At 43.5% G+C, this 144179-nt stretch overlaps 2 protein-coding genes across 5 annotated transcripts in view; both read left to right on the top strand.

Annotated features, from left to right (window-relative positions):
• The window catches only part of lcat (lecithin-cholesterol acyltransferase), a 26480-nt gene extending 25296 nt beyond the window's left edge, over nt 1-1184 (top strand). For both annotated transcript variants that reach the window (XM_034205936.1, XM_034205938.1), the window contains exon 7: nt 219-1184. In XM_034205936.1, the coding sequence (XP_034061827.1) occupies nt 219-582 (364 nt within the window). In that variant the 3' untranslated portion in view covers nt 583-1184. The remainder of the gene's footprint in view (nt 1-218) is intronic.
• A 66683-nt stretch (nt 1185-67867) lies between these two features.
• LOC117539674 (phosphatidylcholine-sterol acyltransferase-like) lies at nt 67868-137165 on the top strand. 3 transcript variants are annotated; one of them, XM_034205933.1, is made up of 7 exons: nt 67868-68166; nt 113913-114069; nt 116170-116285; nt 116472-116567; nt 122552-122776; nt 130504-130696; nt 136114-137165. In XM_034205933.1, exons 1-7 carry the CDS (start codon nt 68016-68018, stop codon nt 136475-136477), a joined length of 1302 nt encoding a protein of 433 aa, XP_034061824.1. In that variant the 5' UTR covers nt 67868-68015; the 3' UTR covers nt 136478-137165. The 3 variants fall into 3 exon arrangements, with proteins under 3 accessions (XP_034061824.1, XP_034061825.1, XP_034061826.1); XM_034205935.1 differs by lacking the exon at nt 67868-68166 and adding an exon at nt 105572-105856; XM_034205934.1 differs by lacking the exon at nt 116472-116567.
• The last annotated feature ends 7014 nt before the right edge of the window (nt 137166-144179 follow it).

Below are 144179 nucleotides of genomic sequence, written 5' to 3'. Positions count from 1 at the left end.
ACTGGCAAAAGGAAGAGAAAGTTTTGGTGTGGATATCCGTTATCAATAAAGTGGATATCCCCCTTGCTATACTTTACACACATAATTTTGGCCATTTCCCCCAATGATTAAATCATTGAAAGCCGATTAAACAATACTAAAAACCCTTTTCACAAGTAGTCATATGATCCATTGTATCTATTTGATTTTACAACAAATAATCTTCTTGTTGGTTGCAGGCACATGTGGGAGGACACCAAGAACCTCACTGGAGACCTCTACCCTCCTGGTGTCGAGGTGTGGTGTATGTACGGCGTGGGCCTTCCAACTCCTGTGACATACATATACGACGAGGAGTTTCCAAACAAGGACCCGGTGGACTTTGTCTACGCCGATGGGGACGACACGGTGGACAGCTTTAGCATGAGCCTTTGCAAACAGTGGGCGGAGCAGCAGGAGCAGCCCGTGCATGTGACCGAGTACCGAGGGCTGCCCCACCTGGACATTGTGTTCCACGAAAAGGTGATCACCCAAGTCCAACAAATCATGGAGGGCCAATCAGACGTTCCCAAGGAGATTGATGTCCGATATGGAGCGGAATAGAAGAGCAGTTAGGAGATTAAACAATAAAACTTGTGACATGAGGTGCTTTATTTTCTATAGTAGACTTCTAAAAAAAATGACCCCCTTATCTAAACTAAAGGCTGATGACTTATTTGACCGTGATCTGTTTATTCTCCTATATACACTGTTTAGTTAGTTTATGTTCCGTATATTTGTTGGTCACCATGATGAGGCTTATGGCAATGATCATGGTACGCATTATTATCCCAATAATTACAAACATAGTAATAGGTATATTTGTTCTAATGATGGATTATTTAATGTTGTAGTATGTGCAGTTTTCTTACAGTCCAGTATGACAACTTCAGATCCTGATACATCTTTACAAACTCTTAGGAAAGTTGAGAGTATGACTGTTATGAATTTGATAAACCACTTGAAGTGGTTACCTGTTACAAATACCTTGGTATCTGGCTTGATGATTGTCTCACTTTTAAGCGTCATGTCAATAACCTGCTTAAAAAGCTGAGGGTTAGGCTAGGTTTCTTCTACAGGAACAAGTCCTGTTTCTCGCTTGAAGCCAGGAAAAGGCTAGTCACTGTGACCTTTTTACCTGTGCTGGACTATGGTGATTTGATGTATATGAATGCACCTGCCAATTGCCTGGTCAAGTTAGATGCTGCGTATCACAGCGCACTGAGATTTGTGACAAACTGTAAAGCATTAACCCATCACTGTACCCTGTATGCAAGGGCAGCTTTGCTTTCACTAACTGTACGGAGGCTCAGGCACTGGTACATTTTTATATACAAAGCCATGTTAGGGAAACTTCCATCCTACATCTGCTCCCTGATCTCACGGCAAATTGTAAGTGGCTACTGCCTGAGATCGAATGCTGTGGTTTTATTAAATGTGCCAACTGCTAGGACTGTCTTAGGGAAGACAGCTTTTAGATGCGCAGCTCCTCTGTCTTGGAATAGTCTGCAATTGAAATGGAAACTGAACAATCTGGTGCCACTAAATGTTTTTAAAGCTTGGTTGGATGCTACTCAATCGGAAGCTGTTGGTACCTGTTTATGTGGATAATTATGTAAATTGTAATCCCTGTAATGATGCTGTAAGATGACCTTTTGTTCTGTTTATGTTCTTTATGTTTCATGTGGAACCTACTTGAGCAGGTCTCCCTTGAAAAAGAGATCAATGAACTCAATGGGATACACCTGGGTAAATAAAGGTTTGAAATTAAATGAAGTGACCTAACTTGTAGCTTATTTTGTATTGTTTATGCTGTCATTGTAATATTTATATTCTTAGATGCATTAAGCTAGTGATGTGAATGTATACTGTTTTGTAAACGTGCCAAATGTTTTTGAATGTTTCCACTTACAATAAAGACTATTGTAGCGGCCAAAATCATATAGAACTAAGACAGATAGTTAACTTAACAGCCGCTGAGGCACTAGTTAGCGGATCTTACGCAGGGCAATGATCCAGGTCCAGACAAGATTCTCCGTTGTGCATTTTATTCCTATATGATTTTGGCCGCTACAAAGTAAAAAACCGTGCCGTGAAAGCGGACTTGTTTTTTGGATTGCCCGCGTTTGAAGTGGAGTATTGGATTTCACTTTAAAAGACACATCGGGCTCTGGACGGACTTCAACAACGGCACAGGAACATGGGCGGTATGTGAAACATTTTCTCCAGTGGCTGTATAGGAAAACGGCCTCACTATTGGAGTGCTGGAGTCATTGTTTCGCCGCATATTAATGAACACTGCGGTCAAGCCAGCCGTCTTTCACTTTTGCGTGGTCAAACCAGCCGCCCCTGTATTTCGAGTGCGCGATTAGTTACAGGTTTACGGTAATGCAATAAAACAACCCTGGGAAGCTGGACGTTTCGTATGTGCAGGAACACTTCCGGTGAGGATTTCAAAGTAAAGGATGGCATGTGGTTCAATTATATTATTTGCGATTGAGGAACAGGGTAATTTATGAGAATAATGTTAGGACTTATTGCTTCATAAACTTGTTGCACAAATACTATGAACTACTTTTACTGTGTACTTTTTGAGAATGGCAAAATTCCCTCCAGAGAACAAGAATGAGCATTTTTGTAAACTTTAATGTGGGATAAAAAACGTTTCTTCCATAATAGTTTCTGAAACTGCCATGTTTGTACTTAGTACTTCTAGTACTACTTGTAAAAATAATATGAACTACTTTTACTGTGTACTTTTGAGTAATTTGAGTTTCAAAGTCCTCTCCAGAGAACAAGAATGAACATTTTTGTCAACTTTATTGTGGGATAAAAAACATTTCTTATATAAGTAGTTTCTGAAACTGCCATGTTTGTACTTAGTACTTCTAGTACTACTTGCAAAAATAATATGAACTACTTTTACTGTGTACTTTTGAGTAATTTGAGTTTCAAAGTTCTCTCCAGAGAACAAGAATGAGCATTTTTGTCAACTTTATTGTGGGATAAAAAACATTTATTCCATAAGTAGTTTCTGAAACTGCCATGTTTGTACTTAGTACTTCTAGTACTACTTGCAAAAATAATATGAACTACTTTTACTGTGTACTTTTGAGTAATTTGAGTTTCAAAGTCCTCTCCGGAGAACAAGAATGAGCATTTTTGTCAACTTTATTGTGGGATAAAAAACATTTCTTCCATAAGTAGTTTCTGAAACTGCCATGTTTGTACTTAGTACTTCTAGTACTACTTGCAAAAATAATATGAACTACTTTTACTGTGTACTTTTGAGTAATTTGAGAAAGGCACTGCGCGCTCCTCTTCTCAGAGGCTGAGTTAACCCTCCCGCTGCCTCCTGGTGCTGCAGAGATTTCATGAAGTGAACGAGGTTTTCCTTCTATAAAACAGCTGCGGGCAGCAGATACTGTGAGAGTCACAGACATGAATACATAGATCAAGGCAGACTGGTGCACACACTCTCCTGTTTTGCCAATCCGGTGCTTAAACAAATATAGCTCTACACCCCTGGCCGAAATGTCCTTAAAATGAAGTCCGAGTTCGACATTTTAATTAATGTCCTGCCAACACTGGCAGAACAGAAGGCGACACGCCCTTTCTAAGCCATGTCCTCACATCCCAAGCTGCATCCCCAAAAAGTTTATTATGTTGTTACAACAGGGTTCAGGGGGAGTGGCTGTACGGCTGTAACCCGTAGGATAGAAAAGGGGGAAGTGACGTCTGACTCAGAGGTCGCGCGGCTGTGGAGAAGAACGTGTTGCCCACATTCTGCTACTGAGTTTAGGCTAGTTAGCTAGCAGGTTTATTGTTTTGGGTGCAGTCACTTTTGCCTCCACTTGCTGTTCAAATAAATGTTGAAAGAAAAAGTTAATCTGTTTACAGTTCTGTTTTATATGGGTGTACTAGGAGCAGTGGGCAGCTATTGTACAGCGCGCGCGGAGCAATGGGAGTGAGGGGGGAAGGGGGATGTCCGGTGCCTTGCTCAAGGGCACCACGGCAGGGCAGGAGGTGAACTGGGACCTCTCCAAGTAGAAGTCCACACTCCAAATGTAGGTCTGGTTGGGGACTTGAACCGGCGACCCTACGGCTCACAGTCCAAGCACCTACTGACTGCCATAGATTTAGTCCCTAATTTTGCACCAGATTGATGCATTTAACTTCAACATTTAAAAAAAAATCTTCCCGGGGGGGGCTTGCCCCCGGACCCCCCTAGAGGAGGTGAGGTCCACCACCTGCCCACACCCCCTGTTAAATTGTCTCACCCACATTGAGGATGCTTCCTACGCCCATGTTTTATTCCATGTGTCAAGTCAGGCAAATTGGGTCAAAATGTTATTGCATCAATGATCTGTTAACATTAAAATCACTAAATATATGTCGTAACTATTTTGCTCTAGGCAACTCAAGGGCTCAGGTAATGTGATTACTATATGAATAATTGTCCAAAATAACATAAAATGCATAGGGTTTTTTGTTAAGTAACATACTTTCGTCGCCGGCCGGCCGATACATGCCGCGCATTAAGTGAGCCTGTCTGTCAATTAATTCCCGGGCCACTTTTTCCCCCCAGTCCGCCCCTGTTCGAGGCCATAAGTGGCGGACGTAGGTAACTCAGTGTGCCCAACTGTCTAAAGCTATCTTATCAAAATATGTTGATTACTCTCTGTGAAACCAGTTAAATGGGCTAGCAAGAGAGAGGCGCTCCAGAATTGACGTGGCAACCCACCCGTGCAGTCTCACCGGGACTGCTGTGACTTGTGATGTCTCCGGCCGTAACTCCAAATAAATCATCAGTGGTTTGACATCAAAGCTCCTGCTCTACCGTGTCTCCTTCCTGAGTCGGTGACTCCCACTGCATTGCTACACAGAAGTTTCCCTTACAGATACAAGCGATTTCCCCCCATTTAGTAATTACATGTTTTAAATGTGTACACACCAATGTGTTTCCTATCGCCTAAACCTCCAGGGCTGTACACAGTTTAATACTGTCAACTTCTAATTTTGAGGAAAACGAAAACATCTTTTAAAACTACAATTCCCAGTAGAGACGTGCCATAGAGAACATGTTGTGAAACACAATAGCCAGCATGTGTAGTTCTCGGGGGGGTGTTCAAGTCCAGTTTTGAATAGTCTGCCGTGGTTACGTTCCATTTCAAAGAGCTTGATGCTCTGCGTAACCTTGGCGCACTGCCACTCCAACATCCAATCCCAGAGCTTGAAGATTAATCACGGGGTTTGTCAACGGGACTGTAGTCCCAAACGATAGCTGGGGATTATGGGTAGTGTAGTGTCTTCGACCATCCTAAACTGCATTTTTTTTCGGATATCATATCGCATTAACAACACCACATCTGGCGTCACAGAGATCTTCTGTTACTGTCCTTTCTTCTTAGAGGTGGTACAGAAACCTGTAACTCTGGATTTGTTTTAATGTTGAGGTGCAATAAACGACACGGCAGCTTTTTGGCATGTTTGAAACTATTATTTTCTGCCTCGCTCATGAGAGTAACAGCTGGCGAAATTACAGCCTTGCCTACTGATTTTCAAATGTGTGCTCTAAAATGATATTTATAAATGACTATTATCATTATTATAAGCAAGACAATAAATGGCAAAGATATGTAGAAAATAAACGTATTTGAGATACGTTCATAAGAAACGTAACGTGGGAGAAAATATGTTGCTAGAAGATATGTAGAAATCAATGTATTTGAGATACGTTCATAGGCAAGGCAAGTCAAGTTTATGATATTGCACTTTTCAACACAAGGCAATTCAAAGTGCCTTTACAAAAATGAAAGACATTAAGAAAATGGCATTTAAAATCAGTCATTTAAAGAAAAGCTAATACAATAAACATTAAAAGAAAATTACATGGATAAAAGGTTACAGTGCAGTCTAAGATATGAATAGTTCAATTAAAAGCAGGCGACCAAAAAGAGAAGTCTTCAGCCTGGATTTAAAAGTAGTCAGAGTTGCCTAGCGGACCTGCAGGTTTCTGGGAGTTTGTTCCAGATATTGGTGCATAATAACTGAACGCTGCTTTTACCATATTTAGTTCTGACTCTGGGGACAGAAAAGCTGAAGATATTCATAAGAACGTAACGTGGTAGAAATACGTTTCTAGCTAAACGTAATTGAGAATGCAGTTTTAGTTCTGTGGGAACGTACTTTTTAGGAGACAGGGTTTGAGCAGTCAAACATGGTTGGTGGAAATAATACATTCTCTAGGAGTGAATTTGCCATTGGATTACTGAAAAAGTAGACATAAAAGTAGTTCATATTATTTTTGCAAGTAGTCCTAGAAGTACTAAGTACAAACATGGCAGTTTCAGAAAACTACTTATGGAAGAAATGTTTTTTATCCCACAATAAATTTGACAAAAATGTTCCATTTCTTGTTCTCTGGAGAGGACTTTGAACTCAAATTACTCAAAAGTACACGGTAAAAGTAGTTCATATTATTTTTGCAAGTAGTACTAGAAGTACTAAGTACAAACATGGCAGTTTCAGAAACTACTATGGAAGAAATGTGTTTTATTCCCCCATTAAGTTGACAAAAATGCTCATTCTTGTTCTCCGGAGAGGGACTTTGAAACTCAAATACTCAAAAGTACACAGTAAAGTAGTTTCATATTATTTTTGCAAGTAGTACTAAGAAGTACATAAGTACAAACCATGGCAGTTTCAGAAACTACTTATGGAAGAAATGTTTTTTTATCCCACATTAAAGTGACCAAAATGCTCATTCTTGTTCTCCGGAGAGGACTTTGAAACTGAAATTACTCAAAAGTACACAGGTAAAAGTAGTTCATATTATTTTTGCAAGTAGTACTAGAAGTACTAAGTACAAACATGGCAGTTGTCAGAAACTACTTATGGAAGAAATGTTTTTTATCCCACATAAAGTTGACAAAAATGTTCATTCTTGTTCTCTGGAGAGGAATTTGAAACTCAAATTACTCAAAAGATACACAGTAAAAGTAGTTCATATTATTTTGCAAGTAGTACTAGAAGTACTAAGTACAAACATGGCAGTTTCATTAAACTACTTATGGAAGAATGTTTTTTATCCCACATTTAAAGTGACAAAAATGCTTCATTCTTGTTCTCTGGAGGGAATTTTGCCATTCTCAAAAAGTACACAGTAAAAGTAGTTCATAGTATTTTGTGCAACAAGTTTATGAAGCAATAAGTCCCTAACATTATTCTCATAAATTACCCTGTTCCTCAATCGCAAATAATATAAATGAACCACATGCCATCCTTTACTTTGAAATCCTCACCGGAAGTGTTCCTCGGTGGGATTTTCTGTAGCTTTAAAGTGGTCGAATATATAATACTGCACATACGAAACGGGAGAAGTGTATGGTCGGCCGGGCACTAGAAAGCTTCCCAGCCAGGGTTGTTTTTATTGCATTACCGTAAACCTGTAACTAATCGCGCACTCGAAATACAGGGGCGGCTGGTTTGACCACGCAGAAGTGAAAGACGGCTGGCTTGACCGCAGTTAATGAACAGTATGTTGAACTTTCCTGTCGGCTCCCAGACCGTGATCGAGGAAACAGGGGGGGATGACTCTCTGTCGTCTCCCAGGGCAGAAGCAACACACTTCGGATTCAATAACCCACTTTATGAAATCACTGGAGAGAGGCGAGCCCGTCTTGGGAGGTCGTTGTATTTATTTAGTTCTTCCGTTTCACAAGATACATCACAGACCTATGCTTTTTCCTGCTGCCTCGTTTCATTTCCAGAAAAACATATCTACCACTCGCTCATCTCGCTCTACCATACCCACTCACACATGCACGCGCCACACCCCTCTCTTAAAGGGGTAGCGATCTCACTCTTCATGACCATTAAAGTCCATAAACAACTACCCCCACTCTGGATGACAATTGCACACAATTCTAATCCAGCACAGTAAATTACATGGTACGTTAAAGGGTACAACATTTCAGTGCAGATATATAGCAGTCTTTGTGTGCAACATATCACTGTGGAGCATAAGGAAACCCTGAAAAAGGCATTAATATAGCTGAGCTCTAAAATAGCAGTCAGAAGGCATTCAAAATTTAAATTCTCCATATGGTTATCAACCTGCTCTCCTCAAGTCTTTTTTTTCCCTTTTTATGTATGAACATATGAAACAATAACATTTAGCTTGGACATTAGTAAAACAACATAATGGTGTCCATGAACAGTCCTTTAACTGTGGGGCTTTATGTCCTCACCCACTCACCATAGGTGGTCCTCTGTTGCGGCCCGGTCCGTGGCCCTGGACCATGATGGCTCCGACGGTGCTGCTCTGCCACACTACCCCCACTAACCTGAATGTCCTCAGGGGCAGAAGAGTCCGGAGGAGTGGAGGGGACTGAAAGGGCAGCAGCGACAGTTTCCAATTCTGGATCTGACAGGGTGCAGCTGGAGCCTTCCTCAGCTGCGGCGTCAGTGTCGGTGAACAGTTGAGATAGACCCAGGGTAGGATCTGCAGGATCCATGTCCAAGGCAGTGGCCGACACCTCCGTAGGTGTCCATCTCCGGGCGTGCTCCACAGCCCCGGCGTTGTCCAGTGGATCACGGCAGCGGTAGGGTTTCAGCTGATCATGGTGAACCACTTTCACTTTAGTCATCGGGCCTTTCTGGATGCGATACACCAGATCATCCAAGTGTCCCAGAATGAAGTATGGTCCTTCGTACGACGGGAGAAACCTCCTGACTTTGTTTTGGACTCTCCGTGTTCCTTTAATCAGGTACCACACAGCATCACCAATATGGTTACTGTGTGCGACAGCAGTTTTTGTCGTATTGTCTCTGTAGCACTTTTTTACAGACTCACCAAGGGCCTCTCTGGTGATTTGATGAGCCAGCTCCAGGCGTTGTCGGGGTCTGCTGGACATATTCAGGGGCTGAAGGAGTGTGTCAGAGTCTGGGGGGTAGACCCAGCTACCAGGTCCACCGGCTCGCTCACTTCCCGGCCAAACATCATGAAGTTGGGGATGAAACCAGTTTGCACTGTGCTTGGTTTGCTCTGTAAGCCATAACAGCATAGGGGATCATGAGGTCCCCAGTGGCAGCGCTCAGCTGTTGTGGCCAGTATCTTTTGTAGTAGTGTGGCATTAAATCTTTCGACTTGGCCATCAGATTGACGGTCTGAAAGGTGTTGTGCGTGTTTTCTCAATGCCAAACAGCTTACACATTTCTGAATAACACTTCGGATTCAAAGTTTCGGCCTTGATCACTGTGCCAGCATCTGTGGTGCTCCATAACGACACACCCACTCTGAAGCCAGCACTTCAGCCACAGTTACAGCCCTGCTGGTTGGGAAGGGGGTAAGCTTCCACCACTTTGTTAAAATAGTCTGTATCACAAGCACATAACAGTTTTTTGCGATCTGTCTCGTTCAGGGCCCCATGATGTCCAAGGCGATGCGCTCCATGGGGCTCCTACCCTGACAGTGCCCATTGGAGCTTGTGATGTCTTACGGGGCCTGGCTTTGGATGCGCAGCTGGTACAGGTGGCTACACCAGAGGGCAAAGTCTTTCTCTCATTAATGTACCAGAAAGTATCGGGTCTGCAGCCGGGCCACTGTGCGCATTACACCAAATGTCCACCTATTTGACCGTCAATGCATTTGTTTCATGACATCAGGATGGAAGACTCGAGTGCAAGCACCACTTGTGGATAAAACTGGGTGTCATCTAGGCAGTAGAACCGCCTAACCAGCATTCCGTCTTTGAAGTAGAGCCGCTTCCACTGGCTCCAATATGTTTTTGTAGCTGGGCTGCACTAGGGAGACTGTGTGTGGCCGTTCATCGTGGCCTCCATCCATGCTTGATAGGGCCTATGTCTGGATCAGCCTCCTGAGCCTTCCGCAGCTCCTCTTGGGCTCCAGCCGCAGAACAGCCATAGTATTGTTGGTCGTAGTAGTCCGGTAGATTATTCCAGAATTTACATTGTCAATCTCAGCAGGTGAAGCTTCTCCTACCCCACTGGACTCACTTCTGTGGAAGCTGAGGGGTCTCTCTACCCCCACTTGGACTCACTGCTGTGGAAGCTGAGGGTTTCTCTACCCCACTGGACTCACCATGCGCTGGTTGATGTCAGAAGTCCAACTGGCACTGCACCGCCTGATCACTAAAGCTCACCGGCTGAGGGGAGGGGCATGGCAGCTTACATGGACAAGACTCCCGGCAGGGTCTCCTTGAGAGGCTGTCTGCGTTGCTGTGCAGCCGGCCAGGCCGATGAACAATCTCAAAGTTGTATTCACCCAGTCTCTCAACCACCTGGCAAGCTGTCCCTCAGGCTCTTTCATCCGTGTTAGCCAGCGAAGGCTGCTGTGGTCAGTGCGCACTGTGAAGGGCCGACCAGGAGGTACTGCCTGAAGTGTGATGTAAACTCCACCACAGCCAGCAGTTCACGTCGTGTAGTGCAGTAATTCTGTTCAGTTTTGGATAGTTTGCGACTCCCATAGGCCAGCACGCGCTCTCTGCCCTGCTGAACCTGAGAGAGGACAGCGCCAATGCCCACATCGCTGGCATCTGTGTCCAGTATCATGCTGCCTTGGTCGAGTGGATAACCCAAAACTGGTGCTGTGGTTAGCAGACGCTTGAGCTCGTTGAATGATTCCTGGCATTCTTCACTCCAGTGAAAACGGGGCATACTTCTTTGTCAGGGGCGTGGAGAGGCTCAGCCACGGAGGCAAAGTCTTTAACGAACCGCCTGTAGTATGATGCAAGGCCGATGACCTGCGGAGACTTCTTGGACTGATGTAAGGCGCCGGCCACTGCTGCACCTTCTGAACTTTGCTGGGGGTCAGTAGCCACAATCCATCCTCAGAGACAATGTGGCCCAGGTAGGCCACCTGGCGGCGAAGAGACAGCATTTTGCAGGCTTGAGTTTCAGGTTAGCCTGTTGGAGGCGGTCGAAAAACCTGGCTCAGGGTCGTTGCAAGCATCTCTGTGGCACAATCTCTGCCCAGCACGATGATGTCGTCCAGGTAGAGAGGCAGGTCTCCCACTGCATGCCGGTCAGCACATGGTTCCATCAGGCGCTGAAAGGTCGCGGGGGCATTGCACAATCCGAAGGGCATGACATTCCACTCAAACAGTCAATTTCTTGTGCAGAAGGCAGATGCTTTGCGTGCTCTGGGGGTCAGCTCGACCATAGCCAATAGCCAGAGGCGAGGTCCAGTGTGCTGACCATTTGGCATTGGAGAGGGGGTCTAGTGTGTCTTGGAATGCTGGGTAGTGGATACGCATCTTTAATAGTGCTGTCAGTTAGTGGCTCTATAGTCTATGCAAAGGCGGTAGGTGCCGTCCTTTTTGCGCACCATAACTATAGGTGAACGCCCAGCTGCTGTACTATTACCTGGCGGCGGGCCAGTCCTACCTCCAGGCTCTGTTGTATCTGCTGTTGGCACTTTCTTGCTTCTCTGAGGCCATACGACGTGGCGTTTGCTTGACTGGGGCACCTGGCCCTGGTTAGGATGGTCATGCTGCAACAGGCTAGTGCGGCCGAGTCATCAGGGTCAAGTAGAGAACAACATTGCCATATGTGTGCAGTAACTTTGCAATTTGGGGCTGCTCTTCAGCTTTAAGCTCAGTAGAGCTCTGGGTGTAGAGCTGTTGCAGGTGCTTTGGGACTGTGTGACCAATGACGTCGCCCCGGCTGATCTGTAGTGGCTGCAGGCTGTACAGCTTCGACAGGTTGAAGAACAGCTGTGATGGCCCCCTTCTTGATGGTTACGGGAGCGTTTCCTGGATTGAAGATGCGGAGGGGCAACAGTTTCCAGAGTGCTGAGTTTCTACAAGGGCTCGGGCTACCAGCAGTCTGTGTTTTCAACGAAACCCTTGGTGGGGCTAAGCATTACTTCCCCTTTAGCTTGTCCTTTATAACGTGTGTAGCCTGGCACCATGTACTCTCCCGCCCAGGCTCCACTACAACAGTCCGGGATACTCTCACTGCACGTGATGGTGGCTTTCTTCGTGGCTTGAAGAATGGGACCTCTTCACCAAACAGAACATACGATTGGTACCATAGTCAAGACGTGCTTTGGATTGGACCAGGAATGGATGGCCTAGCAGGGCTTCATCTGAAGCTATGTCAGCAACCAGGAAGTGTATGCTAACTTGGCGTCGGTTTATCTGGACAGGGAAGTTAGCCTCACCGAGCACAGGTATGTCACCCGGACAGATACCAACAACGGACGTAACAACTGATTGCTGGAGAGGAGGCCGGACCTCTGGGTGAATAGCTTCGTACTGATGCAGAGCCAACACACTTTTCCGTGCACCACTGTCCAAAACAGCACACACTTCCAGTTCATTTATAAGCATGAGAATACTCATTTCTTGATTTTGTGTTTTAAGGTGAAGCACAGTGGCGTCAGTGATTTCAGGAAATGCTGAATAAACTTGGGCTCTTGTTGTTTTCTTTGGTGAGGGGCAATTTATCTTCATGTGACCTAATCCTGAACAGTTATGACAACGAATCTCCTCCCAGTCTTTATGGCCTTTTTGTTTGCTGGGTGTGCATTTTGGGTTGGAGAAGGTGTGTTGGGGATATGGGCTGGAGTTAGCAGGCTCAGGCTTCCATCTGGGTCCTGGGGGTGTGGCTGCAGTCTCAATCGGCTCCTCCTCTGCTCTTTCCCTGATGACAGCAGCACGGGGCCTCCGTTCAGTGATGTTGTGTGCCCCTGGGTGCATGCGGCTAGTGACATAAAGTGCAGTCTGCTTGGTGGTTTCATGGCAGCGGGCAATGTCATAGGTTTGGGCTAGTGTCTGAGGCCGCTGCTCCAACAGTTTTTGAACAATTTCTGCATCTCCCAGAGCATTAGTGAAAACTTCAACGCCTATCATGTCTTGCTCAGTCTCATTCCTGTTACTGTAGGCTACAGACACTTCCCATAAATGTCATCCCTCAAAACATGAAGAGCCTCACCCGTTTTGCGGACACACTGTCTTAATTCAATAGCCACTGCTGCTGCATTCTCTGAAGAGGGGCCGTATGCAGTCTCTAGTTCCTCCACCAGGTGGCGGTAGTCCCACTGTGAAGACCTGGGATTTCTGTGGACAATTGCCGCTGCTGCACCCACAAGGCAAAACTTCAATTGGATAGCCATAGTCTTTTCTGACCAACAATTAGCTTTAGCGCAGCTCTCAAACCTGTGCAGGAACTCTTTCCAAGGTGTTGTGCCATCATACTGACCAGGGCGCAGTATTGGGACTCTTTCTCTCTGTTCGCAGTCCTCCTCACCCTCTGAAGAATCCTGGCAGTGTGATTTTGGCCGTTCATATTTGGGGGAATAGCACTTTAATTGCATAGTCTGACTATGCTCTTCTTCTGGTGACAGCCTATAGCAGGGGTACTCAAACTTTTTGTTAAAGGTCCCCCCCCCCCCCGGAGCGGAGCAACGAAACTGAAATTAAGAAGCAGTTTCGGCGCGCTATGCATGTACTTTGGTCTGGAGGTTTTAAAGTGCTATATAAATAAAGTTGGATTGGATTGGATTAATCTACCTTATTTGGGGGCCCCCTTCTGGTCCAAGCACTTGCCTGTCGGTAAACGGCGCCCCTGTATACACACAGACATTCAATACATACATACATACATACATACAGTATCATGGCTTGAACTAGTGGGAGAAATGGCACTGTTTGTCTGTAGTTTGTCTTGAACCTCGGCAAAAATGGCATTAGAAGCATTAGAAAGTCAAGGTAAACTTGTGGTTAACTTAAATGCGTGTGACACTTGCGCACACAAGTAAATATATGCACGTTCATTCTCAGAACGCGTCAGACACAAGACAATATACATTAAAGGGGACCTATCATGCAAAATGCACTTTGTGATGTATTTTATACATAAATATGTGTCCCCGGTGTGTCAGGGAACTCACGCAGCGTCAGAAAATAAAACCCGCTCTCTTTTCCTCCGTAGGCTACCCAAATCTTTTAAAAACAGGGGTACAACGAGCGTATACAGATTTGCTGCCAATCTGACGTCAAATCGGCAGCGGACCCACAGAAAATTGCTATCAGAAACAATGCCTGACGCGTTTTGAACGTGTTTTGGACGTAATCTCGTCTTTGTTTACATTAGCAAGCCTCGCTAACACTCAGAGCTAACCTGTACTGGAGAGCACATGTGTTTAAAAAGCAGGGAATCAAAAAAGGAACTCACCTTGTGATAAACCCACAAGAGAAAAAGCATTTGAGATCCATACTGTTTCAGAAATACTCCTTGATGTGGATAAGAACAGGATGGCGTTTCATTACAACAGAATTTAACTTTATCTCCGGTAGAATTCTGATCAGGCATTAGCTCCGCCTCCTCTTTTTTTTTCAAGCTAAGGACCCAAAATCCGCGTTTCTCTAACAGGGCTGCACAAGAGGGGTATGAGCAGTATGAGGCATGGCTAAAATGGGTGAACTGTTCACAGACCTATATTTGTATAGGTATGGCCCTACAATATATTTTTTCCAATATAGCATAATAGGTCCACTTTAATTTACATCAGAATCTTTTCTTTTTTTTTAATAATCTTTTTTTTTTTTTTATTATTATTTAAAAAAAAAAAAAGTTTTATAATGGGACACAAGGTTCGGTCCGGATTGATTTGCAGTTCGGTCCGGATCCGGACCTTGGTCCGGAGTTTGAGAAGCCCTGGCCTATAGCATGGAGGATAAGGGACTGGCGTGCTATGTATGAATTATCCCCTATATTCAGGGGTAAAGGGGTTTGAAACAGTAGCAGCCATACACGTGTCCTGCACCCTTGATGGCGTGGCATGAGCTTGGGGGCTATACACGTGATCGCATGGGCCTCGGCCTTGTATTTCACAGTCTTGAACAAAAGGGTTTGTGCTTGAAAACCTCGGCCGACTGGGCTCATTGTCACATATGAAAGGGTTAAAACGTCCAAACACTTTATTTCTTTCATTAACATTGTCCATTTTAAATTCCACCTGTGTCTCTGTAGCAGTTAGACTCATGAACGGGTTGGAATAGCTTGTTAGCTCGTAGCAATCCTCCGGCTTGTTTACGTTAGCGGCCGCCATTTAGCTCAGCTTGCAGCCGCATAAACTTGCTAATTAGCACGGCAAATCTCACGGTTTATCTCCACCGTTTATTTACTCTGTTTATGTTCTCACCAATGTCTTTATGTTGAACATGAACAGTCCCTTCGTGGTCGCCAATGTTGAACTTTCCTGTCGGCTCCCAGACCGTGGTCGAGGAAACAGGGGGGGATGACTCTCTGTCGTCTCCCAGGGCAGAAGCAACACACTTCGGATTCAATAACCCACTTTATGAAATCACTGGAGAGAGGCGAGCCCGTCTTGGGAGGTCGTTGTATTTATTTAGTTCTTCCGTTTCACAAGATACATCACAGACCTATGCTTTTTCCTGCTGTCTCATTTCATTTCCAGAAAACTGGGGTTACGTACTGTAACCCAGCTTCTATGAGTATAGGCGCAGCCCTCTAAGGCTATCGCTATTGGGTGATCCCACTGCACGTATGCAGCACTGACAGACTTAATCCACGCCCACCTATGACGTGGGCCCCACCTCCGGCCTCACTTCCGTATAAATAGGAAGTAGGCCTGTCCAACTGCTCCCACACAAACAGCTTTTCTTCAGCTATTCGCGGAGCCAGTGGGGCCCAAACCTTAGAGGGCTGCGCCTATACTCATAGAAGCTGCGTTACAGTACGTAACCCCAGTTCTATTTCGTATAAGGCTTCGCCCTCTAAGGCTATCGCTATTGGGTTAAGGGCGAAGCAGGATGTAGTTCACGCCCCACTGGTCCGTCCGTAACCAGAAGTACCAAAACACATCTACTCAATTAATAACCCATGCGAAAAAGAAAGGAGCATCACAGTCCCTGGAAATATAGCATTTTCCCAAATGAATATACTCTTTAAGGGAATGAAGGTGAATACCTGTCGTTTAAAAAAAGTAGAGATAAACAAATCCCACTTATTAAAACGATAAAAGAGGGGGAAAAGGGGCAGCTCTTTGAATGCCGATAGGCAGGAGAGAGGGCACGCCGTTTAGTCCCTGACATTACTCAATCTGACAGAACACTCAATACTGAATGTGTAAGAGAGGAATGGGAGACATCCCTCAAATAAAAACGAATAAAAGAACAGGGGGAAGACCAAGATGCAGCATTGCAAATGTCTTCTACTGTCATTCCTCCGCCATAAGGCGCTTTCACACTGCGGTACTTTTCCCACAAAGGTTCATGTGAACTTAGTTCATGTGAACTCTTTTATCGCGTTCACACCAAAAAGAGCCGGTACTAAAATTAGTTCATGTGAACCTTTTTACCCCCTCGAAAGTCCCTGCTAGAGAGCAGGGACTTTCGAGCGGCTCTTTTGTGAGAAAAGAGCTATATTTCTGATTGGCTGGAAGGATTGCAAACCACGCCCCGCAAAACTCCCAAAAAGTTTTGTGAAGCCGCCATTTTATTATCCTCGCATTAGCATTATTAGCATTAGCATTAGCCCAGCGCAGAAACGCAGAGAGACTAACTTATGGCAACACAAAATAAAACATGGGAGTGGTGGAGATGAGGAGGTGTCGGCGTTCTGGCGATTTACTCGGAAGGCTTCAGTAGAAGCTGCTGGGAGTCCCAGCAGCTTCTACTGAAGCCAGTCCCTAACTCCGGGGACTTCCGGCCGGGGACTTTGGGCGGCAGTATACGCCGTGAAGTGGTTTGCGGCCTGCCAGTAAACCCAAAGCAGAAGAAGAAGAAGTGACGTCAACGGCTTCATTTGCCTAATCCACCCCCAGGGATTTTTTCCAGTGTGAACGCGATCTGTACATAGTTCATGCGAACTAAAGAGTTCACATGAACTAAGTTCACATGAACCTTTGTGGGAAAAGTACCGCAGTGTGAAAGCGCCATAGAGGTTGAAATTCCTCTGGTGCTGTGCGCCTTGATGTTTTCTAGGGGATCCACCCCAGGGTAGACATACGCCTGTGACACAGCCTCACACAACCAGTGTGACAGGCGCTGTGCAGACAGAGGCTGCCCTATTGAGTGCTCTCTGTAATGCACAAACAGGCGCTGAGACCTGCGCAACGTGGCTGTGCGTGCAATATTGCATGACAGCGCACGTACGGGACAGAGGAGATGAGATGTGGCTTCTTCCTCCGATGTGTGAGGAGGAGGGAAGAAACCATCCAAAGTGATCACTCTCGATCTAAAAGAGCTTGTGATCACCTTTGGCATAAAAGTCGGGTTAGGGCGCAAAACAGCTGAGCTGCCATCTCCTTGGATCTGTAGACATGACGGAGCCACAGAGAGAGCAGACTCACCCTTTTAGCTGATGTCAGAGCCAATAGCAGAGCTACTTTGGCTGACAGAAACTTTAGGGGAACCTGATCCAAAAGTTCGAATGGAGCTTTACTCAGTGCGCATAACACCAACGCCAAATCCCATTGAGGCGCCAAAGCGCGTGACACCGGTCTGAGTCTCTGTACTCCCCGTAGAAACCGTGTTGTCAGAGGGTGACTAAACACCGTGCTGACACCAAACCCTACGTGGCAAGATGAGATGGCAGCAGCGTACGTTTTTACCGTGCTATAAGCCAAATTCCTGTCCAGTAATGTCTGGAGGAACGACAGTACGTGAGGCAGGGGGCACCTAACGGGGTCCAGGCTTTTCCCTACACACCAGCGCTGGAACGCTGTCCATTTGGCTGTGTAGGATGCCCTGGTGGACGCCGCCCTTGAACCCTCAATGGTACTGATAACATTTTTAGAGAGGCCCAGCCCTTCTAAATGTTCCCGTTGAGGGGCCATGCCCACAAACGTTGGCCCAATACTGGGTGACTGCTGATCGCTCCCTCCACCTGGGAGAGAGCGTCCCTGCGCCACGGCATTTCCTACGGTCTCCCTGACAGCATCCGCTGTAGGCATGGAAACCAGGACGCTCCCGTGCGTTCCGGTGCTATTAAGATTGCTGTCAGTCTCTCCTCCTGCACTCGGTCCAGGAACCGAGGGATCAGAGGGACTGGTGGGAAAGCGTATAACACCCCCTTGGGCCACGGCCTGTGTGCGAACGCGTCCACGCCCAGGGGGGGGTGGTCCTGCGTTCTCAGGGAGAACCAGAGGGCACACTGCGCGTTCTCGCGTGCAGCGAACAGATCCACCTCCGCTCTCCCGAACCTGCTCCATACCTGGGAGACCAGTTCGGGTGGAGGCTCCAGTCCCCTTGATAAGGACCTCCTCTGGACATTAGGTCCGCTCCTCTGTTCAACACGCCGGGAATATACACCGCTCTGATAGAGAGTACGTGTGTTTGCAGCCAACACAGCAGCCGTCTGGCTGTGTTCAGCAGCTGCGCTGATCGTACGCCTCCCTGGCGATTTATGTATGCCGCCGCTGCTTTGTTGTCTGTCCGAATCAACACATGCTGATTGAACAGCAACGGGGTGAAGTGTTGGATTACTCTCCATATGGAGATTAACTCCAGCACGTTTATGTGGAGAGACATGTGAGCCGGCCACTGTCCTCCCACTGCCTGGGACATGCACGTTCCTCCCCAGCCTGCGAGAGATGCGTCTGTAAACACCGCGGTGTGTGACGTCACTCTGCCCAGGGGAACCCCCACTAACAGGACGTGGAGATTTTTCCAATAGGCTAAATCCGGACTCACGGAAGGGGGAATGTACACCATGCGTCTCTTCTGACGCACGGGGTCGATACGCAGGCGAATAAACCACCTCTGTATTCTCCTCATGTGAAGGAGACCCAGAGGGATCACCGCGTGACCAGCTGCCATCATGCCTAACAGCTGCATCACGGAGCAACACATCCTCACTCCCAGGTCGGCCTATGTTGACGTTATGTCAAGTCCCCTGTCGGCTTTTTCCAACGCGAGGGGGGGGGGCCTTAGCGTCCATTTTCAACGCAAGGGGGGGGGCCCTGAGCGTCCATGTTCAGCTTTCCGGGATGTCCATATGCTTCTATGGACGCTCATGGAAGCACGGCATTCGTTTGTGTCGGCTGCCCTTAAAGGCAATGTGAGCGTCCATTCTCATTGGATAACGGAGAATTGTACACCCGGAAGTAAGTATTCCCCTTACTGTCGATTGATTTTACAGTGTTATCTGCACTACTCATCGATTAAAAAACACCAGATTATCCTTGTTAATTACACAACATTGATTGGTTTAAATTGTGTGCAATGCTTTTGTATTTTCCCCCTTCGATTCGGAAGACAAATATGTTTTCGGAGTAAAGGATGGCAGAAGACACTACACTACCCAGAATCCCCAGCTATCGTTTGGACTACACCATGTGCTCTGTTTGACGTCACGTGATCTTCAAATTTCTCCCTGCAGAAAAAAAAAACATGGCCGAACTTCGTTTTATTCTCGATGGAAAATGCCTATTTTAAAGTTAGTTTGGCCATTAAAATGCGGTTTGATGTCATTTGATGCGAGAAATATGAGTTGTTATTTCATATTATGTGTGCAGTGGATGTACATGATCTTTAGTTTGCTAGTTATTACGAAGATTACTTCAGAAAATTGCGTCCATAACGTTTTCATTGTTACCAAGGTGGTTGCTAGGGACGCTGCTATCGATATTATTTCTGTTATGTTGTGTAACTGTTTAATGGTGTTATCTTTATTGATACCCCCTTCCCCGTCAATGTATAGTGTTGGTCCACAGCGCAAACGTATTAGTTTAACAAAATCCGCATCTAAAGATACGTTATTTTCCCCTGTGCAATTACAGTCTCACATCTCACAGCACATCGTCATTAACAAATACCGGAAACAGACCGAAAACATTTACAAAAAATATACAATAATACTTTATTCCGAGTGTGCTTGCTTTTCTCTTTCGAAGTCATCACATAACGGCATTGTAATACACGGTTCGGCTGCTTTAAATATGACATATCTGCCGTAGTTCTGTATTTATAGAGCCCTGATGAGAAGACTTCTAGACAAACATGAGGAACTGAAAACGTGACGTGGATCATAAATATATCAGCCATTAAACAACATCTTACATTTCTTTTCACACAATACGTCTCCTTGCAGTATCAACACTAATTCGGCTGACTTTTATATTTGATCCAATTGGTATATAGGCTGTATTTACACCATAAAGGTGCACAGCTGATATAAAGGGACACCTAGTGGTTAAAGCATGTTATTGAATTTCATTATTTTTATTATTAGATATTAATAGGATCCCTATAAGTATATTCATTACTCGTTATTCTCTACTAATAGTTAATTAAAGACTGTATATAATGACTATTTTGCACATCCCTTTCAAGATTTCAAGATTTTCTAAGGTTTATTGACATATCATATAGGCCCACACAACTATGGTGTAGTTATGCATTGAATGAAAAACTTGGGTCGCAGGTTCCTCAATAGTGCATTACAAGACATCTATCAAGATTTGTGCATACCTCCAGCAATGTTAACTATGTTGAAGCACTTATTTTAACTGATATTATACATAATGTATTATACTCTTATAAGATGTATGTAGATATTTCATCTCCGACCTTGTCAGGTATTGAACAATCAATAAATAAAGAACACAGAATTGTTGAATATAAAACACAGAATTTGTGTGATTATACTAAATGATTTACAAATAAACACCACTGCATATTTAACTGTTACACATGCTGATGTAACGCAAATGTTCCAACTTGGGATCAATAAAGTATATCTTATCTTAAGCTGATCGATGGCTACTGCCATATTTGCAAAATGTGCCTCTGAATCTTAACAAGTGCATGTTTCAGGCTTATCAATTAATGTAATGTAATGTAATGTTATCAATTAACAACAGGGGTCACAAACATAAGACCAGCTGTTAAATAAAGCTCTTCTGACCTTAGCTGGCATGTGTATTAATGCTGCCCATTATGGGCACAAGCCATTTTCACCCATTTATTAATTATATGTTTTAAATGTGAGTGTTTCCTATCCCCTAAACCTCCAGGGATGTACACAGTTTAATACTGGCAACTTCTTATTATGGGAAATACGAAAACGTCTTTTAAAACTACAACTCCCAGTAGAGACGTGCCATAGATACAGAACATGTTGCGAAACAGAATAGCCAGCATTTGTAGTTCTGGGGACGGGGTGGGGGAGGGGGGACGCGGTGGACCCGTTCAAATACAGTTTTGGACAGTCTGCCGTGATTCCATCCCATTTCAAGTGCTGTTCGAGGCTCGGCGTAACCCTCGGAGCACACTCTCCAATCACAGAGCTTGAGGACTATCACGGGGTTTGTCAAACAGAGCACATGGTGTAGTCCAAACGATAGCTGGGGATTCTGGGTAGTGTAGTGTCTTCTGCCATCCTTTACTCCGAAAAAACATTTGTTTCTCCGAATCGAAGGGGAAAAATACAAAAGCATTGCACACAATTTAAACCAATCAATGTTGTGTAATTAACAAGGATAATCTGGTGTTTTTTAGTCGATGAGTAGTGCAGATATCACTGTAAAATCAATCGACAGTAAGGGGAATACTTACTTCCGGGTGTACAATTCTCCGTTATCCAATGAGAATGGACGCTCACCTTGCCTTTAAGGGCAGTCGACACAAATGAACGCCGTGCTTCCATGAGCGTCCATAGAAGCATATGGACATCCCGGAAAGCTGAAAATGGACGCTAAGGCCCCACCCCCTTGCGTTGGAAAAAGCCGACAGGGGACTTGACATAACGTCAACATAGGCCGACCTGGGAGTGAGGATGTGTTGCACGGAGAGGGCTGTCACCACCCTGCGAGGTGTGACGCGCCGGAAGAGAGCTGTCACTTTCTCCACTCTCTGCTGTGAGAGTCCCGCTCTCATGCGGGCTGAGTTCAATTCCACTCCCAGATAAACGATAACCTGGGATGGAAGAGGACAGCTCTTCTTCCAATTGACAATGAAACCCAGACTTGACAGATGAGATACAAGCTATATCATCTGTAAAGCAGCCTCCTCCTTGGAGGGGGCAGGCAAATTGCAGAGAGTACCCTCTGCTGATCAGCCTGCTCATCCATCTGTCCATCAAACATATCCGCCGCCACTCTGAGCAATGCTCCGAGAGCGGGCAAACCTGCTTTTGTTATACTGTGGTAGTCATGGTGACGAGCCATGCCAGAGCCCTTGCCGCTGTTGCTTGTAAAGCAACCCAAGGGGGGCCCCGCCCGAAAGGGCTGCGACTGGGTCTCCACACACTGCATCTCACCCCGGCCTGAGATATGAGCGGGGGTGTGTGCAGTGCTATTCACACAGCGCGTACAACAGCGGCTCATTACGACCGTGTGACGTAAGTTTATTTTTATTTTTTATTTAGCCTTTATTTATACAGGTGTAGATCTCATTGAGACACAAGGTCTCATTTTCAAGAGAGACCTGTCAGTGGTAACACTACCACACAAAGTTACAGACAGACAGGACACTAAACACAGAGGCAACACTAAAATACAACATCGTAAAAAAGTAGTCATTAAAATCCATATACAGCAGTCAGATATAGCAGGTGCAAACACCCACAGATGATTTCTCCAGCTTTTTTAAAATGAGTTTAAAATCCGTGATGGGTATCAAAGTGGTCAGCTTAAGTTCCTGCTGAAGTGTGTTCCAGGTCGAGGGGGCAGACTATGATATGGCTTTTTTCCCAAGCACCGTGCGTACTGAGGGGACGGACAGAGTGATGTAATGTTGAGATCTTAGTCTATAGCTGTACTGTTTGTGTGATATGTAAGTGGATATGTAGAGGGGCAGCAGTCCAAGCATAGCGGTATAGATGAGTTTGTACCAGTGCAGTGATCTGCGCATTGATAATGATGTCCAGTTGACTAAAGCGTACAGCGTGCAGTGGTGTGTGAGGGGTTTACAGTTGGTTATGAACCTCAGAGCCCCATGGTAAACAGCGTCCAGCAGATGAAGGGAGTGAGCTGAGGCGTTCATGTACACAACATCCCCGTAGTCCAAGAGCGGCAAAAATGTGGCAGCTACAAGCCGTTTCCTCGCACTTGTGGAGAAGCAGGCCTTATTTCTAAAAAAGAATCCCAGCTTTAATTTCAATTTCCTTAAAAGATTATCAATGTGTGGTTTGAAGCAGAGATTTTCATCTATGGTGATGCCTAAGTATCTGTGTTAACAGCTTCAATGGGGTTATGCTGTGCAGACATGATGCAGGGAAGAACAGTTGGTAACTTTTTCTTATTGGAAAACAACATGACTTTTGTCTTATCTGAATTTAACACCAACCTAAGGTGGAACAGATGTGACTGAAAAGTGTCAAAAGCAGACTGCAGACGTTCAAATGCAAGCGCAACAGTGCTAGCACAACAGTACACAACAGTATCATCTGCATATAGATGTACAGACGCATCGATACTTTGACCCACATCATTTATATAAATAGTAAAAAGGGTCGGTCCCAAGACCGAACCTTGAGGAACGCCTCTGGGCACATTAAGAAAGCTTGAGGAGAGACCGCTGAATTTTACACATTGCTTGCGATTTGAAAGATAGTTTGCAAACCAACCAACAGCTTGGTCAGACAGGCCTATATGGGATAACTTCTGGCACAGAATGCCATGGTCCACAGTATCAAATGCCTTGGATAAGTCTATAAAAAGGGCAGCACAGTAGCTCTTTGCGTCCAAGCCTTCAACAATGTCATTCACTACTTTCAAAGCAGCCGTTACTGTACTGTGCTGCTTCCTAAAGCCCGACTGGTGAGGAGATAGAATGTTGTTCAAGCTTAAATATTCTTTGATTTGATCATTCACCAGCCTTTCAAGTACTTTAGCTAAAATAGAGAGCTTGGAAATTGGTCTGTAATTATTCATCACCATGGGATCACCACCTGGTACACCTGGGACAGAGGAAAAAACCGTGTTGCCTGCTAACCGACAGGCCAGAGGCAACAGGTTTACACGTCAAGCCCCGCTGTCTAATAACCGCCTGGTTATATACAGCTGGCTTGTGCAGCGAGCCCTACCGCCTGCTAACCGACAGGTCAGAGGCAGCCTGCTCAAACGGCGAGCCCAGCTGTCTGTTAACGGACAGGTTACAAACAGCTGGCTTATGCAGTGAACCTTGCTGTCTGTTAACCGACTGATAAACAACAGCCGGCCTGACTAGTGTGGGGGAAATGTGAGAAACAGCTGCTACAGACACACTGTTGTAATTTTCAAATTTTTTATTGAAAATGTACTCCCGCACATCCCCCCCAAAAAGTCACTTTCGGCTCTGCTTCCTCTCTCGGAGGAGCAGACCAGGAGCGGGGGTTCCTCGTTCCTCTCCGACTCGCCGCCTGGAGATTCTGTCTCTGTGGCGAAGGAGCGGAGATATGGGACGGTGCCGCCGAAGGCCGATTCTGGCACCGCTGCTGATCTCGCCGTTGCCCGCGCTGCCCCTGCTGAGACTGTTGCAGGAGCTGCGGGTGCTGCTGTCGCTGCTGTTGCTGGGGACGTTTGACCGGCTGAAGCCAGCCGACGTGACGTCGTATGTCGTCTGCTTGCTCCGATGCAGATTTCATTGACTCCACCATTGTGTGGAACTGAGGTCCAAACAATCCGTCCGGACTGATTGGAGCCTCTATCAGCTCCTTCCCTGCACCCTCCGGTATAGCTCCCTGCTGCAGCCAGAGGAACCGGTGGACCTGAGTCGCCCATGTCGCAATCCGCGCCTGCGAAACTGCGACTGCCGCGCTCAGGGTGAGTGCAGTGCTGGCCGCCTTACCGATCTCCTCAGCCTCCACTGAGGACATGGTGTCGGACTGCTCAGTTATACGCACCATGGAATTTACCAGCAATGCAATATTGTTTGCCGCCGCTGACGCCTGGTAAGCACACTGGTGCATCCTGTCGGTCTGTCGGGCGACAAACTGATCCCTAGAGGCAGTCAACATGGGTCGCCGTCCGGCAACCGTGCTGGCCTGCTTAGCTCCAAAAAACGTTGTGAGGCTCGGCTCCAGAGGAGGCACGGTCGGAAAACCTTATCCGTAAATCCCTCTACCCTTGTAAGGGGAGTGTATGTGGATATAGGAGCCCTCAATGTCCTGGGGTTCGCTGCCGCTCCCTCCTGGTACTTCCTGATGGGCGGGAAGCATGGCCAGATCGGATCACTCTTGACCCTCTGATCCTGGGAGAACACCCCGGACATGTCATCTGAATACGCGCTCTCCTGAGCTGGGGGAACGGGGAGATCTCGCCAGGCGGCTGCCTTAGCGATAATCTCCGGAAGCTCCTGGAGAATTCCGCCAATCGACGGCAGAGCCGTGACGGCGGAGAGAGAGACCACTGGTCCGTGTGCCGGACCTAGACCGGGACCCCGCTCTGCCTCCTTCGTCCGGAGGAGGGAGATGATGGGGGAACCACCTGGTGATCCATGAATGGAGGGGGCGTAGTCATCCGACTCGTTCCCTCCACTCGGACCCAGGAAATCCAGGGACTCGTCCACGGAGTAAGCCTCCTGGACTGCCCAATCATCCCCGACCTCAGCGGCAGCGAGAGCGTCCGCTCTCTGCTGTCTGAGGGCCAGAGGGAGCCGGGCACATAGTGAGCATGACACCTGTGGGGCGAGAGCAGCTCTCGCATGCTTTAACCCCAAGCAGGACTCACACTGTGAGTGTTTGTCAAAACTCATTATGTAGCCCGTCTCACATGAAAGGCAATTCCGGACGCAGCCCTGATTTACCTGCCCCATCTCCATCTTTCCACTAGAAACAAAGCTTTTTACGGGAGGAATCTTTGTTTTCTAATGTGCCTGCTACAGTGCTTCTGCTACTACGAAGTGCTGAAGAAAAGTGGGAGCAGTTGGACGGGCCTACTTCCTATTTATACGGAAATGAGGCCGGAGGTGGGGCCCACGTCATAGGTGGGCGTGGATTCAATCTGTCAGTGCTGCACACGTGCAGTGGGATTACCCAATAGCGATAGCCTGAGAGGGCGAAGCCTTATACGATATAGAACATATCTACTGCTCGCTCACTCTCGCTCACTCTCGCTCACTCTCGCTCACTCTCGCTCACTCTCGCTCACTCTCGCTCTACCATACCCACTCACACATGCACGCGCCACACCCCTCTCTTAAAGGGGTAGCGATCTCACTCTTCATGACCCTAATGTCATAACAAGTGGAAAAAGTTTAAAGAATAGTTGGACCGTGGAACAGGTGCGCATGCATCTGCGTTTTCTCCTGTGGATTAAAATAACAAATTTGGATATTTAAATAACGCCAATCAAAGAAAAATGATGCAAGACGCCACATCACAGGACAGAGGTGGATCTTCTGACGAGGTAAATCCTAAGGACATTGCACCACACATGTTATGTTTAAAGGACAATAATTCCAGACCACAAAAAGTAGTCAGATTATCATACAGATCATCTGCAATAATCAAAGCTGAAGCTGATTTAGCAGTCCTTAAAGAACGCATGGCTGCATTGAAGAGGAAGCATGCATTGGAAGCCCAAGAGGAGGAGCTTAGAAAAGAAAAGACAAAACTTGCTTTTGACCTAAAACTGACTGCACTCAATGCCAAACTTGACATACTGAAAATCCACTCGAGGCGTGGATCGAAAGGATCTGTGGAAAATGGTAACAAACAGTAATCTGAAAAGATAAAGTTTCCTTCTGCCCCAAACTACAACTGTTTTTCTCTCCAACACAACCATCACTCACATGTTCAAGCTTCAATATGAAAATAGAAAATGAGGAAACAAATTCCATAAAGGTGGATGGATCTAGTTTTGTTTGCCCTGCTGGTCACATAATCAAAGACTATTGGAGATATTTGAAGTGCAGTGTGTGTGTGTCACCAGAAGCAACGGTCAGCCCTTCACATTGAAGATGAGGATACAGGCACATCCTTCAACAAAGCACATGTTTCACCTGGACAGTCAGAGACAAGTGTTCATACTGGGGCCGGTGGACAGGACAATGGCTTCAGCTCTGGCTGCCCTGTTGTATTAACCTCCCAGCTTGCAGTGGAACAACAAGAGAAGATGCTCATCAAACTTCACATTCATCATGATTAAAAAGAAAACACATCAGCAGTGCAATGGGAAAAGCACTGCTTTCCTGCTCAACAGAGTGAGGAGCAGGGAAGAAACCACAAAGAGGAGACCAGCTCCAAGACATCAGAGAGTAAACAAAGTCGTAAACATCAGACCGAAACACAGGTTGAAGAAATGCTTTCCAACCTCAAGAAAGATTGTGTGAACAGTGATGGAGACACAGAGGAGCCTCCTTATGAAGAGGATTTGGATGACAGAGTGAGTGGAAAAGGCTCAGAAAATAATGTCCAACGGGAGATATGTTCTTCATTGCAAATACAAGTGGACCCTGGATGAAGGGAAGGACGGAAAATGATTGGTCAGCTCTGTGAGCCCCAAATGAAGACCAGTGTCATGGAGAGACCTGTTTGAAGATCCGCCTGCTCCTGGATGCAACAGCGTAGCATCATGAACATGTATTCTTTCTGTTTCTCTATACTATTTTTCTTTCTCTCCATTTCTTATCGAGGAAGCTGTTGCCTGAAGACTATAGACGATTATTTGTATGGTTAGGATAAAGATAGAGTATAGCTCCATTTATATATAATTTAAGTAATTGTGTGTTTACACAGTTCACAATTAGGGGCCGGAATGTTGGAGCTATATATATATCTCTTTATATTATTTAATAGTTTAACATTTATTTTCTTGCTGTTTATAGTGTTTATTATTATCATTTATTTATATGTATTCTTAGTTAGCGTCATAAGTTAAAGTAGTTTCTCTGCTTTTATTTTGAAGGCATGTTTTGGGCACTGGGTGATTAGAGCACCTGATGTAATTGTATATATTGGAGACAGGTGGGTTGTGGGAGCCAGAGCACTAGTAGGCATACGGTTTTTTACCAGGGTCAAGCCAGCAAAAGGAAAGCCATAGGAAAGCCATAATCTTGTCTGGACCTGGATCATTGCCCTGCGTAAGATCTGCTAACTATTGCCTCAGCGGCTGTATTATTTTAAGTTAATTATCTGTTTTATTTCTATATGATTTTGGCCGCTACAACTATAATTTCACAAAAATCACGCAGGTGGAGAGGGAGTCGGCAAGTTCTTTTCGGAGGGGACCCACCAGTTGGACCATGTTGACCGGCTAGAGACAGAATACGAACTTGCAGCACAGAGGGGCTAGTGGCTAGCTTCTTCTTCTACAGAACGATAGAGGAGAGGGAGGCTGCTTTAGCCGTGTGCAGTTCCTCAGAGACAGCAAGTAGGGCAGTTTCTGTTGAGTGACCTGCCTTGAAACCAGACTGGTGCGGATCCAGAAGGTTGTTCTGATGGAGATAACAGGAGAGTTGTTTAAAAGAGAGACAGGCCTGTAGTTTATAACATCAGACAGGTTGAGAGTGGGTTTCTTTAGGAGAGGGTTTACTCTTGCCTCCTTGAGACTGTTTGGAAAGTGACCAGAAGTTAGAGAAGTGTTGATGAAATGGGTGAGAAACGGTAGAATATCAGGAGCGATAGTCTGAAGGAGGTTTGAAGGGATAGGGTCCAGAGGACAGGTGGTAGGGCGGGCAGAGGTAATGAGGGTAAGAACCTCACTTGGAGAGAGAGGGGAAAAGGAGGTTAGTGTGTGGGTGAAAGGAGGGTCTGGTGACCCAGTGGTGAGTAAAGGTGAGTCAGAAAAAGAAGAGCGAATATCATCAACCTTTTTTTTCAAAGTGGTTAACAAAGTCGCTTGACAGAAGGGAGGAGGGGCTTTGGGAGGGTCCAAGAGGGTGGAGAAGATGGAAAATAGTTTTTTGGGATTGGAATACGAAGATTGGATCTTATCTTGAAAGAAAGTGCTTTTTGCCTGAGAGATCGAAGCAGAGAAAGAGGAGAGGAGAGCCTGATAGGTTAGGAGGTCGTCATGGTGTTTGGATTTCCACCGTTTCCGCTCTGCTGCCCGAAGGACGGTTCTATTAGCACGCAGTGCATCATTTAGCCAGGGAGCAGGAGGGGACTGACGAGCCTGCCGAGATGTGAGAGGACAGAGAGAGTCCAGAGAGGATGAAAGAGTCGAGAGGAGAGTTTCTGCAGCAGAGTTCAACCTTCAGGAATCTGTTGATTCCTCTGAGGTCCAGAACTGGACGGAATCCGCCAACTTTCTTGCTCACAAGAAAGTATGCAGAGTAGAACCCCCCGCACTGAAGCAGAGGGTCCACTGGCTCGATTGCGCCCTTGGCCAAGAGGACGGACAAGGCCTTCGCCGGATCGCTGACAACTGTCATTCTAACCCAGCCGAAGGCTAGGGGCCGGCGTCAGAACTGCAATTTGTATCCCTGGGTTAGGGTGGAAACCACCCAAGGGTCGGAAGTACAGGCAGCCCAGTAGCTGAGCTGCTGCTTGGAAAAGCAGCCGACGACCGGCTCCGGGACTTCAGGGCCTAGCCCCCCGGCCCCTGGAGCCCCTTGGGGGGCGCCGGTAAGTCTCTGAGGCACGAGGCTGCCTGGAAGGCAGGCGACCTGGGGCACGAAAGTAATTGGAAGACGGTTGAGTGGGCCGCTGGGACCTCTGCAGACCACCCCTGTAAGCAGGTGGCTGAGTGCGGCTGCTAGAGCGGCCCCTGGGCCTGCTGGGAGTGGGCACAGGCAAAGGCCTGCAGTGATGCATCACTGAGGCCCAGTAAAGAAGGCTCGGCCGGAGCCTGCTGCAGAGAGGTGGAGACAGCCAGCATTAGATGCGAGAGGGAGTTCCCGATACGACCCATGCGTGCTGCTGCGTCGTAGGTCATACAGAGCAGCCCGTCTGTGACCCTGCACTGAGGCCGAGGGCACCTGACCTTAGGCCTTAGAGCCTCGTCAGGAGCCAGAATCAGGGAGGCGATGGTAGGCTCAATGGGTGCCCCACCCTCGCCAGATCCTGCATGGCAGTCAAGGTCCGGGCATCAGAGCCAGCGTGGCAGAGGGCCCTCCAGCCCTGCATGGAGCTCCCTCAGGTACTCCTCTGAAGGAGGAACGGTGAGGGGGACAGGGGCAGGGCTACGCCTGAAGAAGGCGCTATCCTGAGCCAAGTCGGCATGCAGAACCGGAATCCGCAAGTGCGCCAGGGCCGTACGAATAATGGCCGCCATGGAGTCGTCCTCCACGGCCTGCAGAGAACCCTGAGCTGAGGAGAGGGAAGCCTCCTCGAGAGGGACCTCGTCCTCCATAACTTAATTGAAGAGGTTAGCCGAAGCCGCTAGCGACAAGGCATCTTCATACAGAGGTGCGGCAACCGAAGGAGGGGCAGGTGGCACGCTAGCTGCCCCTATACCGGGCCCTGGCTGAAGGGCCAAGAGGAGCGACTTCATCATGTCCATGTCGGCAGCTAGCTGATCCACTTTAGAGGACAGCCTGTTTCTAGTCCTCCTATTGGGGGGTGCACCCATAGCCATCTCTCCTTCAAGTCGCCGGGAACGGCCAAACTGATCTGGTGGAGGATGTGACAAGGAGAGGTGTCCGTTGGCTGCTGCCAACCAGATCGTTGTTTAAACCCCAGTGGTGAAACTTTCAGCAATCTCAGCCTTCTTAGCATTATTAGCTATTTCCTCTACACCTGAATGTTCTTCTTACCTGTTCTTCTTGTGCTCCAGGATCACTCTCCAGCCGGATTATTCTCCACGCTCCTCCACCTCAACAGCATCCACCAGCCGGATTATTCTCCACGCTCCTCCACCTCAAAATAAACCTTTTTTCAACACTCTGCCGTGTCCTGCATTTGGGTCCTCTCGGATAACCTTAACAGAACGATCTGGCCAGTATGGACCAAGCGGACACAGGCCACCAGTCCAAGACTGCGGATGAACTCAGCCAAGCCCTGGCCAATCAAGGCGCTCTCGTGGGGCATCACAACGTGGTTCTCCATGAGGTTGTGGAGACTCTCCGGAACCTCTCCGCTAACATGCAAAGGATCGGCACGCAAGTAGAACTGCACACCTCACAGTCTTCTCCCCCGCAGCCCGCTGCACAGCCGACAGCCCCTCCCCCCGCTCCTGCCACACCTCTCCATCAGCTACGAGAGGCCGTCATTCCTACACCGGAGCGATACGCTGGAGATTTGGGTATTTGTAGAGTCTTTTTCTTCCAGTGTTCGTTTTTGATCACCCGGTACGGGGGAGGGACGCTTCCAGGCGCCTTCTTTCTCTCCGGCAGGGCTCCCATAGTGTAGCCGAATTTTCAGTCGAGTTTAGAACAGTTGCTGCTGACACAGGCTGGAATAACGAGTCATTGCAGGATGTTTTTCTTCAGGGGCTGAACGAAGCAATTAAAGATGAGCTTGCTGCTAGGGATGATCCAGTTAGCTTGGATAATTTAATTGCCACAGCTATCAAAATTGATAATCGCCTCAGAGAGAGACGTAGGGATAGGAATAGCCGTCGCCCCAATCCCAGCTACTCCTCACCTGATCCCCAAATTGGCACGGCCACTGCCCCAATCTCCAGATCCTTCCCGACTCCTTTCTCGGTTTCACCCCCCGAAGATGAGGCCATGCAAGTGGGAAGGGCCCGCCTCTCGCCATCTGAGCGGGCTAGAAGGATCCGGGCTGGGGAATGTGTTTATTGCAGCCAAACCAGTCATCTTGTTTCCTCCTGTCCTAATCTGCCAAAAGGTCAGGCTCGTCAGTAGCTGTGGGGATTCTGGCGAGCCCTTCCTCCTCTCTCAACCCCCGACCCAGAACGCAGCTAGAAGCCATGCTTTGCTGCAACCAACAGTCCCTACCCCTGCTCGCCTTAGTGGACTCGGGGGCTGATGAGAACTTTTTGGACATTGACATTGCAGCTCAGGCAGGAATTCCCTGTGAAGCGTTGGAGTCACCTCTTAATGCCAATGCTCTAAATGGAAAATTCCTGGCCCAAGTCACTCATCGCACCAAGCCAGTAAACCTCATTCTGTCTGGAAACCATCGTGAGTTTATTCAGTTTCACCTAATTTCCTCACCTCATGCCCCCATAGTGTTGGGTCATCCCTGGTTAAGAACACACAACCCCCAGATTGATTGGGTAACTGGCAAAATCATTAGTTGGAGTTTTTTTTGTTTATCCTCATGCCTGCAGTCTACTCTACAGCCAGCAGAGGCCGCCGCTCCACCACCCAAGATCGAGCCGCCTGACCTGTCATCTGTTCCCACTGAATATCATAACCTAGGAGAGGTGTTCAGTAAACAGCGAGCTCTTTCTCTTCCTCCTCATCGACCCTACGACTGTCCCATTGACCTCCTTCCCGGGGCCCCTCTGCCTTCCTCACGTCTGTTCAACCTGTCTCGCCCTGAGAGAAAATCCATGGAGAGTTACATCCATGACTCCCTGGCTGCCGGTGTCATCCGCCCATCCTCCTCCCCGGTCGGTGCTGGGTTTTTCTTCGTGTCCAAGACGGACTGCTCACCTGCATTGATTACAGGGGTCTTAATTCCCATCACTGTAAAAAACAAATATCCATTACCCCTCATTAACTCCGCCTTTGAACCCCTCCAGGAAGCCACCATTTTTTCCAAACTGGACCTCCGCAATGCCTACCACCTCGTCAGAATCCGTGAAAGGGACGAGTGGAAGACTGCCTTTTACACACCACTCGGTCACTTTGAATATCTGGTGATGCCTTTTGGACTGACGAATACCCCAGCAGTCTTTCAGTCGATGGTGAACGATGTGCTCCGTGACTTCCTCAACCGGTCAGTCTTTGTCTACCTGGATGACATCCTCATATTCTCCCGTAACAAGGAGGAGCACATTATCCATGTCAGGCAGGTGCTGCAGAGACTCCTGGAAAACAGACTCTTTGTGAAGGCGGAAAAATGCGAATTCCATGTCAACACAGTCTCATTCCTGGGCTACATCGTTGAGGAAGGAAAGCTTAGGACCGACCCTGAGAAGATCCAAGCGGTGGCGGGGTGGCCCAAACCAACCTCAGTTAAACAGCTTCAACGGTTTCTTGGTTTCGCCAATTTCTATCGGCGCTTCATCAGAGACTACAGCAGAGTGGCGGGCCCTTTAACCAGACTCACTTCCCCTACAACTGGTTTTTTTCTGGACCCCAGAGTGCGATGCAGCCTTCTCAGAGCTAAAGAGACTCTTCACCACTGCCCCTGTGCTCCTCCACCTCAAAATAAACCTTTTTTCAACACTCTGCCGTGTCCTGCGTTTGGGTCCTCTCGGATAACCTTAACACTTTTTAAGACAATCCAGTTTTCTGGAAATAACTTAAATGATTTTTGTTTTTTCTCCTACAAAGATACTTATAGTTACACTTTATTGGATGCAAAACTTTATAACTTGGTAACATATTCATTGATTTGTAATGAATTGAGTTTCTTAAAGAATCAAACACTAAATGGAGAGTTGAGGTTGAGATTGAGGGCTGTTCCAAACCAACGAGTGTGGAGTGGTGTGGAGGGGGAGTGGGCTATCAAGCCCTCAAACAGCGAGTCTGCGTCAGTGATGACTTGAGACCGGTCTCTACCTGACCGGTCTCAACGCTGTGTGTGTCCGTCAGGAAACAAGCTGTTAACAAGTAGTTCCAGCAAACATCCACTGATAAACTGCGATGTTAACAACCTCATGATAACCTCACTTTGTTTTAACTTAGGATCGTACCTGTGTTTAGTCTAGAAAAAGGTAAATGTGTGCATTTTATTATAAAGTTGTGTATATTTACAGACTGTTGCAAAAACTAAGAAGCTTATAAACATCAGGTTTAAAACTAAAAGAGCTTTACAAAAAAGAAACACAATGAAAGATGTTTGGAGTTTTATTTGAGTTATTAATTTAAACTGTTTGTCTAAGAGATGCTGATTTGAAACCGTTGTTACATACAGTTACGGCATTTCCTGTTTCTGCCGGAGAGAGGGGAGGCCGTCCCAAAGCTTGCTGCTGTATTTACATTACATTACATTACATTTAGCTGATGCTTTTATCCAAAGCGACTTACAATAAGTGCGTTCAACCAACAAAATACAAACTTGAAGAAAACAGAATCATATAAGTACATCAGGCTTCATAGAGCAAAAACATTTCAAGTGCTACTCAACTGGCTTTAGATAAGCCAGCCCTTTATTAGTATATAAGTGCTTTGTTAATAGTTATATCGCTCGAAGTGGAGTCGAAAGAGATGAGTTTTCAGTCTGTGCCGGAAGGTGTGTAAGCTATCTGCTGTCCTGATGTCAATAGGGAGCTCATTCCACCATCTTGGAGCCAGGATAGCAAACCCACGTGTTTTTGCTGATGGGAACTTGGGTCCCCTTCGCAGCGAGGGTGCAGCGAGCCGTTTTGTTGATGCAGAGTGGAGTGCACGTGCTGGGGTGTACGGTTTAACCATGTCCTGGATGTACGAAGGGCCAGATCCATTCGCAGCATGGTAAGCAAGTACCAGTGTCTTGAAGTGGATTCTAGCAGTTACCGGAAGCCAGTGAAGGGAGCGGAGGAGTGGCGTGGTGTGGGAGAATTTAGGAAGGTTGAAGACCAGACGAGCCGCTGCATTCTGGATGAGCTGCAGAGGTCGGATGGCACATGCAGGTCGACCAGCCAGGAGGGAGTAGTCTAGGCGTGAGATGACGAGAGCCTGGACCAGAACCTGCGTCGCTTTCTGTGTCAGCTGGGGACGTATCTTCCTGATGTTGTAAAGCGTGTATCTGCAGCAGCGGGTTGTAGCAGCGATGTTTGCAGTGAAGGACAGGTTGTTATCTAGGGTCACACCCAGATTCCTTGCAGTCTGAGTCGGGGAAACAACTGAGGTGCCGATGTTGATTGTCAGGTCAAGAGTGGGACAATCTTTTCCCAGGAGGAAGAGCAGCTCAGTCTTGTCAAGGTTGAGCTTTAGGTGATGATCAGACATCCACTGAGAGATGTCAGCTAGACAAGCAGAGATGCGTGCGACGACCTGGGTCTCTGAGCGGGGAAAGGACAGAATTAATTGGGTGTCGTCAGCTGACAGGAGGGAGCCTCGTTGAGCTGCGAGTGTGGCTACAGACGGAGTTCACTCCGTCACGGAGGGGTAGGGTCGAGGGAGTGGTTTCAGATTGGGCCAAAGTAGGCTACTTTGCAAATATAACTCCTGTTTATTATTATTATCAACACAGTTACTTTTGTATACAGTGAGGTCAATGGTAAATGTGCATGTATGTCGTTCAGTATGCGTTTACAGGTGAATACGTCTGCATTTCCTGCCAAATACTAGCCTCAAAAAGATTAAAATATAATTAATGCAAATAAACTACTTCTACTAATAATAATAATCATAATCAATTCAATAATATAAATACTATATTATTTTATTATAATATAGTTGTATAGTCAAGACAAAACATGCTCATGACATGCTTAAAAACTGATATTTCTTAAATCTGTATTCAAATGTAGTTCCCTCTGTCAGCAATGTATCAACAACTACACACACATTTCTATCAGTATTTCTCTGTGTTGTGGTTGACATGATGATGACTGTTAGGAGTTAAGGGGAGAGGCTGAGCATCACCATGAAATGTGCAAATTGACATAAAAATGAATAAAAGGGGAAAAATGCTCCATGTTTTTAAGGCTGTAAACTTTAACTGTTATGTAAGCCAACTAGACAGACAGTGTATCACTCTTCCTCCTGTACATTAGCAGATAAAAGGCATCACATACTTGAATTAATGGTAAATAAAGAATGCTGGAAATAACTGCATCTCCATTAGCCTATATGCTGCAGAGACTGCCTTCTTCCTAACATTCGGTCTATATGCTGTAAAATGTATTATCTCTTCGATTTACACACGGCATCTATTGCACGTCTGTCCGTCCTGGGAGAGGGATCCCTCCTCTGTTGCTCTCCCTGAGGTTTCTCCCATTTTCCCCTTAAACTGTGGGTTTTCTCTGGAAGTTTTTCCTTGTACGATGTGAGGGTCTAAGGACAGAGGGTGTCGTTTTTTCTCATACTGATATTCTGAACAATCTGTGCTGTTGTATTTGCTGTAAAGTGTCTCTACTGTAGGCTATTTTTATTATATGTACAGCACTTTGGCTCGACCAAAAATCGTTTATAAATGTAAATTTGATTTGATTCTTCATGTCGTGAATTGCAGCTGATGTTTTAATATGGCAATTGGCTATTTTACTTATACAACATTCGCAAGTTGTACATTTGACTCATACAATAACCCACCTTCGAGTGATGCTCTAGTTTCTTCATGTTTTTCTTCATGTTTTTGGGCGGCCCTCCCTACAGGCCTGCAAATGTGTAGAAATGTACAATAAGGGTGAGAGTCTCACCCTTATTGTACATTTCTACACATTTGCAGTTTCTGCAAGGATGCTCATCCGAAGTCTGTTTGTAATTTAATTACCAAATCAGAATCACAACAACATGCTGAAAGTCGGTTTACAAAAAATAATAAACAGGAGTAACAAAACCACAAAACGAACTAACCTTTAACACAAAAATCTTACCTAACAAATGAGAAAAATAAACATCCAGGCTTCTTACCTACTCTAACATTAAACAAGAGAAAATTAATTAACCAAAGAAAAGGGTTTTGCACTCCTGAGTAAAAATAACTCGGGTCTACAAAGACAGGTAACGTAAGGTAGCTCACAGCAAGAAGAGAAGGACAAGATACTACACTCAAAGTGCAAACACAGCACAACAGGACAAAAGGACAAAAGGACAAAATATCTCAACACGCGCAGAGTTGGGAGTAGGAGAAGTTGAGTCGGAGAGAGCGGCCGAGGAACTGCACGGCTGCAGCTTAAAATGCTCCCGTCTCCTCAGGTGGACCAATCAGCCTGACGAGAGTAGCTAATCAGCTAACGGGCACCACCTGCTTGCTCACTCACACACACAGAGTATGCTGGCAATCCAAGATCTCTCCAGCCTACCTACAGTATGGTAAATATGCATATAACTGGTGGTGGTGTCTTAATAGCATATCAGAGCTTTCGTTCAGATAGGTGCAGCCACCTCTGCTGCCAATCAAGGCATTTCTTCCTCATCCCTGCAACTCGGACGGTGGTCCTCCTCTGCCTTCATATCCTACATTCGCCCGGACATCAGTGTGTGCTGGCTATCCAAAGGTCTCTCAAACACTAAACCTGGTATTTATGCATATAACTGGTGGTGGTCTTATAGCACGTCAGCATGTATACGTGTCACTGTGTCACGTTTAACCCTGCATGTCAGGTTGTGACCTCCGGGTCTGTGTTCATGTTTAACCCTGCACGTCAGGTTGTGACCTCCGGGTCTGTGACCTCCGGGTCTGTGTCATGTTTAACCCTGCGACGTCAGGTTGCGGCCTGGTCTGCGTTATGTTTAACCCTGCGACGTCAGGTTGCGGCCTGTGGGTCTGCGTTATGTTTAACCCTGCGATGTCAGGTTGCGGCCTGTGGGTCTGCGTTATGTTTAACCCTGCGATGTCAGGTTGCGGCCTGTGGGTCTGCGTTATGTTTAACCCTGCGATGTCAGGTTGCGGCCTGTGGGGCTGCGTCATGTTTAACCCTGCGACGTCATGTTTAACCCTGCGACGTCAGGTTGCGGCCTTCGGGTCCGCTTGTTGGTCAACCCTGCGACGCCAGGCGTTGACCCATGTATGTAAGCCCGGCACTGATTTCGGCAGTCGACCGCAGGGTCTGAATCTCACGATGTAATAGTACTTAAGCCCGGCAGTGATTCCGGCATTCTCATCATCTCCATGTGTTAATCTCTCATTTCATCCATAGATCTCCGGAGTCAGCCCGTAAGGTAAGAAATGCATCACATCTCAGTATTTCATACTTCACTTCGTTTGGGGGTTTCATCGGAGCGGTTTTTCCCCTCCTGAATGATTATCCTGCAAACCGGGGCCTAATCGCCAAACACCATTTCATTCACTCGTTATAATCTGTCAATCACTTTTCATTCATATTATGTGTCCCGGTAATAAACATGTATTTTATATATTACGTCTCTCCTGATTGAAATGAAGCTTGGCGCAAATTCAATCAGGAAGACCAATATCCTCTGTCTGTTACACGTCATTTCAATACTCTCTCCTCTCTCAATAAGTGATCAGGGGCGTCACTCTCCAGCTAACCAATCACTTCCCCCCATTTTCACAAGCCTATCATTGCACCCGCTAACCCCTTTAAATCTGCTATTCCCTCTCCGTCAGCTGTCATTTCAGGTGACAATGCGCAACCCTCCTCCACCCCTTCGCCTCCTGTCTCCTCATACAGGGCCAAGCTAAAACCCTCTCCCTTCAGACCGGACCGAACTACTCATCACCACCACCAGTGTATAGACCCCGGGGGGTTTCATCAGAGCGGTTTTTCCCCTCCTGAATGATTATCCTGCAAACCGGGCCCTAATCGCCAAACACCATTTCATTCACTCGTTATAATCTGTCAATCACTATTTTCATATTATGTGTCCCGGTAATAAACATGTATTTTATACATCACGTCTCTCCTGATTGAATAATGGATTAGAGTGAGTGGAATGCATTAGAAGAACACGGTGAAGTGGAACAGGAAGACATTTCTGAAGATGAGGATAATGTGGATAAACCCAGAATGGAACCAAAAGAAGCTCCAAAGAAGACGCATTTTTCTGGAGGAGCTTGGCAAGGCACTGGTGACACCTCACATGCAGTGAAGACAACACATGCCCAGGAACCCAGCCTCTGTTGCTACACTGAACAAAAATATAAATGCAACACTTTTGTTTTTGCTCCCATTTTTCATGAGATGAACTCAAAGATCTAAAACATTTTCTATATACACAAAATAACCATTTCTCTCAAATATTGTTCACAAATCTGAAAAAATCTGTGATAGTGAGCACTTATCCTTTGCCGAGATAATCCATCCCACCTCACAGGTGTGGCATATCAAGATGCTGATTAGACAGCATGATTATTGCACAGGTGTGCCTTAGGCTGGCCACAATAAAAGGCCACTCTAAAATGTTCAGTTTTATCACACAGAACAATGCCACAGATGTCGCAAGTTTTGAGGGAGCGTGCAATTGGCATGCTGACAGCAGGAATGTCCACCAGAGCTGTTGCCCGTGAATTGAATGTTCATTTCTCTACCAAAAGCCGTCTCCAGAGGCGTTTCAGAGAATTTGGCAGTACATCCAACCGGCCTCACAACCGCAGACCACGTGTAACCACACCAGCCCAGGACCTCCACATCCAGCATGTTCACCTCCAAGATCGTCTGAGACCAGCCACTCGGACAGCTGCTGCAACAATTGGTTTGCATAACCAAAGAATTTCTGCACAAACTGTCAGAAACCGTCTCAGGGAAGCTCATCTGCATGCTCGTCGTCCTCATCGGGGTCTCGACCTGACTCCGGTTCGTCGTCGTAACCGACTTGAGTGGGCAAATGCTCACATTCGATGGCGTCTGGCACGTTGGAGAGGTGTTCTCTTCACGGATGAATCCAGGTTTTCACTGTTCAGGGCAGATGGCAGACAGCGTGTGTGGCGTCGTGTGGGTGAGCGGTTTTCTGATGTCAATGTTGTGAATCGAGTGGCCCATGGTGGTGGTGGGGTTATGGTATGGGCAGGCGTATGTTATGGACGACGAACACAGGTGAATTTTATTGATGGCATTGTGAATGCACAGAGATACCGTGACGAGATCCTGAGGCCCATTGTTGTGCCATTCATCCACGGCCATCACCTCATGTTGCAGCATGATAATGCACGTCCCCATGTTGCAAGGATCTGTACACAATTCCTGGAGGCTGAAAACATCCCAGTTCTTGCATGGCCAGCATACTCACCGGACATGTCACCCATTGAGCATGTTTGGGATGCTCTGGATCGGCGTATACGACAGCGTGTTCCAGTTACTGCCAATATCCAGGAACTTCGCACAGCCATTGAAGAGGAGTGGACCAACATTCCACAGGCCACAATCAACAACCTGATCAACTCTATGCGAAGGAGATGTGTTGCACTGCGTGAGGCAAATGGTGGTCACACCAGATACTGACTGGTTTTCAGACCCCCCCAGACCCCCCCCAATAAAGCAAAACTGCACGTTTCAGAGTGTCCTTTTATTGTGGCCAGCCTAAGGCACACCTGTGCAATAATCATGCTGTCTAATCAGCATCTTGATATGCCACACCTGTGAGGTGGGATGGATTATCTCGGCAAAGGAGAAGTGCTCACTGTGAGGGAATAATTTTGGCTTTACTTAAGATATTTGACCTTTCGGCCTGTTGACGTTTTACGACCGAACCCTAAGTCTGTTATCTGTCTTAAGGAATGGGAAGCCTCAAGCTGTGCTGACCTTACCAGTTTTATGACCGGTCAACTCTCGGTCACAAGAGCCATAGAGTCAGATAAAGTGATTCAGTGCCTCCAGGTGTTCACAGATGCCTTCCCCAATATGTGGGTTGACTCCCTGTAAACTGGTTAAAAGGTCTGCCAAGATGAGAGGCTGATTCAGAATTGACATGGCAACCCACCTGTGCAGTCAAAACCTTTGACTGTGTGACTTGTGATATGAATTCTCCGGCCGATGTTTGTAATAAACTGCCAGTGTTTGACATCAGAACTCCTGCTCGTCCCGTGTCTCTCTGAGTCCTGACTCTCCATTGCTACAGAAGTTTCCCTTACACTCACTATCACAGATTTTTTCAGAATTGTGAACAATATTTGAGAGAAATGGTTATTTTGTGTATATAGAAAATGTTTTAGATCTTTGAGTTCATCTCATGAAAAATGGGAGCAAAAACAAAAGTGTTGCATTTATATTTGTGTTCAGTGTATATTGAGGAAGATGGTGGCAACTCCTGCTGCTACACCTGCACGGCCAACACAACCACAACCTGCAGTGCCTGAATTAAGTGGTGTGTGTGTGTTTTTTTTCCAGTGTTAGGAGATGTGGTGAAAACAATTTCTGAACTAATACATATTTTACTGTTCTAGATTGCACCCTGTGCCGGCAAAAGGAAGCGCTGTGAGGTCTGTGGACCCTCAAAGGACTCCAAGACACAGACTACATGCAGCAACTGCAACATCTGTGCTATACACACGAAGAAGTTCTGTACATCATGTGATTACTAAACGGACTTGCCCATTGACTCACATGATGTTCTGCAGCGTCACTTCATCAATATATTTTTCGGATATACTGTATTTTATGAATAGTGACTGTTGATTGTTTTTTATTTGCTTTGTGTTTATATCTGTTCTATGTAATTGATATGGATGTTTCATCATCTCTATATTTCACAGCCAAATACTTTTGGATGTTCTTGTGTTTCAATTGCTGTTAAATTGCTTTATTTCCTTCAGGGCTTTGATTATTATATGACGGATTAAAAATATTAAACATTAATGAAAAAATGTTTCATTTACATTTGTCCTAGAAAAGCATGAGCAAAATGTAAACCTAGTTTTTATTACAGTGTATTTTTTTAACTTAAAGTTTTATCACAAAAAACGATGGACACTTCCATTGTTACATTTGATCTAGCAAAGAGTATTTTCAAAAACGAATCATATATTTCATGTATATTGTTGGGGAATGAGTTAAAGACAATATATATAAGGAATTGTGCATGTTGAATGTTCTGTATTTTTTTTAAACCCTGAAATATGTCCTGGGTCAATTTGACCCGAACATTACCAAAGGGTGCAAAATGTGAACACCACACAAGGGTTAACCCTTGTGTGGGGTTCGGGTCAGATTGACCCGATTTCCATTTTCAATGAATACAAAAATATATAAGGATATTTTCGTTCAACCTGAAACTCAATGGCCGGGACTTATTTATTGTGAAGGACATGTGGAATTGTTTTTGTTTTTTTTCACTTGTGAAAAAATGCCCACCCACATTCATGTCCTTCATAAGAGGTTTGGGTCAATCTGACCCGGGGACACACACACACACACACACACACACACACACACACACACACACACACACACACACACACACACACACACACACACACACACACACACACACACACACACACACACACACACACACACACACACACACACACACACACACACACCACACACACACACACACACACACACACACACACACACACACACACACACACACACACACACACACACACACACACACACACACACACACACACACACAATTGTAAGCATATAAGCTGTTTGATTCTGTTTTCCCTTGATCTTGTTCCCTTTGTAGTGTGTACACAAAACTATTATAGAACATTATAAACATTTTAGATCTTCCAGAAATGTATACACATTTTCTCGCACTGTCCTCCTCGCAGCTGCACGCCGGAGGAGGGACTAGACAAGGGCTGCATCTCAGGTCGATTAAATGGAATCCTTGCGTTCCTCACTTACGTCGTTTCCCTGCGTTCAGTCCCTCCCACCAGGGAAGCATGGAGAGACGCAAGGAAACCACGAGAAGCAGGGAAATTAGTTTTAAGAGCAATGGGACGTCCTTTCCTCCGGAGCGTCACGTTAAGCGACATCCGTTTGTGATGACGCCGCACAGCTGTTCGTCTGACAGCAGGGGCCTGTACTACGAAGCTGGTTCAACCTAACCTGGATATGTTTGAGTTAGCCGGTTGGCCTAATCCAAAACATACGCGCTCTCGCTAAACGGTACTACGACGCGGGTTATCAAGTGGATCGCTCAAGCCAGCCGTGTCCTATCTAGTTAGGTGCGCGTTCACATGAAAGGGGTGGTATTTGGAGCATTCGACCAATCACAAACATGGAGAAGCGTACTGACAGCGCAGCGTCATACTTCCTGAATGAAAAGTCAACTATAATATTAGATATATGAAGAAGTTAAACTTTAAACATCCATGACTTAAACACTTTATCCATGATAAAAGCCACATAGCTGCACCTGCAAGGTGAATACAGCTGGTAAAAGAAAAAGTGTTTGAATGCGTACATTAACAGGTTTCTGATATCACTGCCCCGTCTAAGACAGGAGTGGATCTGGCTTTAATTACATTTGTCTCGAGTGTTTCGTCAACTTAATGTGTTGCTTAAAATAATACTTCTGCATACAGTATGTGACACTGTGAGTGTTGCACGGCCAGATACGGCTCAGCTGACTCAGATCAGGAGATATATGATACATTATGAAGTGATATGCTGCGCACTGTAGGCCTACTTAATGTTACTCTGATCCGGTTACTTATGTTGGGGCAGATATTTAAGTAAGCTTTCTTAACGCTAATGTTATAATAGTCAGATTGCTCTGAAGATGGGAGGTGATATTCTATTAATGTTCACGTTCACACAGTCGGTGATTTTTTCCGGTGTTGTGTCACATTATGCCTCCCCGTCATGAAATGCCCCCCTTGTCACGGGAACGCGCATTTCTAAATGACACGTTTACACCACAGGTTTACACCTTAAAACGATGTTTAAAACGAAAAGTAAACGTTCAGGGTTTTTATTAATGGTAATTTTCAGACTGTGAGTTGTTTAGTGGTAGCTCATAGTCTTGATTCTTCTGGGGGGGCATTTTATGACAGGCCTGTCCATCACAATATGCCCCCCCTTGCTATCTTACAAAATAAAAGTGTGACATTCATGAAACTTGCTCCATTTATTGGTACCAGTCCTAGAACCATACCCTGAAAAATGCTTGACGGTGGGATTCATAGAAACATCTTTTGGGGTGGGGTGCATTTTATGACAGGCCAAACAATAGTTGCATTGGTTGAAATGACAGTAGACAGTTAATGATGGTTCCTTCGGGGCATTATGTGCATCCAGGGCACAAGTATGGTTGATCCACTGGAGGCCTTTGTACACATTGGTGGTGGTACCACCGCTGACAAATGTCACAGCAAATCTGAGAAAACAATAAACACTTGTTATGTAAGGTATGCATTATTTTTATGATAATAGAATATCTCTAATGTATTTCCCACTAACATTCTAACCATTCCTTCAATAATCGAAATCTTTCAAAAACATAAATGTTGTGTTATGAGAAAGAAATACATTTTCAACAAAAATGTATGGAAAAACAAGCAAATCATTCATCCTTTATCAGTTAATGCTGAAGATGCCAAATATAGTAGCAATTACCAACGCAAATGTTATGTTGATAAAGTCTGGAAACATATTTCTGCTAATTTTCTTTATTTGTAATGTGCAATAGGAAATTACCCAATGTTCTTCATCCTGCTCCTCCATCCCGCAGTAAAAGCAAAGCCTGCTTCGATCATCTGTTGAGACAACAAGTAATCAATATCTTCAGATAAACATTGCAGATTTGGGGTCAAGGTGACCCATTCCAATTTTTGACTAAAAGGTCAATTATATAAGGACACATTTGTTGTGGTCTTTTATTATTTTGTGTGAAGAAAAGGCAAAACACACACAAACACATAGATTTTCTAAATTATTAAATCTGAGCACAGAGGAGCCATCTGCTCCTTCTTTCACTCTCTCCTTACCCTCTGTAGAATGGGAACCTGCACAATGTCATTACAAAACATCCAAAAACTTCTTTCGCACTGTACGTATCAATTTAAGTTTGGTTCTCATGGTTCTTTTGTTGTTCATCACATGTATTAGCTTTACAGCTTTGATTATAATAAGTTCAAGGTAAAAATTAACTGAGGATATCAGTTAAAAGTAATACACACCAATGAGCACATTGAAAGGAGGAAGATGGAGAAATCTCACATCTTAAATAAACCGCAGAATTGAAAGGGTGTGTTAGAGTGTGACGTGTGTAGCCTATATGAAATTGCAGTTGATGATGCTTGCCTGCGATGCTTCATATGCTATCTGCTTGGAGTTGAGATACACAATATACTGTATGTAGTGACTATTTACCCTAATCTATACTTAAGCCACTGTGTTGCTTTTAAAACCCTGATAATGTCCCTGGTCAACAGTAACCCAACAGTACCAATGGTCCAAGCAGTGATACAATACAACAATTTGCATGGCACATTATTCATATACTAGGTTATTGATGCATACTTATGAGATACAATTAATAAAAGTAACTACATGAAGTCATTGACAATGTTGAGAAAAGGTAACAAACCAGATTCTCTGAGGAGAGAAGTAGCAATGTCCAGCCTCAGCTCGTGCACTGCCTTCTGTGAGGTTTCAAACTAAATTGCCTCCCCCAGTAAAATATTATCTGCAAACTGAAGAGAACCTTGATTAGTATATGGACTGCATGGTCTATGATTTTACCCTCAAATGGAATACAGACAAATGACCCAACAGATTTAAAGAATGACATGTTGTATATGTGTAGTTTGACACAATTCAATACATCTTTGATCAAGATCTATAAAAGCAAGTCAAGATATTCAGTCTAATTGCTACTGAATTTGAGTTTGAGAGTAATGTTTGGCTAAATGCATTTCACACTCACTTTTATGTCTTGTTGGCGATTATGGGGGAGGGTGCTGCATGTCCACCTTGACACCTTGCAGCCTTTCATCCTCATAAAGGCTCTACAGTATGTAGATAGTACATGTGTCAAGATGCAGCACATCATTGTCAAAAAACTCATACAACACCGGAACTAGTACACTGTATCAAATGTACCTTGTAGACTGTAGGCACACCCTCATTTTGCTTTTCCCTTCTCCAAGTGGATCCAAGAAGAGGGTTTTCTTCTCATGGGGGTACATTACCTTTTATTATTCACATGGAAACACAACATGCATTAGTCAGGAACCATACATTACGCAGGTACGATGTAGGGTATTGTTTAGATCAATAATAAGTGACAGCATGTATGTGTGGCCCGGTTATCTTGCAAATCACTAATTATATATGGTGTATACAGCACTATAGATACAGATTGGAGCTTAAAATATGCTCCTATTCTCACCACCAACATCCAGTGATGGTTCTCGTTCACAATTCCCACGATGACTGTGTGTGCCATTGGATCAACCTGAGAGTAGTTGCAAAAGTATTACATTCCTGTTGAAAAATGCACATTTGCAACATTTACAAATGCAAAGTCATTCCAATCATACATACCCGGATTCTTCCAAATTTGTGTTTCCAGATGGCGGTCATAGCGTAGCTGTCAATAACAGCTGCTTGACCGTCATTGCGCTGGTTGATTTTTCTGGGTATGGTTCTAGGACTGGTACCAATAAATGGAGCAAGTTTCATGAATGTGACCCTTTTATTTTGTAAGATAGCAAGGGGGGGGTATATTGTGATGGCCAGGCCAGTCATAAAATGCCCCCCCCCCCAAAAAAAAGAGGTTTCTATGAATCCCACTCTCAAGCATTTTTCAGGGTATGGTTCTAGGACTGGTACCAATAAATGGAGCAAGTTTCATGAATGTCATACTTTTATTTTGTAAGATAGTAAGGGGGGGGGGCATATTGTGATGGACAGGCCTGTCATAAAATCCCCCCCCCCCCCCCCCCCCCCCCCCCCCCCCCCAAAAAAGAGGTTTCTATTAATCCCACCTTCAAGCATTTTTCAGGGTATGGTTCTAGGACTGGTACCAATAAATGGAGCAAGTTTCCTGAATGTCACCCTTTTATTTTGTACGCATAGCGTATATAATAATATGCTGACTAAGACTATGTAACATTTGTAAACATATATTTTGATTATTAGATGACAACTATGTAAAATTAAACAATACATTTTAAAGCACGTTTATACAGACAGGACGTAACAATAATGATAAAAAAAAAGATTTAAAAAAACAAAAACTGAAAAGGAAGTGACGAATGAATTTCGACACCTCAAATACGGAGCGAAAAGTTAAACCAGAAGAATCAAGACTATGAGCTACCACTAAACAACTCACAGTCTGAAAATTACCATTAATAAAAACCTTGAACGTTTACTTTTCGTTTTAAACATCGTTTTAAGGTGTAAACCTATGGTGTAAACGTGTCATTTAGAGGTGTAAACGTGTCATTTAGGAATGCGCGTTCCCGTGACAAGGGGGGCATAGAGAGGCGAAGTCACGCCCATCTACTTCCGGTCCATGGGACCCCGGAAGCGAAAAATTATACATTGAATTCAATGGAGAGAGAAAACGTATCTTTTGATCCCGTTTTAATTGTGCCACGAACTACACATATGATGTTTGTCAATCTTAAACAATAATTTCCATGTCAAAAAAGTCACATTTTGTCGTAAAACTGTTGAAATATAAGACTATGAAAAATACGCGACTACAAAGACTACAAATCCCAAATCCCATTCTGGGTCGCGTAAGTGATGTCACCGGCGATAATGCTCCAAGTGGTTGGTTTGATTGAAAAGTTTATTAACAGCTTGTATATTGGGTACAGTACAGTACAGCTCAAAACATACAATGGTTCACTTTTACAAGATGCCTGTGTGCTTTGTACCAGGTTGTAGTCATAAAAGTGATCATACCACTTGCTCATTCTATCGCTTCCCGTCTGATGAAAGGACCAGGAGTCGCTGGATCAGACATATCAGGTAATATCATAGGTAATATACATGTTGTGCATGGAACATAGTCAAGTTAGCTACCTAGCTAGTAGCGACGAGTAGCGAGCACGTTAGTTAGCATTACATTACTTAGCCATGTCATTTTTAGTAGCCTTACCATGAAGTTATTATTTTATTACATGAAGTAAACCAAAATGTTAAACAGTAAGAGTAGTCATGATGGTAAGTATTTCGTGAAACATTTGAAGAGTAGCCTACTGCGCCCTCCACCGGGTGCTAAGGAAGCAGTTCAGGGAGAGTCGAAGGCAGGCATGGAGCTTTGCATGACATTCTTCTGGACGTGTTTCATTGTGATGACAGTGAGAGTGAGTCAATCTGTTTGTTGGAAAGACAGTCGTTGTGTGCTTACTGAGAGAAAATGGTTAGAAGAGATAATTATTCAAAGTGTTTCAAAGTGTTATTACTTTAAACTAAGTGTTGTTACTTTAAACTAAGTGTTGTTACTTTAAACTAAGTGTTGTTACTGACCTTTTTCTCTTTTATTTTCTTTACCTCACCTGTAACTGCTGAGACGTTGAGGAACATGCACACTGACCTGCTCTGGCAACCTGATTTCCACTGTACGTAATAGTATTTGGTTATGGTATATTATTTATATACATCAAAGGCACAATGCACCCCCCAGAGACACACATGTATTGAGTGTGATATTTTGCATAGGTCATGTGAAATCATCTTTACATACTAGAAAACTGTAGGAGCGGCAACTTGTTTTGAAATTGAATTTTTAATATCCGATAATAAAGTTGATCTGTTTTCTTTATTCTTCTCTCTTCCCAGCTCCATCCATCACCATTCTCTGTTCCTGCAGGTCCTGCTTGCTAATCAATGCTCATATTTTTTTTACACAATTACAAATAAAGTCATTGTATTGTATGACATGAAGTTGTGCTTCATTCTGAGTCAATAATAAATTCATTCTGCCTTCAACTGCACAATAATTGTGGACTGCACCGACATCCATGTAGCTGCCCCCCAGTAAGATGAACCAAGCAAAGAGGGTCCCCATCATGCCCAAGGACATCCAGCTGGCCCGCCGCATCCGCGGAGAGAGGGCTTAGACTGACCTGAGACCAGCACACCCAAACACAACAGCTCTTTTAAGAGCCACATACAGTTTCAAAGAGTTGCAATCCTACGTTATTATGATTAAACTGGTTCATGTATCACTTAGTTTACTGAACCGTGATGAATGAAAGAAATTAGTGAGGTAGTGGTTTACTGAAGTTACAAAGACATTAATATATGAGTAACAGGTCAGTGTAAACACAAGCTTCTGTCAATTATGGATCATTCAAACTATATAAAAATATGTAATAAAGTTTTAAAACAAGTATTCGGTATATTCCTTGATAGCTTTTGGAGAAGGTTGTTTTTAAGTTTACTAAAATCTATCGTTTCAACTGTTTCACTTTATAAAAGGGGAACAGGTGAGTAGAGCATCATTGAGTTTCTTATTCTGTCAGTAAATTATCCAAATGAAATGTTTTTCATTATTTTAGTCAACCCTAAACAAATTGATTGTACCTTTTAATAATGACCTTACATGGTCGGCAAAGTTAAATTAACTTCAGAAAATCAAATCTGTTCTGAGAAAAAACTAATAAATGTTTAAAGATAGGAACTTGCCATCCCACTGAAAAACAGTCCGTAGAGATTTTAAGGCGTAGTTGTAGTTCAGTCCAATGTTTCATTTGACAACAGTCAACTATTTTCATAAAGAATATATATTTTTTTCAAAGTCAACTTTATTGTCAATCTTACTCAGTTTGTGTTTATAGACAGAGAGATCAAAAAGACGTTTAAATAAAATTATACAATTTACAGATATGTATACAAATATATATATCCTATATACACCATCATGTATAATGATGGTGTATGATGTAGAAGGAAGTGTGGTAGATAACAAGTAAATATAGAGTTACATACAGATCCATGTTACAGCAAAAGATGGAATAACTAAGAAGCATGCAGTATAATAATAATTACATGCAACAATTAAATAACTGCTCAGCATCTCCACCACAATCCCAATCTGCTGTGTCCTGTTTTCCTCCCCCCTGCATAACACCCCATCACACATACCAAACACAACGCAGAGTCCGAGGGTGTTAAGAGTATGTTTATTTAAATATCCTCCTCTCTACTGGCCAACACAGGGAGCATATGCTGGGTGTATAATTTTTCCAGGAGGAGGAGATTTCCATGCCATGCAGGGTCTTTGGGGATGGGGATGATGATCGCCTCCTTCGTGGTCCACACAACAAAGTAGCAGAGACTCCGGTCTGTGATATGCAGCTGCCCTTGGACCTGGTGCCAGTATGGGTGATTCTCCTTGAGAATATATGACCCACCCTCCTCACGGAGACAGAAGGATGGTAACTGGACTGCCTCCGCGATGGTCATGTTCCTCTGGCTGTGTGGACACTTCACCTCCAGCAGGGCAGATGGCTGCACAAGTCCATCGGGTGATGCTCCCAAAACACCCGACTCACTCACAAAGAGACCAGACTCGAACACTGTCACCCGATAGGCCTGCACAAAAGCCTTCACCCCTTCGGCCTAGTTTACAACCCCCCAGTTGACAGTTGGCGATGTATCGATGTATCTCTGCATCGCGCCATCGTCTCCCATGCAGATCTGTAAAAATAAAGTAAGTACCATTTGTTAGCATGCTATAATAGATTGAATGAGCAATAATACAAGGATGGTCCGGATCTGGGGGTGGGAGGGTTTATTTTTCCATAGTTTTGTCCTCTTGTCTGATTGTTGTTATTGTTTGTTTTTTGTAATTTGTGTTGTATTGGTTGTGATTGTACATTGTATTTTTCTAAATGTGTATGAATAAAAAAAATGTAAACATTTGATCAACAATAAAAAAGGATTTGGTCAGGATCTAGACTCAGTGTGTAGTTTATTAATTAATCAATGCTCTCTACATTAGGAAAACACATACCAGTGTACCAGAGGGAGTCACACACAGCTGTGCCTAGATAACCAAAATCCTTGAATCTACACACAGCAAATAAAGTCAAATGACACAACGAGAAAAAGGAGATCACACATACAGTATAGTCGATATAAAACTGTCCGCTTCAATCTGAAGAGCAACTAAAACAAAACACGGGAGTGTACCTTGTTCTTGTGAACACTAATGTTATCCACAGCATACACAGAGACCACGAAGTTCTTAAGGAGAAAACTAGTTACTAAAACAAAACACGTTAGTGTACCTTGTTAGCTAATGTTAGCTAGCTGACATTAACGTTACACATTGCACTCATATTACTCACCGGTCCCGCATGCTGGCTCTTACAGAACCGACTAACTCCCCTTTCGTGTATGTACAGCTCTCAACATGCCCAGACTTGTAGTGATTTTCACCTCGTTTTATACTTTTCGCCTCATTCTGAAAGAAACAGGTGACATTTGCTAACATGACGGCCATCTTTGTGATGGTGACGCGTATTGTGCGAGACCAGAGACCTGTAGTTCACTGAGCGGTTTCACACAAACAAATGTGTAACATCACAGTTTTACGACACATTTTAATTTTTTTGACTTGCAAAATGTTCTTTTAATTTGACAAACATCATATGTGTCATTCGTGGCACAATTCAAACGGGATCAAAAGATAACCTTTCTCTCTCCATTGACGTCAATGTATAATTTTCCGCTTCCGGGGTCCCATGAAGTCTCCCGGAAGGGGAGGGACTTCGCCTCTCTATTTCATGACGGGGAGGCATAATGTGACACAACACCGGTCCTACGAAGCTGGTTCTCTTTTTAGCAGGCTCGATCTCCATGGTAACTTATGCTGTGCGGCTAACCTGGGGGGTATACTACGAATCTAGTTCAACCTATCCTGGATATGTTTTGAGTTATCCGGTTGACTTAATCCAAAACAAAGCCGCTCTCGCTAAACTGTCCTACAACGCTGGCTATCAACTCGTTCACTCAAGCCAGCCGTGTCCTATCTAGTTAGGTGCGCGTTCACATAAAAGGGGTGTTATCTGGAGCATTCGACCAATCACAAACATGGAGAAGCGTAGACAGCGCAGCGTCATACTTCCTGAATGGAAAGTCAACTATAATATTAGTCAAATATGAAGAAGTTAAACTTTAAACATCCATGACTTAAACAATTTATCCAGGATAAAAGCCACATAGTTGCACCTGCAAGGTGAATACAGCTGGTAAAAGAAAAAGTGTTTGAATGCGTACATTAACAGGTTTATGATATCACTGCCCCGTCTAAAACACGAGTGGATCTGACATTAATTTGACTCGAGTGTTTCGTCAACTTAATGTGTTGCTTAAAATAATACTTCTGCATACAGTATGTGATACTGTGAGTGTTGCACAGCCAGATACGGCTCAGCTGACTCAGATAAGGAAATATATGATACATTATGATGTGATATGAATGATAATGGGACACATCGACGTCTGCACTCACAGTGCCGCTGACTGTAGGCTACGTAATGTTACTTTGATCCGGTTACTTATGTTGTGGCAGATATTTAATTAAGCTTTCTTAACATAGACTAATAGTTATAATAGTCAGATTGCTCTGAAGATGGGAGGTGATGTTATTCATTTTCACGTTCACACAGTCGGTGATTTTGGCCGGCCGTCTTTCCTGCAACGGCAGTTTAAACTGTATTTCCTCCGCACACTGAGCTCTGATTGGTCAGCAGGCGTGGTGCTTTCGCTGAGTTGATCTCTTATCCTGGAACCTATCCTGCTTCGGAGCACAGACTAGGTTCCAGGATAAGTCACCATGGAGATCTAGCCCGCTAAAAAGTGAACCAGCTTCGTAGTACTGGAAATCCCAGAAGTTATCTTGCTAAACGAAAATCCTGCTTCGTAGTATACCCCCCTGGTCCCGACACGGCTGGCTTGAGCGAACGAGTTGATAGCCAGCGTTGTAGGACAGTTTAGCGAGAGCGGCTTTGTTTTGGATTAAGTCAACCGGATAACTCAAAACATATCCAGGATAGGTTGAACTAGACTCGTAGTATACCCCCCAGGTTAGGTTGCAGGCTAAGAGCTCAACTCAGTGAAAGCACTGCATACTGACCAATCAGAGCTCAGTGTGCGGAGTTTAAAGCGATCAAGTCATATTACAGGAGAAAGGAAATACAGAAAATCTGCCGTTGCAGGAAAGACGGCCGGTGTTGCAGTATAACTTGAGTCATGACAACTGGCGACATTCTATTATTTTCGTCATAGGAATCCGGGGCGTGTACATTGAGGACCCATTGTTGACTTACCATGTTGATCGCCTCGTTTGTCGTTTACGTTCATCTTTTGCTATATCTGCCTTCCTAAGATCACTTTGATGCACATTCAGTACTCGTATGTGAGGTTGTGGGTGAGAGGTGGATATCGTGACGCTTACAGGGAGGTATCGAACATTGACTGTGTGGATGCCTGTTCAAAATATTGCAAACTTGAATAAATCATTTAAATTATATATTTGTGTCCGACTTTCATTTGTACATCGTTCTTAATGTGATGTATAGTAGCTCTGATAGCTGTCCATATCTTCAGACAGCCTAAAAGTAAAACACAAGTTGTTTATTCACAGCCCGAACGCTCATCGACATGACTGGATCACTCATGACAAGTTGTGATCAGCTCCGATTAAATTGTGATATAAATGCTGTAGCTATTCTCCAGGGAGCACGTTTTTTTAATGAAATACATGTATCCCTCTCATCACAACAATACTCTACACTGTGCAGGAAAAACAATTACATACTTGAAAATAACCTTGATGCATGGGAATGAAACACACAAACTATCTTCCGTGGCTATACTGATATGTCACAGTAACGGTAAACTACAGAAAAGTAAGTCCAGCGGGGCACACGTTGAATACATATAATACAGTAGTTCTATTATGCCTTTAATCCTATACGTTTAACCCATAAGAACCCGGACCCATTTCTACTTTTGGGGAAATTAAGGGGAACGTCATTTAGACTAAATAGACCACCTACACATTTCTGACAAGTAACCCCCCCTAGTGTCAAATATCTGAAATGTGACATATGTGTCACATTGGGCTTCAATGGTAAAGTAACTCTTATTTATAACTTCATTAATGAGGATGATTTTTTGGTTTATATTTGTTTGAACATACTTTGAATTGAATAATAAAGAATATGTTAACTAAATATAATTGAATCAGCTAAATTAACTGAGCAGATCATAAACATATTTGTAATTGTGCATATGTCACGCCGGGTTTACTGTGAATGTTTAGGGTTAATGTCCCGATGTGACATCAGTGTCACAGCAATATTTATGGCATTTGTTTCATATCAATTTCATCAATAAATGTTTCTACAACAGGTTATATGTAATCAGAATCAGAAAAGAGCCGAAGACAGCTTAATGTTTAACAAATGACATGTCATGTAAGCATTTTTATTCTTAAATGGCTTGAATGTTAACTTTAGCAACAAAAAACCTTTCCAAATGTAGCTAGTTCTGTCACATGTGTTAGCCTGGCACATGGACATCTTGGACATGTTGTTATGGGAACACAAAAGCAAATGACAAGGACCATACCCCACCAGACTGTTCAGTGTGTGTCAGGCTAAAGCTGTATAAGGAACTTTCCAGAACATTTAAAGTTCATGTGACACCTGTGTCTAAGCAATTCTGTCTGCCTTCCGTGTTGCACCATGAGGACCCACTGATATAAAATGCTTAACTGTCTAAGTTGCAACCATGCACTTTTTGGAGGGCTAAGCGCCAGCTTGACATATTTTTGGCTTCATTTATATGGAAAGACAACAGTGATAGTTATGATTCAGAATAACATTTATTGGAAATTGTTAGAACAATCTCACTGGTCACCGGCTTGAGCTTCAATCTCAGGATCCATGTATTTGTGATCAAAAGTAGGCTAATATAAAAGTGTAAGTCATTACATTTCAGAGACAGTAATATTGTAATGTAACGTAGCCTATTACTTAAAAAAGACAGTAATAAGTAATGTACTGTATTACATTTTGGAAGTAACTTGCCCAACACTGCAGATGATCCAGTCATCTCGATGCTGCTTTCGGGCTGTGAATAAACAACTTGTGTTTTACTTTTAGGCTGTCTGAAGGTATGGACAGCTATCAAAGCTACTATACATCACATTAAGAACGATGTACAAATGTTTTATATGTATTCAACTTGTGCCCCGCTGGACTTACGTTTCTGTGGTTGACCGTTACTGTGACATATCAGTATAGCCACGGAAGATAGTTTGTGTGATTCATTCCCATGTCTCAAGGTTATTTTCATGTAGCCTATGCAATTGTTTTTCCTGCACAGTGTAGAGTCTTGTTGTGATGAGAGGGATACAGGTATTTCATAAAAAAAACGTGCTCCCTGGAGAATAGCTACAGCATTTATATCACAATTTAATCGGAGCTGATCACAACTTGTCATGAGTGATCCAGTCATCTCGATGAGCGTTCGGGCTGTGAATAAACGACTTGTGTTTTACTTTTAGGCTATCTGAAGGTATTGACAGCTATCAAAGCTACTATAGATCACATTAAGAACGATGTACAAATGAAAGTCGGACACAAATATATAATTTAAATGATTTATTCAAGTTTGCAATATTTTGAACAGGCATCCACACAGTCAATGTTCGATACCTCCCTGTAAGCTCACGATATCCACCTCTCACCCACAACCTCACATACGAGTACTGAATGTGCATCAAAGTGATCTTAGGAAGGCAGATATAGCAAAAGATGAACGTAAACGACAAACGAGGCGATCGACATGGTAAGTCAACAATGGGTCCTCAATGTACACGCCCCGGATTCCTATGACGAAAATAATAGAATATCGGCAGTTGTCATGACTCAAATTATACTGCAACACCGGCAAAAATCACCGACTGTGTGAACGTGAACATTAATAGAATATCACCTCCCATCTTCAGAGCAATCTGACTATTATAACATTAGCGTTAAGAAAGCTTTCTTAAATATCTGCCACAACATAAGTAACCGGATCAAAGTAACATTAAGTAGCCTACAGTCCGCGGCATATCACTTCATAATGTATCATATATTTCCTTATCTGAGTCAGCTGAGCCGTATCTGGCCGTGCAACACTCACAGTGTCACATACTGTATGCAGAAGTATTATTTTAAGCAACACATTAAGTTGACGAAACACTCGAGACAAATGTAATTAAAGTCAGATCGTGTTTTAGACGGGGCAGTGATATCATAAACCTGTTAATGTACGAATACAAGCACTTACCAGCTGTATTCACCTTGCAGGTGCAGCTATGTGGCTTTTATCCTGGATAAAGTGTTTAAGTCATGGATGTTTAAAGTTTAACTTCTTCATATGTCTAATATTAAAGTTGACTTTTCATTCAGGAAGTATGACGCTGCGCTGTCAGTACACTTCTCCATGTTTGTGATTGGTCGAATGCTCCAAATACCACCCCTTTCATGTGAAGGCGCACCTAACAAGATAGGACACGGCTGGTTTGAGCGATCCACTTGATAACCCGCGTCGTAGTATAGTTTAGCGAGAGCGCGTATGTTTTGGATTAGGCCAACCGGCTAACGGTACGTCCACACAGCAGCTTTTCAAAAATCTTGAAAATCTTGGAGCTGGGCGTGTCTGAAAGCTTGGGGATTTTTTGCGAGCAACGCAACCAACAACCAATCACATGAATCTCCCGCCCCCGACATACAAAGCAAAAAACCCGGGGATTTTATGCGAGCAATATATATATATATATAAACTCCCCAAACAGGCGAAAACCTACCAGTTTCACCCACTGTCTCTGCCACCTCCCTCCATGCCTGGTTCCTCCGGTTTGTATCCCGTAAATAGTTCTGTTCGCAAAGAACCGGGTGATTTGCTACCGTAATTTATCGTTTGGAATATGAGGAAATTAACTGCGGTCTGGTTCTCCCTGCTTACACGCGGTTTGATTGGCTAGCGCTTCTACTGTCAGATTTGCATAAACGTGATTTGATTGGCTGACGCTTCCAGCTCAGCTTCAAAAGTTGAACATTGCTCAACTTTTGAATCCTGGAAATCTTCGCTTCGCTCCCCCACAATGCAGTTTGGCGAAAAGCGAGGCAAAGTGACGTCATCCCCATTCAAAGTCAATGGGAAGAGAAGCGTTGGAAGCGGTGGAAGATTCGTCTAAAGCAGCTGTGTGGACGTACCGTAACGGCCCCTACACACGGCGGCGTGCGTTACCGCTTGGCGGTGGGCGTGTCTGAAGCTTGGGGATTTTTTACGAACAACGCGACCAACAACCAATCACATGAATGTCCCGCCCCGGACATACAAAGCAAAGCATTCATGCTACATCCATGCTGGCTAAATATACTGTCTATGCTTGCTAGCTGTCCATTCAAACGAAGTACACTGGATATAAACTCCCCAAACAGGTGAAAACCTACCAGTTTCACCCACTGTCTCTGCCACCTCCCCCCATGCCTGGCTCCTCCGGTTTGTATCCCTGTATGTAAAGAGGGACTGGTGGTCATATAGTACCGCCACGATAATTTTCTCCTCCATTTTTTGACATATGGGAAATAACTGCGGTCTGGCTCTCCCAACATACATGCGGTTTGATTGGCTAGCGCTTGTAATGTCAGATTTGCATACGCGGGATTTGATTGGCTGACGCCTCCGTCGAGGCGGCAAAAGTAGAACATTGCTCTACTTTTGCAGCGAGCACCGCGAGAGAAGCTACGCTTTGCTCCCACAATGCAGTTCGGCGAATCGTGACGTCACCCCATTCAAAGTGAATGGGCAGAAGCGTTGAAGCGGCAACACACGCCGCCGTGTGTAGGGGCCGTAACTCAAACATATCCAGGTTAGGTTGAACCAGCTTCGTAGTACAGGCCTCTGCAAATAATGAAGTGAAAAACAAACAAACCCTGAAAACAAATACAACAGAAAAACGCTGCATTTACAGAAATGATGCTGTAGTAACTCACGGGAGGCTTCTTGTGAGCATAGAGGAGTTTATTGGTTTCTGGTAGAACCAAACCGACTCAGGTTCATCTCAGGCCCTTTCTCATTTCATCAAATCCCCCTCCTCGACTCCTCGGTGCTCCGGTAGTGACCCGGAAATGAATTTCAGCGCGCCATGTTGAAGGACATCTAATTTCTCTAAATGCACTTCGAGGATCGAGCGTCGAGGAGGCTCTCTGGAGGAGCTATAACCGAGGATACACTGATGGGTCCTCCACGGTCCTCCACGGCTCCATTTCCGGGAACAGAGATGTTTCAAAGAGTCGTGACGCACGGCCGGACTTATCTCAGCCAATGACAGCTCTGCATGCATCCCCTGGATATTATTTTAGTAACTGCTTTCATCGCGACGCGATGTTTACAGTGAGAACAGCTGTGAGGTCCATGCAGAAAGCAGAGCAGTGTGTATAATATATCACTCAGTATAACAGGCCTACTCTCTTTATTTGCTTTAGTTTAGTAGATATCTACAAACAAAGAGTCGATATTTTTCTAAAACCATTTAGTGCTTCACATAATAAAATACACAATGGCTGTAGCCTGTTTTAGGACCTGTAAGGCAAGGCAAGGCAAGTTTATTTATATAGCACTTTTCAACACAAGGCAATTCAAAGTGCTTTACAAAAAATGAAAGAGATTAAGAAAATGGCATTTAAAATCAGTCATTAAAAAGAAAAGCTAATAAATTAAACATTAAAAGAAAAAAGTACATGGATCAAAGTTACAGTGCAGTCTAAGATATGAATAGTTCAATTAAAAGCAGCGACAAAAAGAAAAGTCGTAGGTGCGTGTGTGTGCTGTAGGTGTGTGTGGTACAGTGTGTGCGTAGATGCAGCGGACAGACAGGTCTCAGTTGGTTTGGTGTCCTCTGCTTACTTTTAATACTTGTAAATAAAACTTTTGGCCCGTAATTTATTTCCCTCATTGTAGCGACCAGAGGGGAGAGGGGGGGGCGGGGGGGATATATCCAGTCTCTGGTAGTGTTACGTTATTATGAGAGTGCTCTGTTTGATTCTGAAATTGTATATATTTATATAAATATATACATATATATGTGTGTGTGTGTGTGTGTCCGCATCTGTAGCCTGTTATTGTCTCATTATACCGCACTGTGAATGAATTAAAAGTAAATATATAAGTCGTCATGAACACATCTGTCCATCAGACAGAGGGCTGCTGTGCCTCCTGTCATCATTAATGGGCGTCTCTTTAAAATGACCGCTGAGAGGAGAGGAGTTCTCATTTCTCCGCCTGCTTCTTCCCCTCCTCTCTCTTCGGTTCCCCTCCTCGACTCCTCCGCTCGCATCTCCTGTGGGCGGGACTAAGTCTCGAGGATAGGAGTCGAGGAGGGGAGTTGCTCGGGCTGCTAGCCTAGACCTGCGACTCCTTCTTTTAGGAGCTGTTTGGAGGCTACGTGGACCTCCAAAAGCCAAACGAGTTCCAGAGAACGGCTCCTGGACAGGAGCAGGAACTAGGGCAGAAGCAAGGGTTGACTCCAAACGGAACACACCGATGCGTGTGGTGTCATAATGGGAATTGGGAGGCAGGGAGCCAGCATGCCCGGGGCCAGCAAGCAGGGGAAAACAAACCGAGAGGAAATCCAAAATCCAGCCAGGTAGGAATTTCACCAAGCCTGGTTTCTCCATAGTCATCTGGCGCACCTCTGCCAGAGCAGCCTCTCGCAGCTGAACCCCGGACGCTCCCCTCCATCGATCAGAGCAGTTAGCCAAAAAAAAGGAAAAATCCAATAATGCCTGCTCAAAAGGATCTGCTGGGCCCATATCTGGTTGGTTCGTACTGTTACGGTGAGTGAAGCAAGCAGGACCCAAATGCAGATAACGCTGAAAAATGCCTTTATTTCAAGGATAAATAAAATCACAAACAAAAGACGAACCAACACTGAACACAGGACGATACCAGACTAAATACAGGGAGGGGTAATCACAAGACGAGAAACAGCCGGGCAGGGGAGGAGAAACACAAGGGCGACAGGTGAACACAATCAGACAACTAGACACACCAGGGAAACTAACGACAGGAGGAAAAACACAGGAAGAAGGACCAGACAATATACAAGGAGGAACATACCCATAACCAGACATACAAAACTACAAACGTGACATAACATAAGAATCCTGACACATTAAGTGCATAAGATCTGACAACGGTACTGAATTCACTGAGCATGAGTTTCAAACTTTACTTAGGACGAAAGGGATAAGGCACGAGACAAGTGCCCCATACTCACCTCACCAGAACGGTACTGCTGAGAGAGGTTGGAGGACCTTATTTGTGATGTCACGATGCATGCTATTAGAGAGTAACCTCCCAAAGCAGTTATGGACATATGCTGTACAGACAGCAGCACAGATACTTAACAGGTGTTACTGTAAGCATCTAGAGCAGACACCATAGCGTGTTCTTACTGGCAAAACACCCAACTTGTCGAACATGAAAATATTTGGCTCTTAACGCTACGGGTATAAACAGGATAAGAAGAAGCTAGATTCTAGATGTGCAAAGGGTATTTTTGTAGGATACGACAAATATAGCCCAGCATTCCAAGTATTTTATCCTGAGACAGGGAAAGTCCTGAAACATAGGCTGGTAAAATGTATCACAAAGAGTAGTGCAGATAGTCAGACTCAGACAAATCATAATATGGATTTTGACACTTATAGAGAAACTATTCCCACAACACCAGCAGGGACAAAAATGGTGAACCAGAATCAGAGAGAGCCTAATGTGGGTGTAGAGTTCTATAGTGAGGAGAATATTGAGGCTAGTCAGATCCAGACAGATGGTACTCAAAGAGAACAGGGAGAGAGTGCACGACGCTATCCAACTAGACAAAGAAACGCTCCAGAATATTTAATGGGGTATCAGTGTAAGGCTGATTGTAATGATGAAGGTGAAAATGTAGATTATTTCTACAGGGTTGCTTGTGACATACCCAAAACATACATGCAGGCTCTAAGAAATCAAAAATGTGGGCTGATGCAATGAAAGAGGAGATAAACTCTTTAACAGAGAATGAGACCTTCAGTCTGACCACACTGCCAAAGGGCAAGCAAGCAGTGGGAGGTCGTTGGGTATATGCAGTAAAGGAAAGCCCAGATGGATCTGAGATTTTTTGACTTCTGTACGTACATTGATGCAGGTGGCTATACAGGAGGATCTTATCCTACACCAAATGGATGTGAAGACAGCTTATCTCCATGCACCAATAGACTGTGAGTTATATATGGAACAGCCCGAAGGTTTTGAGGCAATATCTAAAACAGGGGAACACTTAGTGTGCAAACTCAACAAGTCATTGTATGGTTTAAAGCAGTGGTCACCAACCAGTCGATCGCGATCGACCGGTCGATCGTGAGTGTGATGCTGGTAGATCGCGGACCGTTAAAAAAAAAAGTAACAAAAGAAATAAAAATAAAATAAAAATAATAATGTTTGAAAAATACGTTTTTAGATGTAAACCTATCATCCACCAGAGATGAGAGAGAGAGAGAGAGAGAGAGAGAGAGAGAGAGAGAGAGAGAGAGAGAGAGAGAGAGAGAGAGAAGAGAGGAGAGAGAGAGAGGAGGGGGAGAGAGAGAGAGGGGGGAGAGAGAGAGAGGGGGAGAGAGAGAGAGGGGGAGAGAGAGGTGCTCGCGGTGATGTTAGCATCTGGTTAGCTAGCTGCACTAACGGACATAAGGAGCTGTTTGTTCCACAACAAGCTGGAGGAGAGTCCTCTCCTGTCAGACTGAGGGGCTCAGGTGAGCAAAGGACTCTCTGAGTGTTTAGAACGGTTTTGTCTCCTCCCCTAGAGGAGGTGAGGTCCGCCCCCCACTCATAAAAAATAGCACTTTACCCCTGCCTATATGCCGTGAGCTGATTATGGAGCCTTCATTGTAACAGTAATTCAGATGCAATTAGCCTATATAAAAGGCCTCAAATTGGAAGCACTGTCTGGGCCGTCTTTATCACTCAATTCTGCAATAGGTAGATCTCGCCTTTCACCTAGGCCGAGGTCGGTGATCTTGGCCTTAAAAAGTTTGGTGACCACTGGTTTAAAGCAATCCGGGCGAAACTGGAACAAGTTACTGCATGATCATCTTACAGAGAATGGGTTTGTGCAAAATGATGCTGATCATTGTGTCTACAGACAAGAGTCTGAGAAAGAAAGAGTTATTCTGTTGATATGGGTAGATGACCTACTTATAGCGGCCAATAACAACGGCTCACTCAGTGATGTCAAAGAGATGTTGAAGAGGAAGTTTAAAATGAAAGATTTGGGTGAACTTAAACACTTCCTAGGTATCGACTTTACACAGAGTGAGGGGGAGATCAAAATGAGCCAAAAGAGACACATAGCAAAGATGCTAAAGAGGTTTGGCATGTCAGAGTGCAAACCAAGGTCAACTCCATGCGAGCAAAAGTTACATTTTGACACTGAGGGTGAAGTTATCGATTCAACAGGATACAGAGAGATAGTAGGTAGCTTGATATACATTATGACATGTACTAGACCTGGGGCCTGTACTACGAAGCTGGTTCAACCTAACCTGGATATGTTTGAGTTAGCCGGTTGGCCTAATCCAAAACATACGCGCTCTCGCTAAACGGTACTACGACGCGGGTTATCAAGTGGATCGCTCAAGCCAGCCGTGTCCTATCTAGTTAGGTGCGCGTTCACATGAAAGGGGTGGTATCTGGAGCATTCGACCAATCACAAACATGCAGAAGCGTACTGACAGCGCAGCGTCATACTTCCTGAATGAAAAGTCAACTATAATATTAGACATATGAAGAAGTTAAACTTTAAACATCCATGACATAAACACTTTAACCAGGATAAAAGCCACATAGCTGCACCTGCAAGGTGAATACAGCTGGTAAAAGAAAAAGTGTTTGAATACATACATTAACAGGTTTATGATATCACTGCCCCGTCTAAGACAGGAGTGGATCTGACTTTAATTACATTTGTCTCGAGTGTTTCGTCAACTTAATGTGTTGCTTAAAATAATACTTCTGCATACAGTATGTGACACTGTGAGTGTTGCACGGCCAGATACGGCTCAGCTGACTCAGATAAGGAAATATATGATACATTATGATGTGATATGCCGCAGACTGTACTTAATGTTACTCTGATCCGGTTACTTATGTTGTGGCAGATATTTAATTAAGCTTTCTTAACGCTAATGTTATAATAGTCAGATTGCTCTGAAGATGGGAGGTGATATTCTATTAATGTTCACGTTCACACAGTCGGTGATTTTTGCCGGCCGTCTTTCCTGCAACGGCAGCTTTTCTGTATTTCCTTTCTCCTGTAATATGACTTGATCGCTTTAAACTCCGCACACTGAGCTCTGATTGGTCAGCAGGCAGTGCTTTCACTGAGTTGAGCTCTTAGCCTGCAACCTAACCTGGTCCAGACCAGGTTAGCCGCTAAGCACAAGTTACCATGGAGATCTAGCCTGCTAAAAAGAGAACCAGCTTCGTAGGACCGGAAAGCCGGAGTTTTCCCTGAATTTAGCCGGCTAAGCGAAAATCCTGCTTCGTAGTATACCCCCCTGATCTGAGCTGGATTGTGAGTAAACTATCACAACACTTAGCAGAACCAAAACAACAACATTGGGCTGCAGCAAAACAACTGTTGAGGTATCTAAAGGGTACTACTATACCTCTCTTAAAGAGCACCTTCGGGGGAGAGCATTGCAAAACTGGCCCCGGTAATGGTACAAATCTCAACCTGTCGTTCAATGGACAGCTTCCCCCCCCCCCCCCCCCCCCCCATCTATGTATATACTCGCATTTTATTCTCTGTTACTAACTGTATATCTGTAGACTTGGTATGTCTTAAATGTCCGGTTAGGATGTATTAGAACGAAATCTAAAATGAAAATTGTAAATAAGCAATCTGTATGTAAAAAACCACCTGTATGTAAATTGTAAATAAGCCATCTGTATGTCAAATATGTCTTATATGTCTTAAATGATATGATGAATTGGAAATGGGGGACCCTGATGTAAACAAGACGAAAGTCTTTCTCTGGTCTGCATCCCCTTAACAATTGTATGTTTTGAGCTGTACTGTACTGTACCCAATATACAAGCTGTTAATAAACTTTTCAATCAATCAATCAATCAATCAATCAATCAATCAATCAATCACTACTAAAGCCTAAAGCTTGAGGGATACAGTGATGCTGATTGGGCAGCCGATCAAAATGATAGGAGAAGCACAACTGGATATTGTTTCAGCTTAACTGAAAATGGTCCAGTTATATCCTGGAAAAGCAGGAAGCAGCCAACAGTGGCCCTATCGACCTGTGAGGCAGAGTACATGGCATTAGCGGCTACTACTCAAGAGAGCATGTACCTTGTACATTTATTAAAAGGGGTAGACCGTAATAGCCCACATGTACCAGTGAAGATATGAGGACAACCAGAGAGCAATGGCTCTATCCAAAAACCCTGTATCCAGACATAGAAGCAAGCATGTAGACATCAAATACCATTTTGTACGATCTGCACATGCTGAGAGGAAGATATCTATTACATATTGTCCTACTGCAGACATGGTAGCTGATGTCTTAACCAAGCCGTTGACATGGCAACATTTGACAAGTTCAAAGGGTATTTGTTTGGAGAGTAATGTAAATTGCAGGTATACAAATTGAACACTGCTAGAGAAGCTTTTGTTTTGTTTATTTGGATTCTGTGTACCACTGTAGAGAGTTATCAACATGTCTTTGAGTGGGAGTGTTGAGCATATTTGTATAATAACAAAGTCATGTTTCAATTCATGCGGATGACATCATCAGAATGTGCCTGAGACGCAGCCAGAGACATAACCTCACATTGTATAGTGCAAAACTACAATTATTTACCAGCAAAATGGCCAAAAGATATTCTGCTTAGAGAGCCTTGGAGCTAATAATGGATGAGAGTGAGTGGAATTCCATTAGTTGCAAGAAGACCCCCACAGCAGCATATTTATGTATATTTCACAGCCAAATACTTTTGGATATGTGTTCTTGTGTTTCAATTGCTGTTAAATTGCTTTATTTCCTTCACGGCTTTGTTTATTATATGACAGATTAAAATAATAAACATTAATGAAAAAATGTTTCATTTACATTTGTCCTAGAAAAGCATGAGCAAAATGTAAACTAGTTTTTATTACAGTGTATTTGTTTTTAACATAAATTACATTTTTATCACAAAAAACGATGGACACTTCCATTGTTACATTTGATCTAGCAAAGAGTATTTTCAAAAACGTATTCACATATTTCACTTATATTGTTGGGGAATGATTAAAGACAATATATATATAAGGAATTGTGCATGTTGAATTTAGTTCTGTATTTTTTTTAAACCCTGAAATATGTTCCGGGTCAATTTGAACCAAACATTACCAAAGGGTGTGAAATGTGAACATAACACAAAAATACTACAGTGTTATGTACTCTGTTGAAAGTAAAAATGTCCTACATTCAAAATGGTATACTCAAGTAAAAGTACAAAAGTAATGGCATCAAAATATACTTTGGTACAAAAAGTAAAAAATAATACAAAATATTGTATTTTTTTGTACTATAATTTTGTATGCATTTGTTGCACTTGGTAAAGGGGGGATTATAACAATTACGTGATATACTGCTGGGTAACTTGACCCATAATAATACATAATAATGTATTAGTTAATCTATATTCTCTATTATAAATACATCGTGACAACGTAGTAACAACATTTGGAAAATAAATGTAGTGGTTTAAAAAGTCAGAATTGCCTCCAAAATGTATTAACCTGTTGAACCCCATCCCTGCAGGTCTCAGGCTCGAAAATGATATTCCCAAAACAAATGATCACATCTTCACTTCTAAAAGGGGACAATTAATAATCTTTTTTCTTAAAGTAATGATAAACCTGTGAGTTGGATGTAGAAAAGTCAGAATCAATATAGATGTTTTTTATTTTAAAGAAAATTCAGACTGAACATAGTAAACAACTATAAATTATAGTGTCTGTCCAAAAATTCTTTTTTACTTATAGTGAAAACCACCCTTGAATGATGGGATGGTAGACTAAAAGCTTTAGCAATCCAAAGTACAACATATAATAAGTACCCTGTATCAAGATTGATGCAAAACAAGTGACATTTTACCTTTTTAGAGAGGTTTAGCTAAATAAACTCCACCTCTGGGGTGATTTGGGTGGAAATGGGCGTTTTTGCCGTTTCTCTGGAACCCATTGGTCGATTTTGGTGATTGACATATCTTTTTAACCGTTAGAGCCAATAGAATCGAAGGGGAATCTCCACATACACACCAACGTTACCAAAACAAAGTGGGGGCTTTGCGCATGCAGTTTCCTCAAATCGAAACCTGTCCGCGCTCTGAAATCTGAAAAGTATAGGTTTATTGCTTATGGATTATCAGAAATAATTTTCAAGTGACACAGACACATTGGATTAACCTATGGATTAACCTTCAGCAGCGTTTTTATCATTTTAAAGACATTGAAGATAACTTTTGATCAGACAACAACAAAGTTAAGACATAGTGCCGTTTTTGCTACCTAGCGCCACGTGTTATGTCTGTTTTTGTTTATTATGTCACGAGTTGTCATGTATGATGATATATATACCCATCGATTCTGTGTCTTCTCACGATGCTAATCGATATGTTGGATGTGCAGTTACAATAAGTAATAAGGGTGTTATGAGCAGTGGCGTTTTCTCCTGGAGGCCAAAGGAAGCCAGGCTTCCCCTGTTTTTTCGGATTGTAGTTATAATTTTAATAAATAAATAAAAACACTTAGTTTAGTTTCGGAAATTCTTTGCTGTGTGTTGCTGCCGGCCCGTCTCTCCCCCATTCTCATTGAGTATTTTACAAAGAGTGAAACAGCGCCCCTCTAGATGTTAGGTGAAACAGTAGATTGCACTCACTGTTGCGAGAGGAGGCCAGCCGAAATTGGCTTCCCTTGGTGAAAAAAAATGGAGGGATTGACCAATCAGACAAGGCTCACGTCATGCCCCTGCCAACCTGTGATTAGTCAGGGCCATGCCAAGTGCAGAGCCCTAGTATCTCTAGGGCTCTGGCCAAGGGAAGCCAGAGGCGGCTGGCTTCCCTTGCCTCACAATCCAATCAAATCGCATCAATTTAGTGTTGCAGTGACGCGTACCTAAAACCCGGAAGTAAGCTGCGCCCGGTTTCCCTCGACAAAAAAGCAATGGGATTTCTCCATAGGATTTTGGAAAATAGCTCCAAATAAGGTCTGTGGAAAACGAACCTGTTTGATAAATGCACGTTTTGTTCAGTCGGATAATATCCACATGTCTACCCTACTTTTCTAATTTTCGAATCATAAATCTAATCGATAGAAGATAGATAGCGTCACTGCACCACTCTCACCGCCGTTAGAAAGCAAGCAACTGAAGCAAGTGCAATTATGGAGGGTGGAGATTTTGAGTATTTAATCAAAAATAATTGTACTAAACTTCCGCTACAGCAGCAATAACAAATACAATCTGATGACAGGCCAATGCCCAAACTGGAGCTGTGTACAGCGAGGAAAAAAGGAGCGAATCGGACGTAAAACGTTAAAGGTCTCCTGATTTAGTTTGTGAATGAATGCTTATTAGAGTTTTGTCTGGAGAGTGCGTGCGGACCTGTCGGTTAGATAACAGGCGTGTGTAAGTCCTGCATCTGTATGATACAAATGTGTGTAAAATAATACCGGGTGCTGTAATCACTCATCTGGTTACGTTATTGCATTGACCACCACACCCCCGACCCAAAAGAAAGGACGTATTTTTTCCCCACGCCACGCTACTGGTTATGAGTGAGTTTCTGTGCAACCGCCGTTAGCTAATTCAGAGGCTCAGCATTAGCTTTGTGGGTTTTTTTGCAAAAAAAAAAAAAAAAGATCAGTTAGCTGAGTTTCTTCCCATTACATGGATAAATTCATAGTTTATTAAATACTAAGAAGCCCTCAGCTGTTTCCTGCAGATGATGCGTTTTTCCGCCCGGGGGCGGGGGGATTGGGTTCAACATGTTAAAGTAAAAAGTATTGGGCAAGAGACTTCACCCCAAATTGCTCCTGTGGCGATTGCCCACAGTATTGAGTATGTACGTCGCTTTGGAAGTCTTTTTAAAGGAACACTTAACACAATTGAATTATTTTTCGTAGAAACAAATTGATTTCTTGTCTTCTCTTGGTCAGTCATTGACATTCTATTGTGTAAATACATTGGTGGGATTGGAGAATCAATAGGGCAATGTGACACGTTGTATTTGCCCCTGTGCCTGCTGCCTATGTGTGTTCTGACAGCTTGATTCATCATCGCGTTTGAGAGCCAAGCATAACAGGAATGTTCTCGTCCAGGGAATGTAACCTTTACACTGGTCCGACAGCTCCCCGCCTCCAGCACACACTCACACCGACACCCAGCACCGCGCAGTCCCACACGCAGTCTGAGGAACTATGGGGCCGGCTGCTCGGCTCTGCTCAGGGCTGCTGTTCGTCTTCCTGCTGGGGCTCCATCACTCCTCCGGTTTCTGGATAATCAACGTCGTGTTCCCGCCAAACGCCAAATCCATAATACCGAGCAACAGCACTCCACCTCTTATTATCGGTAAGCCAAGCGAAGGGACTGTGCAGTCAATGTTTAAATGTCTGATTTATATTAGCATATCCAGAATGTAATGTCTGCCTGCCTGACCAAGGTTTAATATCAACAGGGCTCCTGAAAGCCCAGTTAAAAGTTTGTCATATAGTTGTTGCTTATTTCATTGAAAATATATGGGAACAGTGTGAATATAGTATTTGTCATATTTACCGTACAGTAGCTGTACTCTCACTTTCTCACATATTATTATTTTTTGTAAATATTATATTTATTTTTAATTTGAAACAATAGTCTTAAAATTGTTTTTTAAATGCTTTAATATTAGTACTATTTTTTTACATATTCTTGTCTTTGTGTCTTTATATGCACCATTTTATACCAAATCAAATTACTGGTATGTGTAAACCTAATTGGTAATACAACCGATTCTGATTATGATAAAGTAACTTTCAGAGGTAAATCGTGTACTTTTATTCTATTACATTTATTTGATACCTTTAGTTACTTTGCAGATTTGGATTAATAATGTGAAATATAATCAACACTTAAATTCACAAGCTACCCTGCAGTATACAAAGTCATTAAAACTATCTGTGATAAACACATTAATGCATCAATAATTATAATCAAAACATATCATATATATTATTCTGAAATGGACCAATCTGCAAAATGAGAACTTTTACTAATGATAATTTAAGTATATTTTGATGCTAACACTTTGGTACTTTTACTTGAGTAACTTTTGCAATGCAGGACTTTTACTTATAACAGAGTATTCCTACACTCTGGTACACTCTGGTATTTCTACGTTTACTTAAATAAATTAGTACTTCTTCCACCTCTGTGGGAACATGCACCAGCAGACATGCTAAGGTGGTTCCTGCCTTATTTTATTTAGAACCTGTGTCAAGTTTAAATACTGTGTTCCCTTAGTTATGTGTTTGCTAGCATATTTCTGAATAACTGGGCAAATTATGAAACTTTTGACCAAGTATTCAATTATAGAAACGTGTAAACATTGCACAAACTGAAAGTATGTCGCCTTCTTTTTCTTCTTCAGATAGTGGAAGAAACAAGGGGTTAATACCAGCTTTATCTCTCTCTAACTCACTGTCTGTGTATTGATGTCTAGGCTATCAGTGATGCTGTATACTGTACTCTGTACATTTGACCCTGTGTTTACTGTATGTGACCTGCTTTTTTATTTTATTCTCAAAAAGGAAATAATACAAATTTAGGGGGTGGAGTAGAAATGCATGATATTGAAAGAGTCAGGGAAATATCACATGGACGAAGAATATTAAGTAAACAGATAATAACTATGTTGATGGCCTTTCTGTCAGACTAATTGGAAAGTAATTTCACTCTACGGTTGTAGTTGAAGAGTTTGTAAATTAACATGAACCGAAGCTGTTGCTTGGCAACTCAATCGAACAACGTCACGTCTGTTAATTCCACATCCACACGCACGGATTAACATCGATTTAATACATTAATGTAGCCTTTGTTTCTGCTAAAAGAGGTGTCGACCAGCTGGGCAACAAGAAAATCTGCGTAATCGAGTGTGACTATTAAAAAATAAATCATTACGTCGGGGTAGCATTTGCTTGGTATTTCCGGTTATTTCTCCACTGGTTAACATGGGTTAACAATACCGTGTAACTGTCACGTTTGAAGGGACGAAATCGTGACATCTTCACGTCTCCCAGCATGGTAAATCGTCACATGTTCACGTCTTGCCGTGATATCGGGTTGGAATAGAGACAAGGGTTGCGGTCGGATAATCCAAATATCAGCTCCTAACGTCTAACCCTATCGTCTATTCCTTAACATTTGAGTGAAACGTCACGGGGTTAAGGGATAGTGGATAGGAGAATTCAAAAGGACTTAGGAGAAGAGACTGCGGTACTTTAGAGAATCCGACTGCACTTTCACTATCCGACGTGTTTATGATGCGCCAGCGGACGTAATAAATGTGCGTCTGCTGCTGTGGGGAAACTATTGAAACTACAGTTTTCTATACAGCGGACTACAACATGGATGTATTCATAAGAACGAGGGACTACTGTAAACTCATCTAGAGACTCTGCACAGTGCTCTGATGCTGTTGTTTTATGCTTTATGAACGTGGACAACAGAGAAACATATTCTTCATGACCAAAGTTGGAATTGAAATAAAAAAGGAAAGTGAAACGTATGCTTGTCACCCTCTCCCTCCGGTCCACATGAATACAAATGATCCCAATACGTATGATTGTATGAACTATAACAAGATCTTAAAATAAATACAAATGTAGTTATTATAAACGTTAGTCCTTAACATCTACTGTGTATATCACCATTCAAAAATCTTTTAAAAGTTGAACAAACCCCACACAGCTCAGTGAAATGTTGATTTTATTTGATCATTTCAGTAAAAACTAACGTTCATATTTCTCTTTTTGATTATAATACTGATGAACGTTCAAAACAAAGCACTTTGGCAAGTTACCGTTTTAAAAAGCTTAATAAGTAGCCTACTGTAACTTTCATGATATAATTTCTCCGTCATAATCGGTTGTTTCCGTGAACGGCCGACTGTTGTGTGACAGCAAATGCTGTGGCTGCAATGCATTGTGGGGCAGCATTTTCACCTCTCCTTTCATAAAGGGAGGTCCAGTGGTTCCTAAGCTAAAGGAGGTTATAAAGGAAGTTTGAAACCTCCTTTCCTTTCATCTAGAGAATTCGAACGGCACTTATCATGGCTCCCACTGGGGGACTTCCGGGTCATTTCACTCTGTTAGGAAGGTTCCTAAGCTAAATGGACTATTCGACTTCAGCCAAGATGTCTGTTTGTCTCCTGCTTATGTAGGTCACACTAAGTATTTTCAGCCTCAAAGGGCCAAAGTTTGATCTGGTGGTCATGCTCTGTAGGGTTTTACTTCTCTGGCTTTGTGAAGACCATGAATTTGGCCCTCTTTCAATTTTAGGTCAGACCTTGCTTTTTTAGCATCATCATGTTTACAAAATTTAATGGAGACCCTAGCTGTGTACCTTTGTGTATTTGTCAAGCTAAATTTAAAACTAATCAAATGTCGTATGGCTTTTTAAGCTAAGACGTCTAACCAAGAAGACTTTCTCATACTTTACAGGATAAAATGTAATTAAAACCTTAGTGTTACAAATGAAAAACATGACCCAGACAGATAACAGTGGGGTAGTGTGATTAACACAGCAGGGCTCCTAAAGTGATGTGATTAAATGAGGTAAAGAGTAATAGAAATAGAAGAAGGAATCCAGATTTAAAGGTCAGAGAGGAGGGAAAATGAAGGAGATACTATGAATTTGAGAAAAAAATCGACTTGTTTGGAATCGTTTTTTAAAGCTTAAAAAAAGGGCTAAAGAATGGAGTCATACTGCTATGCACCCTTCAGTCCAGCAGATAATGTTATCCTTCTGGAAGAATTCAAGAGTTACAATGTAATATTGGAAAGAATTCAGTAAAAGATAAGGGTGTTACATTCAGAACTGACATTTTGCTGACTTCTGCTCTTCAGTCAGGTTCAGGACAATTTTCTCGCACAATTATAAAGGGCTGGAAATGATAAAAGTTAAACAAAGCTCTTTTTGACAAGTCATGTTTTCCTATCTATATTTGTGATAAGATGGATGATAGTATGTATTTGTTTTACTTTAATATGTCATGTTCTTTATCTTAGTCTTTATTGAACAAGGACAATGCATACAATACTTTAATCTCAAAGAGAGAAAATATGCTATATGACAGAATATGGCTAAAGGCTAATTTCCATCTGGGCAGGTACACACATAACAATCAACATGTCTTATTGTCTATCGCACAACCTGTTACCGTGAAGGGTACCAATGTTTGAATTCTAACTAAGACTGATGTGTGATTAACTACTAACCTTCAAATTGCTACCAAATAACCCAATAGCGCAGACGCTCTGACGTCAAAAGACAATAAAATAATGCATTGACTGTATAAATATATAATATATCAGAAATTAAACTAATTTTATATTCAAGACAGTAGGATTTGTTTACGCAACCATTATTAGGAATTAGATGTTTTGTTTATTTTAGGATTCTCTGCAGAACTTTTCTTTTCCCACAGCCAATGACCCTTTGTTTGCAGTCAAAAGGTCATTAACCAAACATGATTCATGCAGTCTGCTGCAAAGGAGCCCAGACTTGAGGGTTTCCACATGTGGAAAAGTTGAGAAATCCCATGCCAATCACTGTTGAAACACAGAGAAAACCTGCTGTTCAGTCAAAATAAACATTTTAATATGCAGTTTTACTTATTTTTAGATCCACTGTTACATATTCTTTCCTCAAAAGAAGTATAGATGCTGTGGTCTTCAGATTATGTTGTGAAATGAAGGACTGTTATGAAAGCATCAAAGTTAATATTGGACATACTTTTTCTATATATTTAATGAACCATCCCAACATATTATGGGATCCAAAGTTGAGTCTTAACTTTAGTTCTTTCCAAATATAACAGCTTCTCTATTTTAGAGTATAGGTGAAAAACAGTTCAATGACCAGGGATCTACAGCAGCAAACTTTTCAGCTGGTGACCCTTAAACTAAGGCAAAGTTGACTTGCAACAGCTTGTTGCAATATAAATACCAAATAGGGAGTCCTCCTTCATACCTTTCAATTGTTCAATTTGAAAAAACGTGTCAGAGCAGAACAAATCTGAAACCCTGAATGATCCAAAATTATTTTAATCTTTGTTACCCAATCAATTTATAGTATTCATTGATGTTTTCCAATTTCATCATATTTGTTTTGGACGTGGTCAAGAGGACAAAAGTTTATTATTTGGATTATTATATGTTTAAAAGTAATTATATTGATTGGATTATTTTAATGAGTGGGCTTAAAAAGGATAAATGGACCATTGATCCTAAGTAAGACTATAAAAATCCCTAGAGGATGATATGGCGAGCTTCTTGGTTATTGTTAGATGCTTTTTGATGTTCCTGTATATCCGGGGTGAGCCTACTGACACCATGGAATTTGTTGGGAATTTGTTGGTGGCATTTTACCAATTTTTCTATTGTGTATTTTTGCACAACACTTATGTGTATTATGTGACGGCGCCAGAGCCTGTGAGTGTGCAGGTGTGTTCTATTTCGTATATGGCTTCGCCCTCTAAGGCTATCGCTATTGGGTAATCCCCCTGCGCACCCCTGCGAAACACTTGTAGTCCACGCCCACCCGCAAGGTGGGCCCCACCCTCGGGCTCCCTTCCGGTATAAATAGGAAGGAGGCCCGACAATCTGCTCCCTCTTTTCTTCAGCAAACCACGTTACTGAAGCACAGAGACACTAAGAGCAGAGTCAACCATGAGCAGCAACTGTGTACGAGATTGTCCCTCATGTGGCTCTGGATACATTATGAGCTACGACTAGCACACGATGTGCGAATCCTGCCTGGGGTCAGAGCACGCGTACGCGGCTCTCAGCCAACAGGTCGCATGCACACACTGTGTCCGTCTCCCCTCGGCCGACAGGAAGCGAAGAGCGGACGCTCTCGCTACTGCGGCCGAGGAGGACGATTGGCCCGTCCAGGCTTTCGAGCCTGTGGACGGCAGCATGTCCCTGGAGCCGAGTGCTGGGCAGGAGTCGGACGACTCCTACCCCGTCTCCCTCCACGGTTCACCGTGCGGTTCTCCCCTCCCTTCTCTCCCCCGGACGGGGGAGACAGAGTCGGAGCAGGGTGCCGGTTTGGCGGCCGAGCACCCTTCTCCGTCACCACGGCGCTAGGTTGCATCATGGTGGAACTGCCGGAGATCATTTGCAAGGCGACAGAGTGCCAACAGAGGAGGGGCTCAAAAAAGCTCAACCCTTCGGCGCTTTGGGCCGAAGCCCCGGACACTTTTGCATTCCCCCGTTGCAACTTACAACGGAGAGGGGAATCGAGACCCCCCTCCTCCGTCCAAAAAATGCATTCATGTTTTTCAAGCTACCATCCGCACGAAATCGGAAACCCGTTTTTTGAGAGGACTCAGAAAAAAAACGGCTGTTTCACATCATGGAGGAATGCATCCGCTCCATGAGTGCTTTGGCTCGGATACAATTGTTGCATGGAGACCCCTCAGCATGGTTCTTACTAAACTTTACATTTTTGAACTGGTCTCTGGAGGAATGCAAGGGGAGTTGTCAGGGAATTATGAGACACTATTTTCGGATACAATTTCTCCATTTTCACCCCGTTTCTATGGTTCTCCCAAAAGTTAACTCAGACTTTTTCTGAGTCTGGAGGAATGTAAGGAGAGTTGTCAGGGGACTCTACCCGCCTTATGAGACACTATTTTCGGATACTTTTTTTCCATTTTCACCCCTTTTCTATGGTTCTCCGAAAAGTTAACTCAGACTTTTTCCGACTCTGGAGGAATGTGAGGAGAGTTGTCAGGGGACTCTACCCGCCTTATGGGACACTATTTTCGGACACTTTTTTCCATTTTCAGCCCTTTTCCATGGATGAATTGAAACTTATTTTGTTTACATTTTGGTCAATTTGACCCAGTTCTGGTACCGCATTGCCTGGAGGATAGGACCGAGAGATGACAGACTCTCTGGCCGCCTCACAAGTCACTATTGTCGGACACTTTATTTGCTTTACCCCGGTTCTATCACTCTTTCCTCCTTTGACCATAAAACGTGTTTCCTGCTGGGGTACTGCCTGGTTCCGGGGTACCCCAAACCCTCTCATGGTCGGGGCACCATTAATTGATGCATCGGACCCAATGTTGCCATCACCAGCCCCGCGTTGGTGCGGAGGTGGGACCATTTAACCCGGTGGTAACCCAAGTCCTCCCTTGGTCCGTGTACCAGGCATTGAAGCATCAGACCCATTGTTGCAATCACCGGTTACGCTAACGCATATAAACGGAGAAACAGAAAATAATTGAAATACAATTCACTGTGTCTGTTTTAGTAAGGATGTCGTCTGAATGCCCGGTGTGCAGACTCTTCTATCTGGCTTTGAACAAGCACCTTAAAGAGCCTGTGACACGAGTTTCCCCCATCATCCAAACCCATCAATTTGAGTAAATATTGTCCCCTTGAAAACCGTTACTGAACTGATTTTGGATATTTGTACTTTGATAACCATTAATTTGCCCTTCAATGTTGACCATTTTCTGGATCTTCTCGGGGATTCTTCAAGTCCCGCCAAATGATGTGTGACGTCATTGCGGGCACAGCGCTCCAGCTGCACCGTTCAGGATCCCAGCATCTGCATGTAAACGCACGATGAGGCACACAGCAGCAAGCTCAGACAGCGATGACAGTTTAATTTTGAACGTGTCTGAGAGCTCATATGAGGCTGTAGGATCGGTTTATGTTGTATCTGTTAGAAGTTTAGGAATTAGGTGCGTCAATATGGGCGATCATACGGTCATGTAGCCAGTGGTGGAATGGGACTAAAAATCATCCCGGGACTCTCGACCGGCCCACTTCGGTACCGCTAGTAAATTGTCAACGGGGGGAGTGGGGGATGTCAGGGGCGGCGGGTGCTGTAGATAGTACATGTAAATATGTAAATATTTGTGTCACTGCATCCTGGTAAAATACAAATATAATGCAATGTCTGTGTCTTTGACATTAGCGCTGCTAGCCACCTGTGCCCTGTACTACGAAGCCAGTTCAACAGACCCTGGATATGTTTGAGTAGCAAACAAACTAACAACAACAAACTAACAAACGAGATCTAGCTAAGCGGTCCTACGACGCTGGTTATCAACTCGGTAAATCAAGCCAGGGTTTCTCTCACCAGCTGAGAGCGCGTTCACGTCTAATACACGAGTGGATCTGACTTTAAATTACATTTGACTCGAGTGTTTCGTCAACATAATGTGTTGTTTAAAATAATACTTCTGCATACAGTATGTGACACTGTAAGTGTTGCACGGCCAGATACGGCTGGAGAAGCTGACTCAGATAAGGAAATATATGATATATTATGATATTATATGATCGATGATCTGATTGATGATGTATTATGAATGATAAGTGCGACACGTCGGCGTCTTCTCTGCATACGGCAGTTTAAACTGTATTTCCTTTATCCTGTAATATGACTTGAGAGATTTAAACTCCGCACACTGAGTTGATCTCTTTTCTATAGACGCCGGAGGCGGGCAGCGTCAGGTAAAAAAAGTTATTTAGCCTTCCCAAACCTGAGCCTCACGCGCCGCCTATGGGGGATGTGCTAGTGACTATCCGACCGGCCCACTTCGGAACCGGCCCATCGGGATTCGTCCCGATGGCCAGTCCGCCACTGCACCCAGCCCACGTAAACTGTCAACGGGGGGAGCCTCGCTGCGGGGAAACGGTGGACCTAGTGTCCCGATCGGAGTGGGAATAATAATAATAATAATCCGTGCATTTATCCATTAATTTCCCCAACATTGTGGTGAAAAAACCACACGTTTAATCCATGTTGGTGTATTACAACTACAAAAAGCATCGGTTTGTTTTCTCATCAGGAAATGCAGACCGGCTCAAACAAACGATTTTTAATCATCATCCTCACGATCATTTAATCTATCATATGTTTGCCGAATTGACATGAAAGCACTAATAAATGTAGTTTCATCCACTTGAGTTTACAACTACAAAAATAATCGATTTGTTTTTATATCACATCCCACGGGAGGAAATTCAGCAGCTCTCACTACCGATTTTTAATCCTAATGTAATCATCATCTTCACCATGATCATTTATGTTTATGTTCGCCGAATTGACATGAAAGCACTGACAAATATGAATATACTGTAGTCAACTTCATTAAAACGTTATTAACGTGCCTAAACTCAGTAATTCACCATTTCTACGCATAACAACACACTTTGTCCGTGTTTGGCTCTCTCGCCGCACAGTGAAGCGTTCCCGCATTGACGTCACTTCCGGCTTCTCCCAAAACTTCAAAATGAGTCGAAGGAATTTCCCCGCGATGTTCGAAATTATTGATATTTAACGGAACGGTATCGCTTTTTCTTTTTTAAACTGACGGTTCGAGATGACTAGTAGCCCAATATTTCATTGCACAACAGTTGTTGGGATGCTGTCACAGGCTCTTTAAGCACAAACATGCAGTGCGGAACTTGGAGGAAAGAGGCATCATTCTTAAAATGGCCAGTGGCAGAATAAATGTTCGGACCAAACCCTGTCCTATCACAGGGTGTTCGTATGCTGGGAAGAGACTAGACCGACATGTAACTCATGACCACCCTGAGTTCTCCCGAGATGAGGCACATCAGGTCCTGGCAAGGCTGAAGCATAGTGTGGCCCTGCAGTTGCTCCATGACCTCCGAGAGACTAATCCCATCATTGGAATGGCTACATCATTGGATATAGACAATGAGGAGGAATACCCGGTGCACCCTCCACCCTTCTCCCCACATACAGAGTGTGATGAACAGGACTCCAAGCAGATGATGCTGGAAAATGTGACATTGAGGGCTCAGAAGGATGCCCTCATTGATGAGGTGAAGACCCTGCGCTCCAGGCTGAAAAAGGGGCTAAAACCCAGGAAGCAGAGTGCCACTGCTGCTGTGCTTGAGGAAGAGGAAGAGGAAGAATGTATACGATTTAAGGGCCTGGCAATCTCAAGTACCTCCGGCATAAACACAGTAGCCTCCGGCAGCAATACCCCTCTCAAGACCCCGGTCAAGACTGTGATGTGGTCCGCAGAAGCCTCCGGTAGTGAGACCCCTCTCAAGACCCCGGTCAAGACTGTCATGCGGTCCCCAGAAGCCTCCGGCAGCAATACCCCTCTCAAGACCCCGGCCAAGACTGTCATGCGGTCCGCAGAAGCCTCCGGTAGTGAGACCCCTCTCAAGACCCCGGTCAAGACTGTCATGCGGTCCCCAGAAGCCTCCGGCAGCAATACCCCTCTCAAGACTCTCATGCGGTCCCCAGAAGCCTCCGGTAGTGAGACCCCTCTCAAGACCCCGGTCAAGACTCTCATGCGGTCCCCAGAAGCCTCCAGTAGTGAGACCCCTCTCAAGACCCCGGTCAAGACTGTCATGTGGTCCCCAGAAGTCTCCGGTAGTGAGACCCCTCTCAAGACCCCGGTCAAGACTGTCATGCGGTCCCCAGCAGCCTCCGGTAGTGAGACCCTCTCAAGACCCCGGTCAAGACTGTCATGCGGTCCCCAGAAGCCTCCGGTAGTGAGACTCCTGTATGCCAGAAGACCCGTGCGTCTGTCTACAATAAGCTGAAAGCTAATCTGGCTAAGGACTGGCCCTCTCCCCCAAATCACTGGTCCACTGGGAAGGGACGGGGGAATACCATGCGTGAAATCACGTTGCCTCAAAGCATGGAGACGTACATTCAGACATACAGGGATCATTGTGAGGGTGTCGCACCGACAGTAAAACGGAAAGAAAATTGTCTGTCCAAGGTCAGCCGGATAAAGAACTTCCTCGTATTCATGGCCCATGGTGTTAACCGGCTGTCAGATTGGCTGTTCCTAAAAGACACAAAGAGGGTCCGTGGCTGGAGCGAGTATATTGCAAAGTTGGGCCGGGCAGTCACAACATCGCTGTTGTTCCTGAAGAATGTGAACCATTTCCAGAGGTACTTGTCTGAGTCAAAGCTCCGGGGGTGCAGGCTCACCCAGTCTGATATGACCCACATCATCAGAGAGGTGACAGCCAACATAAACGACTTGAAAAAGTCTGTCACTGTCCACCAGTTTAAGGTGAAGAGGAACAAGCAGGATCGTCTGCCGAGCCAGGCGGAGCTTCTTGCCGCCATGGCGGCCGCTGAGAAGCGCATCCCTGATCTCCTTGACCTGATGGCTAGCAATCCGACCTCAATCACCCAGTACCTGCTATATGGCTATCTAACCCTCCATTGGAGCCTCCTGTATGGCCACCGTCCGGGTGTGTACGCAAACATGACCAACACTGAGGTCTTTGAGGCGGACAGAAGGGGCACTGCTGAGGGCTACATCATCCACGTGCAGGATCACAAGACTGCCAAGAAATTTGGCGAAGCACAGCTGGTGCTTACAGTAAAGGAGTTTAGCTGGGTCATGCGGTGGATGGGGATAAAAGAGGGCTTGTCGGGTCCTCAGAATGAATTCTTCCTTTTCACAACGGGGAAGCATGCCTCCAAGAACCTGAAAGCTCACTTGAAGAGGGCTTGGGCTGATGCTGGGCTAGAAACAGCCGTCACCTTCACAATCCTGCGCACTGCCCTGGCTGACAATATCAAGCATCACCCAGACCCAGAAAGCAGGTCGATTCTCGCCAGGTTTATGTGTCACGACCAAGCGGCAAACTCTGGGGAAGAGCCGGGACGCCAATACGGAAGTGCCACACACTGCAGTTTATCTAGTGGCCAGTAGGAGCAGGCTGCAGAAGGGAGCAATTTCCATAGACCCCCATGTTAAAATGCCCAACTTTACAGCAGAAATAAACATGTTTACATCGTGGTTCAAAAAACCATATTCTCTGTATAGTTAGATTCCCCCTTCATGACTACTGTGTGGGGGGCAGGGGCGGATCTACGGGGGGGAAGCTTCCCCCCCACTGTAGAGCCTTTCCCCCCAGCTGCCCCCCTAATTTTTGTTTCCCTAAAACTGTACTAAAACAAACCTGCACTATTTCCACAAGCTTCTCAAGCAACAAAACAAGCATTACATTAGTTAAAAGTGAATCATTTTAAATATCATTTTAGGCCCGTTAAAAACGCAGCTACGGCCCTGCATTAAACTGCGGAGCGGCGTTCACACAGACCGCGGCTCACACCGCTGCAGAGAGGGAGCGAGCTGTCCCAGCACCTATGGATCAGCTTCCCCTGGGAGCATTTCCCTTTCCACTAGTTTTGTTTTTACTAAGGACGAGAGCTTGAAACTAAATATTAATAAAACGCTGCCGTTTGAATCGATAGCGTTTAACAGACGGGCACTGTTTGGGGCGTTACGTTACAAAATACTACGCAGACAGCGTTAGCTGGGAGATCGATCACTTTGCTAAACTACGCGGTAGCCTCCTATTAAATCCATGTAAACTACACATCACAGCAATGAGGCCAGATCAATGAAACCAGGATACATCCTTTACCGTAAAAACTGGATCCAAACACAGCTGCCTGTGTGCGCTTGATCAATACTTTCTGATGTTATATTTATGATATGCTACATATTAGCTAGGCTACATGGCCCTAACGTGTAAAGTTATACAAGCATTTGTACCAGTGCTTTTCACAAGTGGACTCTTGCAGGCCAGAGTATAGGAGTGATTCAACAACAACAAAAATACATATGAGAAGTGATCAGGACGAACAGAAAGAGGAAAAGGAAAAGAGAGATGAAGAGACCAGGAGGGTCAGAGCAGGAGGAAGAGGAGGAGATGAAGAGACCAGGAGGGTCAGAGCAGGAGGATGAAGAGGAGGAGATGAAGACATTAGTGAAGAAGAAGAAATATATGTGAGGAATAAAGATGAAGTATCAGAAAGAGGGCCAGAGGCAGGGATCAGGAGGCAGATGAAACTCCAGCTGGACCACATGGTATGTTCTTATTCCCCTTACATATTCCATTACAGCAGCTCAATCTAGCAGCTCTTAGTATTGACAAATATTGATTGAAATGTGTTGCTGCACAGCTCACCTTTAGCTCTCTGAAGAGATGGGTGATGTCATTTGTGTACTTAATTATAACTAAGTACTTACAGTATGCAGAATTCTGAGTATTCTCTGAATCGGGTGCCTTTTGGGTCTTTATATCTTTGAAAAATGAAACCAAAATGTTTGGTCATAACATCTGGTAGTGGACTACTTACATGTTCCCACCTCAGGCACAAAATATAAATAATTACTAGGAATTTCCTTGAAAAAATGTAACAGGGTTGAAGTTTTTGACAAAAAGTAGGCATGAGACCTTGTTTAGCTAAGATATGGCACCACATGGAAGTCAAGGACATTACAAAATTGTAATATTTTGCAAAACTATTGTTTATTTTTGTAATAAACAATTATTTACTATTATTAATTCATATAACAGAGTTGAAATGTTGAGCTTGTCAATCTTAATCTGAAAATACAAAAACTGAAATATAGGGTAAGAGAAGAAACTGACACGTTTGTGATGTAATTCCCTCAATGCAGATCACACATGGACTGACAATATTGCAATTTCATAGATAATTCAAGTATTTTTTCAGAATTTCTTTTTGATCAGTTAAAGTTGACAAGCATATGATTATATTAGCAGCAACATTTTGGGATAATTGGCCATTTTGATTTGTTTAATATTAAATTAATATGTAATAAATAATGCTTAGTGAGGACATGCAAATATGTCTGTCTACTCTAAGACAACCAATTTTTTTTAAAACAAAATATATATTTAATTTTACATTGCTTTAAAATACATTTTGTAGTTTCCTTTCATTTAAAATGGTTGAGGTAAGCTTGGGGGACTCAAAGGGCACCCGATTGTTTGTCTGAACACCTTGTTTCTCTTGTGCATTAAGAACACTTGTGTTAGGGCATGAATTAACAATAAATAGGTTATATACAGTATAAAATACCACGTACTGTCCGCCCTCCTATGCCACCCTGGCATGACCTCTTGCCTCCCCTTTGCCCCCCCATGTAAAATGTTCTAGAACCGTCACTGGTGGGGGGTGAATTTTTTCTCAACTCATCTGTTTAATTAATATTAAGCCTTAAAGCTTTTGCATAAATTAGTGCATGGTCACTTTGATGGACATGTACATGCCTCACTGTCAGCTAACAGCAACTTGTCGGCTAGGCTACAACCATAGAGGCTACAACGTTAGTTAGTTGTAGTTACTGTACTTGACCCTTTAGCCGTGTTCGTGGTGATTGTGCCTTTTAGGGAATATTGTTACAGATACCAGACAATTAAAATGTTGTGCTGTGCGCTTGAATGTACTAACAGAACTTCCAAGAAGTCTAAAATTATAATATTATACAGGGCTGCCAAGTTTCAGTAAAAAGTAGGAGTGAGACTTTCGGGGGAAGATGCGTTTTGATTTTTTTTTGTGACTTTTTTAACGTCGATTTAGAGGAATATCTCAATTTAAATGAACATTAAGACTGTTGTGATGTCTTCACCCCAATGCCAGCTGCTCTCCCTGCACTGTCGGCCTCCTCATGCTTATATAGTGTTAATAATTGACCAGCACAAGTAGAAATGAAAACAATTGTAACAAATAAAAGTTTGACAAATAAAATACATTTATTTATAAAATGTCAATATAAAGAAAACATAGCAGCCTTTTAAGAAACAATAGCAGCCTTTTAAGAACCAATAGCAGCCTTTTCCTTTAGTGCATTTTTTTTAGAAAAAAAATTAGAACCAGAATAATATATATATATATAATATATATATTATAAATAAATAAAGTGCATGTCTTTGTTTGTGTGTTTTGGTTTACATGACATGTCTCATGTTGTAGGTGTTTGTGGCAGATGTTGATGCCTTGATGACAGAGGGAGGGGGCTCCCATTTGAAACACTGTGGCTCAAGGTTTGCCATCTTCACAGTCATGATGGATGATAGAGTTCCATCAAGAGCCAAACAGTTTTTCGGGTTTTGTTCAGTCCCACCACAGAGAACACTCGTTCAGCATCAGAATTTGAATGTGGAAGTACCAACACCAACTTGGCAATACGGGAGAGCCTCCCAAATCTGCTCATACCGGTCACCTTTGAAAAATGTAGGAAGCCTAATTACTCTCAAGTATTTTTGTATAGAATTAAGTTGATTACGTCAATGGGTATTTCAAAGGGTGCAGAATAATTCTTACCTTATTCTTCATTGATGCCAAGTTCCCCCAAAAGCTCTCAATGTCGAACGTGGCTGGGTCTTCGGGCATGGCAATGTCCATGGACTGGTAGTCCAGAAACTCCTCACTCAGTTTGTCACGCTCGTCAGGTCCGTTGTATGGGAGAAGTTCAGGAAACCTAAAAAGAACACAATGTGCACTGATCTGGTCAAGTAATGTAGCTGAAACGGGTTGTTTTTCAGATGTGGTCATTAAACTTTACAATCTATTAAGAAAATGTTAAGAAAATGTGACAAGAGCCAAGAGTCTTTAACCTGCTCTACTTATTAAGTATATTGAGATAACTTGTGTTGTGATTTGGCACTATAGATAAATGTACTTGACTTGATACCCCAACTAACCTGTCGACAAAGTACAAGGCGTCTTCCACTCCACACTCTACCCTCTGCTGGACATCCAGAAACATGGCATGTTTTATCAGGGGCTCTCTCATGTGGAGTTTCTTCATGGCATACTCCACAGCCCTCACCAGAAACGCCACTGCTGCCTGCTGGAACCTCTGCACTTGCTGCGGTGTAATGTCTCCTGCATCAAGGAGCCTGTTGAGTGTAGCTCGAGTAGTGAAGCCGATCACCAGCTTTTCTCCTACGAGAGACACAATAAATCAACAATGTCACAGAGGTCATTAAGGTGCTGTATGCGATTCTGGAGAAAGATTGATGCAATATGTTCTCATTCCCAACACCAACATGTCAGTATGAGACTGGGAATAAGACCGGTGTTGAGTCCCTTTAGCAATCATCAACAACCACAATAGCTAACTTGAAAGCACCCCTTTAAGTATCTTCATCACATCAGTGATTGATTGATTGAATACTTTATTAGACAGAAATGCAAACAGCACAAGGTACAGTCACACATTTGGGCTAAAAGGATAACATAAAAAAGTCCTGTGGACTTGTTTCCATTGTGGTCCTATGTGTGTGATGAGATGAGATTATCAAACTCATAACTTGTCTGCACAAGCAGCCCTCTAACAAACACAAACAGTATTATGTGAGTGAGATCAGTGAGTGGATAGTGTATGTGCATCTGCTGATGTGAAACTTAGAGGATTACCTATGGCAGTTGGTTTGATGGGTCCTTATAGAGGATTTCATGCAATTCCCGGTGCTGCAGGCTTCAGAAACTTCGAGAGCAACTTGCGGATGAAACTCCGTATCTACAAATTTGTATTTCAGAAAAGATTTTCAAAATTACATTTAACTTAGAAGTAGAGTGCTAATGAAAAAGGGAACAAACATAGTACATTATTACTAGCATACTGTATTGGTGCTTCCTTTAAACCAGTATCCCACATCCACAGTCAGATCCTCTGGATCAAAATATAGCTACATGTAACTGTTTGATTGATTGAATATTTTATTAGACAGAAATGCAAACAGCACAGGTACAGTACTGTAAATTCCCTTAGCTCATAGTAAGTATCCATTAGCTCACACACGCAAATACGTGATGATTTAACTAACACTGCTATTAGTCACCGTAGTTGTTAAACCCACCGCAGCAACCTGCCACACTGCTCACCAGCAGCCTGTGTAACGTTAAGTCTCACGTAGTCAGACCCACCGTTGACTTCATCAAAATAAAAATATTTGTAAAAATAATGTGGTTACCTACCGTTTGACCTCCCGCTTCAGATGAAAATGTCAGTCACGGCATTATTGAGGCGCTGAGTCGCTGACACAGACGTTTCACGTTTACTTTTCGATTTCTCCGCCATAGAGTTAGGTTGTTCTTCATAGGATAGAGACGCAATGACCCGCCCTAAGCTGCCTCTGATTGGTTTGTATACGTGGTGCCTTTCGTTGGGTTGGTTAGATTTAGCCTCGAGGGCTGATGATTGGTTATCACATATCTCGGTCAGCCAATCGGGGGCAGAATAGGGCGGACTCACCCTGTCCCTGATTCGAACTACGGCAAGCCTCGAGCAACAAGTTATGGAAATATATCATTAAATACAAAAATAATTATAAAGTAGTGAGAGGGGGAAAAAAGCGTGTGAAATGGCAAGTGTGGCGTGAGGCGTGTGAAGAGGTTAAATTGCGTGACTCTCACTCTCAAAGGGTGAGACTTGGCAGCTCTGTATTATACATGTTAACCCCGTTCGCAGGTGTTTGTGTGCTTGGTAGCTTAGCTTGCTACTTATTAGCCAGCTAAGGACGTAACCCTTTATACATACATATACATTTTAGTTTATGATTCAGCCTTGGGTAAGACTTTTATAGTCTATGGCTATGACGCCCATAATGCTAAACGGGAGCAAATGTTAATAGGGGACCCAATTATCCCAGTGGTGGCCGCCGGAGCTAACGGAGCCGCAGGGGGCTAGCTCCAGCCGGCGTCCCGGAGCTAGCCCACTGCGGCTCCGTTAGTTCCGGGCGGTGGAGTCCGTCTTTCCTCAACGTGTGAATGACAAGCATTAAGAATAACAAAATATAGCTAATTCTCTTGCAGATTGTCTCATTTGATGATGAATGTAACGTTTATATAGGGGAACTACACTGTTAGCAGTAACTTGGTATGCATGTATTTCATGTTAGCTTAGCTTCTTAGCCTGAGCTAGCTCTGTTTACTTCCAGTTCGGAGGCAGCAGGTCCCGCCTCTTTGCCCTTATTTGGAGCAGGCGGGATTAGACTCTTACGTCACAGTCGAGCCGTTAGTGGCCGACTCCGCCTACTAAGGGCTTCACGGCAACTCTGCAGAATCCTATGGGTGACGTCACGGACACTACGTCCATTTATATATACAGTCTATGGTCACGACGTAAGCACTGCAGACCGGTTCTACGCGAATACACCTGGAATGAAGGAGGGATTGAAGATCCGCTCCATGTTCAGGGCGGCAGCAGCTGTAGCAGCATCATCGAAAGGACGTCTACCGCCGTCAGATATATCCGAAGAGGGCTCAGGGGCGGAGAGCAGCGATACCTCTTCTTCAGTGCCGGTTGATACTCCTGATGAGGGGGTAGGGGCCGTGGACTCAACCTTTTTTCCCCGGTGCACCGTACAAGTTGGACGGATAATATGGCCCCCGCTAATCATGTTTTTATTATGTTTACTATGTATATTGTGTATACTGTTATTGTAAAAATCGTGTGATAATTAAATAAATAATAAAACATTTATATAACCTTGAAGGTTCCCAGGGGTAGATACAGTGCCAGGTATCAGACTATTTAAACAATGTTTACCCAGGATTCAGACACCTTCCCTAGCTTGGTGGGTGATGCGCCCTGGAGGTATCAGACTATTTTAAACAACTTTTCCCCGCCTTTCAAACACTTATTCCTGGGTTTTAGCCTGTCATTTTGCACAATATCATTTAGCATTGAACCTCTCCTGGAAATGCACATAATAATAATAATAGATTTAATTTGTTAGTGCTTTTACAGGTGCTCAAAGACGCTTTACATATATAGTGAAGAGAAAATAAAATAAAGGAACAACAAATAAATATATAGTTAAAGTCAAATAATACAAAAACAATCACACATTAAAAGCCAGATTGAAGAGGTGAGTTTTTGTAAGTTTTTTGAAGGTGGTGAGGTCAGTGCAGTCTCTGATGGGTTGTGGGAGTGAGTTCCAGAGGGAGGGGGCAGCGACGGAGAAGGCTCTGTCCCCCCAGGTCCGGTGATTGATGCGGATGGGGATGGATAGGAGGTTGGCTTCTGATGAGCGGAGGCAGCGGGAAGGGGTGTGGTGGTGCAGCAGGTCTGTGAGGTAGGTGGGGGCCTGATTGTTAAGGGCTTTGTGAGTAATGAGGAGGACTTTGAAGTTGATTCTTTGACGGACGGGGAGCCAGTGGAGGTTCTGGAAGACGGGAGTGATGTGGTCTCGGGAGCGGGTGTGGGTGAGGAGGCGGGCAGCAGAGTTCTGGATATGTTGGAGTTTATTGATTAGGTTGGATGGTATGCCGTAGAGGATGCTATTGCAGTAGTCGAGTCGTGAAGTGATGAATGCATGAATCAGGGTTTCAGCAGCAGAGGAGGAGAGTGATGGGCGGAGACGGGCAATGTTTTTGAGGTGGAAAAAGGCGGTCCTGGTGATGTGATTGATGTGGTGGTTGAATTTGAGCTGACTGTCGAAGATGACTCCGAGGTTGCAGATGTGAGGAGGGGAGATAGAGTGTGGCTGTCAATGGTGAAGTTGAAATTCTGGATGTCTTTGATACGGGATGGGGGGCTGATGATGATGATGTCTGATTTGGCACTGTTCAGTTGGAGATAGTTTGTTTGTTTGTTGTGTATATTCTGTGCATTTCCAGGAGAGGTTCAATGTTAAATGATTTTGTGCAAAATGACAGGCTAAAACTCTCTTCCAGACGTTTAAAAACACTTTTCCCGACCATTTAAACATTAGTTCTGGCTTGTAAAGTGCAGTGATGAGCCCTGGTAGTATCAGACTATTTAAAGGGTTACCAGGAGCATGAGAATATCCTCCACAGAAGGGGGGGTGGTGGTGCCGTGAAGAAGGCCGAATATGGATGCCGATGGGCGGACGGTAAAGCACCGCAAAATCCACCCCCCTTTTAGGTTTACCAGGGGCATGAGGTTCTGTAGGGTGTGATCATCTGGGTTTAGTCCGTGGGGGAGTGCTTAAGTCCGGGGGCCCGGGGACTCACGGTGTGCAAGGTTATGGAAGTGCGCATGTGAGGGAGACATGCTGGAGGTCATTAGTCCGTCCTTTGGGGCTCTGTGACGGGCCACATAGAGGTGCCATTACTGGTCTCCCTCCTGGAGGTGTGAAATAAGCAGAGTGCCCATGTGAGGGAGACATGCTGGAGGTCTGTAGTCCGTCCTTTGGGGGTCTTGGAGGGGCCACAGAAAGGTGATTTCCCCTGTCTCTGTCCTGGATGTGTGAAATAAACAGAGTCCCCATTTCAGGGACACATGCTGGAGGTCTGTAGTCTGTCCTTTGGGGGTCTTGGAGGGGCCACAGAGAGGTGATTTCACCAGTCCTGGATGTGTGAAATAACCTGAGTCCCCATTTCAGGGACACATGCTGGAGGTCTCTCTCTCGAAAGTGGATGTCCATTGCCTCTAAATAGAGGTAAAATTAGGTCTGTCACTTTGGGTAAACGCACCACTGTCAGACCTCTCCTGAGAGTGGACGTCCATTGTCTCTAAATTGGGTTAGACAGGCCAACATGATCGCCGGACAGCGCCCTACGTTGGCCTCCCCCAGGGACCAGTATGTCGCCCGCCAGTCCGACTGGGTGCACCAGTGTGCCTTTCAGGCTTCGGCGGCGGCAAACAAAATTGCGCTGCTCTCTAACTCGGTGGTGACGCTGGTGGAGCGGTCCACCACCTTGGCCGCGGATGAGGCGGAGGAGATCAGCAAGGCAGCCAGCACGGCGCTCACGCTGTGCGCGTCCGTCACTGTCTCCCAGGCAAGGATCGCCGCGTGGGTGACGCAGATTCAGCGTCACCTCTGGCTGCAGCAGGCGTCTGTTACAGAGACGGCCAGGAAGGTACTACTAGACGCTCCAATCAGCCCGGACGGGCTGTTCGGACCCCAGTTCCACGCCCTGGTGGAGTCCATGAAGGCGGCTGCAGAACAGGCGTACGACATCCGCCAGGACGTCAGATGGCTCCAGCATGCTGGGCGGTCACAGCGGCACTAACGCCCGCAGCAGTGGCCAGGACTTCATGGGTAAGTTTATCCTTATTCTTCAACAGCAGTGCATCAAGGACCCGTCGAGCCACACCAGTCATCCTCTCCCAAGCTCCACCCATATGTGAGAAATGAGGTGCATTAAATATCCATGTACAACCATGGTCTTGCAGATAGTCCTTGATCTCAGGATCGTCCGTGTTTATCTGAAGCTCTCTGCATGCTCCAATAAAGTTTGTGCCTCTGTCTGACCTGAGGTGTTTGACAGGTCCACGAATCGACAGGAAGTGCCTCAAGGCATTAATGAAACTTGAGGTGGACATGGTTTCAATAACCTCCAAGTGAACAGCTCTCGTACTGAGACATGTGAAAATGACTGCCCATATTTTACTCTCAGCAGCACCACCTCTTGTGCGACGAGTTATCACACTCCATGGACCAAAGACATCAAGCCCTACTTGTGTAAAAGGTGGATCCATGGACAGTCTGTCAGCAGGCAGATCGGACATTTTCTGAACCTCAAACTTGCCTCTCAACTTCCTGCAGATGACACATTTGAATATTATACTCGAAATGAGCCTCTTCCCTCCTACTATCCAGACACCGGCAGTGCGCAGTGCGCCCTCTGTTAAATGGCGACCTTGGTGAGCTGCTTGATCATGATAGTGTCGGACTAAGAGAGTGGCAACATGATGACTGGCTGGCAGGATGAGTGGATGTTTCTCTTGGTCTTCCAATTGGGCTTTATGGATGCGACCCCCAACTCTCAGCAATCCATCCTTGTCAAGAAATGGGTCCAGTTTCACAAGAGAGCTGTGGCTATGAACATTAATGCCCTGATTTGCGCAGTCCACCTCATTCTTGTAAACATCCTGCTGCACTGCCTTCAAGATGACTGTTTTGGCCTGAGAGAGCTCTGAGGTGTGTGACTGTTTGCAGTGATGCCATCCATTGCACTCTACAGTGTGAGACTTGCTGGAATAGGACTTGGCTACATGAATGAGCGTTGCCATACCTCTTACTAGAGCCTTCCAAGTAGAGAAATGTTTGAACCGTTGAGATCCGAGACTCTGCTCTGTGACTTTGGTTGCAAGAGAGAAAACTTGAGGATACATTTCTTTATCAGTCTCTGGTTGCACAAGTTCAAATGATTCAGTCTTATTTTCTTGCTCTGTGTCTTTGAATGAGCCCTGGAGAGAGGAGAGATGCTGCAAGGCATGTTCCCTGTTATTAGGAAGGGGTTTGCGGGGGAAGCGAAAGGGCAGTGGTGCCACCCAGTGGTTTTCATCATCCATATACACCTCGTTTTCCATGGTTCGGAGAATGACCTTGTCATCCACAGACAGGGCTGGTTTGTCGTCATCAGGTGTTTTTCGAAACACACTTTCTCCTATACAATCTAAACTTCCATTAAGGACGTTTTCCAGGCTGTGAGAAGGGGCTGGAAGATGATGCTTGGCTGGACCATTTAACCTCTCCTTCACCTGAATGCTGTTCGTGCATGGCTTAAGAAAGGATGGGCGTCCATTTTGAAGGACATGGGTCTTGTAGACGTTGACACCGTTTGAATTGTGAGTCCCATCCAGGCATATTTCTCCAACTATGACCCAGCCAAGGTCAAGGCGCTGGGCGTAGCGTGAGTCGTGAGGCCCGTTACACTGTTCATGCACCTTATGTATACGCAGAATGTCTCTTCTGAGCAGAAGGAGAATAGGAGCATTGGTGTAGAGGGGAGGAATCTTGTCAGTCACTTGCCTGAGGTGCGGAAAGTACTGTGTGATCTCCGGAGTGGGAATCTCTGAGCTGTCGTCAGGCAAGTTGTTCCAACAGAGGAGGGAGTGCTGCTTTAGTTTTCCCATCAAGTGACTCCACTATAATGTTGCATGCTTTTCTTCCTGCTGTCTCTGCTTTGCCTGAGCATGTTGTTAGAGTATAGGGAGATGCATTGCCATTCAAGCCAAACAGATCGAAGAATTGTGATTTTGCTAACGACTGATTACTTTGATCATCCAGCACTGCATACACTCTGTGTGACTTGTTGGGATAATCAGCCTGGTATACATTCACCAAGCAGATTTTCGAGCACGATCTGGGCTTGGGAGCACCACAGCAGATTTCTGTACACATGGAAGTTACTTCAGATGGCCTTTGTCCTCCAGACTTGCCGCTTTGCTCCTTCTCAGGTCTGAACATACCAAACGACCAAGGAGCTGGACCAGGATGCATGGCTGAGGTGTGTTTGTCATTTTCGCACTCCTTGCATTTAAGTGTTGCCTCGCAATCTTTGGCAATATGCTTTGTGGATTCACAACATCTAAAACAGATGGATTTCTCCTTTAAATAGGTTATTCTCTCATCAAGGTGTCTTCCTCCAAACCAACGGCATTTTGACAGTGGATGAGGCTTGTTATGCACTGGGCATTGTTTGTCTGGTTCCTCTGTCTTGATAGCTGAGCTAGACTGTGAGGCAGAAGAAGTCACTTCAGTTTTCCTAACTGAAACAGCTGTTCTCTGAGTGTATTTAGGTGTTCTATCCACTCTAATGTCACTTTGGGAAGAGGAGAGACTGAATGCAAAACTTGGATAATTTCTGATCTTTGCCTGGGCACATACAAATTTCACAAAGAAGCTGAAAGGTGGGAAAGGCACAAGATAATCTTCCTTATACCTGGAGCCTTGCGTTACCCAGCGCTCTCGTAGGCTGTAAGGAAGCTTTTCCACTATTGGATTAACACCTCTTCCAGTGTCCAAATATGCTAGGCCAGGCAGGAATCCACCAGATTTAGTGGCATCTATCTCCAGTAGCAAGTCAACTAACTCTCTGAGCTGGTGGATGTCTTTGTTTGAGATGGTTGGAAATGTCTCTATTTGTTTTAGAAGGGCATTTTCGATCACCTCTGGGCATCCATAACATTCCTCTAAGCGCCGCCATATCATATTGACACCTGCTGTGGGGTTATGAACGTGCACTGACCTTATCCGCTTTGCATGTGCTGCTGACTCCGGTCCAAGCCATTTGACAAGGAGGTTGAGCTCTTCGTGGTCAGACAGATACAGCTCCCTTGTAACTGCTTGGAATGATAATTTCCATGCCCAGTAATTTTCTGGACGATCATCAAAGGCAAGGAGCCCAGAACTCACCATCTCTTTTCTCACGAGATACTGAGCAAGATCAGGAGTATGAGGAGTTGGAGCTGAGTAGTTATTTGGAACGAATGCTGGAGAGACAGGAAGAGATGCATAGTGTAGGTCCTCAGTGGGTTTGTGCTCATCTGCACCATTGTGTATGCCCTGCTGTCTGTTGTTGTGAGAAGTGAGTTTCTGTGTTTCCACGTCTTGAAACTGTTTGTGAGTGTTTTGTAAAAATGAATGTTTATCAATGTATTCTGTTGTGCGTCTTGCTGGATCCTCCTGAGCTACATCCTGTAACTCACCAAGATGTCCTTCTTCCAAATCTACTGCAGCTGCTTCAAATATGGCTGCCTCTTTAGATGCGGCCACAGCTTTATTTTCCGGCTTCAAAACATAAAGGTTTGCCTCCACCTCTGCTTTCTGCCTCATCATGGCTGCCTCCCTTTCTGCGAAGGATAACTTTATTTTTGCTGCTTCGGCTTTACGGCCCGTCCACACAGCAGCTTTGAACAAATCTTGAAAATCTTGGAGCTGGGCGTGTCTGACAGCTTGGGGATTTTTTGCGAGCAACACGACCAACAACCAATCCCATGAATCTCCCGCCCCCGACATACAAAGCAAAAAAAAACGGGGATTTTATGCGAGCAATATATATATATATATATAAACTCCCCAAACAGGCGAAAACCTACCAGTTTCACCCACTGTCTCTGGCACCTCCCTCCATGCCTGGTTCCTCCGGTTTGTATCCCGGTAAATAGTCTGGTCGTAAAGAACCGGGTGATTTGCTACCGTAATTTCTCGTTTGGAATATGAGGAAATGAACTGCGGTCTGGCTCTCCCTGCTTACACGCGGTTTGATTGGCTAGAGCTTCTACTGTCAGATTTGCATAAACAGGTTTGATTGGCTGACGCTTCCAGCTCAGCTTCAAAAGTTGAACATTGCTCAACTTTTGAATCCTGAACATCCTGGAAATCCTGTAAATCTTCGCTTCGCTCCCCCACAATGCAGTTCGGCGACAAGCGAGGAAAAGTGACGTCATCCCCATTCAAAGCCAATGGGCAGAGAAGCGTTGGAAGCGGTGGAATAATCGTCTAAAGCTGCTGTGTGGACGGGCCGTTAGCTCTTGCCCTTGTCGCTGCAGCACTGGCAGATGACTTGCTTGACCTTGTTGATGACTTGTGACTTGAGGCCCGGGACCTGGTCTCCACAGACCGGAGTTCTTCTTCCTGGTCATTCATCTTACTGCTGTCTGATGAATGAGTCTTTAGGTTGAAGTAGTAGCGTGCTGATCACAGAATTATTTCGCTGTCTTTCCAGCTGAGTAGTATCTTTTTACTATTCTGCCCTTGCATATGCATCACACTGCATAGCTTAACAGATAGCTAACAAAGACTCAGAAGACAGTTGTTGAGTTGACCATTTACTGAGGCTTGAAATTGTAAAACTGCAAGAATAAACACACAATTTAAATAATACCTGTGCAACATAATGCAAATAGAGTGCAGTATAATCAACAGCCTATGCTAAGAATGAGCTATGTCCGTTAGCTTAGCAGCTAGTTAGCTTAGCTAATCTTAAACATTGAAACCACACAATCAATTAAACCACATTTTTGAAACACATAACTTGGCACACAGGTAAGTTTGTATACTTACAGACAGATCTACTCCAAGGATTAAAACAAAATGATCTGTGACATAGAACTGAGCTACGATGTGCTCTGCATGGCTTTGCTGTGTAAACTAAAACACAAGAAGGAGAGTCGCGCTATTTGGTGCCTTAAAGCTACAGTACCGACTTTTGCCACTAGGGGGTGCCAATACACTATGGTGTCAGAACACGGGGGTTGCCAGTTACCTGGTCGCCTCTCTCGGTCCAGCGGGCTTTAAGTGCATAAATACCCACCGCTACGCCTCATGAAGACTAGGGGGGGAGTTATCTAGTACGTTTGTGATTAGGAAGTCAGCTAGCGGCGGGGCTGCTCATTCCTACTGTGTGCACAGGTGGGCTAAGAAATTGCATTTCCTCTCTAAAAATAGCGGTTATTGTATAAATAGGGAGGATATTGTGGGGGCGTTTGTTGTGGCACCATCTGAAAGGTTTTTGGATCATTGCACCAAGAAACAGTTGGTGAAAATAGCTGAGGTTTATGATTATGAGGTTGGCGATAAGAGAGTAAAAGAGTCAGTGAAGGCGAACTTAAGGGCTTGTTTGCTAAAAAATAATGTGTTTGACACTGTAGGGCACGCATGGGCAAACTAAGGCCCGCGGGCCACATTCGGCCCGTTGGACTTTTTAATCTGGCCCGCCGAATATTGGTACAAAATTGTCCAAATTATAGTAATGACCGCATTAATTTTGCCTTTTTCCTGCAACCCCGTAATTTCAGTTTATTCCACTAGATGGCGCAATTGACCACTCGGCAACCCGGCAGGATCTAAGAACCGCATACGTCACCCTTACAATGGAGGAAGTTGAGATTAACCTGAGCAATCATGGCGAGAACAGCGAATACAAGTTGTAACAAGTAGTAGCGCTGAGCAAAGCGACTAAAACGCGACCACACACTTATAAAAAACACTTATATAAAGTCAGGCAACACTAACCAGCTTAGTGTGATTCTGTTTATTTTACCTTACTTTAATGACCATCCGTTCACCGTTATTGACAATTGTGAAGAGGCAGATGTTTTCCTGTTTTGTATTATTGCAGCTATCGGATGGAATCAATACATGGGCTACATGTGGCCATCACAAGTAAAATCATAACGAAAACTACGCCGGTAAAATGTGCCGACTTATGCCACAATATGATATCAACAAGTAGTCAATATAGTCTGATTAGCTTCGGTTGCTATGCTAACATCACCTGTAGAATGCCAGAGAAACAGCGTTGTGATGCCAAACAGCATCAATTCAGACTGACACACATTCACTGATGGGGATGGGGAATATTTCTCAGCTGCTTGTGTGACAGTCGGACAGTGAATACTTTCCAGCGGCCGCTGCTGTGAGTTAACGGGAGAATAATCGCCGGTGGACGAGCCGCGCTCCAGCGGGCGGTAATGCCACTGAAACACATTAATAAACAATGCACCATGGCACTCTGGAGAAAGGTATAAGGCTGGAGAAGTAGTTATTTAATTTAATCTGGCTAGGTATGATTAAAAACTACCCGACGCAGTCCTCTATTGATGTTGTGAGCGGTGTTGCGGAGAAAATCAGAGACGTAAAACGCAGTTTGGGTCTTAAGAACTTCGAAGGCATGTAAACGGTTACGTCATGACGCAAACGATGACGCAATAATTCACCTTTGAACCTAATTCACATTTGAACCTGCATTTAACAATGAGTGGACCAAAGAAAAGAAAAGTTGACAATGAGTGCAGAGTGTTTAAAGAGGAGTGGACAGCGAAATATTTTTATCAGCCGCCACTTTTCCACCAAGCATGCTATCTATGCTAGCAAACAGTCAACGCAAGAACGGGCGGCTACGGGTTGGCAGCCAATTTAAAATATTAAATATTTTTCTCCAACAAACTTCTATTCAAGAGTCAAGCACCAAGGCAAGTTATTTGCTAGCATTCAAATTAGCAAAGGCCAGCAAACCTTTCTCCGAAGGGGAGTTTTTGAAAGAATGCATGGTAGAGACAGCAGGTCTCTTGTGTCCAGTGAGCAAAAACGACTTTATCACGCAGGACAGTGACTCACCGTGTATAACTAATTGACGAAGATTTGGCCAGCGAGTTAAACAAAACAGCTGAGTCATTTAAGTTATATTTGTTAGCACTGGACGAAAGTACCGACGTAAAAGACACCGCTCAGCTCTTAATTTTTATCAGAGGGATTAATGACAATTTTGAGATAACGGAGGAGTTTTTGACCATGGAATCTCTAAAGGGGACAACACGAGGAGAGTACTTGTATGGCAGTGTGTCTGGTGTCATCGAGAGGCTGAAGCTACCTTGGAGTAAACTTGCCAATGTCACCACAGATGGATCGCCAAACTTAACAGGATAAAAAGTCGGGCTGCTGAAAAGAATCCAGGATAAGGTGAAAGAGGAAAATCCTGAGCTGGATGTCATTTTCCTGCACTGCATAATCCATCAGGAAGCCCTGTGTAAATCTGTATTGCAACTTGATCATGTTGTGGAGTCAGTCATAAAACTCGTTAACTGTATACGAGCAAGGGAACTTCAGCATCGTCAATTTATTAAGTTCCTTGAGGAAACGGATGCTGATCACCAGGACTTGCTTTATCATTCTCATGTCCGCTGGTTAAGTTTGGGGAAAGTATGTCGACGAGTGTGGGAGTTTAAAGGGGAGATTAGCTCATTTTTGGAGTTAATCGGGAAAGCTGACGATTTTCCAGAGCTAAGCGACGCAGATTGGCTTTGTGATTTTGCTATTGCTGTGGACATACTGACACACATGAATGAGCTCAACACGAAGCTACAAGGGAAAGATCAATTTGTGCACGAAATGTACACAAATGTGAGAGCCTTCAAAGCCAAGTTGACTTTATTCTCAAGACAAATGTCAAACAAATCATTCGCTCATTTCACCACACTAGCGACACTGAAAGAGGCCCCTCGACGTGTGAAGGAATACAGCAAATCGCTGGACGACCTGCACGGAGAATTCTGCCGTCGCTTTTCTGATTAAAAAAAAAATCGAAAAGTCACTTCAGCTGGTTTCATGTCCCCTGTCACAAGACTGTAAAACAGCGCCGCAGGAGTTGCAATTGGAACTGATTGATCTTCAATGTGACTCCGTCTTAAAGGAGAAGTTCAACTCCCTCAAACTGGAGGAGTTTTATGCTTCACTAAGCGAAGCCAAGTTTCCAAACATTAGGAGGATGGCACAGAGGATGCTGGTGTTGTTTGGCTCTACCTACGTGTGTGAGCAGACGTTCAGCGTGATGAACATCAACAAATCACGCCACAGATCCCAGTTAACTGATGAACACCTCAGATATGTCCTAAGAATTGCCACAACCAAACTGACACCAAACTTTGATGCACTGGCAAAAAAGGGTGACCAACAAAAATGAAATGTAAGTTTTCTCAACTTTTTCAGGTAATGGCTTTTACTTGTCATTTGTATTTGTTCACACAAACACTCCATCCATCTGCTACTGACCCGGCCCGCCTGTCAAATTTTAAAACTCATAGTGGCCCCCGAGCCTAAAAGTTTGCCCACCCCTGCTGTAGGGGATGCTCCTGTCTCCGTGCGCACAGGGCACTTGCCTCCGCCTGAAATAACGGGTCAGAGTGCCGTGTTGAATTTTGAGCAGCAGAAGGAGTTGCTCAAATTACGCATAGAGTTGGAGACGGAAAAGGAGTTGGCCGTGGAGAAGATGTGACAGGGCATTGAGCTGGAAAGAGCGGTGTCAGTGGAAAAATTGAGGCAGGAAACTGAGCGGGCAAAGTTGGAGTTGCAAAGGGAGAAACTGGTATTGGTTAGAGAGGGCAAAGTAGTGGCTGATGTCCTGTTTTCTGATGATCCAGCTAGTCAAAGCAGGACACCAGGGAGGTCTGTTGATGACTTGAATGATTTGAGGTTGGTTCCCAGGTTTAATGAGAAGGATCCGTAAAAAATGTTTTCAATGTTTGAGCGTGTCGCTGTTGTAAGTGGGTGGTCTGAGGCCACTCGCCAGGCTTGGAATTTCGTCATTTTAGGGGCAAGGCCATTTGGCCTTCCCGTTCACATTTTTTTCAAGGGCACAAAGGCCACATGACAGGGCACAAAGGCCGTTTGGTTAAATTACGCTGGTCAATCAACATGACTGAAAAGTGTAGCACTAACGTCAACACCAGTCGTTTTACAAATGGCTGAATAGCAATAGTGTTTCTTTAACGTATACGTTAAGTTCAGCCATAAACCACATAAGTCAGTCATGTATTATATCAAACCGCTTAGCAAGAAAAATACTAGATTCAAAGGTGACAGCTATCTGCTAGCTTGTAGAAGCAACACTAGATGTAGACCCCTTGAAGGGAAGACGTTAGCGCTATCCAAACTAGCTAGCTATCGCTAGTTTTCATGACAAAATGTAACGAGTCGACTTTAAATAGGCTAATACAATGGTAATTACCTATCAATAGTACTTTCTATAAACACGTAAATGTTAAGTCCTTTCAAATACTACCACATACTTCAGTTAAATCATATCAAAACAGCTTGGTCCGCTTGCTTACCTGTGCTTGTCTGTGCTTGTGCTTGTCTTGCTCCCGCGGCTGTCGGGCCCCTACAGGCATTTCTGACGGAACAATCACAGCAGAGCAATCGCTCTGATCCACAGGGCACAGGCATCGCCCGGGACTATCCTACTGCGCGCACTAATATGACTTTACTAGCGTTGTTTACACTGGAACTTTTGACAGGGGCACCAAGGCCACTTTGGCCGTGAATTGCAAGGCCGTCGTGGCCGTCGTGAAATTCCCACCCTGCCACTCGCGTGTTATTGTTAAGGCCCTGACACACCAGGCCGAAATCAGCCGTTTTTGTTAGTCGGACGACGAAGCGTGCCCTGTCGCCCAAACTACATTTGGTGTATCCCGCACCGTCGGCCGTGACACTCCTTATTTAGCCTTTCGTGGCCGACGCATGGCCGATTCAACATGTTGAATCAGCCGTGTGTCGGCCACAGGCAGTCGGCCAAAGAAATCACTCTGATTGGCTGTTCAGCTAGCGAATCAGTGCATGAGAAGCGAAACGGTTGCTTGAGAATGTCTTCCACAAGCAACACTCCAATGGCTGATAGCTCCAGTACCGCACAAAACATGTTTTCAATGGACAAGAGTGAAAATGGAACGCACACGCTATTTGTTGTTTGTTTATATCAAGCAGTCTGCTCTTCTTCTCTGTCTTGCGGTTGTTGCCTCTTTTGAATGATGAATACACACTACCGCCACCTGCTGGTAAGGAGAGTTATTGCCACTCACGCATGCGCAGTTCGTACGTGCTCGGCTGAAGTCTTTGCGGTGTGTTCCAGTGTGACACATGGCCAAGACGCAGGAGAACACGGCGACGCAACAGTCGGCGTCGGCGAGTTCTCTGGTGACTGCTTGGTGTGTCAGGGCCTTTACATTGTTTATCTTTACACACGGCATCTATTGCACGTCTGTCCGTCCTGGGAGAGGGATCCCTCCTCTGTTGCTCTCCCTGAGGTTTCTCCCATTTTTCCCTTTAAACTGTGGGTTTTCTTCAGAAGTTTTTCCTTGTACGATGTGAGGGTCTAAGGACAGAGGGTGTCGTATTGTCATACTGATATTTTGTACAAACTGTAAAGTCCACTGAGACAAATGTAACATTTGTGATATTGGGCTATATAAATAAACATTGATTGATTGATTGATTGATTGATTGACATTGTGTGCTAACCGGGAGGGCTCAGGAGGCTTATTCGTCTTTAAGTGGCAGTGACTATTTGTGTTAAGCTATAAGGCTTATGAGCTGGTGCCTGAAGCTTATCGTCAGAGGTTTAGGAATTGGAAGAGAGGTGATAAATCTCACCTCGAGTTTGCTCGGGATATTTCCACCCATTTCGATTGCTGGTGTGCGGCAACTGACATTGATTCTCACGGAGCGTTGAGGGATCTCGTCATTCTGGAGCAATTCAAAAATTCTGTACCGGAGCACATTGCGGTGTACATCAGTGAGCACGCAGTAGGGACAGCTGCTGAAGCTAATGCATTAGCAGATGACTATGTTTTGACACACGTTGGGGGAGGTGCTGCCGTACAAGGCAGTCACAATGGAAATTCCTCGAGTATGGGAGCGTGGTCTGGTCGTCCATTGAGATCAGTGGCGGCGCCAGAGATTTTCTCTAGGGGGTGCTGTGGGGTAGCTTGACGTTTCATAGAGGGTGCTCAAACATTAAGGGTTTCCCATTAATGCACCAGCGCTACAGTTGAATTTTCTACTGCAACACTCCCCACACGCACACAGTGTACCCGCGGACCTAACCTCCTCTAGTGGGGTCTTGGGGCATGCTCCCCCAGGAAGATTTTTTTTTAAATATTGAAGTTAATAGCATCAATCTGGTGCACTTTGAGAGCAAAATTAAGAGATCTATGGATACATCTCTCAACACCCATATGAAACACAACTGTAAACAGATTTTCTATTTCTTTATAGATATTTTCCAAATCACTCCCCTTTTAAAACAAACCGTTTGAGACCCACTGAGATAACTAGACTAAAGTTAACTATCTAAACACTGAGAGAGTCTTCACCTGAGCTGAGGTTATCTGAGACTCTCAGTCTGACAGGAGAGAGTTCTCCCTCCACCTTGTTGTTGAAAAAGCTCCTTATATCCATTAGCTTGGCTAGCTAGCACCAGATGCTAACCACAACGATGTCCGGTAGATACCCACCGGTGTGCAAGCTCTCTCTCTTGCTCGCTCACGCATGCACACAAAATGGCTCGTGCCACACACACACAGAGCAGAGCTTGAATGAAACACAGAGACCCAGAAGTAAGCTACTTGTACTCACGAGGCCAATTATGTGCAGAATCCCTCTCGCTTTCAGGTGGTTTTGATTGAGTATCCACACGTGGACGTTTAAGGACTAAAAAACTATAAATGTTTCACTTTGCTGTTAGAAAATAATTTGGCGCTCTAGCTAACAGGAAGTCACTCAAGTGTCACAAAGTAATTTAGCCTATGGGTAGGTCAAAAATCTAATGGGTGCTGGCCATTGGCCTAATCATATCACCTGTGTTGGCTTTATGTTTTGGTCACAAATGTGTTTGTTTCACATTTGCATTGATGTAATCAATACTTTTTCTAATTTAATTTAATAAAAATAAATAATAATTTTCAAAAAAAACAACACATACAGTGGGGCAAACAAGTATTTAGTCAGCCACCAATTGTGCAAGTTCTCCCACTTAAAAAGATGAGAGAGGCCTGTAATTTTCATCCTAGGTATACCTCAACTATGAGAGACAAAATGAGAAAAAGAAAATCTAGAAAATCACATTGTCTGATTTTTAAAGAATTTATTTGCAAATTATGGTGGAAAATAAGTATTTGGTCAATAACAAAAGTTAATCTCAATACTTTGTTATATACCCTTTGTTGGCAATGACAGAGGTCAAACGTTTTCTGTAAGTCTTCACAAGGTTTTCACACACTGTTGCTGGTATTTTGGCCCATTCCTCCATGCAGATCTCCTCTAGAGCAGTGATGTTTTGGGGCTGTCGCTGGGCAACACGGACTTTCAACTCCCTCCAAAGATTTTCTATGGGGTTGAGATCTGGAGACTGGCTAGGCTACTCCAGGACCTTGAAATGCTTCTTACGAAGCCACTTCTTCGTTGCCCGGGCGGTGTGTTTGGGATCATTGTCACGCTGAAAGACCCAGCCACGTTTCATCTTCAATGCCCTAGCTGATGGAAGGAGGTTGTCACTCAAAATCTCACGATACATGGCCCCATTAATTATTTCCTTTACACGGATCAGTCGTCCTGTTCCCTTTGCAGAAAAACAGCCCCAAAGCATGATGTTTCCACCCCCATGTTTCACAGTAGGTATGGTGGTCTTTGGATGCAACTCAGCATTCTTTCTCCTCCAAACACGTCTAGTTGAGTTTTTACCAAAAAGTTCTATTTTGGTTTCATCTGACCATATGACATTCTCCCAATCCTCTTCTGGATCATCTAAATGCTCTCTAGCAAACTTCAGACGGGCCTGGACGTGTACTGGCTTAAGCAGGGGGACATGTCTGGCACTGCAGGATTTGAGTCCCTGGCGGCGTAGTGTGTTACTGATGGTAGCCTTTGTTACTTTGGTCCCAGCTCTCTGCAGGTCATTGACTAGGTCCCCCCGTGTGGTTCTGGGATTTTTGCTCACAGTTCTTGTGATCATTTTGACCCCACGGGGTGAGATCTTGCGTGGAGCCCCAGATCGAGGGAGATTATCTTGTATGTCTTGTATGTCTTCCATTTTCTAATAATTGCTCCCACAGTTGATTTCTTCACACCAAGCTGCTTACCTATTGCAGATTCAGTCTTCCCAGCCTGGTGCAGGTCTACAATTTTGTTTCTGGTGTCCTTTGACAGCTCTTTGGTCTTGGCCATAGTGGAGTTTGTAGGTGACCAAATACTCATTTTACCGAGGAATTTACCAATTCATTCATTAAAAATCCTACAATGTGATTTCCTGGATTATTTCCCCCCATTCTGTCTCTCATAGTTGAAGTGTACCTAGGATGAAAATTACAGGCCTCTCTCATCTTTTTAAGTGGGAGAACTTGCACAATTGGTGGCTGACTAAATACTTTTTTGCCCAACTGTATTTCTTGGGGGTGCTTAGGGGGTGCTTTGGCAATCCTGAGGGGTGCTTCAGCACCCCCTAGCTCCCCCCTGGCGCCGCCCCTGATTGAGATCTGCTGGGCAAGAGAGAGGGTATGTACGTGGTGCATGTGAACCTGACAATGTGTGTAATTATTGTCATAAGCAAGGGCACCGGAGAAAGGACTGCTATGCATTTAGGGCTAACGCTGAGCAGGCAGGGACTAGTAGTAGTCCCAGGCCAGCAATGTTCGTGGCACCTGTCGCTGAGCAGGTGACTGGGCGTTTAGATAGTGAGTTGAAACCACAGGGGTCTAGCCCAGAACTGCAGTCTTATTTGCCTTTCATGACTGAGGGTTTTGTTTCTCTGGTAGGGAGCGATGAGAAGGTGCATATAAAGATATTACGCGACACCGGATCATTTGATTCATTCATCTTAGCATCTGCCTTATCGTTTTCAGAGGACACATACATGGGGTTGTTCATTCCGACACTTGGAATGGGATTGAATGTTCTTCAGGTACCTCTCCATAAAATGATGCTTTTTTTCGGATGTGTTTCAGGGTGAAGTAGCGGTTGGCGTGCGGCCTGCTCTGCCCATAAAAGGGGTCACGATGATCCTGGGTAGGGATGGGTATCGGTATTTTTCGATACTCTTATCGATACTTTTCAATAATTTGGTGCTCAAAATTATAAACATGAATAGAAGATGTGAAGACTAAACAGTCATTTTATTGTAAGAAATAACTGTATAACTTATACATTAGCTTCTCAGAAGCAGACAAAAATAAATAAAATAACTTAAAGGGGCCTGGCTCGCCCTATCATGCTTTTTGGGGGTTTCCCTCAGACAGAGGATGAAAAGAGGCATTTTTTAAAACATTTTTTAACATTTGTAAATCAGTTACATCTTCATCCAGACATTTCAAGTTGACAACCTAGCTCAAAAAGAGATCCTTAAAACATTGTCCTACAGTGACATCATGCAAAACTGTGATATGAAGAAATTGGTAAAAAGGCTAAGATGGCAACAAGATAAAGGCGAGCACATATATTATTCTGGATTGTACTTTTAAATCATCACAAAATAAATGATGTGATGAACTGAAACACGTCAAAATGTGTCTGAAGGTTTAAACATAGAACAAAGTATTTGAGCTTAAAATATGTCAATTCCTAGTAAACGACCAACAATTGCTGAACCATACATTGAAACGTTGACCTTTAACAACATTTAAATGCAGTTTTCCAGTTCACAATGACATCTGTAAGTTTAACTGGTTTATAAAGCATTCAATGAAAGGCCAAATTATTATAAGCGTAGGAGCTCACATTAATACACTATCAGTGTTAATAAACTAAAAAAAGACAAGGCGATGTGCCTGCAAGACCTCACTCAGGTAAATCAAACACATTATCCGTGCGCAGCAGCTAACCTGCCTGCGAGCCTTCGCTCAGGTCACATTTACACACAGCGCAGCTGAAGCCCGCTAGCACTATTAGCCCTAGCAGTATCGCTAGCAGCCACATTGTTTAGGCTGTCAAATACGCTGCACCGTTTTAGATTCAATGAGTGTCTCGTTTGCAAATGCTTCATTAAGTTGCTTGTGTTACCCCCTTTACAAGCAACTAATTGAGTACATAGATTGCACCTTGCACTATCGCCACTAGATTTTTTAAAGTGCACCCAGACCTTCCATTGCTTCGCTCTGTCCGCCATGCCTGCGGGAGTCTCACAGTCACAACAATAATAAGAGCGCTGTTGAGAGAGATGACGAGTGGCATTTACAGTGGCCAATCAGATGGGTCTCAAACCGGATACATCACACGGGATGAGGGTTCCCAACCAACCAGAATGGTTTAAAGTTAAACTAAGAAAGTAGAGCAGCACCGCTTGTCCAGCGGCTTAACGGTATACCGATACCGTCCAATCAGGTACCGGTATTGACTTAGTACCGGTTCTCGATACCCATCCCTAATCCTGGGTAATGGGTGTGGGCTGATGGGGCACCTCCTGCTATCGTGGTGCCAGTGCCCCTGGTTAGTATTGCCAGACAAGAGCGAAACGGAGTGCCCTGACGTGTTTACAGCATGCGCTGCGACACGGGCAATGAAACGTGGGCAGGCGGAGGACATGAGCTCAGCTGAAATCGATGAGGCCTCACCGCAGCATGGGGTGACGTGTCTCGAGTTTCCCTGGTCGGTTGCTCACGATGAGCTGGTGGAGGAACAGCGTGCTGATCAGTGGCGTTTTCTCCTGGAGGCCAAGGGAAGCCAGGCTTCCCCTGTTTTTTCGGATTGTAGTTATAATTTTAATAAATAAATAAAAACACTTCGTTTGGTTTCGGTAATTCTCCTTTGCTGTGTGTTGCTGCCGGCCCGTCTCTCCCCCATTCTCATTGAGTATTTTACAAAGAGTGAAACAGCGCCCCTCTACATGTTATGGTGAAACAGTAGATGGCACTCTCTGTTGCGAGAGGAGGCTAGCCGAAATTGGCTTCCTTTGGTGAAATTTTTTTGAGGGATTGACCAATCAGATGAGGCTCACGTGATGCCCCTTCCAACCTGTGATTGGTCAGGGCCATGCCAAGGGAAGCTGGAGGCGGCTGGCTTCCCTTGCCTCACAATCCAATCAAATCGCATCAACTTAGTGTTGCAGTGACGCGTCCTAAAATCCGGAAGTAAGCTGTGCTCGAAATAAGGTCAGTGGAAAACGAACCTGTTAGATAAATACACGTTTTGTTCAGTCAGATAATATCCACATGTCTACCCTACTTTTATAATTTTCGAATCATAAATCTAATCGATAGAAGATAGATAGCGTCACTGCATCACTCTCACCGCCGTTAGAAAGTAGCAAGCAACTGAAGCAAGTGCAATTATGGAGGGTGGAGATTTGGAGTATTTCATCAAAAATAATTGTACTAAACTTCCGCTACAGCAGCAACAACAAATACAATCTGATGACAGGCCAATGCCCAAACTGGAGCTGTGTACAGCGAGGGAAAAAGGAGCGAATCGGACGTAAAACGTTAAAGGTCTCCTGATTTAGTTTGTGAATGAATGCTTATTAGAGTTTCGGCTGGAGAGTGCGTGCGGACCTGTCGGTTAGATAACAGGCGTGTGTAAGTCCTGCATCTGTATGATACAAATGTGTGTAAAATGATACCGGGTGCTGTAATCACTCATCTGGTTACGTTATTATATTGACCACCACACCCCCGACTCAAAAGAAAGGACGTATTATTGGCTTCCCCTAATTTTTTCCCCACGCCACGCTACTGGTGCTGATGCGTCTCTGAAGGGTCTAAGGGAGAGTGTTCTTTGTGGTGGTGAGGTGAAAAGTCGTGCTCAGGGGTATTCGCTTAGGGAGAATGTTCTGATGGGAAACTGGGTACCTCAGTGGGAGTATTTCGCTGGTGAACCTGTTTACCAGATCGGGGTGTCTTCCAGGTTCCGGAGCATGGCGAAAAAGAAAAAAAAAGGAAGGAAGAAAGAAAAATGTAACACGCTATAGTTAGCTGAACAAGTCAGTGACTTATATTTATTTTATTTTTTTCTTTGTTGTGGGCACTATGTTCTTTGTAAGGTATTTCGTTTATGTGTTGGTGGCATAAGGGGGGTTCATTTAGGTGACAGGGTTCCGTTGGGGACCCTGACTTTATGGGGGGTGCTGTGACGGCCCCAGAGCCTGTGAGTGTGCAGGTGTGTTGCAGGTCCTGCGATGGGGTGGAGCTGAAGAGGCCAATCAGCGTGATCGGGGACACCTGGCCGGAGCCAAGTTGCTATTTAAGGCGAGACACGGCAGGCAAAAATATCGTTTTTCAAGTACTGGTCAATTTTGAGATTTTGTGTTATTTTGATTCTATAACATGTTTTCTTTCAGGCTTTTGGAAGTAAAACGTACAAAATACACATTTAAGTGTTTATTTTACTATAGTTTGTCTATTTGCGTCTGTAGATTTCTCCTAAATTCACCAAAAGTTAGCATTCTAACGTAACATAAAGTACCGCGACCGCTGTGTGCACCATGTCAACAGAGATATCGTTGGAAAGCTGTGTCTCTCCTGCCAACACACTCTCATTCCATAATCGTCCAGGAGCGACGTTTGGTCAGGGTCCCGTGGCGTGCAGTTGTGACGCTCCAAGGCTCCTTCAGCTTCATAAAGGGACGCAAATAGCTTTCAACTGATTGCAATGTATTCCCATCTGCGGCGGGATTTGACGCTCATGGAAGCACGGCATTCGTTTGTGTCGGCTGCCCTTAAAGGCAATGTGAGCGTCCATTCCCATTGGATAATGGAGAATTGTACACCCGGAAGTAAGTATTCCCCTTACTGTCGATTGATTTTACAGTGATATCTGCACTACTCATCGACTAAAAAACACCAGATTATCCTTGTTAAGTACACAACATTGATTGGTTTAAATTGTGTGCAATGCTTTTGTATTTTTCCCCTTCGATTCGGAGAAACAAATATTTTTTCGGAGTAAAGGATGGCAGAAGACACTACACTACCCAGAATCCCCAGCTATCATTTAGGACTACACCATGTGCTCTGTTTGACAAACCCCGTTTTTTTTCACCATTCATTCCAATGGCTGGCGTCTATGTCACGTGATCTTCAAATTTCTCCCTGCAGAAAAAAAAAACATGGCCGAACTTCGTTTTATTCTCGGTGGAAAATGTCTATTTTAAAGTTAGTTTGGCCATTAAAATGCGTTTTGATGTCATTTGATGCGAGAAATATGAGTTGTTATTTCATATTATGTGTGCAGTGGATGTACATGATCTTTAGTTTGCTAGTTATTACGAAGATTACTTCAGGAAATTGCGTCCATAGAACGTTTTCATTGTTACCAAGGTGGTTGCTAGGGACGCTGCTATCGATATTATTTCTGTTATGTTGTGTAACTGTTTAATGGTGTTATCTTTATTGCTACCCCCTTCCCCATCAATGTATAGTGTTGGTCCACAGCGCAAACGTATTAGTTTAACAAAATCCGCATCTAAAGATCTTTACGTTATTTTCCCGTGTGCAATTCCAGTCTCACATCTCACAGCACATCGTCATTAACAAATACCGGAGACAGACCGAAAACATTTAAAAAAAAAAAAAATAATAATTTATTCTGAGTGTGCTTGCTTTTCTCTTTGAAAGTCATCACATAACAGCATTGTAATACACGGTTCGGCTGCATTAAATATTACATATCTGCCGTAGTTCTGTATTTATATAGCCCTGATGAGAAGACTTCTAGACAAACATGAGGAACTGAAAACGTGACGTGGATCATAAATATATCAGCAATTAAACAACATCTTACATTTCTTTTCACACAATACGCCTCCTTGCAGTATCAACACTAATTCGGCTGACTTTTATATTTGATCCAATTGGTAGATAGGCTGTATTTACACCATAAAGGTGCACAGCTGATATAAAGGGACACCTAGTGGTTAAAGCATGTTATTGAAATGTATTATTTTTATTATTAGATATTAATAGGATCCCTATAAAGTATATTCATTACTCGTTATTCTCTACTAATAGATAATTAAAGACTGTATATAATGACTATTTTGCACATCCCTTTCAAGATTTCAAGATTTTCTAAGGTTTATTGACATATCATATTCACAAACGGTGTAGTTATGCATTGAATGAAAAACTTGGGTCGCAGGTTCCTCAATAGTGCATTACAAGACATCTATCAATATTTGTGCATACCTCCAGCAATGTTAACTATGTTGAAGCACTTATTTTAACTGATATTATAAATATGTATTATACTCTTATAAGATGTATGTAGATATTTCATCTCCGGCCTTGTCAGGTATTGAACAATCAATAAATAAAGAACACAGAATTGTTAAATATAAAACACAGAATTTGTGTGATTATACTAAATGATTTACAAATAAACACCACTGCATATTTACAACTGTTACACATGCTGATGTAACGCAAATATTTCCAACTTGGGATCAATAAAGTATATCTTATCTTAAGCTGATCGATGGCTACTGCCATATTTGCAAAATGTGCCTCTGAACCTTGACAAGTGCATGTTTCAGGCTTATCAATTAATGTAATGCAATGTTATCAATTAACAACAGGAGGGGTCACAAACATAAGACCAGCTGTTAAATAAAGCTCTTCTGACCTTAGCTGGCATGTGGGTATATATTAATGCTGCCCATTATGGGCACAAGCAATTTTCATCCATTTATTAATTATATGTTTTAAATTTGAGTGCTTCCTGTCCCCTAAATCTCCAGGGATGTACACAGTTTAATACTGGCAACTTCTTATTATGGGAAATATGAAAAACGTCTTTTAAAACTACAACTCCCAGTAGAGACGTGCCATAGATAGAGAACATGTTGCGAAACACAATAGCCAGCATGTGTAGTTCTGGGGACGGGTTGGGGGAGGGGGGGACGCGGTGGACCCGTTCAAATCCAGTTTTGGCCAGTCTGCCGTGGTTCCATCCCATTTCAAGTGCTGTTCGACGCTCGGCGTAACCCTCGGAGCACACTCTCCAATCACAGAGCTTGAGGACTATCACGGGGTTTGTCAAGCGAAGCGGAGAGAATACTTACTTCCGGGTGTAATATTCTCTAAAGCAAATGAGCTGCTCCGACCCTCGGTCCTGACGGACTCCAACTTGTGTTCATTAATCAAAACATAAATAAACACAAGGATAATAATGTGTTATTGTTGAGTAAATGGAGAATTGCACAGGGGAAAATAACGTAGGCTATCTATGCCACAATTTTAGATGCGGATTTTGTTAAACTAATACGTTTGCGTTGTGGACCAACACTATACATTGACGAGGAAGGGGATAGCAATAAAGATAACACCATTAAACAGTCATAATATCGATAGCAGCGTCCCTAGCAACAAGTAACAAGTAGTTAATAATAATAAAATACATTAAGAAAAAGGCATTTTAAACAGTCATTAAAAAGCAACACAATCTACCTGCATTGCATTACTCTAAACGTGTAATAACGTGCTTTAACCAGTAGGTGGTTTGGGTTAAAAAGCTGTCAAGTTTACAGTGTTAACAAAATAAAATATACTGCTGTTTCTGGTTTAGTTTACGACGGATATATTTAGTTATTGTTTTGATATTTGTAACACAAAAGCGATGGAAAAAACCCACAGCAACACAGAAAATATGGTCTTAACATGACCCAGCGGTCTAGTAGTTAATAAAAAACAATAATATCAAAACAAAATATTACTACTAACGTTATTGTGAAATTCAAACTGAACGGTAAAAGAATAGTTTCCGGTCTATTCTGAGCCCGATCTCTGTAGATAAATAAAAAATAAAGAACTACAATAGATGTGTAATATATTTAATGCAGCCGAACCATTTATTACAACGCATTCATGTGATGACTTTCAAAGAGTAAAGCAAGCACTGCTGAATAAAGTATGATTTATTTATCTTTTACGAAACGTTATTTTTCGTATGGAATGCAGTTGGAGGTCAACCAAAGAGCTCGAGAACTAATCACGGGGTTTGTCAAACAGAGCACATGGTGTAGTCCTAAACGATAGCTGGGGATTCTGGGTAGTGTAGTGTCTTCTGCCATCCTTTACTCCGAAAAAATATTTGTTTCTCCGAATCGAAGGGGAAAAATACAAAAGCATTGCACACAATTTAAATCAATCAATGTTGTGTAATTAACAAGGATAATCTGGTGTTTTTTAGTCGATGAGTAGTGCAGATATCACTGTAAAATCAATCGACAGTAAGGGGAATACTTACTTCCGGGTGTACAATTCTCCGTTATCCAATGGGAATGGACGCTCACATTGCCTTTAAGGGTAGCCGACACAAACGAATGCCGTGCTTCCATGTGCGTCGTTTTCTCAAAATGAGTTTTTTCTCCTACTCTGAGTTCGAAATCTCAACTTCAGTAGCACGTAGATACACCAAACCTTCCAGTTATATTCCTATCAATATTATGAAGGCTTTTTACTGAAGGGTTTGTTCATATATCATTCATAGCCTGAATTATACAACATTGTATACCTAAAAACATGGGGAAAATTGATATTTTAGGGCTGTTGACAGTATTTTCTGATTTATGGAGTGATAAAAAGAGATATCCAATATCCTTTCTGTAAAAGCCTTAGATACTAATATGACTACAAAATGAAACAAGAATTTTGAACCTGGTTTTATCCAAAGTTCAGATTTCGATTCCTGAAATATTTAATGAGATAATGGATAATTTGCATATTTAAACATGCTATTTCAGAAAACTTGTAATACAAAAAACAATTGCCCTATTGTAAGTAATTAACTGGAGAAATATCTAGCTGATACCTTTAAGTTAAAAAAAACAATTAATTAATCGCATTAAGCCCAGCTTCCCGGAGTCACATGGCCGTCATGACTCTCTCCAAGCCTGCTGCAGAAGGACTCCCACCGTGATCCTCTCCCCTCGTCCATCCTCTCCTGTTTTTGGTGTTGCTTCTGGAACGACAACCAATAAAGTGCCGTGGTTTTTGGAACCTTTGAGCGTCTCTCCTTGTTTTCCTGTTGTGGCCAACGGGCCTGTCATAACAATTATGTTAAGATCGCCAAAAAAAATGCAATATAATATATTGGCCAGGCCTATGCATTGCTAATGCTTTTAATAAAACAATTGGACATGCACCCCAAGTTCATGGTGATTCCAAACACATTGGTATGAACATATTTGGACAGTTAAGAACTTTTGGTGCTCCTGGAATTGACTTCTACTACTTGTTCTTCCTAATAGCCTCTTAAGCCCCATGGACCCGGTTCCGGGGCCGAAATCGCGTCATTTGCAGGAAACAACGTCTTAGGAACCTTAATATTTAATAAACTATGAATATTTTATATCCATATAACGGGGGGAAACTCATTTACCGGATCTTTTTAATTGTTTTTTCTCAAAAAAAACACACAATGCTAACACTGACCCTCTGAATTAGCCCCGAGCGAAAAATGCTAACCTATTACTGCACCGAAAATCACTCCTAGCTCCCTTATTACTTATTGTAGAGGAAACTTCTGTGTAGCAATGCATGGGAGTCACCGACTCAGGAAGGAGACAAGGTAGAGCAGGAGCTTAGATGTCAAAACACTGATGATTTATTGGAGTTTCGGCCGGAGCATTCACATCACAAATCACAGCAGTCACGGTGAGACTGCACGGGTGGGTTGCCACGTCAATTCTGGAGCGCCTCTCTCTTGCTAGCCCCTTTAACTGGTTTCACAGAGAGTAATCAACATATTTTGATAAGATAGCTTTAGACAGTTGGGCACACTGAGTTACCTGCTTCCGCCACTTATGGCCTCGAATATGTCATACCCTGGAGTCCACAAACAACAAAGAAGGAAGTGTCCCAGTGCACCCACAACAAAGACCATCTGTGACCTAGTGTTGACCGGTCACAGAATGGGAACAATAACATTATGGCTGAAGCAGCCTATGTCCTTAAAGGAGAGACAGACGTCAGGGTTGGTCCTGTACGTCATATCTAGGAGTCTAGGACAATTATTTCCCTAACACTTATCCTAGCTGCACATCCAACACATCGTTTATGATCGTAAAGACACAGAATCTGGTGCCCACCTCAACACTGAAAGATACAAACTCGCGATGTTATCAACAAAAACGTACATCAAAACATGTGACGCTAGGTAGCCTAAAACGCTAACACGGCTTACCTTGGTTTTGTCTGGTCAAAACTGGTCTTCAATGGCATTAAAACGATAAAAACGATGCTGTAGTTAATCCATAGGTTAATATCCAATGTGACTGTGTCCCCTTTGAAATGTTCTGATAATCTATAAGCAATAAAACTGCAATTCCGTTTTCAAATATCAGAGAAGGGATATTCCTATATCCTCTGAAGCAAGATTGCATACGCAAAGATGCGACCTTTTTTTTTAACATGAGTGTGTGCGGGACGATTTCCCTTCGATTCTATTGGCTCTAACGGTCAGAAATTGATGTCACATGTCAACATCGAGCAAGGGGGGCCAGAGATAAGGTAAATCCACACAAATGGCCCCAGAAGAGGTTTTATTTGGCTAAATCTGTCTAAAAAGGTCAAATATCACTTGTTTTGCATCAATCTTGATACAGGGTACTTATTATATGTTGTACTTTGGATTCCTAAAGCTTTTAGTCTACTAACCCATCATCCAAGGTTATTTTTCACTATAAGTACAAAATTATTTTTTGGACCGACACTATAATTTACAGTTTTTTACCATGTTCAATCTAAATTTTCTTTAAAATAAAAAACATCTATATAGATTCTGATTTTTCTACATCCAACTCACAGGTTTATCATTACTTTGAGAAAAAAGATTATTAATTTAACCCTTTTAGAAGGGAAGATATGGTCATTTTTTCTGGGAATGTAATTTTCGAGCCTGAAACCTGAAAAACAGGCTTGGGGCTTAACAGGTTCAGAAAAAATACACAAAATAAGAGAAATGAACAACTTCTATCTTTGACTATACAGAGTAGTTGTTTATTTTACAGCTAAAAGCTGAACACCAGGGGTAGGTACGTTTCAGAAACCGGCTCGAGTGCACTAAAATTTGAAAGTACACAGCCGAAAAGAATCCGCCCCTTCCTTCAGACTTCCTTACAGAGCACTTCCTCCAACACACATGAACGCGCACATGACTTAGGTTGGCTATATAGTTCAGGGGAATTGTAAACCATACAAAACAGATAATTACCTGTCCAAGAGAAAAAGAGCGACCACGGCGTCAGATTTCAACTCGGTGTGTATGGGGGTTATTCTCTATCTTTATTCAAGAGCGTGGTATTTAAATTTGAGAGCATACTTTATTGATTTCCTTCACTCAAACCCTGTCATCGCACCAAAGAGAAACCAAAGAGTAACCGCCCTTACGGGACGCTGTAATAAGTAAAGCGAATGCACCCGCAAGGACACCTGGCCTCCTATTGGTGGTTGAGGGATTTTGACAGGATTGTTGCACAAAAGTTTCGAGCGCGCACAGTATAAATCTGAGAGCAGAAAAAATCTGTAAGCAGCAATATATCTGAGTGCAAGCGTACAGTTTGAGCAGAATCAGAGCAAATCTAAGTGCAAGCAGGCACTATTTGAGTGCGAGGACAGGGTTTGAGGGAAATAAATACATAAAGTATGCTCTCAAATTTAAATACCACGCTCTTGAATAAAGATAGGGAATAACCCCCATAGGTGTGTTCCATCAGTAGTCGCCATCGTTGAAAAGCAACTCCGATATTGACTCTGGTTTGAATTCTCCTAGTTTCCACTTTGTTTTTGTTCCTAATTTGCTCTGTTACATTATTTCTTTTGCCACCAGTAGACGATGTTGAACCTAACTCTGCCATGGTGAAAGTTGGCCGCCTGTTGCTGGCGAGTCATTGAAGTACTGCTGCAATGCACGCCCAATGAGGGCACGAGATACATTTGTGCGTGCACGAGATGGAAGGCTGACAGACAGGGCGGCAATCCACAATTGGTTGTACTTTTTACAGTATTACAGCTTCCACAGATGACATTTTTTTATGGATTTTTTGTCAAAGCACTTAAGATATTCATTGCTATCGGGATGTTAAGAGCATTCTATGGAATATAACAAAAAGTGTATCTCGAGCCGGTTTCTCAAACTTACCTACCCCACCTTTAACGTTACAAAAGTAACCCATTGACCTTGTTACTGTGTAAGTGTAAAGGTAAAACAACAGAAAACAGGCATAATGGTGAATTACCCTACAGTGCTTCTCTTGAATTAAGATTCACTGATGTAACATGTGTATTTGTGTTTATGTGTGTCCAGTGCCAGGGAATTTGGGGAACCGTCTGGAAGCAAAGATAGACAAGCCGACGCTGGTCCACTGGATGTGCTACAAGAAGACCGAGCACTGGTTCCCCCTGTGGATTGACCTCAACATGTTCATGCCAGTAGGTGTAGACTGCTGGATTGATAACATTAGGTAACACTGACTGCCTTTTAATGCCTATTCTCTTCTGTATCATGTATTAGCCTAAAGCTTGAAAATGAGTTCACATTTCCCCTCATCTGGAAGTCAACCTTTTTTTTTTTTTTTATTCTTTATTTATTTGGGGTCACATTATAATACAAGTACAGTTTTTCAAATCAAATATTTTTAGAGACCCGAAAGTGACAAATGAAATGGCAAACAAAATTAGTCAAAATAGAATAAAAACGAAAAAGTACACAGGGGTTGTTTGAAATAGCAAATGTCTACACATGTACATATGCATACATATCAACATACATATATACATTCAATACACATACATGTGACCATACATACACATCTATACATATACATTCAATCGGTGTATAGAAACAGTCAAACAAGGGATGGTCGTCTTTGGGATATGTAAATTCTCCACTTTTTCCATATTTCCTCAAATCTGTTTTCCTGAAGCCTCATTGAGAAGGTGATTCTTTCCACAACATAGATTTCATGGATTTTGTCGTACCAGTTGTCAAGAGAAGGGATATACGCTTTGAGCCATTTTCTAGTTATTGCTTTTTTTGCTGCAACAGTAAGAATTCCAAATAATTGTTTTGTTTTGGAATTTGTGGGGATTGAATGTACGAGCCCAAATAGAAATTCGTCTCAGTTTAAAGGGATTTTTTCCTGTAGTACTATTTCAATTTCTATATGGATCTTTTGCCAAAAAGTTACTATTAAAGGGCAAGCCCAAAACAAATGGTAGTGATGTGCTAACTGAGAACCACATTTCCTCCATCAGCTGGGGGGCCCTAGATGATGTGATGACTGAGCAGGGCTGAAAAAGTACCTGCTCAGCATCTTCCAACTAAACATTCTGTAGGTGCCTGAGCTCGAGATCTTCCATTGAAAAGTACCGTAATTTGTCCAGACTTCATCAGGGATGTTTTTTTTGTTTTGTTTTCCCATTTGTGTTTTATATAGAAAGTATTTTCCTTTTTAATATCTTGAAGAGCTTGGCAAAGTTTTGAGATTACTTTCATCCCTGTGTCTGATGTGGGCCTTCTGGCTGTCTGACAGGGAACTATTTAAGTAATGGCGTACCTGTAATCTAAAAAAATCACCAATGTTCAATCCATATCGTTTTTTTAGTGTTTGAAAATCAAACATGGTTCCTTTGCTGAAAAATTTGCAATATGAAGTAAGGCCATGTTTGGCCCAACCTGTAAATGTTGTATCTAGCTTGCTCGGGGTGAAATCAAGATCATGTGAGCACCATCTTAATATCTTCATTTCCTCCAGCAAGTCACTCCTGGTAATGATCCTTAACCATAATTTTAAAGAGAGATTGATTGACCTTGCCTCGATTGGTACTCCTCCTGATACATTATTCTCAATTTATTTCCATCTAGCTCTGTAGTCTGGCTTGCACCAGCAGAACAAGCTTCTTAATTGGGCTGATATCCTTCAAGCAGGGGAGCGCTACTCCTCCCTTGATTTTGCTAGTTGAAGAGTACAGAATCTAATCCTTGGTTTCTTCCCTTGCCAAATGTACCTTGATATGGTTTTATCCCATTCGTTAAACTGCTTGTCTGTGATTTCAATTGGTAGATTCTGGAAAAGAAGTCAGCCTTCTTTATGTTTATATTGGTTAGATACCTCAAATAAGGTCTGTGGTTAACTTAGGATATTTTCTATGACAAAAAGTACATCAGCAAATACTCTGCTTGTGAATGTCCAAATGTTCTTTGTGTCATGAAAACGCCAGTTGCTAACACGTGACTAAATTAGATTACTAAATGTCATCATGCCAGCCGTACTAGCTTAGCAGGGGTGACGTGTATGTATGTATGTAATGTAGTTGGTTAAAAGCCTATCGCTAGCTATTTACCTATGGCAATTGCATTTAAGCTTGCTCACCGCGAGGTGCCTGGCGTGTTACAGCTAGTTACGTTTTCTTTTTATGGTTGTACTATAGTTGTAATAATATCTGAAAAGAGATAAAATATTGCCCAGTATAATTGTCCTGTCTGATATTAAAGTCACATTTGAGAATGTTTCTGCCCAAGTACACTTTCATAACTCTCCATGTCCATTTTTGTGCCTCAGACTTGTTTACAACAAGACGACTCGGCAGTCTTCCAACTCACCAGGGGTGCAGGTGCGAGTGCCAGGATTTGGGCAAACATATCCAATTGAGTTTATCGACTACAATAGACTGGCTGGTAAGAAACATTTAATGCTTGGTTTGGGGTTTGTCTAAAGATTAAATTAATGTAACCAAGCAATTGTGCTCAATTCCTACAGTACCTAATCAAATATATTTGAAGCTCAGCTGCTTTTTACCAAGTGATGGCAAGTTGATTTGGCATCTGGCATTCACTGAGGGTGCTGCTTCTGGGTTTTTGCAGGTTATTTTCACACTATGGTGCAACATTTGGTCAACGTGGGCTACACGCGGAATGAGACAGTCCGAGGAGCACCGTACGACTGGAGATTAGCTCCTAGTAAGTAGCAAAATTACACACACATGCACACAAACAAGATTATTATAACAATCAAGAATGTCTTCGCTTGGAAGTATAAAAAGTACATCAGAAGGGAGAAGGTGGTGAAATAATAGGTGAAATGTAGTAAAAAAAAAAACATTTAATCAGTAAACAAGAAATATAAATGGAACTCATAGAGGCCTGGATTGTTTAGAAGTGATAAAATGACCATACTTATCACTTAAAGGTCACCTATTATGCAAAATGGACTTTTTTGCATCGTCTTTTATACATAAATATGTGTCCCCGTAGTGTAAGGAGACTCAAATAGCGCTTTTCCACTGCAGGACCTAGCACGATTTAGTACGGTATGGTTAGGCCTTGGTAGGCCAGGCTCACTTTATGCTGCGTTTCCATTACAGTTTAGGAACTGGGGTAGTAACTATAGTAACGCAGTGTAGGCGGGGCGATCGGCTGTTCGGCGGGCGGAGCGACGCTGCGTAAAACTGCCGTGACGTCATCTTCAATGCAAACCACAAAACCATAACATCAGCCGTTAGCTCTTAGCACTCAGAGCTCACAGCTCCTCATATCTGTTCAGAAACTAGACAAAAGTTAAACAAGTACAAACCACAGACTGCCTGTGTCATGGCGAATACAGTCACTGGTTTATTTATGTCTGTAGGCCGTTGTTGTGAGTGTGGACAGAGCATATACAACGTTAGCTTAGCCTGATCGATCCGATTTCCATTCAGAAAACACGCATTTTAAAAAGGTTTTTCAACTGCCATCTTGTCTGCAGACCAGTATGCATCAGTATGTTGTTACTTCGGCATCATTTTGAAACGTGTATTACAATTAAATCACGGTAAAATATGTTCATTTTCTTGTAGTTGTAGCCCCCTTGCCAGCAATTCTCTCTGACCATTCAGCAGTCGAGAGTGTTTACGTCACTAGTTTAGCATATTCAGCCCGGTTGTTGGCCCGGTAAGAACCTCGATTTTGGAGGGCCAGAAAAAAGGTGAAAAAGTAGCCCTGAGCCGGAACTACCCCTAGTGGAAAAGCAAAAAAAAAACATAAACCGTGCTACGTGCTGCAGTGGAAAAGCACCAAAAGTGTCATAAAATAAAACCCTCTCTCTTTTCCTCCGTACCCACATCTCTAAAAACGGGGATACAATGGAGCTGATCCAGATTTGCTGCGGTCATGACGACATTACTAAAATGTGGGCTGGCTTTACGCCCACGGCCCCCTCAGAAACGTGCTGTATCAGGAACAATGTGCGACGTGTTTTGGAAGTAATATGGTCTGTGTTTACATTAGCAAGCATCAGGGGCGGATCTACCGGGGTGGCATAGGGTGGCAACTGCCACCCTAAAAAATAGCCTTGCCACCCCAGTTGGCATCTTTGTTTTGAAAGAAAAGTTGTGGCTCATCGGACATTTATGAGGAAAATCTCTAATGTCCGAGTGCAAGTGAATGCAGCACAAGACGCAAGCCTTGTAACCCCGGCCCTGGTGCGAGCTTGGAAATATGATTGGCGGCGATTTCATTTGAACGGGGGGGACGGCGCAAAACGAGAAGCATTCGGACTCAAGTAGACGGAAGGAATGAGGTATTTGCGGTCTACAATGACAGAGAAGAGACTGTCAAGTTTGGCTGTACTCAGCATTGAATCAAAACGCACTAAAGCTGTTGATCTTAATAAGTTTGTGAGGCGTTTTGCTGAACAAGATGGTAATCGCCGCATTCAGCATGCCAACTTGATGCTCTGTTCACGGATGACTCGATGAGCATAAAAAACTGTTAAGATGATGACCTTACGTGTGTATAACATGTTTCTTCTTTGTGGGGGTCTGCCCCCAAAAAACAGTTTTAAGTCCTGAGAAAGTCAAATAAGACGCTGTGTAAAACTTCATTGTGCCCAGCAAAAAAAAAGTAACCACTTTGATTTAACTAGGCCAGTAGGTAAATGCATTCCACTGGATAATAACTGCAGCGATGTCCAGTATATGTTTTAGCTGAATACACGTTTTTTAACCCTAACTGATGCAGTTAGTCACTTCTTTCATGTTCTTTCTGAATAAAGTCAAGGTTGTAACTTTTGCAGTAAAGTTGTGGGGCGCTGAACTGTTCCTCTGAATCTTTAGAATTTTGATACATGATATAATTACTTGTCTTTCAAATTTGAAGGAGGGTGAGCAAGCATCTTGAGGAACATTCATCATTAACTCCTCCAAAAAATATAGTTTATTCAATAATAAATGAATATGTGAATCATAACAGTGATTGACAGCTGATAGGAATAATATGATTGTTAATAGTATCATATTCATTCAGACAAACATCGATGAGACAGTTAATTAATGTACTTATTGCAGCAGTCTGCATAGATTTGGTACCCCTGCTGGTCTAAGAGTGAAACAAACTCATTCAGTTATTGTTCAGTTAAAATTCATTAAATGATGTCTGCCACCTTATATATTTATATGTAAGGCTTTACTGATGTGCCACAATAATGTCACCTATGTTATTGAGTTAAAATATTAATATTGTGGCTTTCCAAGTTAACATTGATTGCCACCCCTCAAAATCTCCTACCACCCTCTTGCCACCCCATGAATATGTGTCTAGATCCGCCCCTGGCAAGCATCACTAACACTCAGAGCTAACACTGTATTGGAGAGAGTATGTGTAAAAAAGACGGATATAAAAAGGTACTCACCTTGTAGTAAACCCGCAAGAGAAAAAGCATTTGAGCTCCATACTGTTTCAGAAATAATCCTCTATGTGGTTTGGAATATAATATGGCGTTTAATCAAGGCAGTATTTAGCTGAGAATCTGGGTAGAAACCTCTCTCTTCACAGAGGAGAGCTCATGCTTGCTCCAAAGGGGCGTGGCCAGCAGCAGCTCAGCAACATTTAAAGGGCCAGACCCAGAATCAGCACTTCTCCATTATGACGCTTTTCCACTGCAGCACGTAGCACGTTTGTTTTTGCTTTTCCACTAGGGGTAGTTCCAGCCCAGGGCTACTTTTTCACCTTTTTTCTGGCCCTCCAAAATCGAGGTTCTTACCGGGCCATCAACCGGGCTGAATATGCTAAACTAGTGACGTAAACACTATCGACTGCTGAATGGTTAGAGAAAATCGCTGGCAAGAGGGCTACAATTACAACAAAAACATATGTTACCATGATTTAATTGTAATACAGGTTTTAAAATGATGCCGAAGCAACAACATACTGATACCGGTTAGTAAAAACCATGAATTAATGCTTTGACAAGTCTGCAGACAAGACGGCAGGAGAAAAACCTTTTAAAATGCGTGTTTTCTGAATGGAGATCGGATCGATCAGGCTAAGCTAACGTTGTATATGCTCCGTCCACACTCACAACAACGGCCTACAGACATAAATAAGCCAGCGACTGTATTCGCCATGACACAGACAGTCTGTGGTTTGTTCTTGTTTAACTTTTGTCTAGTTTCTGAACAGATATGAGGAGCTGTGAGCTCTGGGTGCTAACAGCTAACGGCTGATGTTTTGGTTTTGTGGTTCGCATTGAAGATGACGTCACGGCAGTTTTACGTAGCGTTGCGGCGTCGCTCCGCCCGCCGAACAGCCGATCGCCCCGCCTACACAGCGTCACTATAGTTACTACCCCTGTTACTAAACTGTAATGGAAACGCAGCATAAAGTGAGCCTGGCCTACCAAGGCCTAACCATACCATACGGCGTACTAAGCCGTGCCAGGTCCTGCAGTGGAAAAGCACCATACCAGGGCTGAAATAGAGGGGTATGAGGCATGGCTAGAATAGGTGATCTGTTTGGTATTTTGAGCAAAACACTTCATAGACATGTTTTTTATATATCTGAGACCTATAATATATGTCTAAAAATAGCATAATAGGAGACCTTTAATTTATTACCTTAGTACAGGGGTTCCCAAACTTTGCCATGCCAAGGACCCCCATATAGCATTATCGTCTTTTTAAAAAAAAATGATGAGTACATTATGATGGAGAATATGACAAATTAATTATACAGCTTAATACATTTTCTTAATATATATTTGTATTAATAATTAATAATCAGTTCTACTTCTAAACATTTTTTGTATTTATCTTTTGTTTGTCATTCATTACATTCATTGTGTCTTCTGTTATAAACATTCTTAACACAATATTAAACAGAAATATCAACAGTAAACATATTTTTAAAGCATTTTAAAAGTGATTTCTGTCTTTATAATATTATATAATTTTGAACAGTAATATGAACAATTAACATATATTTTTAGCATTTTTGAAAGCTACTTATGCCTTAATAGTATTATATATAATATTAACAATAAACATATTTATATTCATATATATAAACATCAATATTTGCTACATCCGTGCTCTCATCCAGCTGCAGAGCGAAATATTCACTAGCTCTCACTTGCTCCAAAAGCTGAGCAGATACTCAGTTTCACTCTCAGTAGCGGCAGCTCGATTCTGATTGGCTTGAAGGGTGGTCGTGTGATTTAAAAAAAATAAAATATATATATATGAATAAGTAAAAAATATTAAAAGATTGGCATCAAAGGACACATGGATTGATAGATATGCAGTTATTAATATAAAAAAATAAATGTAACTTTAAAAAATAAAATAAAATTCCCCTTTCCCTCAAACTTTGCGCGACCCCCCTGGCGTCCCCTGGCGGCCCCCGGGGGGTCGGGGCCCCCACTTTTAAAAACACTGCCTTAGTAAACAGTTTCCGAATAAGTTTAAGGTATCATTTGCTGGTCTTAAGACTTTTTCCAAGAAGCATGATTCATTTGTAAATAATTGTCCCATTAAGAGTTACATTGAGAATAAAGCAGCAAGATGGCAATGGCCAAAATGCCAAATTAGAATCTTCAAATCCGTGGCAAACACACCAATGGGTGAAGTCATGGAGACTAGGTTCACTTCTTATATGCAGTCTTTGGTTTTTGTTAAAGCTCCACCAAGAGAAATTGGCTACTTGGAGGCAATTGAATAAGCTCCTAATACAACATTGTCAGCATGTAAGCAAACATTTGCTGATTTACCCATCCAGTAAACATGTAGCAACATTAGCATTGATTAAAGTTGTGTCTGGTCTCTTGACAAACTTCAGTTTGGTGTTCCCCCTCTTTCACTACTAACTACCTCTAGTTAAATATTTGACAGTTAAGAAGCTAAATGCTCAATTAGCTTAGCATGAGCTAACTTTGCCCAACAATTCGTCTTGGCTCGTTCAAGGTGCTATTGGTGTAAAAATATTTTTTTACTCAACTTTTTTGGCTTTTTGGCCTCCTTTTAGCTCATTGTTTTGTTTTTTTGAATTGCAGACAAAGTGACCAATTGGTGATAAACAAGACATTTATCTAGCAGTTTAAATGTTTTGATTTCTCAGGGATTGGTGGAGACCAAAAAAAAGCTAAGGACAAATCCAAACAATTACAAATGTTGCCTTTTTTCTGATAGATGCCTACATTTGCAACCGCTTGCTAGAATATTAGCTACGGAGATACAACTGAACCTCTACTAAAGCATAGCATCGCTAACTACTTGCTAGGTAAGTTAGCCTAACTTTGAACTTGCAACATGTATACATGTGCATTGGTGTGTCTGCTCTGCAGATCACCACTCTGTGGACAGCTGTTTGAACCAACATTTTTTTTTTGCTGCTTAAAGAGTTATACAGTTCTTGCTGTCCGCGTTGCTGCAGAAGCATATAGGTGTGAGAGGTCCTTTCATAGTTAACTACAGTCATTGAGAAACCCTGCCCTCTGATGATGGTGTAAGATGGACACATGCCCACTTTCATCATGATATCGATAAGAGCAACAATAAGCAGTATCGGTATTGATAGAACCATCACAATACTCAATTTTAAGTTATACTGATAATAATGAGATCAAGGATAGTAATTGATCATTATCACGCATGATAATAAAGAAAAACACATGATGTCCCCTCCTCCAACAGATGAGAACGCAGAGTATTTGTCGAAGTTGCACGAACTGGTGGAGGAGATGTACGAGGAGTACCAGAAGCCTGTGTTCCTGCTGGCACACAGCATGGGCTGCCACTACGTACTCTACTTCCTCAACCACCAGCCTCAGGCCTGGAAGGACAAATACATCAGGGGCTTCATTTCCCTAGCAGCTCCATGGGGGGGCGCTGTCAAAATACTCAGAGCCCTGTCATCAGGTAATGGCCAGTTTGGAAATCTACAATAAACTTTGTGACATACTGTCCTGTAGTTTCTTGTTTTTTACCAATATCATTATTATCCACTCTGACCTTAAACAACTTACATTGTTTAAATTGTATTTGTTGAAATAGATTTAAAAATCTTCAGACCCTGTATATCTTCACCACTTTTCAAAAACACCTCGGAACAAGTCTGCAGTGAAATGAGTGCTTGGCCCAAAGTTGCCACACATTATTCAGAGAGAAACACAGTGTAGCAGTTTTGTGTTTTTGTGATTTCCGGAAGGACAGGCCAGGAGCATTTTCCCAGAATTAATTATATAAATGTTACTGGGGTTGGGTTGAGAACTGGGGGGTATACTACGAAGCAGGATTTTCGCTTAGCCGGCTAACTTCAGGGAAAACTCGGGGTTTCCGGTCCTACGAAGCTGGTTCTCTTTTTAGCAGGCTAGATCTCCATGGTAACTTATGCTGTGCGGCTAACCTGGTCGGGACCAGGGGGGTATACTACGAATCTAGTTCAACCTATCCTGGATATGTTTTGAGTTATCCGGTTCACTTAATCCAAAACAAAGCTGCTCTCGCTAAACTGTCCTACAACGCTGGCTATCAACTTGTTCGCTCAAGCCAGCCGTGTCCTATCTAGTTAGGTGCGCGTTCACATAAAAGGGGTGGTATCTGGAGCATTCGATCACAAACATGGAGAAGCGTACTGACAGCGCAGCGTCATACTTCCTGAATGAAGAGTCAACTATAATATTAGTCAAATATGAAGAAGTTAAACTTTAAACATCCATGACTTAAACACTTTATCCAGGATAAAAGCCACATAGCTGCACCTGCAAGGTGAATACAGCTGGTAAAAGTGTTTGAATGCGTACATTAACAGGTTTATGATATCACTGCCCCGTCTAAAACACGATCTGACTTTAATTACATTTGTCTCGAGTGTTTCGTCAACTTAATGTGTTGCTTAAAATAATACTTCTGCATACAGTATGTGACACTGTAAGTGTTGCACGGCCAGATACGGCTCAAGAAGCTGACTCAGATAAGGAGATATAGGATACATTATGATGTGATATGATATGAATGATAATGGGACACATCGACCTCTGCACTCACAGTGCCGCGGACTGTACTTAATGTTACTTTGATCCGGTTACTTATGTTGTGGCAGATATTTAATTAAGCTTTCTTAACGCTAATGTTATAATAGTCAGATTGCTCTGAAGATGGGAGGTGATATTCTATAAATGTTCACGTTCACACAGTCAGTGATTTTGGCCGGCCGTCTTTCCTGCAACGGCAGTTTAAACTGTATTTCCTCCCCACACTGAGCTCTGTCAGCAGGCGGTGCTTTCACTGAGTTGATCTCTTATCCTGGAACCTATCCTGCTCCGGCGCAGGCTAGCCGTTCAGAATAAGTTATCTAGCCCGCTAAAAAGTGAACCAGCTTCGTAGGACCGGAAATCCCAGAAGTTATCTTGCTAAACGAAAATCCTGCTTCGTAGTATACCCCCCAGGTTAGGTTGCAGGCTAAGAGCTCAACTCAGTGAAAGCACTGTGTTGTATATATAAGACTATGGACTATGACATTTTGGTTGACCGTTTATTGAACACGTTGTTACATACGCTCCCATGACAACACCACAACAACACAACTGTATCCGGTTCACACATCCCAAAACTCCCGGTGCCATCTTAAAGGCACAGTCACACCTGATGTGACACATACATAACCCCCCCACAAGGAACCCAATTAACTTTTAGCTATCTACTCTAGATGAACTGGGTAGACTACCAGTCACCAGCATAGCCATGTGGATTATTCTGCCACGCAACAGACTATGCTCTGAACATTACCCCTGAGAGTCACAAGCTCACAATATAGTCTTCCAAGTATCTTGGTCTGACCCGGACACGGGCCGGATGAGCTTCAAGACGAACCACTGGCTCAACCGGCTCAGGGGGGAACCCGGCTGGACCCTGCAACTGCTCATCAGGAAAAACAAAGTCCCCGTCCTCCCTGGGCCCTGGGTCTACCTTCCGAAGCCGGCTTGTATGCCACTGTGATCCGTCGGCCAGACGAAAGGTGGCTGACCCCAGTTGAGCGGTGACCTTCATCGGCGCCGTCCAGAAGGATAGCAGCTTGTGGTCCCGGTTAGGATGGTGAATCCTGACCCAGTCCCCCACTGTGAAGGGAAGCGCTCTCACCCTCCGTCTCTTGTCGAACCGCTGCTTCATGCGACGCTGAGCCTCTGCGACCCTGGCGTTCTGGCAGGGTGCGGCTGTTGGCGTGACGGCCGCCGGGGCCCGTAGCCGATCCAAAGGGAGCTGCAGCTCACGGCCCATCATCAAGAGGGCTTGGGAGCTGCCGGAAGTTGAATGTGGCGTCGCACGATAGTGAAGCAAGGTGCGGCGCAGCGCGGCTGAGAACAGAAGACCATCTGCCAGGTGTGCTCTGATCCCGTTCTTTAGGGTTTGGTTGAACCTTTCCACCCCCCCATTTGCTTGCGGGTGGTAGAAAGCTGTACGGATGTGTTTAATCCCCATCCCTTCCACAAAGGTGGCAAACTCAGAGGAGACAAACTGTGGGCCGTTATCCGTAGTGATGAAGTTAGGACTGCCCCACCGAGAGGAGAGGAAGTCTGTGACCACCCGAGCTGTTACGGACCCTGTGGCGACCACCTCTGGCCATTTCGAATGGAGGTCGTAGGCCACCAGGAGGAAGCGTTGGTGGTGCGGGACGCCATGCAGCTCCCCACAGATGTCCAGCTGCATGTGCTCCCAAGGTGCGCGCGGCCACTGCAAGGGCTGCAGGGGCGGTGGGGGCGGTGGGGGTGGCGGGCCAGTTTTGCCACTGACCAGACAGGCCGTGCACTCCTTCTCCATTGTCTCTATATCTCGATCTATGCCCGGCCACCACACCAAATCCCTGCAGCGCTGTTTCACCTTCACGATACCCAGGTGGCCCTCGTGCGCCATAGACAATACGCGTATCCTGAGGTCGATGGGAACTAACATGCGGAGTCCCCAGGCCACGCAGACACCGTTCCAGTAGGTCAGCTAGTCCTTAACCCGATGAAAAGACGCCAGCTCCTCCGGGAACTTCGCAGGCCATCCCTCCCGGATGTAAGTGCGAGCCGAAGGTCATCCAGGGAAACCGCGGCCTGAAGTGGGGCGTGGAGCATGAGCTCTGACTCTGTTGCGTCCTGGCCCGCGCCGGTCGCTGGGGTGGTCACTGTGGTGAAGTCATATGGCAGGAGTTTTTCTCTGACCAGCGGTAGATCCTCAGTGGTTTGTGCCCCGACCCCGATGTAGCAAGCAGGGCTGTGAGAGCCTGATGGTCAGTACGCAACCTAAAATGCCGCCCATACACGTACATGTGCCACCGCTCGCACGCCCAGACGCAGGCCAGCGCCTCCCGCTCCCCCACTGAGTATTTCTGTTCGGCCGAGTTGAGGGACCGAGAGGCGAACGCCACCGGGCGTTCTGTGCCCCCCTGGATCTGGGACAGCACCGCTCCTATTGCCGTATTGGATGCGTCACAGGTCACGAACGTGGGGCTCGCCAGGTCAAAGAATGCGAGCACCGGCGTTGAGGTGAGCTGCGTCTTGAGCTGGCGAATAGCGGCAGAGCAGGCCAGGGTCCACTCCCAGACCGCGTCTTTCAGGAGTTTGCGTAGTGGGGAGGTGGTCGAGGAGTACTGAGGAAGGAAGCACAGGTAGTAGGCCGTCATCCCCAGAAACGAAGAGATCTGAGCCGGACAGGACGGCTCAGGCAGGCGCAGCACCGCCTCTACGTTGGAGTGTAGCGGGCTGAGGCCATCGGCGGAACCCCACAAACTCGAAGGTGCACTTTTCCCCATTGAATGTGAGGTTGTGACTGGCGAGGACGTCCAGCACCCTCGCCAGGCGTTCGTCATGAACGGCTGGTGTAGCACCATTAACCACTATGTCGTCCAGGAAGACGACCACGCCCAGGATGCCGGCGAAGATGGTGGACATGATTTTTTGAAAACAGCGGGGGGCCGAACTGAGGCCAAAAGGCAGGTAGCCTTGACGAAGGTCTAGTTTCGTGAACATGGAAGAGCCGTAGAATTGTGCGGCTAGCTCCTCCACTGTGGGCAGCGGATACCTGTCAGGTATCACGGCCTTGTTCACCGGCCTGAGGTCGATGCACGGGCGCAGGCCCCCTGACTTCTTCTTCACCACCACCAGGTTTGAAATCCACGAGGAACCATCAATGCGTTCGATGATGCCCGCGTCCAAGAGTTTTTGCAGCTCGGCGGTGACGTCGTCGCGCAGGGCGAGAGGCAGGGCTGAATCACGGGGTGTACCTCAGGCTTGAGGAGGGGCTGGTGGTCAAAGGCGGTGAGGCAGCCCAAACCACTGAACAGGGCAGGCCAGCGCTGATGCCACGGCGAGCCAACAGACAAGATAGCGGCCCCAGAATTGTCCACAAGGGTGAAACCCAACTCACAAAACAAATCAAAACCCATGAGACACTTGAAAGGTGAATGCGGGGAGAGCCTTAGTCCCGTAACACACAGCAAAGGTGATTGTGCTCGCCATTCCAATTTTAGAGTGTCCATACCCGTACAGATCCTCGGCGTCGGCGGTGAGTGTTCGGAGCGGAAAGAGACGCCGGACCGTGGAAACATTCAGGAGCGACTTGGAGGCCCCCGTATCCAGCAGCAGCGGGAGGCAGACCCCATCCAGCTCCACCGTGCAGCACTTTAGCGGTCGGGAGATGACGCCCACTGAGTGGATGGTCGTCGGTGCATGTGGCCCAGGCGTACGTGGAGGTGGGCTGTCGGCTGCAGGAACAGAGCAACACACCCGTGCGAAATGGTTCTGTCTGCCACAGCGTTGACACCTGTCCCTTGGCAGGGCAGTTCGGAGCTCGACTCTGGTGCGATGATGAGCCAAAATTACCACAGGCCCGGCGTGCTGCCGTACCCTGGCATGCTGCAAGGTTCACATCAAAGTTGTCTTCAGGGAAAACCTCCCCTGGAGGCTCCATGGGTAGCGCCACCGTTTGAGTTAGTAGCATGGGTCTGTGGGGAAAAGAACCGGAGGAGGGAGCTAGCTGGGATGCTAAGGCTGCTGCTGACTCAAGCTGGAAAGCTACCTCCACTGCTCTTATTAAAGTGAGCTTGTCTGTCATCATTAGCAGCTTTTCTCTGAGCGTCTAGCTGTTAGTGTGCTCAGCCAGCTGATCCCGTATTAGTTCATCCTCCAGTGCCCCAAATTTACGGAGGCTGGCTAGTCCCCTCAGATCAGCCAAGTAATGGTGGACGGACTCCCCCACCTGTTGCCGGCGTTGCCGAAAAACAATTCGCCGGAGCATAACATTTTGTGGAGCAGCAAAGTGTCCAGTGAGCAGTGTAACACAGTCCGCATATTTCGGAGCGAGTCCGAGAGTCATAAAAATCTGCTGTCCCTCGCTGCCCAGTGAGTGTATCAGCAGGGCTTTCTTCCTGTCGTTGTTAGCTTCAGCTAGCCCCGCGGCTACTATGAACGTTTCGAAGGACTCAAGCCAGCGAACCCACGGAATCGGCGGTTAACCCGGCAGTGCGAGGAACGGGGAGAGAGGTGAGAGTAGAGAATCCATAATCCTCGTCGCCAATGTTGTATATATAAGACTATGGACTACGACATTTAGGTTGACCGTTTATTGAACACGTTGTTACATACGCTCCCATGATAACACCACAACAACACAACTGTATTCGGTTCACACATCCCAAAACTCCCGGTGCCATCTTAAAGGCACAGTCACACCTGATGTGACACATACATAACACACTCCCTGCTGACCAATCAGAGCTCCGTTGCGGCTTTCACACCAGCGCTTTTCCCTTTCTAGCTCCGAGCGGGAGATTTTCTGGTTCAGCTCCGGTTTCCCTTTTCTGCTCCCGCTCTGTTCACACCGCCCAGAGCTGCCGCTGCTGCGTCATGACGTCACCGTTTACGTGCCTGCTTCATAAAATCCAAACCGCGCGGAAATCCCTCACATCGACAACAACAACAATGGCCGATTGTATTGAAGCACTGTTCGCTTTGGTTATCCTCTTACGAAATGAAATGAAAGGCCACTGCTGCTTATTCAGTTTGAGGTTTTCCATCGTTGTGTACAAACTGGATAAAACGCAGGCATCTTGTTGTTGTTCAGGAGGTTGATCCCGCCCATGCCCCTGCTCCCGCCTCGACTTAAGAGAGACGTAAGCGACGCCGCCTCTTAGCTCCGAAGCTCTTGCCTCTAGACCGACAATTTTTTTGAGCTGGAAGTGAACCGGATTCCGGAGCTAAGAGGCGGCGTCTCTGCGGTGTGAACAGGAAAAACCGGTACTTTTCACACTCCAGCTCCGACCCGGAGCTGAAAACGCGTTGGTGTGAAAGGGGCAAGTGTGCAGAGTTTAAAGCGATCAAGTCATATTACAGGAGAAAGGAAATATAGAAAAGCTGCCGTTGCAGGAAAGACGGCCGGCAAAAATCACCGACTGTGTGAATGTGAACATTAATAGAATATCACCTCCCATCTTCAGAGCAATCTGACTATTATAACATTAGCGTTAAGAAAGCTTACTTAAATATCTGCCACAACATAATGGTAACCGGATCAGAGTAACATTAAGTACAGTCCGCGGCATATCACATCATAACGTATCATATATTTCCTTATCCGAATCAGCTGAGCCGTATCTGGCCGTGCAACACTCACAGTGTGACATGTATGCAGAAGTATTATTTTAAGCAACACATTAAGTTGACGAAACACTCGAGACAAATGTAATTAAAGTCAGATCCACTCGTGTCTTATACGGGGCAGTGATATCATAAACCTGTTAATGTACGCATTCAAACACTTTTTCTTTTACCAGCTGTATTCACCTTGCAGGTGCAACTAGGCCTATGTGGCTTTTATCCTGGATAAAGTGTCATGGATGTTTAAAGTTTAACTTCTTCATATGTCTAATATTATAGTTGACTTTTTATTCAGGAAGTATGACGCTGCGCTGTCAGTATGCTTCTCCATGTTTGTGATTGGTCGAATGCTCCAAATACCACCCCTTTCACATGAACGCGCACCTAAATAGATAGGACACGGCTGGCTCGAGCGATCCACTTGATAACCCGTGTCGTACAGTTTAGCGAGAGCGCGTATGTTTTGGATTAGGCCAACCGGCTAACTCAAACATATCCAGATTAGGTTGAACCAGCTTCGTAGTACAGGCCCCTGGTTTGAACCAGCATGGAAGAAAAAAACACAAACATGGGCTAAGAGAGGGTCAGTTTCGATACACCTTTCTATATTGAAACATTTCTATGTACTCTACATCAAATTAGATGGTTATTTACTTTCACTGTTGATCTGTTGCTAATAAGATACAGGAAGTCAGCAGTCTAAAATTAACAAGTCATAGGTTGAAATGTTAACATGTATATGCCCTGATTAAATATTATTCAATAATGATAACATTTCTGTATCATGAGAGGAAGCCACCTATTTAATTCAACAAGGGGAAATTCAAGTCTCTAAAGACTGATTTACTACCGCCCAAAAAGATGATGACAGACTTGCAACATCACAAATCACTTGCAATAGAATACAAATGCTATATACTGCCATAAATAAGACAATGCTATCAGAAATGTTGTCTTATAAAACATTCATATTTTATTACTAAAACCTCTCCTATTCCTGACTTGTTGCAGGAGAAAATGACGGCATCCCGATGATTTCCATCATCAAGATCCGCGAGGAGCAGAGGATGAAGCCCACTAATCCCTGGATTCTGCCCACCAAAGCCTGGCCAAGCGACCACGTGCTCATCTCCACACCCACCATCAACTACACCAACCAGGACTACCAGCGCCTCTTCACAGATATCAACTATGAGGACGGCTGGTAATTTACAGATTTAATCTAATCAGTGCTGCCCCTCTGAGTCGAATAGTTATCTCAGTGGTGGTTTTGGTCTCTTTTACATAGATTTCTTTGATCATTGATAAGCTATTTTAAGTTATTCTTCAATTTTAATGCTGAATGACTTTATCCCAGAAACAAAGGACTATGTCTTTGTCAAAAATAAATACAAATAATTATAGACTCATCAAGGCAATCAGAAAAAAATGACAAAAAGGATTATTATATATTTATACATTTATTTATTTTGTATATTATATTATTTTATTGAAGTACAGATACAAACAGTGTTATAATTGAAAACAGTTTTTCGTTCCATTTGACTTTTCCCCCTGTCAGAACTTCCCCTCTTAACACCTCACTCATCCCCTCCCCAGTTGAATCCAAAATGACATAGATTCCATATAGGAAAAGACAACAAAGTAAAAATACAAAAAATAAAATACATTAAAATGTATTGGAAAATAATTAACATTAACTAACAGTGCATAACATTGAATACAAAAACGATATGAATAAATAATATACCTCTGCTTCTTAAAGAAGCAATCTACAGGGCCACCAAGAAGAAATGTTATCTTCTCAAGTTTAAGAAAGATATTTATCGTTTTCAAAACCCAACCCTTCTATCCATCCTGGTAGTGCAATGCTAAAAGAGGGTAATGCTAACTCTGCTTAAGTACTCATTAAGGTCCCTATACAAAGTTATATAGGGATGCGAGGAGCTGCAGACCAGGGGGTAATTATATACAAAGTGTAATCATTACTAAATAATCACTAAATGGTGATCGACATATGAATCTGGAATCTGTAAGCAACAGGAATGCAATTTTGGTATTGGAACCATTCTGGTGTCCGTTTGAAATGTGCCAGGAGTATCGACTGTTCTGCCCTCGCAATTTACTGCGGTCAACTCAGCCGTCTCTCAAATTTGCTTGGTCAAATGAGCAGCTCTTCATTTTTGAGTGTGCGATTAATAGCGTCTTTATGCTAATCGCCAAGAAGCGGCACTGACGCTAGTAGAAGAATAAAATAATGAATGTTTTTGTGCTATATTTTTTGATAAAAATGTGTTTTACCATAAATTCTTAATAAAATTGGTACTGTTGGATTCAGTACTTGTTAGACTACTACCACAAGTACAATCAAGTACTTTTAGTGTGTACTTTTTTTAGTAATACTCTGTCAAACTCCCCTACCGAGTACAATAATTCATGTATTTGCTAAGTTTGATGAGGGAAAAAATTATTCTTAGCCATAAGTTCTCAGTGAAAGTGGCAATGCTGGACAGAGTACTACTTGGACTACTACCACAAGTACAATCGATACAATCACTTTTATCGTGTACTTTTTGAGTAATACCCAGTCAAACTCCCCTCCAGAGTACAATAATGTATGTTTTCTGCCATCTTTGATGAGAGATAAAATGATTTTTTGCCATAAGTTCTCAGTGAAAGTGTTACTGTTGGACTCAGTACTACTACCTCAAGTACAATCAAGCACTTTTATCGTGTACTTTTTGAGTAATATCCTGTCAAACTCCCCTCCCGAGTACAATAACTCATGTATTCTGCTATAGACCTGGAACAGGGACAACCACTTGGAGTACAAAAACAATCCTGATATCATTAGAAAGCTAGGAATCTCCTCTTTCCAACAGTGTATACAACTCTAAATGTGTTTCGGTTCAATGCCACTGATTTCGATGGAGCAGGTCACATATATGTTTCGAACTTCACATAATAGGAATTCTGGGGCATGGGCTTAATGTTGTATTTCAATGAACAACCTGAAACATACATTTTAAATATGATAAATGTTCTTGAGTCTCAAAATGCTGGGGTCAAATGACCCCAAAGAATAAAGGGTTTAAAGTTAATTTCAGGATAACAGGAGGTTTAAGAATACATGATATAGTCCAATTGTTGGTCCACTATTGAGTTTGCTTTTTCCTTAAATGTATAAAATAAATGTAACTAAAATACTACTGACTTAGCAGGGTATACAGATTCACCCATTATGCCATTAAAGGAGCTTTTTTTCCCAAAGATATCTGTCCAAACTGAATACAAGTATAAAATGCAAACCATAACAAAATTATTTTTGGGAGTGAAGGTCATGGGAAAATTAAAGATGATTTGATTGTGTTATTAAAAGAGGAGAGAGAGGAAATTAACTTGTTCATGTTATTCTTATACATACTTGTATAGAAAATGTGCATGTTGAACTACAGGCTGGGTATATTTCCCAGGCATCAAGGAAATAGAAAAATAAAGTAAATTATAAAAAAATGTTTAGTCAATATAAGATTTTTGCCCAAAATAGCTGAAATTGAACTTAACAGTATCAAACATCAGGTGCATGGCAATTAACACATTTGTGCACGCTATCAAAATTTACTTTAGTTGATTTTAAGATCTTAGATTATATATCATTGATTTAATCTTTCTGAACACTTTTGAAATAAAACACCACAGAATGAAGATTTATTTTATAATGTTCATTACAGATAATGACTTAATTTCATTTTGAAAACACGTGTCAACTGTATTAATACAGATGAAAAGCTTTTATTAGGAGGATCAATTTGTATTGGGCTTCAATGACTCTTGATGAAGGCAGTATTATGATTGCTTGTATTTATCCTCAGACATTTTATATTTCAAATAAGAAGTGACCTTTGAATAAATATTGCAAAACAAAGCCTATATAACCACAGCCACACAGGGTAAACCAACTACGATGCATCCTCATCTTCAGTAGTTTTGCTTCAGTGCAGCTACAATAAAACATGCCAATTAACACCACACATTTGCTTTAAATGGTAAACTCTTTATTTGATTGTAATCTGACATTACTTCAAACATTTTAGCACAGCTAATACAAGTATTTGTTTGTATTAATTACTTTCTTTGTCTCTTGAGTTACCATGTCCATTGGGGTTACTTCCTGGTTCAGTAAAGGGCGTGGCCGATTAATCGATTTTAAATCGAAATCGCGATTTGAAATGATGCGATTATCAAATCGCAAAGCCTGCAATTTTTTTTAACATTTTTTTTTTTTTTTACAATTTGTTTTTCTTTTCTTGTGTGTCAGTCATCCACACCAATCAGAAGTGCTGTGCTCCACATGTACCAGCCATTGTTAATCAATCAGTAGTAGCCCATGATAGAAGGTGATAGACAGATTGATCCAATCACCTGCCAAGTGCTTCTGAAAGTGCCTGCCCTTTCCAAATGGCTTCCAATGGAGCTTTAGATGGTTTGGTGAAACAAACCATCTGGGTCAGGTTGGTAATGCTCAATCACATGTTTCTATTACAGGGTGAATCTTAAACTGAAGCTTGACTTTAAAGCAACCCAACGGAAGTTTCTTGTAAGTTTAGTTTTTTCACTCGTAGCTCGGGCTGCAGGGGTGCTAGAGACGGGAGCATGTTGATGCGACCTTCCTAGCCGGAGTTATGGCCGCATTTTACAATAAACTTCCGTTGGGTCGCTTAAAAACAAATATCGCAATTCGAATCGCGATCGCAATATTTGTCAGAAAAATCGCAATTAGATTTTTTCCCAAAATCGTGCAGCCCTAGTGGCCGAGCGCTGAGGACTCATAAATACTGCAAGGAGTCAATTGGGACAGATTGGGACAAACCACCTGCTTCTATGTCAAAGGGGGGATTTGGGTTTTGTCAGTGTCCTTTGTGTATGATGTGACTATTAATTATCCCTTGGGTTCAACTTGGTTTGGCCAAGCCACTATACAGGTTCCTTGGTTTTTTCATTGTAGCAGGTCAGTTTTGTTGAGTTAACACCTGTTATGTTTCTTTGAGGTATTTTCTTTTGACCTCTTTTATAGGCCTAGTTTATTTAAACCACTCCTGTGTCCTGTTGCCTTACTGCTTGGTCTCTGACAAACCTGGAAGGCTAAGCCAATTAGTATTTTGTCCTGCACTACAAGATTTCAAGTTTCTATAGTACAAATCTGGGCCATTTGTTGTGTCATGGGAGGGGTCGGCCACTATCTTCCCGCCTCAGGGTCCTGGAGGCGTGCAGGTCAAATTCTCCTGTTCTGGCTGCCTTACACTGGCTCCCTATAGAACACAGGATATAATTTAAAATTCTTCTTCTCGCCTACAAAGCCCTAAATGGGCAGGTGCCATCTTACCTTAAAAAACTCATTATACCCTACTGTCCTATTAGGGCATTGCGTTCCAAGAATGCAGGGTTGTTGGTTGTTCCTAGAGTCTCTAAAAGTACAATGGGAGCCAGAGCCTTTTCTTATCAAGCTCCACATTTGTGGAATCAGCTTCCAGTTTGTGTTTCGGCAGCAGACACCCTATCCGTTTTTAAGAGCGCGCTTAAGACCTTCCTTTTTGATAAAGCTTATAGTTAGGGCTGATTAGATTCAGCCCCTAGTTTTGCTGATATAGGCTTAGTTTGTCGGGGGACACCTTACTTCTTCCTTCTCTCTGTCTATACCTGTGTACTCTCATGTTCCGATTAACCCAGCTTCCCCAAATGTCTTTCTTTTTGGTGTCTATATACGCTGGGATCCGGAGTCATGGATGATCATGCGGTCCTGTTTCCTGCATCGCGAGCCCTGGATCTTGAGTCGTGGCTGTGGTCCTGGATTATAGGTCCTGGATGGATATCCTCGTGGATTCATCTTCCTATTATACACACATGCATTTCCAAACATTTGGACTACCTATGTTGTAAATGTATTATCTTTTCAGTTTACACACGGCATCTATTGCACGTCTGTCCGTCCTGGGAGAGGGATCCCTCCTCTGTTGCTCTCCCTGAGGTTTCTCCCATTTTTCCCTTTAAACTGTGGGTTTTCTCCGGAAGTTTTTCCTTGTACGATGTGAGGGTCTAAGGACAGAGGTTGTCGTATTGTCATACTGATATTCTGTACAAACTGTGAAGTCCACTGAGACAAATGTAACATTTGTGATATTGGGCTATATAAATAAACATTGATTGATTGATTGAAAGAAAGGCAACACATCAACCAATCACTGTTTTGTGAGGGTCGGAACCTGATTAATGTCCAATCCAACTAAGCGTTTCTTATTTATTTATCTGCATTCATATGAAGATATCTGTTTCTATAAATTAGCTGAATTTGTGTCCCTCAATTCAAATTCCATTCTTGAGTTGCAGATCGAATTGTAAACAATGACTGGCAAAAGGAAGAGAAAGTTTTGGTGTGGATATCCGTTATCAATAAAGTGGATATCCCCCTTGCTACACTTTACACACTACATTTTGGCCATTTCCCCCAATGATTAAATCATTGAAAGCCGATTAAACAATACTAAAAACCCTTTTCACAAGTAGTCATATGATCCATTGTATCTATTCGATTTTACAACCCCATCATCTTCTTGTTGGTTGCAGGCACATGTGGGAGGACACCAAGAACCTCACTGGAGACCTCTATCCTCCTGGTGTCGAGGTGTGGTGTATGTACGGCGTGGGCCTTCCAACTCCTGTGACATACATATACGACGAGGAGTTTCCAAACAAGGACCCGGTGGACTTTGTCTACGCCGATGGGGACGACACGGTGGACAGCTTTAGCATGAGCCTTTGCAAACAGTGGGCGGAGCAGCAGGAGCAGCCCGTGCATGTGACCGAGTACCGAGGGCTGCCCCACCTGGACATTGTGTTCCACGAAAAGGTGATCACCCAAGTCCAACAAATCATGGAGGGCCAATCAGACGTTCCCAAGGAGATTGATGTCCGATATGGAGCAGAATAGAAGAGCAGTTAGGAGATTAAACAATAAAACTTGTGACATGAGGTGCTTTATTTTCTATAGTAGACTTCTAAATCTGTTTAAATGTCAAGCATTAGCACATGTCCAACATTACTAGCACCCCCTCTTGACCAGGTAACTCTTTTAAACGTATCTGGGCCAGGAACAAAGCTAACCTTGACCCCCCAGCCCATAACCATGACCCCCTTATCTAAACTAAAGGCTGATGACTTGTTTGACCGTGATCTGTTTATTCTCTATAAACTGTGTAGTTAGTTTGTTCCGTATATTTGTTGATCATCATGATGAGGCTTATGGCAATGATCATGGTACGCATAATTATCCCAATAATTATAATTAACATAGTAATAGGTATATTTGTTAATGATGGATTATTTAATGTTGTAGTATGTGTAGTTTTCTTACAGTCCAGTAAGACAACTTCAGATCCAAACTCTTTGGAAAGTTGAGAGTATGACTGTTATGAATTTGATAAAGTGACCTAACTTGTAGCTTATTTTTGTTTTTATTGTTTATGCTGTCATTGTAATATTTCTATTAAGATTTATAATAGAAATATTTATATTCTTAGATACATTAAGCTAGTGATGTGAATTTATAACTGTTTTGTAAATGTGCCAAATGTTTTTGAATGTTTCCACTTACAATAAAGACTATCATTTCACAAAAATCACGCTTATCATGTTTACTTAAAGGGCCCATGTCATGCTTTTCCGGTTATTACCCGTCCCCTTGTGTGTTATGAAGGTTTATGTAAATGGTCTGCAGAGTCACAAACCCTCAAAGTACACCCTGTAGCGAGTAAAACTCTAACACAGAAAATACCTGTCTATGCTGCCCCAGAACGCCTCGTTGGAGATTTCTCTTTTTCCATTGTTTTCTACCTGGGTTCTGTGACGTGTGAACACCCAAATCAACAACAAATTACCGGATTGGCCCAAATGGACCAATCCGCGGAGCACCTCTGTGAAGCTGACCGTTGAGCGGCCCGACCAAGCAAGGAGGCAGAGGCAGAGAGTTCAAATATAACCCGGTGTGGGCATTTATTAAATCATACGCATATGATTCACAGCCTCAATATGACTGTCCTCCCTGAACACAGTCAGCAGCCACAAGGATCTCACACACACTAACAGGAAAAACAGAGCCTAAATACACACAGACTAATCAAGCCAACAAGACACAGGTGAGGGGGGAGGAGACAACACAGGGCACCAGGTGAACACAATCAGCAGCAACAGACAAGACAGGAAGGGGAACACTTTTCAAAATAAAACCAGAGAACAAATCTACATACTTCGCCAATAAGGAGGCTACACAATCCGTAACGGAGGCCGAGATCTATGGCCCCAAAGATCACCTCTGTTACAACCTCACACACCAGGATCCCTTGGCTAACTAACAGGGAGTCCCCAATAGCCGTGTTCACACCGCAGTACTTTTCCCACTTTAGTTCCGATATAGTTCTGAAATGTCGCGTTCACACCAAAAAGAGCTGTAACAAAAATTAGTTAATCAGAACCTTTTTTACCCCCTTTTCCGTCCCTGCTAGAGAAGGGACTTTCTTGGGAGAAAAAGGTTCTTATGTCTGATTGGTTGGGTGGAATGCAAACCACGGCCCGTAAAACTCCAAAAAGGTTTTGTGAAGCCGCCATTTTATTATCCTCGCATTAGCATTATTAGCATTAGCCCAGCGCACAAACGCAGAGAGACTAACTTATGGCAACACAAAAGAAAACATGGGAGCGGTGGAGATGAGGAGGTGTCGGCGTTCTGGCGATTTACTCGGAAGGCTTCAGGAGAAGCCAGTCCCAGCCTGTCCTACAAAAAACGACCATATAGGCCGATTGTTCATGCGCTTATTACGACCCAGAGACACGTTTTAAAGTGTATGTTGTTTCTTACACGACCACTAGAGGTGCTCTAGTGGTCGTGTAAGAAACAACATGCTCCCGGCCCATTCATTGCAAATGCTCCGGAGGCACGTTTATTCACAAATAACCCTCTCTGGACAATACTAAATTGTGGAATAGTTTGGCCATTAAAATGCTTTTTCATTCGATTTCTGGCGAGAAGTGTATATTGTACTCTTAGAATCCACGTCCAGTCGATGTGTAGGATCTATAGTTTGATAGATATTACGAAGATGATTTGAGGTCTCGCCAGGATAACGTGTATGCAGCTTCCATGTAAAGTTAGCGTGGGTGAAAACAGTTTTTCCGGTCTCGAAGTTTTCATATTAACACCGGATATATTCCCCTCACTGTCAAATACACAGTGATATCTGCATTACTCATCCACTAAAAAACACCAGTTTATCCTTGTTAATTACACAATATTGATTGGTTTAAATTGTGTACAATGCTTCTGTGTTTTTAACCTTCGATTCAGAGAAACAAATAGTTTTTTTCGGAGTTAAGACACTACAGTTTCCTAAGACACTGCACTACCTAGAACCCCCAGCTATCATTTGGGACTACAACATCCGCCTTGCCGTGATTAGTCATCAAGCTCTGTGATTGGATGTTGGAGTGGCAGTGCGACAAGGTTACGCTGAGCGTCACAGCTCTATGAAATGGAATGGAACCACGGCAGACTTTCCAAAACTGGAATTGGACCAGCCTGTCCTCCTACAAAAAACGACCATATAGGTTGATTGTTCAGCAGCTAAATACGACCCAGAGTCACGTTTTAAAGTGTAACACCTCTAGTGGTCGTGTAAGAAACAACATGCTCCTGTCGATTGCAAACGCTCCGGAGGGTCGTTTATTCACAAATAACCCTCTCTGGAAAATCCTAGATTGTGGAATAGTTTGGCCATTAAAATGCTTTTTTATTAGATTTCTAGCGAGAAGTGTATATTGTACTTTTATAATCTACGTCCAGTGGATGTGTAGGATCTACAGTTTGATAGATATACGAAGATGATTTGAGGTCTCGCCAGGAGAACGTGTATATAGGGCAGCTTCCATGTAAAGTTAGCGTGGGTGAAAACAGTATTTCCGGTCTCAAAGTTTTCATAATAAAACCAGAAGTACTCCCCACACTGTCAAATGATTACACAGTGATATCTCCATTACTCATCCACTAAAAAACATCAGTTTATCCTTGTTAATTACACAATATTGATTGGTTTAAATTGTGTACCATGCTTTTGTGTTTTTAACCTTCGATTCGGAGAAACAAATTGTTTTTTCGGAGTTTAGACACTACACAACCCAGAATCCCCAGCTATCGTTTGGGACTACAACATCCGCCTTGCTTTACAAACCCTGTGATTAGCCCTCAAGCTCTGTGATTGGATGTTGGAGTGGCAGTGCGACAAGGTTACGCCGAGTGTCAAACAGCTCTTTGAAATGGAATGGAACCATGCCAGACTATCCAAAACTGGACTTGGACGGGTCCAGCCCAGCCCTTCCGCCCCCCCAGAATTACACATGCTGGCTATTGTGTGTTTCGCAACATAATCTATGGCACGTCTCTACTGGGAATTGTAGTTTTAAACGACGTTTTCGTATTTCCCACAATTAGAAGTTGCCAGTATTAAACTGTATACATCCCTGGAGGTTTAGGGGATACGAAACACATTGGTGTTATCAAATTTAAAACATATAATTAATACATGGGTGAAAATTGCTTGTGTCCATAATGGGCAGCATTAATATACCCACATGACAGCTAAGGTCAGAAGAGCTTTATTTAACAGCTGGTCTTATGTCTGTGACCCCTCCTGTTGTTAATTGATAAGCCTGAAATATGCACTTGTATAGGTTCAGATGCTCATTTAGCAAATATGGCAGAAGCCATCGATCATCTTAAGATAAGATAAGATACTTTATTGATCCCAAGTTGGGAAATGTTTTTGTTACAGCAGCATGTACTACTTTGTTGAAAACAGAAAAAAGAGAATGTCGAAAAGCTGAACGCAGGTGGCGAAAAACAAATCTCCAGGTTCACTTTGAAATCTATAAAGAGAGACTTGGCCTTTGTAGAGGAAACTTCTGTGTAGCTATGCACTGGGAGTCACCGACTCAGGAAGGAGACACGGGGAGAGCAGTAGCTTTGATGTCAAACACATGATGGTTTATTTGGAGTTAACGGCCGGAGGATTCACATCACAAGTCCAAGAGTCAGAGGTTCTGACTTCACGGTAGAGTTGCCACGTCAATTCTGGAGAGCCTCTCTCTTGCCAGCCCATCTAACTGGTTTCGCAGAGAGTAAACAACATATTTGAGGAGATAGCCTAAACAGTGTGGGAACACAGAGCTACTTGCCTCGGACACTTATGACCTCGAAGATTTTACCTTGGAGTCCACAAATACAGAGAAGGAAGTGTCCCAGTGTACCCACAACACAGACCATCTGTATCCCAGTATTGACCGGTCACAGAATGGGAACAATAACATTATTGGCTAAGCCTCCTGTGTCCTTAAAGAAGGTAAACAGACATCGAGGTTTGTCCTGTATGTTACTAATTGGCGTCTTATGATAATTATTTCCACAACAGTCCTCTCTTTTTATCATTTATGATAACCTAAAAACATTAGTCTAATAATAATTTGGTCAATAATTAACTCAATAGGCGTCTCCAGGTTCGAGTGTGGTCTCACCTTACATCAATTATATCACAAAGTGGAATAAGATTGAAACATTCAATCACAATGATTGATACAGCCAATCATAATAGGAAAAATCATCTCTCATCAGTGGTTTGATCATCTTTTGTCAAAAGCATAATAATGAACACACATAAAACACAGGTGCACAATGGCTAAATATTTGTTTTTAAACTAATATATTTGATCATTTACCATTAGTTAATTTCATTCATCAAACTATAAAATCAAAACCAGCTTGCCGCTTTAAAGATTTACTTCAAGGCAATCACTAGTCAAAAGCATTTTAAAACTCAGGATCGTAGAGTATAGAATTCACACTGGTGATTTGATCAATCTGTAATCTGCAAAAGTGCAGTGTCCTCAATTTTAGGATTACTTTTACCGTTTACTCAAATACGCTTTAGTCAAGAGTAAGGCACTTAGTGAAATCAATACATTCATTTTAGTCAAGTACATTGTTCAAAATCTGAAAAGGAAAAGTTAGGCAAATATTCAAAGACTTTTGTAAAAACCTGGAAAGGAAGGATTAAACATTTTTAAACCTTGAATTATTACATTTGTAAATGCTACCACTGATCTGTACCAAATTAAGTCTATCAAGTATTCCTATTAGCCATACTTACCTGAGCTACTTATGGTACTTGGAAAGGATTCTTCTGTGTTTATCTAATGTTGAGAATATCAATTTCTTTAAATTATACTTCTCTAATTTGAGGATGAAATATGCTACATAATTGTTATATGAAATATTATAAATATTTGTTTTGGGCCAAAACTGAAATTAATCCAGTACTTGAAACATCATTGTAGGTCTTTCTATGCATGGATAATACATTAAAGAGTAGTGTTGTTAAGCCTGATTGCTGGATTCAAATCCACTAGAGTGCATGTACCTATCCAGAGGGGAGCCAGAACTTGATAGAGCTTGTCGCCGCATAACCAAACGTAATCTTGTGGCGAGCTAAACCCCACATCACTGGGCCAGGCCAGTTGTATTGCTCACGGTTGCGTTGTCGTTTTCCCAGGCGAGCCGTCATCACGAGGTGGGAATGCTCCATGGGGTGTGTGTGTGTATTCCTTCGGTCGATTTTGTGACACGGACAGTCAGACTCCGCACACCGGTGACACAAACGAGGAACCAGAGAGCATATGGAACCGCTCAGCTGGCACTTGCTTGTGATACCTTGTGTGTAGTGTGTTTTGGTGTATGTAGTGCAAGTGTGGTGCAAGTTGGTGATTAGGACACATCACTTGTTGTCATCTACTTTTGTTGGTGATTAGGACACATCACTTGTTGTCATCTACTTTTGTTGGTGACTAGGACACATCACTTGTCATCTACTTCTGTTGGTGACTAGGACCTTGCAGTGGCTGGCCCACGTAGCTCTCTCTCTGACCCTTGGCCTTCAGAGCTGTCCTACTGTAGTTATTGGGTTAACACTTGATAGGGATGTTTTCCTGAGTGCAGACAACTCAAGGTAATAGATTAGCACATTATCATTTAAATACAAAAATAGGATAGGCCCCTCAGAATTATTTGGGAGCCTTCCTGAGACATGCACATTATAAATGTAAGGTTTGTGTTAGTCATTTAACATGCAAGAATCATAAACTCATCAGTCCAAAGTAGAGAAATGTTATTGTAATTTAAAGGTGAGCTAGTCCCTGCGGATATCACCCCTTCTCAATGATTCTAAATGTTATATTAATTCACCATTTACCGTTTGATAACATATTAGTTTATCAGAAATATTTTCCTCTTCCATAAAACAGGTTTGAGAAATAAATGTTCCAATATAAAATCAATTACTCAATATAATTGACTCTTCCCTCCCTTTTCTTACATATGTCTCATATGAAATAATAACTTAGGAGTCTATTTAAGCATGGTGTAATCTATTACTCGAGAAGACTCAGTATCACCTGTGTGCAGCTTACAAAAAAACCAATTGTGAGAAACATATATTATGCAGGAAATGCATAACTTTGTTAAAAAAACAAAGCATATCTGATTTGGGAGGAAAAGCTTCATCCCCCTAAACATCTGAGTCACTACTGAAGGCATAGCATGAATGATAGTGGGTGTCTGAGGGTGTTTTTACTGAGAAATGTCAAACACATTCAAAACCTTACATTTGAAAACAGGTTTGCATTCCTTCTCTTAAAATGACGTTATCATTGGAAACAATAAAAGCTAATTGTTTTGATGTAGAATCTATCAATTGAATTGTTAGAGCAGAACAGAATGGTCGTATTGTAGCCTGAGTACCGTGCAGCCTTCAGTTTCACCAGGTGGAAACATTGTCCATATAATGTGAATACATGTAGAACTAGACATTAAGAGGCCCCTGACATTTAGGCCTATTTAAAAAAATAGTATGGGCTTTTAACAGCTTGCCAACCTACAGGCATCCTCTGCATAGCAGTATGAATAGCCTTAAAAAAAACAACCCACTCTGCGGTAACGAGAGTCATATTTCTGAACCAAATGCCCTAAGTTAAGCCGTTAGTCCCATCGGACTGACCCAAGGGTTGGTGCTGGTGTGACCGGGAGGCTTCCAGGTGTTCAGATGTCAAGCTTTCAGTTCATGGCTTGGTGGGGGGAGTGGCCCACGTTAGACAGTATTGTTCAGTTTGAGGAGCGGCATTGTCTCTGGAAGCAGGAAATGGTGTCCATTCTCAGACCAGACCATTAATGTCATTTCATGTAGAGCAGCCATAGCATCTCTGTGACTGCACTCAGCCGGACTGTCAGAACTGGGTGATTCTTAGTGAAGCCGTCCAAGGCCATAGACAGAATGGAACCACGTACCAACAAAAGGGACACAAGGTCATCAATGTCTCTCTTTGGCCTAATTGCACAACAAATTAGTGGGAAAAATGTGGAGCACTAATCCATCATCATGTGAAATGTTGAGTTAATCTAAATAATTACTTATGGGTTGAAATCAAATTAACATTAGAACTAAAGTCAGTCAAAATTGGACTTTCCACGGATCCGAATCTAAGCAATACACCATTTCCCCAGCTCTGTAATGAAAAGGATAAGAAGATTAGGTACATTA

This window comes from Gymnodraco acuticeps, unplaced genomic scaffold (genome assembly GCF_902827175.1).
Source record: "Gymnodraco acuticeps unplaced genomic scaffold, fGymAcu1.1, whole genome shotgun sequence".
NCBI classification, from domain to species: Eukaryota; Metazoa; Chordata; class Actinopteri; order Perciformes; family Bathydraconidae; genus Gymnodraco; species Gymnodraco acuticeps.
The sequence above is the reverse complement of the archived record's forward strand: the minus strand, read 5'-3'. Positions and strand labels throughout refer to the sequence as shown.

What these genes read in the sequence shown, in the direction of transcription:
- LOC117539674 (XM_034205933.1), top strand. Translation starts at nt 68,016, where the DNA reads ATGGGGCCGGCTGCTCGGCTCTGCTCAGGGCTGCTGTTCGTCTTCCTG. An exon ending in CACTCCACCTCTTATTATCG is followed by an intron (nt 68,167 to 113,912) that starts GTAAGCCAAGCG and finishes ATGTGTGTCCAG; the next exon opens with TGCCAGGGAATTTGGGGAAC. An exon ending in CGACTACAATAGACTGGCTG is followed by an intron (nt 116,286 to 116,471) that starts GTAAGAAACATT and finishes GGGTTTTTGCAG; the next exon opens with GTTATTTTCACACTATGGTG.